Source organism: Doryrhamphus excisus, linkage group LG1, assembly GCF_037039965.1.
Source record: "Doryrhamphus excisus strain RoL-2023G ecotype Guam linkage group LG1, RoL_Dexc_Guam_v1.1, whole genome shotgun sequence".
NCBI classification, from domain to species: Eukaryota; Metazoa; Chordata; class Actinopteri; order Syngnathiformes; family Syngnathidae; genus Doryrhamphus; species Doryrhamphus excisus.
The window spans coordinates 17206088-17349194 of NC_136357.1; the positions used below are offsets into that span (position 1 = coordinate 17206088).

The window sequence follows — 143107 nt, forward strand, 5'->3', positions numbered from 1 at the left end:
ATGTAGTCGCTGATAAAATCTGGTTTTATGTCCATAAAAATGTTGAGTCTTGAAAACAATGGGTTGTCTTATATTTGCTTTATTTTTTATCTATGTGTGCTTTTGCCTGCCTAATGCTTTTAAAAACCATACCAGTAAAAATATAGGTAACATTATAGGTTAGAATTAATTATGAAACATTGTTGATGTTGTGGGCGGCACAGCGGTCGAGTGGATACCGTGCAGACCTCACAGCTAGGAGACCAGGGTTCAATTCCACCCTCGGCCATCTCTGTGTGGAGTTTGCATGTTCTCCCCGTGCATGCTTGGGTTTTCTCCGGGTACTCCGGTTTCCTCCCACATTCCAAAAACATGCTAGGTTAATTGGCGACTCCAAACTGTCCATAGGTATGAATGTGAGTGTGAATGGTTGTTTGTCTATATGTGCCCTGTGATTGGCTGGTGACCAGTCCAGGGTGTAGCCCGCCTCTCGTCCGAAGACAGCTGGGATAGGCTCCAGCACCCCCGCGAGCCTTGTGAGGAAAAAGCGGTAGAAAATGAATGTTGATGTTGTAGTGGCAAACAAAGCTGATTCCATGCTCTTGGTGTGGGACATTCCCACTCTACCATCCTGCAATTGACCATCTTCTTTTACATAAAGATCAGTGCACATAATGTAGAGCCCCATTTTGCGCAAGGGGCTGCATTCCTGGCAAATGGCAAATGTGCCTTGGTGAGGTACCTGGAGCGCAAGTTAGCCTGAGGCAAAAGAGGGGTAGGCTCCAGCCTTAGAATGGAGATAAGAGTGCTGAGTTAGGGAAAAAAACAGCTTTAAAAAACATTACAAAAGAGTTACTTGTGTATATTGATTTTATCTTACTGGCCCTATTCTTTCTATGTATATCTGTTGTGATATTCTTACATGTATGCCTCTTGGTGTCAATACAAATCACAAGCCATTTAACATAAAGCTGAGATGGTATCTTTAGTGGTTTCTGTATCGCTCCAAAGTGTCATTATTTATAACGGACACACGTCACTGATCACAGGTTTGTGTTGGAAGATCAACTGTGCTTTCATGTGTCATGTAAATCCCTATAAGATGCTTTGTTTGTCTGCTCAGGGGTAGGGGGCTAACAGCAGTGGCGTGGGGTGGGGGAAGGGGGTCCCGGGAGGTCTCCGTGTGTATTCTAATGACTGACTTGAACCTGACAGAGGTCTGTCCTGACTGAATGCTTAAACCAAGGATGTGGTCCCGGGGGTCATTGGCATGGTCATACCCACTCCGCTATGCATTAAAACAGATCGTTTTGGCAGGAAGCACAAATCAAAGGAAATACAGCTGGAATAGGTGCAGATTCCGGAAGATGGAGAAAGTTTTCTGTGCCTGTTATTGTGTATAGCTGCTCTATAGGTGTCCACAACTCAATACAAAGGGTCGGAAAATGAGCATAATAGGTTCCCTCTAACACTAATGGAAAATATATATTTTTAATAGTCATGAGAAACAACAAATATTGTAGTATGTTGTGAAAAAAGCTATAGCGTTATGACCATAAAGTCAAAATATGTGAATATGTGTGTGAAAGTGTGAAAATGTGAAAGTCACAATTAAGAGAAAGAAATGGAAATAGTTGAAAATGTGAAAAAACAACACCTGCAATTGTATGATAATAAAGTCAAAATGTCGAAAGAAAAAAGTTGTGTTGTAACGAGAAGGATGAACTCTTTAGCAGCTTAAAGTTGAAATATTACTGAACTATTACTGAATATTACTGTTTGTTTTTTTTAAGTCAGAATATTCCGAGAAATAAACAAAACAAAATAAAATTGTAATTTTTGGAAAATTTGGTTGGGGAAAATTTATATTAAAGGAGTAAAGTCATAAAGTTAGAAGAAAAAAAATTGCAAAAATTATTTAAGAAGAACACAAGTATTTAGGAATCTCCGAAAATCTTTTTTTTTTTTTCAACTATGAAACCAAACATAACGAAATGAAAGACTTAAGTAGGTCAGCTAGTGTTAAATGTGTGTTCACAAAATTATATAGCAGTTAAAAAACATCAAACCCGGGTCTCTTGGCTATGAGCCCTGCTCGCTAACCACTCTCCACTGTGCAGAAAATACTGTATACATATTTATCTTATATTTCAGAACAAACCACATGTTTCATTAGCATCAGTGCTAACATTACCATCCAGTCCTTGTGCATGATGAATGTAAACACCAGCTGTTATAACACACACACAATGTTAGCACCTATACATTCACTGGTGATGTCACAGTTTAGCCGTTGTTAGCGTTGATTAGCATGCAAATGATGAAACAGTGGCGTTTCACTCACAAGGGGCCATCTCCACCTGTGTTGTCTCCTTGCGTTCTCCCATCTGGCAAACAAGACAATCAACTTCACCTTTGCACCTTGTAGTGAAAGTAATCATGTCTGCCGCATTCCTGCATGCGATAACATCTGAGTGAGATGGCCACCTTTTTCTGAGGAAAGGGTCTTTTTAAACAAGACACAAATCTGCCATTATTAGTCTATAATCTTAAAGGGGAACTGCACTTTTGGGGGGAATTTTTGGTTTCCTGTGATTAAATCTTGTCATACTGGTGGTATATTATTGTAAAAAAAAAAAATAATCTATGATCATATATGTCAAATTAAATAGTGTTACATTGTTATTTGGGAGAAACTAAACAGTGCGTAATGTGAGTGTGAATGGTTGTTTGTCTATATGTGCCCTGTGATTGGCTGGCGACCAGTCCAGGGTGTACCCCGCCTCTCGCCTGAAGACAGCTGGGATAGGCTCCAGCACCCTCGCGACCCTCGTGAGGAAAAGCGGTAGAAAATGAATGAATGAATGAACAGTCCATAACACTTCAAGCCTATGATTTTGGACTTGACTCGACCTGCCTTGAGACTTGACTTGCACGTCTTTTCTTGAAACTTGTAAAACACTGACTTGCTCTCGCCTCTGCCTGTTACTACTGCGCTTCCCTTCGAGGCGTTGTTCCATGCATTTACAGGCTGCAGTCAAGTCCCGGCATGTTCTCTACATTTTTGATCACCCAAACCATGAAAAGTTTATTTAATGGCTTACTCGTGACATGAAAAAAATGCTCCAAAACCGGTCTCAGATAGTCTTTGTCAGAAGGGGATTTGTGGGTTCATCTATAGTCTTAGCTTGGGTGTACTGAAATCCATGCCTTACTATCAAAGCACATAATGTTGATCAAAGGTGAAAGCAATGATATGTGCTTATTTGACCAATGATTGCTTCAAAATTGTACTAAGAAGAGCAGACCTCCACATACTTTACTACTCCACTTTTAGTTTCTGGTTCCAGCCATCAATTTTCTATACCGCTTATCCTCACGAGGGTCGCGGGCAACTTCAGTCTCGTGGAGATGCAGACCATCAAGGTGTGATTGGTTGATTCCGTTCAAACATGGTGTCCTGTCTGTATGCGACCTGTTTAAAGGGCAAACAGCCTGCTTCCATGAATGCCTTCTGCTCCATTTTGGGATTCATTCATTCATTCATTCATTCATTCATTCATTTTCTACTGCTTTTTCCTTACGAGGGTACTAACTATTGCCACAACCCTACCCTTAACCCTAACCCTAACCCTACCCTTAACCCTAACATTAACCCTTACCCTAACCACCTAACCCTACCTTAACCCTAACCCTTAACCCTACCCTTAACCCTAACCCTGTCCTTAACCCTAAACCTACCTTTAACCCTAACCCTACCCTTAACCCTGACCCTACCCTTAACCCTACCCCCAACCCTAACCCTAAACCTACCCCTACCCCTACCCCTACCCCTACCCTTACCCTTAACCCTAACGCTAACCCTTCCCTTAACCCTAACCCTAATCCTCTAACCCTAGCCATAACCCTAGCCCACTAACCCTAACCCCCTAACCCTAACCCCTACCCCACCCTTAACCCTAACCCTACCCTTAACCCTAACCCCTATCCCTAATCCCCGAACCCTAATCCCCTATCCTAACCCCTAACCGTAACCCTAAACCTAACCCTAACCCCCTAAACCTAACCCTAAACCTAACCCTAAACCTAACCCTAACCCTAACGTTAACCCTAACCTTAACTCTAAACTTAACCCTACCCTAACCCTAACCCTAACCCTAACCCTACCCTAACCCCCAACCCCTAACCCCTAACCCCTAACCCCTAACCCTAACCCCCTAAACCTACCCTAACCCCTAACCCCTAACCCCTAACCCCAAACCTAACCCTAATCCCTAAACCTAACCCTAACACTTAACCCTAACCCCTACCCACCCTTAATTCTAACCCTAACCCCTACCCCTACCCCACCGTTAACCCTAACCCCTACCCCACCCTTAACCCTTAACCCTAACCCTAACCCCTACCCCTACCCCTACCCCACCCTTAATCCTACCCTTAACTTTACCCTTAACCCTACCCCTAACCCTAACCCTAACCCCCTAACCCTAACCCTAACCGTAATCTAACCTAACCTAATCCTAATCCTAATCCTAACTCCTAACCCTCACCCTGCCCCTGCCCCTGCCCCTGCCCCTGCCCCAACCCTAAACATAACCCTAACCCCCAATCCTAACCAAACCCTAGCGTAACCTAACCTAATCCTAACCCTAAAATAGGATTCAATATTAATGAACTGAATATGTTTTTACATTTTTTTTTTACTTTTTATAAATCATATTTTTATAGTCATTCATTCATTTTCTACTCTGCTTATCCTCACAAGGGTCCGGAGGGGGGGGGGTGCTGGAGGCTACCCCACCTGTTTTCATGCGAGAGGCGGGGTACACCCTGGACTGGTCGCCAGCCAATCACAGGGCACATATAGACAAACAACCATTCACACTCACATACATTCATACCTATGGACAATTTGGAGTGGCCAATTAACCTAGCATGTTTTTGGAATTTTGGGAGGAAACCAGAGTAAACATAGTAAGCCATTTAAAACGTGAATTCAATTTTACTAATCATAGTCATAATTCTGTATTTATTTAAGAAAAATACATTGTAATGGAATGATATGTGTATTATTAAACGTGCAACATACCCGTTAATTCAGGTTTAAGTAATACCAAGCTTCTGAGGTTGTTTTTGTAATTTTCTCAACTGGAATATGTGCATTCAACCCCTGTGCTCTCCCAAAACAGCACAGCAGGTCAACTAAGCGGAATTCTTTCCCATACAACTACTCACCATTTGGACATCTTCAAATGTAAACTACTTAGGCCTAAACCCTTTCCTCCCATAATATATTGCTCTATAAATATGCGTGGGGTCTGATTTATGAATTAAAATCCATTACGTGAAAAGTATTTTTTGTTATTGCTTATATGATGAACATCATTTTTTTAAATGTGGCTTTGTGTTTCCAATCAACTTGAAATGAAGATGGCGATCTTGATCAGTCTCTTGTCCCTCATCACTCTTTTCCTTTCCGTCACTTTCTTCTTTCCATGCATGTGCTCCTTTCCCGTCTTCATATTGGACGGGATTCAAGTCCACAGGAGACCGGGACCATGTTTATACTTGTAGAGCCTCTGGCTGTACAGCTGCTCTTTATATTAACCCTGAGATATTTTTTTTTTTACATCAGAAATGCGATATCCAAGATGAAGATCCCTTGGCTGGCATCCACTGGATGCACACGGTTCATAACATTTTCCAGCCATGTTCCTTGTTCCAGATTTATGTACTTTCAGCCAAAAGTCCAAATTGGAGAGGTGATAATAAAAGAATCCACCTGAATAGAGGTGGACTAATCCAACAACATTAAAACATCTCAACATAAAAGCAAATGGGCCACTCACGTGCACTGGAAAATGCTTAGACCCGCCCCCTCCCTTCGACTTGTACTTCTAATTGAAGCCTCATGTCAGCAATTGCTGCATTTGTTTTTATAACCCAAAATCAGCAAATTATTTTAATAAGCGGTGGGGGAACAGAGGCCTGGCTGCACCAGCAGTTTTAAAACGACTCTTATTGGCTACTTAATTCAAAACAAATGTTTGCACTGCAGCTTATGCTCCGTAAGTCAGGCAGCTATTAGAGACAGTTCAGACCTGTATTCGTGTTGTAGAAATCCTCCCCCTGAGGACTCTAAGTGGGTTTCGAATAGAGGATAAGGGAATTTTTAAAGAACCAAATTACAGAATGAGAACCAGATTGTTTATTCCTGACAACAATACCTAATACAGACGTCCGGGCTTATCTGCAGTGCCTGTATGCCTACAAGTAAGCGGGTCTTATTACAGCGCAGCTGCAAAAAAAACACCCTTCCATTCCCCTGTTCGGCCTTTTATACACTCGAGGCTGGAGTCCTGGACCAATCAGCTTTCGCGACTGCCCTTGCTTGAACCACTTTCATGATGTTAATCCTTTCGTTCGCTGGGGCATCAAGGCATCTTTCCTTTGCAGGGGCATCAAGGCATCTGGAACATTCTGCTTTTGCTTTGTTGCAAAGCAAGCTGTCATATGCGTACTTGATGTTTCCACTTTAACTGTCAGATATCATGTTAGTCCTCTTTTTTTGTATGTGTGGGTGCGTGTATTATTTGTATTATTTGTGAGACTATGTGTTTGCTTTCATGTTTAGCTAGCAAAATTGAGCAAATACCTTCAGTGTGCACCAGGATAAATGAAGTATTGACAAAAGAGCAGCAAAACATGCCCACAGAAGTCACACACTGGCGTCATCACATGCTCCAAAGTCAAGATAATGACCCTGGTTTATCTCTCCACACTTAATCTTTCAATGTCATGTACAGTATGTCGTTATCCTTGCCTGATGTTGTTTACACCATGCCTCAGGCATGCATGGATAGTATAGTATGATGTGGAGGTCCTTCTTTGTCTTCTTGGACAAAATGGTGATCCTATCATGAGCTCCTCTTCTTCGTGATATCATGTGGATATGGAAATAAAACAGAAAGCACAACTTAAGATGCAGTTTTATGTACTTGATGGAAAATATCCCTCATGAAAGGCCGACAACCTCAAAGGAACCAAATTGCTTCTGAGGATGGAGGAACATGAAGGACACATTTAACCCTCAGGGGGAATCAGTCTGAGGAGGGCTCCACTCCGTCTCCAGCGGTCTAACAGTCTTCAGACAGATGTGGTGATCTGCTTGCGATTATTGCGACTATAATTTTGGCGGCAAACATGCCGACGATTGCCACACCGACTGTGGAGCCAAAGGGGGGCGTCTCACATGGTGGACGACTCCGCTCCCTTCTTTTTCGGTGTGATTTCCGATGCACTTTTGGCCGATAGTCTACTGGATGTGCATAACCACACAAGAGGACACTTAGAAGTTAGCGATTCTCCTTTGAGTTGATTTCCGATCTTTCCAAATGATGGATTTCCCTGCATGTTTGACTTTGAACCAAGGCTTCAAACTAAGAGAAGCCTCGTTTTTCTCTTTTATCCTGCCTCTTTCATTACGAGGGGAGGATCTTCTGTAGGCTTCACAGGGACTTTTGGACTTCCCAAAATGACCCCGCTAACCTTCCATCGTCAGGAGCCAAACCAGTCATTGAGTGTCGAAAGTGTGGGTGCCACGAAGCCATCGTTAGTTACGTAATGACTAAGCTGTACGGGCAGTGAACAAAGAGGGCAGCTAATAACTGTGAACCTTGACTCTCAAGTGCTGCACTCCCTGTAATTAACATCTTTCCGGGATTTGGAGTCAGGTCTTGGCATAATGGCCAACCAACGTAATCAATCTGAGGTTGGACCAAAGGCCTTAGTTTTTCCTGGATCCTGTAGGTCAGTGATTTTCAACCACTGTGCCGCGGCACACTAGTGTACCTTGAGAAACCGTCAGGTGTGCCGTGAGGAATTATCCAATATCACTTTTTATAATTAACATTTATTAATCATCATTTGCAAATATTATGTCAATAGCCATTATGTCAATAGTATACATGGACCCAAATATTCCAATTGCATTTGGTTTATTTGCTCAAACGGAAAGAATTGAACAGGGATGGAATATTCCTTTAACCAATCCGATTGAGGTATCTTGTACCCGCTCAAACGGAAAGTTGTCAGGGTGCCTTCTTCTTCGTGGTGTTTTTCTTCTTCTGTTGTTTATTGGCGGTTGGCAAGCAGCTTTCGTGTGCATTACCGCCATCTGTGGAACAGAATCTAAACCCTTCTATACGCCATTCACAAGTGCAGTTTTATTAAAAAAGAAAATATATATCTATATAAAACATGTCTCGAGTTTAATTATAAAATATTAGCAAGATTGAATTTGATCTTTTCAAGTTTAAATTTATCCCGGGTGCGTTCTTTCAGCGCATGCTCAGATATGACGTAACACGCAGATCCAGACGTTCACTTTTAAAAATGGAGGCCAGCAATCGGCACTGGACTAAGCAAAGTTTGTTTTTGATTCAAACTAAATTTCAGGACTGGACAGACGAAAAACTGGCAATACGAAAAAACTTGGGGAAGCCGGTATCACGTGATGTTGATGTTTACGTTTTACTGGGCATGCCCTTATTGACTATTCTGGTTGATTTTCACGGCGCATGTAGACAAGAGATTGGAATATTCCTTTCTATGAATACCATTGTTTCCCGAAAGGTCATTCGGAAAGAGAAAAAGTGGTGATGTAAAAACATGGCTACTGTGGAGTGTCTGTGGTGTAAAGACTGGCAGAGCAATGTAATATTGGTCCGTGTGGCAACACCTACCTTGTTCCTCCCATAGACTTATTGATGCACGTGTGAGGTCGTGGCGACATTTTGGAACATTTTTGGTTAGTGGTGTGCCACAAGATTTTTCCAATGTGCCGCGGATCAAAAAAGGTTGAAAAACACTGGTGTAGGTGCACTCAGACTAGACCAGTGGCTCTCAGTTATTTTCGGCTTTATGTTAATGCAATCTTTATCAGGCACACAAATGTTTTCTTCATTTATTTCTATTGAGAACTGGTGTGTGTGATGCTGCTCTGAGAGCACCACAGCAAAATAATATGTTAAAATGTTGGAACCGAGCACCGCTGTTGGTGTATTAAGGTTGCCAATAAAGTTTTTCATCACGCTGTGTGTCTGGACTTACACAAGGTTTCTTCACAATACACTACTACTGTTAATGTTGGCACCGGTGCCACTACGGAACTGAGTTTCGGTACCGACCGTAACAGAGGCGGGATGCCTTTTGTGTCTGCTGGGGCCGAGGTGTGAAGCTTTTTTTTGCAATGACTGCTTCTCTTCAACATGTCGGGACATGACCTTGTTCTTATCACACTAACTTGCAACTTGCCAGAAACTGGTTGGGAGGCGAACACTTCCTCCCACGTCTGCAGGGCAAAAAGTGTGCTTGTGATGTGCGTGGGTTTTTGTTTTGTGGAAGTGGAGAGTATGGGTCATACCGCTTGCCAAAATAAGAATCCTTCACTCCCCCACACACGTATCTGTCCTTGTCTCTCTGTCAACTCCCCCCTCATCCTATACACATAGAAATAGATTTTCATTTGCAGCCAAGAGTGACAGCAAAGACAGAGGCCTGACTTGACCTTATGTCCTAAACATGCCGTGTGATTACAACACTCTACTGCATTGTGTCAGTGTCCGAAATAAACACGTGTGTGTGTGTGTGTGTGTGTAATGGAAGCCAAATGGACATGTTGTCCCACTGACATTAGCCTGCAGCGATAGGAAGACAGCCAGGTGACCCAAAACTTAAGATTACTGAAGAGTGGCCTGATACTAACAGTGTGTATACGTGCATCTGGTTGTGTGTAGAGGGACAGGAGGGGGAGTGGGAGTGTTTGGGATAAAGGGGGGGCAAATAAACAAAAAAAAAACTGGTCCAAGTTCATACACTATATAAGGATAGTTTTTTGTGTTTTGGATGACTCACTATGTAACTTTGGTAACTTTGCATTGGCAACATCAAGCATCATGCCTGGGGATACAATATTAACAATATTTAGTAAAACAGAACAATTCCATACAACAGGGGTCTCAAACACGCGGCCCGCGGGCCAAATGTGGCTCGCAGGACACAAGTTTGAGGCCCCCGCCTTGATATGAAAGTTTAATGTTAGTGCGGCCCGCGCAAGTTTGATATGGATGCTGTATGGTATCATGTACCCAGAAAAAATTATTACGTTTGATTAATGTTCATGTTAAAGGTTAAATAACTGTTAATAATTATCCTCCCTATCCATGTGGAAGTGGTAAGTTTTTGGCTATTTAAGTTTAAAGGAAATAACTTGAAGGCTACCGTTTAGGTCGCTAGCTCTCTAGTTTGCGAGTTAGCATGTGTCTCAAGACCCTGCAGTTGCGCAATATGTTGTAAATAAAAAGAGTATAAATGTGACTATAGTCGTGTCAGAAAAATAAAAATTAAGATATTTGATAACAGTGGAATGTTTTATCAGAGCTTTTATTGTAGAAAATCAGAACCAAAGCACTGAAAAAGTTTGTATATTTTTCTGTTTTTAATAAATGCATTTTTTTTTTTTTTTTGGAAAACCTGATGCGGCCCAGCCTTGCCCTGACCCTAGCTCCAGTGGCCCCCAGGTAAATTGAGTTTGAGACCCCTGCCATACAGTGTACAAACGATGCAATTCGAGTGGACATAATTTGATTTGATTCCATTCAACGGTTACATTTGTTGATGTTGACATTAATCTTACATTATGAAATAAACAAGCTGATGGCTTTCTTACAGTTTTTTCAAATGTGTAAAAGAGCACATCATATCCCCAAGCATGCTTTAGCAGGGGTCCCCAACCACCAGGACACGGGTTCAGTGATTAAAATAAAAAATAAATATTTTTTGAATAACTGCATCAAATTGTATGTAGAGGGATACTGGTTTTGTAAATATTCAAAAAATAATATACAGTTAAAAATATATTTTTTTCTGATTTAAGTCATTTGTTGTGAGCAGCAAATTGTCCCAACTTTATTCCACAGCCCTTGAACTCACCATTTAACTTTCTCCCACGCTGCACAGACTATATTGTATCGCCCCCCTCCCCCTTTTCTTTCACCTCCCATTGGGTCCCACATGCTGATACTACGTGGGAATGCATAAAAGTAAGATTTGATGACCTTATTAAGTGCTAATGTGCATATTTGTTTGGTACATGTCTATGAAAAACAAACTCCGGACTTGTGCTGGTGGATGGTTGGTCTGCATTCATTTAGTGCTTTTAATTTAGCTCATGTGCTGCTAATGCTATTTATGTCCATTTACGTTTTCAGTCATGCTAATGTACAGAGCATCCGTGACAATCGTTACGCCAGCAGCCCAGGCGCTCACATTGTTTATGAGAGGACTGTCAACCGGTTGCTGGCCTTGCAATAACCAGACCGTATCTTGGTTGGTTTCATTTAAGGATTTATGTCTGATTGTTATCGATCAAGGAGCGTCTCGCTTGTCAAACCCGATTCCTGGTCGCATCCGTTTAGCATTCACAACCATATTAATCGCTGGTGTGTTTGACTGCGTATGCTGATAAAACTAAAAATTAAGAATGGAATGCAATACCTGGATGCAACCAGCAGAGGTGCTGTTGCTCTTTTCTCAGATAGTTTGTAGTCGAAAGAAGATTAAACAGAAGAACTATGGGAAGTTGATCTGCAGCCAAGCATACTTGAGCAGTAATCTAGTAATCTAACCAAAACAACATCCAGCAGTCTCCCAAGAGTCATTACAAATATATTCTTTAAAGACTCAACCATCCCATAATATTGTATGGGCATAAAAATTAGATATCGGTTCATACTGGTAGAATTTTTTTCTGCCGATAATGATTTATATTGACAATGTTGGTGTCTGATATCAGTAAGAAAGCCAACATTGAACATCTCAAGCTTCACTTACTGTTGATACGCTCATAATAGATAAACAATTAACTTTCCACCTTGAGTTCCTTTCTAGTTTTCCAGTTCAGTGGTTCTTGTGTGGTCCTCACAGAAAGTGGATCAAACACAGAAAGATAGGACACAGATCTGACTCAGTGCCAACACATGCAGTCACACACCGTAGCATTCATTGGACCACTCTATTCCTCCCACTCGCACACCTGCAGGCTGCACAACACACACACAAACACACACAAACACATACAGCACTGTCCCAACCGCAAAAACCCCACCCAGTCATCAGCAGGGTGACCTTTACCCTCTGAGCCTGTGGGGATGCGGGCACGTCTGCATGTCTGGATGCTGCATGATCCGCCGAGCCAAACACAGACTCGATTGTGCTTGCACTTTTTTTTTATGTTGTTTTGAAGGGTTTTTGTTTCATCTGCAATGTGTTGTCCAGCTGCACATGAAAGCATCACGTGGTCACCATCCAGATGTCCACTTGAGGATTTGTCACAAGTTGTAATTGTTCTCAAGAATCATACAGTTTATCTTGGACTCCACTGTGACAATGTTTTTCCCCTACAAAGGAGATTAGTCAGTGTACAGCTTGTATAGCAGTCTACGTTGACTATCCACTCACAGTCATGATTGTCTAAATACTGCAGTAACATCAAGCAAGTAAACATTCATTCATTCATTTTATACCGCTTTATCCTCACGAGGGTCGCAGGGGGTGCTGGAGCCTATCCCAGCTGTCTTCGGGCGAGAGGCGGGGTACACCCTGGACTGGTCGCCAGCCAATCACAGGGCACATATAGACAAACAACCATTCACACTCACATTCATACCTATGGACAATTTGGAGTGGCCAATTAACCTAGCATGTTTTTGGAATGTAGGAGGAAACCGGAGTACCCGGAGAAAACCCACGCATGCAAGGGGAGAACATGCGAACTCCACACAGAGATGCTCAAGGGTGGAATTGAACCCTGGTCTCCTAGCTGTGAGGTCTGCGTGCTAACCACTAGACCGCCGTGCCGCCCAGCAAGTAAACACATAATCATTATTGTCGAAATAGCTCGGAAAACGCCTCACGGTGAACATGTCCCTGGTCTGACTATTGACTATGAGGACCGCTAGGATCCTCTTCTATTCATCTACGATGACATCACTGGTGGAGCTGGTGGACGTTAGACACCTTACACGCCACACCTTCCTTTCAAACACTTCTGCAACTGGGTTCAGGTGTGGAGGCTTACTTTTCCACTCTTTCAGTTTCCTCAGCATTTTGATCATCTTGGAAGTGTGTTTGGTCTCCAGAGCATGTTGGAAATCTGCAATGCAGCCCAGTTTCTGCTTCAAAATGTCACAGTACATGTTGGAATTCATGTTGAGGTACCTTATTTAAAAAAAAACAAAAAAAAAACCTTAAACTGTATTATGGAAAGATGTAACAGTTACTGATTGTAAAAGTACCAGATGGAGGGGTAGGATTTAATAAGCTTTGCTTCTTCCTACTCCTTTTGGACATATGGAACTGTGAACTGATTATGGGATGCACTCAATTGGAATCTGATGCATGTTCAAGTGAAATAAAACCATTACCAAAATTGAGTGTGTATTGATAGCGTTGTGACTTGGTAATCATGAAAGATTTACTACATCAAACCATAGATCATGGGTGTCCAAAGTGTAGCCTGGGGGGCATTTACGGCCCATGTCTGTTTGTTTGTTTTCAGTATGCGGCCCTTGGTGGAACAAGTTTGGACACCCTTGTCCTAGATGATGAAAGAGTTGCCTTTAACTTTGGTTTTCCAGTATCCCAACTTGAGCAACCGTTTTAATTTCCCTGTGCTGTGTGACAGGGGGCTTCATGCAGTGTCCAAGAATCTGCAGACGGCATGGAAATGCTGCTTTTTAGTGTGGTTATTAAATTGTGTATCTACATAGCTTTTTTTAATGCAGGTAAAATTAGACGTTGAGTGTTTATTTGATAAGCAGGGGTTACACTTACACTGCGGCTCTTGTTCTCATTGTCGTCTGCGGGTCATGGCGTTGTTAACGACAATTGTTAACAGACCCTGAAGTGATATGGCCTGTGTCACAAGGCTTGAATCAATGGATGGCTACTATATGGACAGTATTGTACTCTTTGAATCTTGGAGTCTTGGTAAAAATCTGGATAAAGGTGGACAGACCATTTTATTAAGGTGAAAGTGGGATTTTTTTTCACGTCCCATCCGCCAGCATCCGCCCACCCACTTCTGCAACTGGGTTCAGGTGTGGAGGTCTACTTTTCCACTCCTTCAGTTTCCTCAGCAAGGCTCTTGATCATGTGTTTGGTCTCCAGAGCATGTTGGAAATCTGCAATGCAGCCCATGCTTCAAAATGTCACAGTACATGTTGGAATTCATGTTGAGGTACATTATTAAAATAAAAATAAAAAATAAAAACTTAAACTGTATTATGGAAAGCAGGAAGTGAACAAATGTAACAGTTACTGATTGTAAAAGTACCAGATGGAGGGGTAGGATTTAATAAGCTTTGCTTCTTCCTACTCCTTTTGGACATGTGGAACTGGGAACTGATTATGGGATGCACTCAATTGTAATCTGATGCATGTTGCAAATTTCAAATTTCAAATTTCAAATTTCAAATTTCAAATTTCAAATTTCAAATTTCAAATTTCAAATTTCAAATTTCATTTTCATGAAATGATGCAAATGAAATAAAACCATTACCATTACCATTACCATTACCATTACCATTACCATTACCATTACCATTACCATTACCATTACCATTACCATTACCATTACCGTTACCATGTTCATGAACTACAGCTCCAGCAGCACTCGTGCAGCTCCAGACCTTCATGCTACCACCATAATATTTGACTGTATTTGACATGATTATCTTTCTTTGAGTGGTTCAAGAGATAGGAGATTGCGAAGACATGGGTTCAATTCTCGCTTGGGCATCTCTGTGTGGAATTTGCATGTTCTCCCCATCTGTGTGTGGGTTTTCCCTGGGTACTCCGGTTTCCTCCGAACATTTCCCAACATATGGATCTCCAGTGTGTGAATGGTTGTTTGTCTCTATGTGCCCTGAGATACGAGGGTGGCGACCAAACCAGACCATTTTATTAAGGTGAAAGTGTGATTTTTTTTTCATCGTCAACAGAAGCATCCGCCCACCAGGATTGGTTGTTAAACCAGGAAGTTTAGTCATCAGTGAGTAATTGAGATGCCCATAAAGATGTCTGTTTTTAACGCATGCCTCGCCTCCTCTCCAAAATTTTCTGCTAGCGTAATTGACTGTGACTGCAATTATTAGATTACGTTCAACGTCTCTTTTTCAGTATGCCTCCCCCACGTATTAAACCCATTTTGAAGTATGAAAGGTACAGTTACTCACTATTAATGAATGATGATGAAACATGATCCATGAACAGATGAAGCTGGAGTCACCATGTTGTACATCTTTTGTACATCTTTTGTACATCTTGTCAGTGTCCTCCGTGAGGTAGCGAGTATCTTTTGCATAGTGCTGTATACAGTACAGTAAAGTCTCGTTATATCGATATCGGTTATATCGATAGTACTGCTTATTACGATACTATTTTCATTTCCCGGCAAATTTCTAGTCTTGATATGATATGATATAATAATATGATATAATTAGTTCCGTTAGTACGATACCTGGTTATTACGATAATCCGGTTACTACGATGCCCTTTTCATCTCCCGCCAGCCAATTTGGTCTGCTTATATTGATACAAAAGCAGCTTAAAGCTGAATCAATATTTGCTTAAGGATTTCAATACCACCATTAGCGAAATCTGTAAACGGCGTATTGTTTGATTTTCAATTAACACCGTTTTGGCTTTTCCACCGACGGACCGTAATTAGAGGATTACAGGTAATTAATGAGGTAAGTATTAAACAATCTTTTGAAGTAAAGGAGTAAATATTTGTATAATTTAGAGGGAAGATTCAGTGAATAGACTTAGTGTTTTCATGACGAGGATGACGAGGATGATGAGGATGAAGAACCAACTGACATAGCATACACACCTATTCCAGCGAAGACACAAGCGTACAAATACATGTATTTAATTGTGTTGTATTCAGATATCTTTTTATTGCCTGCAAAAGTCACTGTTTTTCATATGTACATGCTGGCGTTTGTGGTTTCTCTCGTGTGTATAGAACAATGTCGAGTGCATTATTGCCCACTTTTAATGCAGTTCGGCGCAGGATCGGATATATCGATAGTCCGGTTATATCGATATTTTTTCCGACTCCCGAGAATATCGATATAACAAGACTTTACTGTATAATAAATCAGTTTGTATTAACACTGAAGTATATATTAATACAACTCTTCTGTGGGGTCTTGTGTTCACTTGTGTTTTTCAGCAGTGGCATCGCAGTGGCCAACTAGTGGACTCTTCCAGTCTGCGGGGCTGCCTGGAAATAGCTCCGCTCCCCCCCTGTGCGGTGTGTTTGTGTGAAGGGGCGCTTCTAAAAGTGGAGGGTGGGCTGCCTCCCAGTGAAATCATAAGCTCAAAGTGCGGTTGCGTCTATTCTTAGTATAACGTAGCCTGTGTGGAGCCGTCAGTGTGCGTCTTGGTGTGTGTCTTTATGTGTGTGTGTGTGTGTGTGTGCAAGTGGTGTGGAGTCTGCTAGACGGAGACAAGGGGATGACTGTGTCCGCCCCCCTACCTATTAATTCTCTTGGGGAGGGGGCTTGAGGCTAGCCACAGCTAAATTGAGCTGTTTATGTATCCAGGCCCAGCAAAGTACGAGTGAAAGATGTGTGTTCATTGTGTGTGCAAGGTTATGGAGCGGAGTGTGTGTGTTTAGGGATCCAGGAAATCCATTCAGATTATGATAACGGTTGTTAAGCGCACTGTTTATGTATCTGTGATGTAGCTTTTATAATTTGGGTCAATATTTACTATAGCTGCTGGGGAGCAGCAGATGGAACGAATGTCCTCTCTATATGCTTTCTGTATGTACGAAGTACATACATTTTAAATTGAAATAAAAAAATACATTTTAACACCAGCGAAATTCAGTAATTTAAGGCTGTGCTGATTGATTTTGTCAATAAAAAAATTAATATAAATATATATATATATACATCAGAAAAGTGCGATATACATATAAAAAATTCCAATATTAAAAAACGTAACTATATAAACTAGACAAACTTAACTATATATATATATTTATATATATATATATATATAAATTAATATTCAATAACTTAACTATATATATATATATTCGGTTCTTCGGCGCTTCAATATATATATATATATATATTGGTGTTAATATATATATATATATTCAAAAACGTAACTATATATATATATATATATATATATATATATATAGTTAAGTTTTTGAATATTTAATTCAAATATTCCAAAACTGAACTATATAAACTTAACTATATATATATATAGTTAAAAATTATATATATATATATATTCAAATATTCCAAAACTGAACTATATAAACTTAACTATATATATATAGTTAAAAAATAATATATATATATATATAGTTAAAAAATTATATATATATATATATTCAAATATTCCAAAACTTAACTATATAAACTTAACTATATATATATATATATATATAGTTCAAAAATTATATATATATATATATATATATATATAGTTAAGTTTATATAGTTGAGTTTTGGAATATTTGAATTTTTTATCAAATACTTCAGAATAGCACATTATTATTATATTGTTATTATTACTGTTCTGCCTGTTCAGAGATATTTGTCCTCCCAGGTAATAATGGGACCTAAGAAATGGTCAGTTCCAGGGTCAATCTGTGGCCATTGTACACTCTGTATTAATTGTACAGGTCATGTCTTAAGTCACATTTTAACATTCTGAACTGTCATAATAATGAATGGATGTACTGTCAGGACAAAGACATTGGAGGAAGACATACAGAAGCTGGAGCACAAGGCTATCTGGAGAGCAAGGCGAGGCGTTAGATTGATTCTTTCAGCATGCCATTCAAGAAAATGTTCTCACATAATCGCCATACACAGCGGAGCCAGGATGTGCGTTTATTCTGCCGAGAAACAGTACGTGGGGACAATGCCTGCCTGCCTTCAGTCCAGTACAAAATGTTCTGGGTCAGAGGAGCTGGCCGTGGGCCAAGCCTCTGGATTTGGACCGTCTCTTTGTCAGCAGTTGATGTTGGACCTCTGTCAAGGGGAATGCACAATACACAGAATGCACACAATGAAACTGTCCAAAGTGTGGCCCAGGGGCCATTTGCAGCCCTCAGTTTGTTTTTTATTGGGTCTTACTCACCTGCTGATATCAATATCAAGTACGTATATCAGTATTGTCGGATATTTTATTTTTATGCCAATTTCAGCTGACCAATACTATCAGACATTGCGATTTAAGCCAAAAACTTGAGTGTTGTTTAATGTTCGAGTACGGTGGATCCTCTGCTTGTACGAATGACATGACAAGCCTTCAATTGTTTTCCAAGAGCTGAATACATGGTTTTCTTTAGGCACCTTGGGGAGATCTTGACCCTGTAGCCCCATCACAATGGGAGGTTGTCAAGGGGACGAGAAACAGCAGAGGGCTTGTCGAGGCGCTAATGGACTCCTAATAATTACTCATTTCAAACTCCAAGGTGATCATTTTATAACCTTATGATTGACATGTTGAGTGGCGGAGCGTATGAATGCGGCCTTGTTTCAGACCCCAGGTTTCAGGGTGTTGGTCTGGAGGCTCTGGACTCGCCCAGTCGCAAATCTTTTCCAAGTTTAACACTTAATTGAATAGTTTAAAATGAGTTTGGTACATTCTTGTGGATGGAGACTCGGGGGCCGCTGGACTGTGTGAGGTTGCTCCTTGTTGAGCTCAGTTAATAAATGATATGAACTTACAACTGAGAACTCCACAAGAGATGCCCAAGTGGGGATTCAAACCCAGGCAAAGTACATGCATGTTAGGTTAATTGGCCACTCCAAATTGTCCATAGGTAGGAATGTGAGTGTGAATGGTTGTTTGTCTATATGTGCCCTGTGATTGGCTGGGGACCAGTCCAGGGTGTACCCTGCCGCTTGCTTACAGGTTCTCAAAATGACAAAAGAGCGCTGCTCTTTTTTTCAGAATCTAAAGCAAAAACTAAGATCTGCTCTTTTTGAGGACTTGCATTACTACAGCTAGTGGAATACTTTATATGAGAGAAGTACTCTGCTGTTTTTGAGGACCGACTGCAAAAATGTGCTCATCCAAAATCCTCTTCAAGCCATGTGTGATCTGCAGTTTTTAAAGACATACAGCATAAACACTGGGTCAAGTGGTTAGCAGGGAGGCCTCACAGCTAGGAGACCCGAGTTCAATTCCACCCTCGGGCCATCTCTGTGTGGAGTTTGCATGTTCCCCGGGTTCTCCGAGTACTCCGGTTTTCTCCCACATTCCAAAAACATGCTAGGTTAATTCCCATAGGTATGAATGTGAGTGTGAATGGTTGTTTGTCTATATGTGCCCTGTGATTGGCTGGCGACCAGTCCAGGGTGTACCCTGCCTCTTGCCTGAAGTCAGCTGGGATAGGCTCCAGCATGTGAAGATAAATAAGTGTTAATAAAATCAGGATAAGCAGCACAGAAAATAGATGGTTGGATTTTTATCTAACCAATGTTTTTCCCTACTTATTTCTTTCTGTGATTAAATGTGATTAATTCTGAGTTAACTGTGGACAAAATGTGATTAATCATGATTAATTATTTTAATCGACTGACAGCCCTAATATATATATTTTTTTGTCTAGATTTTACTCATTCCTTATTACATATGACATTTTCTGCTGAAGGTGTTTGCTGTTGACGGTAATTTAAAAAAAGCCATCTTGTTTATCATGATGGCCGCGTGCCTGCGCTCAGCAAACATTGCAACCAGGCGGCATCCACGTCTTCATACGTGCTCCAGTGTACCCGCCTGGGCCCGCTGAGCAGCGCCAGCCTCAGTGGGAGGAATTTTCATTCTTTTCAAAGCAGCTCAGGACTTCTTGGGTGGTCCTCACCGTGCGCCCACGCCCCGGCCAGTGTGTATATACATGTATTAGTGTGACTTTGTTGTTCTTGTTGTTGTGCGGATACATGTTGTCCACGTGCAGCTTTGCAAGCGTGCATTTTTGGCCCAAAATTCCAGACCAGTCTAATTAGCCCTGGCAGCAGTTTAGGAGGGCGGTAATGCAAAGCGGGCAACAAGTGGTTATAGCACAACTAAGTGCAGCTGCATGTGTGTCAGTTGTGGTTTGATATCAAGAGTAAAAATATCCTTTTGTTAGAGACCATTTTAATTGACATGTGGAAAGACTTCAATGTTTGAAGCCTTTTTCTGACAAGAGAGAATTGCACAAGGACACAGGGTGGACTCATCCAGCTAGGGGCGCTCCAGATGATGATGTTTATCCTTCATTCATTCATTCATTCATTTTCTACCGCTTTGTCAACACGAGGGTCGCGGGGCGTGCTGGAGCCTATCCCAGCTGTCTTCGGGCGAGAGGCGGGGTACACCCTGGACTGGTTGCCAGTCAATCACAGGGCACATATAGACCAACAACCATTCACACTCACATTCATACCTATGGACAATTTGGAGTGGCCAATTAACCTAGCATGTTTTTGGAATGTGGGAGGAAACCGGAGTACCCGGAGAAAACCCACGCATGCACGGGGAGAACATGCAAACTCCACACAGAGATGGCCGAGGGTGGAATTGAACCCTGGTGTCCTAGCTGTGAGGTCTGCGCGCTAACCACTAGACCGCCGTGCCGCCGTTTATCCTTCATGATGTCACAAAAAAAACTCCAAAAGTCAGACTTTGAGTGCCTCTTCTCTCAGAAGTGGGGCAAACCAAGTGATGGAGATAATGGGTTTTTCTCACATTTGGAACATCAAACCTTTGCTAAATAGGGGCCCAAACTAAAACTCATTTAAACCCCGAAACTTCTTGCTGTGAGGTGACAGCACTACCTACTTATTGGCGGTGCTGCCTAGTTAAAAAAACAAAACAAACAAACAGGTGTGTCAATTGACCTTGCGTCTGGGGTGTGCATCATTTTTTTTATGGGCAATGTGCACCCCAGCTGGACGTAGCCCCCATCTGGACGGTCACAGGTGCCCTTTCAGCTCAAGGATTGCTTTGACTTTCTATCTGGAGGACATATCAGCGTGTGATTTCAGGGCAAGATAGTGTCAGCAGCACTGCTCACGAGTTTCATTGTAAATGATACTGTGTGTTGCCAAACAGGCGTGTGTTGTGGTTACACACACACACACTCTGCATAGCTGTAGCCTGCGGTGTGCTGTGCTGATTCGACATAAACAATTCACAGACGGAGAACAAGTCTGAACACGTCTCACTGCTTTCACTCTGGTTATGACTCCATCAAAGCTCCCATTCATCGGCAAGAGAGGAAGGAGTGAGGAAACTACAGTACCGTTCATTGTTTAGGTTATCCTGTACAGATAACTGCACTGAATTTTGCTTCAAATTAAAAAAAATTGTTAACAAAAACAAGGACCAGTTGCTATTTAGTCCACAAGTCCATTGTGCTGCCTACATTTCAAATGTGGTGTTTTCATGACGTGGCCCGCGGGCCAAATGTGGCCCGCAGGACACCAGTTTGAGGCCCCCGCCTTGATATGAAAGTTTAATGTTAGTGCGGCCCGTGCAAGTTTGATATGGATGCTGTATGGTATCATGTACCCAGAAAAAATTATTACGTTTGATTAATGTTCATGTTAAAAGTTAAATAACTGTTAATAGTTATCCTCCCTATCTGTGTGGAAGTGGTAAGTTTTTGGCTATTTAAGTTTAAAGGAAATAACTTGAAGGCTACCATTTAGGTCGCTAGCTCTCTAGTTTGCGAGTTAGCATGTGTCTCAAGACCCTGCAGTTGCGCAATATGTTGTAAATAAAAAGAGTATAAATGTGACTATAGTCGTGTTTTGTCATGTCTACAGGGCTCTAATAATGCTTTGTTCATTTTAATCTGACAAAAATAATTTGTCTACCCACCAACTATATGTGGTTTCTTAAGTTTTTATTATTTGCCGTTTTATTATTATTATTATATTTATTTATTACTGATTGATTGATTTTCTTTATTCTTGATTTGTTTATTTATTTTTCATCTTATTTTATGTAGAAAAATAAAAAGTAAGATATTTGAGAACAGTGGAATGTTTTATCAGAGCTTTTCTTGTAGAAAATTGGAACCAAAGTGAAGTTTTTTTATTTTTTCGTTTTTAATAAAAGCGTTTTTTTTTTTTTTTTGAAAACCTGATGCGGCCCAGTCTCACCCAGACCCGAGCTCCAGTGGCCCCCAAGTAAATTGAGTTTGAAACCCCTGTCATAAGGGAAAAAAACATTCTGTCACTTTGTGGTCGTTTTTGCGGCTTAAAACGGCATCAAACATGTTATCTTCTATTGTAGAGTCACATCATCACCTCTTGTGTCTTGTGTCAGATCCCGTAGCCGGAGCATAAGCAATGCAATGTGATGTAAACACAGCTAGGTAGCAGTATTTTCGGTGTACAGTACAGTACATCTATTGAAGTGACAAACAGCATCATGAGGATGGATTAGGTGACTATATAAGTGTTATTTAATATCTATAGAGTTATAATAACGTTAAAACATGTTTTTAGAAGGGTTTTCTATAGCTGCTGTATTCTATAGCTTTTATATTCTTGATTTGTTTATTTATTTTTCATCTTATTTTGTGTAGAAAAATAAAAAGTAAGATATTTGAGAACAGTGGAATGTTTTATCAGAGCTTTTATTGTAGAAAATTGGAACCAAAGCGACGTTTTTTAAAACAAATTGTTTTTAATAAATGCGTTTTTTTGTTTTTTTTCTGGAAAGTCTCACCCAGACCCGAGCTCCAGTGGCCCCCAAGTAAATTGAGTTTGAGACCCCTGATCTAACAGAAATATGATTTTTAATATTGGCAAGTGGCAAATAATTTTCAGTGTATTGTCTCATCAATGTACTGTAATAGTGACTTGAAATGGCTTTACACTCAAATGACTCCAATAGTATAGTAGACATAATAAGAGCTTAAGTTTGATTATATTATATTATTATATTATTATATTATTATATTATTATATTATTATATTATTATATTATTATATTATTATATTATTATATTATTATATTATTATATTATTATATTATTATATTATTATATTATTATATTATTATATTATTATATTATTATATTATTGTTATCATTACTGTTCTGACTGTTCAGAGATATTTGTCCTCCCAGGTAATAATGGGACTAAAGAAATAGTCAGTTCCAGGGTCAATCAGTGGCCATTGTACACTCTGTATTAATTTAACCGATAAACGAGAGATTACTGTTGGACTGAATATTATAATACAGGCCCTTTAATTTGTGTAATTGTATGCATTTGCATCAATGTTGAAGTCAAATTACTGGGCCCCTTCCCTTTCCAGTCCCAACAACCTCATTAGCACCGAAAGCTCGGTGCAGATTGCAAAGAGGCGCTCGGGGACGTGTTTCTGACTTCTGTCTCAGCGTCCTGTCCTTTGTGTCCGGTCTTGTTTAATCATTGCTATTGATTGTTTTAATCACCGCTATTGGTGTCATCTCATCTGGTGCCCGCTTGGGGTGCCTTGCTAACGATACGCCTTCCGCCCTCCCATCTGTTCACACAGATGTGGTCGTTCCTACGGACGTGTTTGACGCAGCATCTTGTTATTGCCTTCCTTATAGGATGAGGTTAAAGTCACATTCAGATCTCGTGTTTTCAGCCATTATTGGAAAACTGGTGCAGGTTTTTGTATTGTATATGTTCACTTTCTGAACATATAGATTGGTTTTATTGTGTTGTTCATTGCAGAGGAGATAAACCCACGGTGACAAAGCACACATAAGGGAGGTGGGGCAATGTTTGACTGGGAGTGCAGGAGGACATCCTAACTGCGTCCCTCAAATAGGCCTCCACAATAGAAGCCAAACAAGCAAACAAAGTGGTGGCAAAGCAGCTGTGCAGCAACAAGGACAAGTGTGCCCGATGAAGCCGTTCTGTACTTTGTGCCTGATGGGCCGCCATCATCGCCGTGCTTTTTACAACCAGCCTTTTTTTTTTACTCTGTGCTAACTCAGCGCCAACAGATGTGTTTACACAACCTTTATTACCGCTCATTACCGAGCTGTCAGCATGTGTGTGTGGAAACAATTGAAGGTTCTTTTTTTCTTTTCTGCAAGCAGGAGTAGCTTGTGTAACTTCACCTGGGCACAGAAGTACACATTTATGCTTTAAAAGTACTCAGCCCACTTGTCCCATGTAGTAGATATATATGTAGTTCATATATTACGTGCGGAGTTCCCCAGGGGTCAATACTGGGGCCAAAACTGTTCAACTTGTACATCAATGATATCTCCAAAGTTACAAAAGACTTAAAGCTGGTATTATTTGCGGATGATACCATTGATTTTTGTTCTGGAGGGAGTACAGACAAAAATATTAGAAAGGTCAGAGAAGAAATGGTCACACTAAAAAGATGGTTTGATGATAATAGATTGTCCTTGAACCTAAATAAAACTAAAATCATGCTATTTGGTAACAGCAGAAAGGACACACACCAGCAAATACAAATAGACGGTGTGGACATTGAAAGGGTGAATGAAAATACATTTCTGGTGATCACAATAGATGAAAATATGAGCTGGAAACCTCATATTACAAATATACAACATAAGGTGGCCAGAAATATTTCAGTATTGAACAAAGCAAAATTTGTTCTCAATCAGAAATCACTCCACACTCTTTATTGCTCTCTGGTTCTACCATATCTTACTTATTGTGTGGAAATATGGGATAATAACTATAAAAACAATCTTCACTCGCAAAATGCACTGCAAAAAAGGACAGTAAGGATAATTCATAATGCCGCCTACAGAGAACATACTAACTCCTTATTTCTTAAATCACAAATACTTCAACTTGCTGATATAGTTCATCTTCAAACAGCTAAAATAATGCATAAGGCTAAAAACAACCAATTAGCTAAAAATGTCATCCAATACTTCTCTACAAGAGAGGAGAAATATGATCTCAGGGAAGAAGTACATTTGAAACACTTCTATGCTAGGACTACGTTATGCTAGCCATAGCATTTCAGTATGTGGAATCAAACTATGGAATGGATTGAGTAAGGAAATCAAACAATGCACAACGATGAGCCAATTCAAGAAACAATACAAGCAGTTGATGTTTGCTAAATACAAGGATGAAGAGTCTTGAACCAGTCATGATGTGCTATATATATCACTATATTGACACTTACTATGGTACCCATTATGGCATTGGATGCTCATATCACCTTGTACTTCGGTACGAGGTGCATTATTAAAAAAACAACAAAAAAAACCTTAAACTGTATTATGGAAAGCAGGAAGTGAACAAATGTAACAGTTACTGATTGTAAAAGTACCAGATGGAGGGGTAGGATTTAATAAGCTTTGCTTCTTCCTACTCCTTTTGGACATGTGGAACTGTGAACTGATTATGGGATGCATTCAATTGTAATCTGATGCATGTTCAAATGAAATAAAACCATTACCATTACCATAGATGTCATATTTTATTACATATACAGTAACACCTTTAGAGCTAAAGTGCTAACAGATTCCAGGTAGTTGCCAGACTCATTTTAAGAGGAGCAGAGCCTGTTTTTTCTTCATGGCATCATCAACTTCCAAAGCAAGTGTTTGAGCCCCTCCCGTGAGAGACAGATGATAGATTTTACTCATAAACAGCCTTTAGGGACACATATTACTTTTGGAACATCATTAAAAGGTCACTTTCTTTAAATTGCCCTCTGCGGTCAGTCATGTGCTTCACAGTTTCGCATGTTAAGCTGTGCTATTACAGTCAAAGAGTTACGCCTCCGCGCCCCAAACACGATCACCTTCCTCTGGAATCTGTTTGGCCGACATCAAAACTCTCGTCTCGGCACGCGCAGGCAAATCTAATGGAGGTGGCGTTTACGGTGCGTAGTTGTCACCTCCGCAGGCCCGAGCGGTACTAAGAAGGCGTGGTTGTGAGTGACTTGTAGCTTCATAAAGAGCAGCCGAGCGCAATAAGTGCCCCTTTTTACGCTCCTCCGCCAGCATCCTTCTGTTCTTTTTATGCTTGCCGTTGTTCATGCCTGGAAGGTTACATGTGTCCCACGGCTGTGCGGCGACATCACAAGCCAGCCGACATGTGTTGCTGTGGCCCGATGAAAGCCTTTGACAATGTAACTGAGGTCTACTCAACAGCGTTCCATTTGAAATAAAGTACAGATGACAGAGAAACCATGGAGATCCTACAATGGGGGAGGGGGGGCGACTCCGCATCCGATTCTGTATCATGCCCTGGGCGGGTTTGGCCGCCATTTTAGGGTAGCGAATCCACTTTTTCAAGTTCCCCAAAAGTAAAGACAGGTATATGTGATAATAAAAAATGTTGCATATTCATAACAGTGGTTGATGTAAATAAAGAGTATTACTGATTGATTTTCTTTATTCTTGATTTATTCTTGATTTGTTTATTTATTTTTCATCTTATTTTGTGTAGAAAAATAAAAAGTAACATGTTTGAGAACAGTGGAAAGTTTTATCAGAGCTTTTATTGTAGAAAATTGGAACCAAAGCGACGTTTTAAAAAAAATTGGTTTTTAATAAATGCGTTTTTTTGTTTTTTTTTTGAAAACCTGATGCGGCCCAGTCTCACCCAGACCCGAGCTCCAGTGGCCCCCAAGTAAATTGAGTTTGAGACCCCTGATCTAACAGAAATATGATTTTTAATATTGGCAAGTGGCAAATAATTTTCAGTGTATTGTCTCATCAATGTACTGTAATAGTGACTTGAAATGGCTTTACACTCAAATGACTCCAATAGTATAGTAGACATAATAAGAGCTTAAGTTTGAAACGTAAATAAAACCTCTGCTTGTGTGTAAATGTATATTTAAAAGTATTCCCTAGTGGACGTACAGTGGGCGGACACAATAATTGGGCACCCCTGTTGTAAACAGTCCAGAGAAGATGGGTGCAGGTTCGTCAGCAGGAAGTCGATGTGGGTAATAATAATAATAATGTCCCCATATCAACAAGGCAAATGAGACAGGAAGGAAGCAGATACAAGAAGTACACTTGGGAGCTGGACTCTAAACATTTGTGGTCAGTTTTGAAGTCTTCTGCCAACGATAAGAATGCCCTCTGATCATGGAGGGGGGCGGTTATTACGGACATCTGGTTTATAACAAAAAAAAAAAGCAAATCAATGCAGCTCATTTGCGTGTGTCACCGGAAAAGAAAACCACACAACAGCTTTGTTGGCTTACTTTGTTCCCTCAGTAATACTGCAAGTGTCTCCTCGAGTCGACCGTGTCTTAACATCTTAGCGCTCTCCTTTGTGGCAATGAGGTGAAAATCCTCTCGGATGCGGAAGAAAGGGAGGGGGTTTAATCTGTTAGGACGACTGTCGAAAGGCCACTTAAGTAGCTATAGGGATCAAACCACGACTCCACTTTGAAAAGTCATTACAGCAGCCCCACTTTGTTGAACGCACACACTGACAGTACCACATTTAGTGTCCATTGTTTCACTCATCAAGTCAGTTCCAGCTTCAGGCAGAATGACACAGTGACAAGAAAGTGAAAGAGAAAATTATATCTGGTTGAAGGTAATAGCCCTATTAGTTAGCAGAGGTCAAACGTCACACCATACGTGGCCCTTTTCGTCACCCCCACAGTCACACATGACGATATCAGTGTAATTGTGAATTTCCGGTCAAAATGCAAAAGGTTCTCCTTCGAGCCGGATTTGAACCAGCGACCTAAGGATGGCAGTATCAGCCTCTACAGTCCTCCGCTCTACCAACTGAGCTATCGAAGGTGTATGATGCCATTCACTGAGCAACAGTGAGGCATTCCATGTTATCTTCCTGATATGATATTCCCACTCGGAATGTTTACATAGACCAGTGCTTCTCAAATAGTGGGGCCCTTCCCTCAGGGGCCTGAGAAACAGGGAGGACTTGTAATATTAGTGCAGACCTGCCAACATGTATGAATTTGTCGTACTTGGCATAGAATTTGATTCTTCTGTAGGCTTGTACTTCATTGATCTCCATGTTGTTGCTTTTCGCTTGTTTCAGTTTTTCGAGTTCAGCCTGTACAATCGAGATAAATACATTGATAGGCGCAACAACATTTTTGTCCCTCGCAGGAACATGACAGAAAATAATTGAGAAGCGCTGACATGGGCAAATGTATTAGGCTGATTTTCTATAGGAAAATACTGATGAACAGTTTTCAGATAGTATCGAGTATGACACATATTGTTTGTTGCATGTTGTCATCGGAATTGTGAGTTTGTTTCAAAGGCAGTTCTGATGTATGGATTTTTTGTCTGCAGGTAGGAATTTAAAGGCCAAAACAACTCCTTCGAGCCGGATTTGAACCAGCGACCTAAGGATGTCAGCAATGGCCACTACAGTCCTCCGCTCTACCAACTGAGCTATCGAAGGCGTACAACGCCATTATATAGCAACGATATCAGGCATTCCATGTTATCTTGCTGATATGATAATACTATATATAACTATAATACACTATAATACACTATAATACACTATAATACACTATAATACACTATAATACACTATAATACACTATAATACACTATAATACACTATAATAATCGGAAAATACTGATGAAGGGTTTTCAGATAGTATTGAGTATGAGTATGACACATATTGTTTGTTGCATGGATTACAACACACATAATCGGAATTGTGAGTTTTTCCAAAGGCAGTTCTGATGTATGGATTTTTTCTCTGCAAAAAAAACATTCCTTCGAACCGGATTTGAACCAGTAACCTAAAGATGTCTGCAATGGCCACTACTGTACTCCGCTCTACCAACTGAGCTATTGAAGGTGTATGTACATCAACCTGATGATCCAGATAGAATATCACGTATCTTATTTGCAGATGATCCCATTTTGACTTTTTACATGAGCCATTGTATAACTACATTGGATGCTTTGCTTATTTTTCTTCAATAAGAAACAATTCATTTGTTTTTGTTTAGTTTTAAAGTAAATAAATTGTTCAGCATATAATGAATGAAACATTACATAATAACATATAATGACTGAAATAATGAAAATATCATGAATCACAATACTAGTTCAAAGCAGCATATTTGAAGAGACGACATCTAGCATCCGCTCATCTCGACTTCTCTCAACGGTCACATGGGGGCATACTTGAACCGGCAGTGCACTCCTCACCCACGCTGGTCTTGTTGTGACATTTACAAGCACACACACACACCGACATGCGCGTACACACAACCCCCTACTCACCTCGTCCCACCTCCTTCTTTTCAAAATCCACAATTGCCATTCAACCCTGCAAAACACACACATACACACAGATTGCTTACACACACACACACACACACACGTCTACGTATGTGCGCTCTCAGACACACACTTCACAGAGAGGCCCCAGTCGTGATGCATTGGGCTGGTCCCATTTGTTCCACTGGTGTCGAGATGGTGGCGCCCCCACTTCATGGAGGTGCCGGTCCACTCTTGCTCAAAACAAAGACATGGATGTACGTCTACACCGTGTGGACAAAAGTACTGAGACACCTGGTGTCCAGCTGTCATTAATTACTTGCGAGAGGAGAGCGACAGAAGTGATCACATTAATTAAACACAGCGTTTTTATTATGCAGGCGAGTGTACTCGCTACTTTTAGTCAATGATTTCTATTATGGAATGTGGCCATTATCAATAATAACTTGCGAGGAGTGATCACATTCCAGTCAATCCATGACCTGCTCAACAAAGTACTAGTACTTGAAACTGTACAGTATATAAATAGATATTGACTAGCGACAGAAGTGATCACATTAATTAAATGCAATGATTTCTATTATGGAATGTGGCCATTATCAATAATAACTTGCGAGGAGTGATCACATTTCAGTCATTCTATGACCTGCTCAACAAAGTACGAGTACTTGAAACTGTACAGTATATAAATAGATATTACCAGTCAATATCAATAGTATTTCAAATCTGGGGTGCATGAAAATATTTCTGTCCTGCGGCGAGGACATGACAGAAAATGAATGAGAACGACTAACATAATTTTACATAGAAAGTAGTTTTGTCTCTGCCACTTATTGTTTGTTATTACGCCACATTGTAATTGTGTGTTTTTTCTAAGGCCAAATACTTTTTTCTGCAGTGAGTTTTGGACCATACATTAGGCAAAAGATACTCCTTCGAGCCGGATTTGAACCAGCGACCTAAGGATGTCCACTGCTGCCTCTACAGTCCTCCGCTCTACCAACTGAGCTATCGAAGGTACATTAAACAAAACATGGATCCAGCTAGAGTAGCTTGGTTTAGTACTCATATTCATATGCTGATTTTACATAGGAAAATTATGATGCATCACACATTTTCTTTAATTTTGCAATACAAATATTATGGGATCTGTCCTCCAAAGTAAGGGCATGGGGAGGTGTCTGGGAGCAGATGGCGTTCTTCACTCTCTCATGTCTTTTTGGTGATGTCCACAGGGAATTGGAGAAGCCTGCAAGCATTCCTTTGGAGGCCATAGACAGATAAGTGACTTATGCAGTTGGTCACCATCTGGGCCCTGAGGGAGCGCCTGGCTTGCAGCTGACAAGTGTGTGCGTCTATGCGTACGCTATAGTTGTAGTATTTGAGGAGGGGTTGGACGAGTTTCCATAGCGATACGTCTATTCCTGTAGACGGGGGCTTGGTGCTGTGTCGTCATTGTTAGCTCCGATGCTGACTTTTCAGTACATTTTCTCCTCTTTTTTGTCTCGGCAGGCCCCCGCCACTATTGTCGACAAATTTGGTCCCATTCTTGTGCAGCTGATGGTGTCTTCATGGAACATAGCATCTGTTGTGAAACAAGGGTGGTGGGGGGCGATGGGGCAAAGGATGATGGCAGGGGACCATGTTAGCTTTGCCAATTTCTCCTTTTCCCATCGCTGGAGGGCTTTGTACGCCTTTGCAGGAGGGATAGGGGGGACGCTCCGGCCTTCCTGCCAATTCCGATCCGCGCTTGACTTGCTGCATATCTGCCTGTTGTTATTGAAGTTTACGTCTGTTCATTCAGCCATTGTTCACATGTGTGTACAGTTTTAGAGCCCCAAATCCCTTTCAGCGACTGGCAGCCGTACATCTGTCCGTCACTGAGTGTCATTGTTGCAGTGGAGCATGAATGCAAAAGGCGCAGGAGAAAAAACACTAACTTTTCATACATAATTTTAGAAGATGGACAAGCACCTGTGTTGAAAATTTGACTTGGATTGGTTGAAGAACCTTGCCACCATCAAGGGAACTTAGCAACTAATCATATGTCTCGTCATTTTTAAAACATTCTTTGTATGACTAGACTGGATGACTGGATGCTACACTACCCTTTTCATCTATCCATCCATCCATCCATTTTCTAGGGACTGTTTGCCACACAACGTGATCTGCAGCAATGAGACACTGTCTCTTTCTTTATTGCGTGCTGTTCTCCTGCAGGTATCTGCAGCTGTGTGTCAGAGTCCCCACTTGATAACTTTTCTCAAGCATGACAAAGTCGTCCCATAAACATAAAGCTCTTCTATTGCATGACCAGTTGCAGTGTAATGGTAATGGTAATGGTAATGGTAATGGTAATGGTAATGGTAATGGTAATGGTAATGGTAATGGTAATGGTAATGGTAATGGTAATGGTAATGGTTTTATTTCATTTGAACATGCATCAGATTACAATTGAGTGCATCCCATAATCAGTTCCAAGTTCCACATGTCCAAAAGGAGTAGGAAGAAGCAAAGCTTATTAAATCCTACCCCTCCACCTGGTACTTTTACAATCACTAACTGTTACATTTGTTCACTTCCTGCTTTCCATAATACAGTTTAAGGTTTTTTCCACCCATCCATCCATCCATCCATTTTCCTCCGCTTATCCGGGTCCGGGTTGCGGGGGGCAGCTATCTTAGTAGGGAAGCCTAGTCTTCCCGGCCCCGGCCACCTCCTCCAGCTCCACCGGGAGGACACCGAGGTGTCCTAGGTCTGCACCGGGGCCTTTTCCCGGCTAGGCATGCCCAGAACACCTCACCAGGGAGGCATCCGCACTAGATGCCCGAGCCACCTAAACTGACTCTTCTCGATGTGAAGGAGAAGCGGCTCTACTTTGTTGTTGTTTTTTTTTTAATAATGCACCTCGTACCGAAGTACAAGGTGATATGAGCATCCAATGACATAATGGGTACCATAGTAAGTGTCAATATAGTGATATATATAGCACATCATGACTGGTTCAAGACTCTTCATCCTTGTATTTAGCAAACATCAACTGCTTGTATTGTTTCTTGAATTGGCTCATCGTTGTGCATTGTTTGATTTCCTTACTCAATCCATTCCATAGTTTGATTCCACATACTGAAATGCTATGGCTAGCATAACGTAGTCTTAGCATAGAAGTGTTTCAAATTTAAGGGGTTCCACCCACAGCTGCAGTTAAGATGCAAGATGCATGCAAATATATCAAATCCTGGACAGTATCATCCAATTTCCAATGTCTCGGGTCCTGCAAAGCCCACACACTGCGGGACGTTGGTCAGCATGAATCAGCCCCCTGCGATGCCATTTGCTGGGAAGACATGTGGCCATTTCATCTCTGCCAGCGCTCTGTAGACATTGTGCTGCACTGGTTGGGGTACAGTGGCATTTCTGCGTCTGCAAACACACCGTGGACACACAAAACACACACAGACGCTTAGCCTTTGTGCATAGTCGCTCTTAAGTCCTCATCAAAGCCACCCTCACGGCTCCTCTCTGGCCATCTATCCATCTATGTACAATTTTGTGTGTCTAAATGGGGCCCTTCCCGCTGTGTAATTGCAGGCTGCCCATCAGCCCATTGGCGCTGCCCTGCGTGGCGACTAAAAGATGTTGCTAATCCCCTAACATAATGCCGCAGGTCAAGCAGCCAGCGGCGGCTGAATTCAACCCCGGGACCACAGCGGCAAATTAGGACAGGCTGACAAGACCCGGCAGCATTCTGGGTTTTGTTGTGAGCTGCCAAGTAGCCTCAAAAGCCGTGAGAAGGAGCAGCCGGGGAAGAAGGGAAGATTGATGGCGGCCCGATGACCTGCGTGCTCGCCGGCAAATTCATATCAGTGGCAGCCTGACACTCCTCGTGCACGCTCAAGTTTGTACAGAGGAGCCGTGGCCCTTGCTCAAACTTGACCACAAACCCTAAAGTACTGACCTTCAAACGTACATTTAAACATTATAGTACTTCAGATGTAACAGAAATTGACTTTATTCAATGAAAAACATGTACAGGTATGTATTATTATGTATTATTATGTATTATTATGTATTATTATGTATGACCACTTGGTGCAACTTTCACTCTTTCAAATAATGGGAATTCTCTCTTTACTCTTTCATTTATATCTGTTTATCAAGAAGACAAAGCAAATATTTTATTTCTGTTGGGCTGTACGGTGAATGAGTGGTTAGCGCGCAGGCCACATAGCTAGGAAACCCGAGTTCAATTCCACCCACAGGCATCTCTGTGTGGAGTTTGCATGTTCTCCCCGTTCATGCGTGGGTTTTCTCCGGGTACTCTGGTTTCCTCCCACATTCCAAAAACATGCTAGGTTAATTGGCCACTCCAAATTGTCCATAGGTATGAATGTGAGTGTGAATGGTTGTTTGTCTATATGTGCCCTGTGATTGGCTGGCCACCAACCCAGGGTGTACCCCGCCTCTCGCCTGAAGACAGCTGGGATAGGCTCCAGCACACTCGCGACCCTTTGTGAGGATAAGCGGCATAGAAAAGAATGAATTAATGAATATTAGTGATAATGAAAATGATATAACTTCATATAGCTTCATTTGAACAAACCAAGTCAATCATCCCTTCATTTCCCACTGTAGTATAATTCATGTTAATAAATTGAATATTTTTGTAGTTACAGCATAGAAAACCTTTAATGACTTTCTAAATTAAGTTTTTTAAACATTATCTGGGCCTTGTAGACATGAAATAACAACTCATCTTTACACTCTTATTGTTCTTTGTTTATACCACATTGCTAATCTGCACGCTACGGCATCATATCCAGTTTATTAGTTAGCCTCCAATATATTAATGCTAAACTTAAGAAAAGGTTTCAAATAGCCCAAAACTTACCACTTCCACACGGAATAAGAGGAGAACGTCTTTTTATTCTATCATGTTGGACACCATGGACGCCATGGCTGACAACATGCAGTGTTAAGGTAATGTGATATAATGCCATGTCTTATCAATCTTTTGTGTCATTACTAATGTTTTGTGGCCAGAATACTACCTATAATCTGTATATTTTTTGACTAATAATGGGCCATAGTCAACCAACCAACATCGACCATTTATTGTTACATTTTTTTTAAATGCGATGGAGTGAAGGAGCAATATTCCAACCTTGATGACTTAAGGCAGCATTTTCATTTAGAAAGCACATATTCTGATACACTTGGGGGGTGATGGGGGCACGTACCAAAATCCACAGCAAATGCCATTTTTTCCTATCAATATAACTCCACAAAAAACACGCCAATGTCTGCTGCTTTGAGAACCTATGTCAAAAAGGCTTCTTACAGGTCCTCAAAATGACAAAATTTTTAGCTTAAATATTTTTAGCTTAGAGGTTGTAGTTAATTTTTAGTCTTAAATCTTAAATCTGGGCGGACAAGTGGTTAGCGCGCAGACCTCACAGCTAGGAGACCAGGGTTCAATTCCACCCTCAGCCATCTCTGTGTGGAGTTTGCATGTTCTCCCCGTGCATGCGTGGGTTTTCTCCGGGTACTCCGGTTTCCTCCCACATTCCAAAAACATGCTAGGTTAATTGGTGACTCCAAATTGTCCATAGGTATGAATGTGAGTGTGAATGGTTGTTTGTCTATATGTGCCCAGGATGGACCCCGCCTCTTGCCCGAAGTAAGCTGGGATAGGCTCCAGCACCCCCGCGACCCTTGTGAGGATAAGCGGTAGAAAATGAATGAATGAGTATAAACACTAATCAAAGATCCTTTCAATGACAGGAGTGCTCTGCTGTTTTTGAGGACCTACTGCATAAACGCTAGTCATAAATCCTTGTATATGACAGCAGTACTGCACTGTTTTTGAGAACTGACTGGAAAAAAACCCAAGGTTGATTAACCTTGCTGTAAGACAAGATTATATACATTAGCGCTAAGATAACAAGGTGACAACATGATGCTAGTGTAGCCAGACTGGTGGATGCTATCTGCACCAAGCAAAAGTCTTCAGTGTTGTGCTGCCTGATGAATGATGGCCCTTTGTCGCTCATCTCATAAAGGCCGCCGTGCCGCCCCTTTTCATAAGACGCGGCGAGCAAATGTGAGGCGTGAATAGCATTAGTGCAAGTCAGTGCACCCATAGCAGTGTGGCCAGGCCTGAAAACACAGTCCACAAGGCCTCCTCCCCTACTTTTATGAGTCGAGATGATTGAGGGATGAAGAAACTTGCCCCGCCAATAGCGCAGGAGTGAGGCGGAGATGCACCGCGATGGATGGATGGATGCACAGACGAGATAAAATACAGGCAGCAGCCGTCTAACAGAGGCTTTCCATCCCTGCAAAGGCAGGCCTTGAAGGGGAACAGGTTTGCCTCAGAGGGGCTGAAAGGCCTCTGGACAAAAGGCGGTGAGGGAAGAATGGAGGCGGAGGACGGTGTCTGTCAGGACTGGCGCTGAGTTGGAGTTAGATCTCATTTCTCAAGTGTCATTGCACTATCTGTCCCCTCCTCTGTTCTCTCGCTCCAATTACCGCCACAATGAGCGAGGTTCCCCCTTTCCTGCCGAGATGCATATGGAAGTCTGCTTGTAAAGCCCTGACTCTGAGTCGGGCGATGAGCTCTTGATGGTTACAGTATGCGATCCACTCAAAGGGAGGCTGTTTGTCGGGTTTGACAAACATTGACATTTCTTCCACAGCATGCTTTTGAAGTGGAGAATTACTTGATTAATTAAGTTGACTTATTAAGTAGAAAGGTACTCCGGAGAACTACTCATTTTTTTTTACTTTTGGGGTTGGAGACTTACTCGATTAATTAACTTCAAAGACACTGCGGCGCCAAATCTCTGGAAAGTTCTAATTTTACTGACTTTTTGGATTGGGGAATTAGTCGATTAGTTGTAGAAAGAGACTCAGTAAAGCGCAAATCTCAGGCAAAGTGCAAATTTTCCCGACTTTTTAGATTAAAGAATTGCTTGATTAATTCACTCAGTTAACTAGAAATGCACTCTGTGATTCTCAAATTTCCAGCAAGGTACAACTTTTTAAATTTCTTGATGAATTAACTTCAAAGAGACTCTATAGAGCGCAAATCTCAGGCAAAGTGCAAATTTTCCTGACTTTTTAGATTAAAGAATTGCTTGATTAATTAACTCAATGAACTAAAAATACACTCTGTGATGCGTAAATTTCCAGCAAGGTACAACTTTTTTAATTTATTGATTAATTAACTTCAAAGAGACTCTATAAAGCGCAAATCTCAGGCAAAGTGCAAATTTTCCCGACTTTTTAGATTAAAGAATTGCTTGATTAATTCACTCAGTTAACTAGAAATGCACTCTGTGGTGCGTACATTTCCAGCAAGGTACAACTTTTTTAATTTCTTGATGAATTAACTTCAAAGAGACTCTATAGAGCGCAAATCTCAGGCAAAGTGCAAATTTTCCTGACTTTTTAGATTAAAGAATTGCTTGATTAATTAACTCAATGAACTAAAAATGCACTCTGTGATGCGTAAATTTCCAGCAAGGTACAACTTTTTTAATTTCTTGATGAATTAACTTCAAAGAGACTCTATAAAGCGCAAATCTCAGGCAAAGTGCAAATTTTCCTGACTTTTTAGATTAAAGAATTGCTTGATTAATTAACTCAATTAACTAGAAACGCACTCTGTGATGCGTACATTTCCAGCAAGGTACATATTTTTCAGACATATTTTTTTTTTGGATTGGAGAATTCTCTGGAATAAGAATCTTGGGCAAAGTGCAAAATTTCCTGATGTTTTGGATTTGGGAATTACTCGATGAATTAACTCGAAACGCACTGTGTATAATGCAAATGACTAGATTAACTAGATACATTTCATCAGAAATTTGGATTGGGCCTGTCTGTTGTCTCAGGCCTTGCAGATTGCTTAAGCCTGGGTGGGTTCCTAATAAAACCCCTTTTTGGGAACACACTGCAGTGTCTGTGGGAATCTGTGTCCATATGTGAGCTCAAAGTCCACTTTGTTGGACCTCTTGAGTGTCCATTCTAACCCCTGATGCATCATGGTATTGATCAAGAGGTGTGTCCTGGTTTGTTCCTGAGCCCACTTTCCCCTGAAAGCGTTGGACCATCTCACGGCATGTCCGTCTGCACTGGTGTCTCGTGTGGGAATGTAACACCCACATTGTCTGAACAAAGGGGAATCTGGAGACAGTTGGAATACCATCAAATGTTATTGAAGCAGCAGCTGACGTGCCATGTTAATTTATATTATTGACATCCTTGTAAAAAGGCCTTTCCCGACCTTAAGGTCAGTCACCCAACCTAAGAGCCTTACTGATAATGAACAAGGCAGTGCTGGAAATCAAAGTTGATGTTTTTGGATGTTTGATTTTCCTCAGATATTTAATTTCAAAGTTGGTGTTTTTCCATCCACTTGGCATAGACTTTAACAGCAACATCATGCTACGTTAGCTTATTAGATGAAGAAAAACAAAGGGATCAAACTCCCATGTCCATCTGTAGCTAAAGCTCATGGCTTTGTTTTATTTTTATGCTGTGTGGTGAAGCCTGATTTTTAACAAGGTAATAAGCATATACACAGGGCCGACTAACTTAGTTGATTTGCTGAAGAAAAACAAAACGATCAAAATGATTCCAGGACTGAGTGATTTGTGATTTATTTTAAGATATGTAGTGAAGCCTTTTATTTGATTTTTTTTAATGTTCTTTCATGCCATAAAAAGTATTTTGTCACAATAAGGGTGTTAATTTCCTTTCAATGCCTTACTTCCTGTTTCTATGCCCTTATTTTGTAGCCACTTCCTTTGTTCTTTTCTGTTTGTTTATGCCTCTAATTTTATATAGTCTATTTAATTCAGATGCGCGCTTCTTCCCTTTGTTTGAGCATTGTTTTTTTTTTGGTCATTCGTCTGCCATTTGCTTGATCTGTTGTCGGTTTCCTGCTACTGCTGAGCTGACGTTATTATTAAATATACATTTTTATCTGCACTTGGTCCTGCACTCTGCATCCTGGGGTCGCATCACATCGCCGCCATTTTCCTGGTTTACTGAAGAATGATGAAATATCTTTCTTTTGTATATACCATGTCTATTTAGCCCAAGATGATAATCTGTGTGCCTTGAAAAATCAGTCAAAATCATCAAAAATGGACAGTACCGAGAAGACTACTTTTGAAAAATGTCTGTGATTGAATCAGTGAAAAAGTCACTTTTGCATATGTGGGGACCTCTAACGTTGAATGATGGACTTTGGTTTAAAATCAACACTTACTATTTTTGTTTCATCTTTTTTTTTGCACTATTGGAGATTCCCCCAGGGAAGGATAATGTGGCTTAACTTTGGCCCCCAAATCGCTCAAGTGACCTTTTACCCTTTTCGAGGGGCAAAACAGACGGCTCCATTGAGAAGACGAACTTCGGTTCACACTATTGGTGAGGTAAAAGTATCTTTATTTACTTGTTAAAGTTATTTATTTCAATAGGATTATTTTAAAAGTGAAAAAGTAATTCCCCAACACAGTACAGTACCTTTTGCAGCTCTGAAACCAATATTTCCATGGGCAGCCACACTACATTATAGTGTAGGTATATTATTATATTGAACACAATTGAATATACCCCAACAAATCCATACGCAATAACTCCCAGCTCTCAGTAGAATGTAGTACAGATGTTTTGATACAGCTCTTTTTATTATAGTGTACTTACTCTTGTGTCCAGTGAGTGAATAAGTACATATTTACAAATACACATATAGCTCACATTTATTTATCTGATGATTTGTTTTCTATATTTTCCAGGAAGTAACTAGCCCCACGTGGCTATTAAGACCCTACCATCGTTGTTGTCAAAGTTTGTAAAGTCAGCTTTTCTCACACGCGGCGTTAAATCCGATCTCCTTGATGCGTGTGGAGAGCACAGTGAAGGAGGAGGCGGAGGAGGAGGAGGGAGGCTGCTGATTCACACCCATCTCCCTCTCGTATACCTCCTCCTCCTCCTCCTCCTCCTCCTCCTCCTCCTCCTCCTCCTCCGCACAAACAGACACCAAAGTTGAGATGCGAGGGTGAAAAAGAAGGAGATAGAAAAGAAGATATTTGAAAAGCTGACACGAGTTCCCTGTCACGCCGCCTTCTGCGTGGATGGAGTCGCCGGGCTCCTTTGTCCCACGCAGGCATGAATACAAAGTGGACGGAGGCAAAAAACACACAAAGAAGTCTATAAATGTGGTCCAAATAATCACGCAAAATGTAAAACCTCTTAACTTTGTCAAGTTTTTCAATAGTTTTTAAATGGAACATAAAAAACAACCAAGATGCGACCTCTTTTAATCATCTTTATTATGTGTGTCTGGGTTATTTGTTCACAGAAGTCAAACAGAACGATGAACAACTCTATATGTCTCCTTTCTTCCACCTACTAAGCATCATACGGCCTGTGGTGATGACGCTCAGGAGGTAAAGGTTCCTAGTTAACACTGGTTGCAGAGGGATTGTTTTAAGGGAGACAACAGGAAGCATGGGCGGTGTGTAATGAGGAATGGAATGGCCTTTATTGTCATGATACAAGATGCACAACGAGATTGGAGAGCTTCTCCTTTCAGTGCAGTAGTCAAGTTTTTAAAAAAAAGTATATAAAAGTACAGTAAAAAAGACAATTTAACAAGATATGAAGAGCTTGCAACCAAAAGGCGCTAAATCCATTTTGACTGATTTCGAGAAAATCAATGATTTTTAACTACGCACATATCAATCTATTTGGTCATCAAGTCTATATTGCAAATGAAAGAGCTATCAATATAGGTCATAAAAATGCATGCTATAAAAATCCTGCACACACCATGTATTTTATATATTTTTTTTAATTATTTTTTTCCGGATTTAGCGCCTTTTGGCTGAAATGATGGATTTAGCGCCTTTTGGCTGAAATAAATTTGAAGTCACCTTTAACTTCTTCAATGGCATTGTTGTAAAAGAATGTAAGGTGCTTTAATGTGCTACGCTAATAAAATAATTACAACACAGAAGCCATTCTCAACATACAATACAAAATAATTGTTATTAATTAAATTAATAAAAATGTTATTAAAAGCAGTGCTCATATTTGACTACACCATGAAGGTGACAGTGACAAAAATCATCTCATTACAAACTCTTTACATTGTATGTTTTTTAGTACAAGTAAAATAATGTTTCTCATGAAAGTTGGAGGTGTCAAGGTAGAGACATGCCTTTTATGGCGTAAAAAAAACTTCCATGTTACAGAATACTGTAAAAACACCATTTGTGTTCTCCTGAATTGCATAACATACTGTAACTATCATACGTGTACTTAATGTACACAAACAAAACAGGATGCGCACTGATACTGGCTTTCTGTATGTGCAGTGCCAATTGTATTATTCTCTCTGATTGGTCAGATTATCAATAGATGGGAAACTTGGGCCAATCAGAATAAAGAATAAAGAAAGGGATTTAGCTCCTTTTGGTTGAAATCTGAAATGGAAATAGCGCCTTTTGGTTGAAAGCATAAATTTCATATCACTTTTTTTCATATTTTTTAAAATGATTTCAAGACCAAAATATGTGATTTGGATACACATGACAGAGGTCTATTAAACTCATGAAAAACATGCAACTTAGTGAAAATTGGATTTAGCGCCTTTTGGTTGCAAGCTCTTCATATATACAAGATATCCAAAATATACACATAGTATTGCACAGGAGCATATGCAGGAGCAGACATATTGCAGATATATTAATTTTAGTGCAATGATAAATGGGCCATAGTGCAAATAATGACTGGATCGTTGCTGCTGCTGAAGATGCTAAAGTTACTAACTATAATAATTCTTTCTTTCATATGTTTGGGTGTCTGGAAGGTGTTCATTCAATGACATTATTTCTTATGATGGAACACCAACAGCATTAAAAAGCTTCTACTTATTGCTTTAACCTGCCTTTTTATCACCATATCTTTATTTCACCATCCAATTTTTACTACGAGACACAAAAATAGCTTTATCTTTCATCAGCTGTCCAATAGTGTCTGGTCTGCACATTCAAAACAAACACTGGGCTAAATTTAGCATCCCATTCACCACGAATAGAAAGTGCGGAGAGGGAGGGGGTGGGTCAGGGAGCTTTAACTGGGGGACAAAGCCTCATTTGCAGGTCAATGCGATGGCACACTCGCCTCTCCTCTCCATGCAGCTCGCCTTTGTTCCCACTCGCCTGCGCCCATGCCAGATGGTCATGGAAAATGCTAATTCCCTTGGCCCGATTTGCCTCCTTTCTACGCTTAATTGCACGCTGCCCCGCTAATTGTGCACTGCCGAGGGGAGGAGGATGTGATTTAAAGGCTGTTGTTTTTTTTTTTTTGCTTTGCAATGACAGTTTTTTGTAGTTACAACGTGTATTGGATTCACTTTGTAAAGTTGCAGCCATGAAATGATTGGCGGATAGAGCTAGTGGTTTTCACAGAATTAGTAATATTATTAACCGTTGCCATAAACGTGTAAAAACAAGTTAACCGCTGCAATAAATAAATGCGTAAAAAAAAATTGAAAATGTCGATGATGTGTACATTGATACTAAAATATTGATACTTCAGATTCCTGCTCTTGATGCTCTAAAATTGACTCTCAAATCAAAACTTTTGAGTTAAAGTTTTCTGTTGAAACGATGACCAATCGTGAACTAAGTTATGTGTGAATTATGAATACAATATCTATTCTTTTTTTCTAACACTTTTTCCTCATGAGGATCGCGGGGGTGCTGGAGCCTATCCCAGCTGTCTTCGGGCAAGAGGCGGGGTACACCCTGGACTGGTGGCCAGCCAATCACAGGGCACATATAGACAAACAACCATTCACACTCACATTCATACCTATGGACAATTTGGAGTGGCCAATTAACCTAGCATGTTTTTGGAATGTGGGAGGAAACCGGAGTACCCGGAGAAAACCCACGCATGCACGGGGAGAACATGCAAACTCCACACAGAGATGGCCGAGGGTGGAATTGAACCCTGGTCTCCTAGCTGTGAGGTCAGCGTGCTAACCACTAGACTGCCATGCTGCCATTATTCTTATAATAGTTCTGATTAATGAATCATTTATTTCTAATTTCTAATGTATTTCTAATTTATTTCTAATACCAGTCTGAATTTTCAGCCTGAAGTATCGGCTCAGAATTGAAGTTAGTGGGAAGCACGCATCACTACATTTCTCTAAAAGAGAAATTTTGTCACCTTTTAATTTCGGGAGATTAAATTCTCACAATTTAATCATGCTGGCAACAATCTGCACAATTATTTGTGTCATGGAGTAAAATGTATGAAATTCTGAACTATGACAATCAGTGAAATGATAAAGTGGGCTCATTCAACACATCACGCATATTAGAAGTATGAAATTATTCACTGCAAATTCCATATTTACAATCCAAAGACCAAATAATTCCAAGGCGTGGATACTACATAAAGAGCTTGCAAGCTATTTTCTGTTTGGAGAACGACATCATCACTCACACGTCAATATCATTATCAGCAGAAACACTGACGCCGATATGACTCGATAGCTACTTAAAGTGGCACCTCGGTTAACGTCCGCCCTGGCTTGCAATCTCGGATGACGAAGGTAAGACGGGATATTGCGATAGAGAGACACACGACGTAATAAACACAAAGGCCGCACACAAGAGAAAGGCGATGGACTGTACCAAGACAAGGGTCGCCATCATTCTACAGGTATGTAATGGTAATGGTAATGGTTTTATTAAATTTGAACGTGCATCAGATTACAATTGAGTGCATCCCATAATCAGTTCCCAGTTCCACATGTCCAAAAGGAGTAGGAAGAAGCAAAGCTTATTAAATCCTACCCCTCCATCTGGTACTTTTACAATCAGTAACTGTTACATTTGTTCACTTCCTGCTTTCCATAATACAGTTTTTTTTTTAAATAATTTACCTCGTACCGACATACGAGGTGATATGAGCATCCAATGCCATAATGGGTACCATAGTAAGTGTCAATATAGTGATATATATAGCACATCATGACTGGTTCAAGACTCTTCATCCTTGTATTTAGCAAACATCAACTGCTTGTATTGTTTCTTGAATTGGCTCATCGTTGTGCATTGTTTGATTTCCTTACTCAATCCATTCCATAGTTTGATTCCACATACTGAAATGCTATGGCTAGCATAACGTAGTCCTAGCATAGAAGTGTTTCAAATGTACTTCTTCCCTGAGATCATATTTCTCCTCTCTTGTAGAGAAGTATTGGATGACATTTTTAGCTAATTGCTTATTTTTAGCCTTATGCATTATTTTAGCTGTTTGAAGATGAACTATATCAGCAAGTTGAAGTATTTGTGATTTTAGAAATAAGGAGTTAGTATGTTCTCTGTAGGCGGCATTATGAATTATCCTTACTGACCTTTTTTGCAGTACATTTAGCGAGTGAAGATTGCTTTTATTGTTATTAGCCCATATTTCCACACAATAAGTAAGATATGGTAGAACCAGAGAGCAATAAAAAGTGTGGAGTGATTTCTGATTGAGAGCAAATTTTACTTTGTTCAATACTGAAATATTTCTGGCCACCTTATGTTGTATATTTGTAATATGAGGTTTCCAGCTCATATTTTCATCTATTGTGATCCCCAGAAATGTATTTTCGTTCACCCTTTCAATGTCCACACCGTCTATTTGTATTTGCTGGTGCGTGTCCTTTCTTCTGTTACCAAACAGCATGATTTTAGTTTTATTTAGGTTCAAGGACAATGTAAATGTGATGGGAGTGGCTTCGTCATTGGCTGTGTTGCATACGTAATAGTCTATCGACCTTATATCAAGGGTGACACTCGTTGGTTCTGCCTGTCCCATTTTACATCCATAACACTAGTTTATGGTTCCAACAATAAAACATAAAATTACTGTTTAATTAATGTTTTTGTGTTTTTTTTTTCTGAAAACTAGGAAAAAGTAATTCCATTAATTTGTAATTGTAATTTGCCATTATGTTTGCATTATTTTATGCATGTAAAACTATATCATTTGTAAAATGTGTTTTGTGTTAACCTTTTTGTGTGTCTGGAATAGATTAATTTGATTATTATCTATGTGCAAACCGATTAATGACCAACGCACCACTTTATATTGACCGGACGATACTGGTAGTGGACGTCCCTAATATTAAACAATAAAAAACTTAACTACACTATTTTCACATTTAGCAAATAACTGCCCCAAAATTATGGCATATTTGCGATTCACAAATAATTTCATCACTTGTCACAGAATGTTTATAAGATTGTGTAGGGATTCAAATATGAGACGGTGGGTGGCAAAGGTCAGTCGGGACACGCCGTGCAGGGCCCACGAGACCGATTCCCTTCGCCAGCAGCTGCGCGTGTCATTATATTCCATTGTAGGCTTGTTAGGGAGGCCCACGCATAAACTGTCATCTCCTTCCTTTGTGTCCATCAAAAGCAAATTAAGTCATAGCAGTCACTTCCTGTACAGACATCATTTCAAGCCATTATTAAATGATGGGTATGGAAATGAGACATTGATGTAGCAGTTATTCATGCAAAAGTACTGAAATACTGAAATATGATGTGTGGGGTTTGCTCCACCCCCATTAACATAAAAATATATATTAAAAAAAAATAAAAAAATTAAAATACTTTGGGCACCCCTGCTATAGCTAAAACGTTTTTAAGGCCTTTGCATTTGACCTCTCAAATCCAGCACGTCTTTGGCAGAAACAAGTGCAATTCATTTGGACAAATTTAAAATAGTTGTACTGCTGAAGAGATAAATAAAGAAAGGTGACCCCCTTTAACTCTGAGGGGGGACGCCAGCGCCTGAATCCAGCACAGAGGGGACTTCATTAAAGTAACACATGAACAGCTGTTGTCTTTAACATGTAAACTATTGAGATTTTTAAAACTCCACTCAATGACCCCCGCGGCTCCCCGCGGGCATATGGGCGTTAATTAGCTGGATATAGCCATAGATTAATTATAATATTTTTTTCGGCAAATGGTATCAATGGAGCAGGCAGACAAAGCGTCTTTTGTTCTCTGATGCAGGACATTCTGTGGCTGACTGAATGGGTCTTGGCTATGTCTACATGGATTTGCCATATGGCAACAAAAAGCAAAGAAAGGAGCCCCAAAACGCTTTGTGTTAGAAATCAGAACAAGCCCTGGCAGCTTATGGCTGCATAAAGCCCACAAAGTCACTCTTGCCATCAAAAGTCTCCATTTGGATGTTGTCACGCAGTCAAGGCCATTGGACAACGTTATGGATGATTGTCAGAATTATCGTTATGAATATGGCCTCCCCACATCTACAGAGGCCTGCTAAAACATGCAAAGAAACTACTCACATTTTCACAAAACTAAATAAAATTCCCATAAGAAACAACAGGAAATTTAAAATGATCGTTTCCATAAATACATCACAGCATCATGTAACTTATATGACCTGTCCAAGCAATGTTTTACCTAGAAATGTAACACAATGTAACGCCAAATATGTCTCACGTCTCACTTTTCCAACCTTCTTAATTGCCACATTATAAAAATAAGGTAAATGAAAAGGTAAATAAATGAAATTCACATAGGAAACAACATAGATTTTAAAATAATTGCTTCCAAAATCACTTTATTAACAGTACAGGCGGTGTTTTAAGTAGCGTTTTAACATCTGTATTTGACATGTACGTGTAAAAATAAGTTAAACTCTGTAACACGAAACACAAAAAAAACAAAACAAGCTTAACATTAGCGACAAATGATGTAATACAGATGTAATACAGATCATAGGAAATTCCAGAGACAAAACATTCCTGATTGACTTACAAGTGTAAAAATAAGTTAACCACTAATTATAGTAAAACACAAAACAATCAGTCTTACTATGCTGACTTTCTGACATATATAGTATCATTCATTAGTCTACCTTAACTTTCATGTACTGTCCTTAAGGTTAACCGTCGAGAAGTTAACCGCCATGTTGTTTTCCCGCTGTATGCTCAGCACAGAATGGTACTGCTTACTTCATAACGGAGAGGAAACACGCGGTCACACACCCAGTTCTTATTAATGATCTCATGCACACACACAGTTAATTATGGCTGAGACGCCTGGCCACCAGGTCTGGTTGAAACCATATAAGATCGATACCCACTGATCACTGGGACCGCCTCCGCTAGACCTTGACGGGGGGAAGGGGGGGGGGGGGGGCTGACTGTGCTTGTATTGACTCCACATAAATTGTAAAACCAAAAGGAAAGAATCATCTAATTACTCCCCCTTTGTACTTTTGTACTTCTTCTTTCTTCAGATCATACAAGTGTAAAAAGAAGTGAACTTTTTGCAGTTATGTTAGGCATAATATTTGTTCAAATTGAACACGTCTATGTGACTTCTGAGGCATTTTTTGTCATTAATGCTGACTGGATTAGCGCCACAGCTTCTAACTGTACTAATGCACCTAATCTGGATATAAATATATGTCTATGTTTTTTTTCCAGTTTGACCGAATTCAAAAGCAGAACTAATTTTGAAACACTTGCTGGGACTACGTTATGCTAGCCATAGCATTTCAGTATGTGGAATCAAACTATGGAATGGATTGAGTAAGGAAATCAAACAATGCACAACGATGAGCCAATTCAAGAAACAATACAAGCAGTTGATGTTTGCTAAATACAAGGATGAAGAGTCTTGAACCAGTCATGATGTGCTATATATATCACTATATTGACACTTACTATGGTACCCATTATGGCATTGGATGCTCATATCACCTTGTACTTCGGTATGAGGTACATTATTTAAAAAAAAAAAAAAAAATTATGAAAGCAGGAAGTGAACAAATGTAACAGTTAGTGATTGTAAAAGTACCAGATAGAGTGGTAGGGTTTAATAAACTTGGCTTCTTCCTACTCCTTTTGGACATGTGGAACTGTGCACTGATTATGGGATGCACTCAATTGTAATCTGATGTATGTTCAAATGAAATAAAACCATTACCATTACCAGACTTTGCCAGGAAATAAACGCTGCTAAATTGTAGGTCAGACTAGGTGCTAAGCGCTGATTGACGCGTCAGCAGACTCCTGTTTGCATTGGGCTTCTTTCAGCTTAGTGTAAACTTGGAAGTATGACCTGTTCAATGCATGTGTGTCAATAGGAGAGGACAATTACAAAAAAAAAAAAAAGACGAGGTTTTCTCTTTCCAGCTCTGGCAGGTGGCCTCCACGCCCGGTGTATCCACAGTGGAGTAAACAGCGTGTGTGTGTGTGTCTTTTCGGGGGGCTCGTTGAGTGCATGCTGCATGTGGGGGAGTCTCGGTTGCGGACAAAGCGGGGATCCAAAGGCAGCTGCTGCGTCTATAGAGGCCAAAGGGCCTTTAAATCCCAGCCTATATCCTGCAGCTGCCATGCTGCTCAAGTCTCAATGCACCCCCACACCACTCCCCACCCGTGCGCACCCCCCTCCAAGGTATATAAAGACGCCACCTGAGTCCCACACAGTGGATGGAGAGCAAACCAAATATCAACTCCACACAAAGGACAAAGATGAAGTGGGGAAAAAAAACAGTTTTATTCTCATCTTTTTGCTCATGAGGGCACTTGAACGGGACACAAACATTTCAAAACAAAAAATGGCTCAGAGACACAAACAACTACGGTGTAGGCTACACTCACAGGGGGGGAGGACAAATACAAATACACAAATGCAAATACACCAGTAATAACACAAATAATATGTCAATAAAATACAAATCAACAATTCACTTAACAAATAGAAAAAGCAACATAAATAAATTATAAGTTAAATATACATTTACGGAGGAAACACAATATAGGGCTGGTGTCTCAATAAAGCTGTACACTTTTGACCAGTGTAGACACATTTTTTTAAAAGTCTGTTTTTCAAGGATTGCACAGATGTTAAAACATTTAACACTGTCGAGTGGCAGCAAACAACCAATGCTACATTTGTACTGGATAGAAAAGGCTGCCCCCCCCTTCCCTCCCTCCCTCACACACACACACGCACCTTTCCCCCCACCCCAAAAACAACGTTCAGTCCTGAGAGTCCGGTGGTAGTGGTCCGGAGTTTGGGTCCACGCTGCTCCTCCTTCCGCTTCAGACCGGAGCAGCCAGCCAATCTTGGCCTCTTACAGTCCACTCTAGGCTGGGGAGGCTGAGACTACAGTCCACCACTAGGACGCCCCTTGCTTTCTTTCTTCTTCTTCTTCTTCCTCCTCCTCATCATCATCCTCAAACATGCCCACGCAAGTAGTGCAAAAAAATCCAACCTGGGAAAAAACAAAAAATGCAGAAAATGTTTAAAATGAGTTTCCTCCAGGAGCAAAAGAAGAAGGCAGACAAGAGCGTCCTGCTGGTGAGGATGCAAGCTCAGCATTGGGGCGGAACCCTTTTTTTCCCGCCAAATCTGTGACGCAAACTCCCCCTCCCCCACTTACTATCACTAAAACCCTCCCCCTCCCTTTCACACACAACCCACCCACATCCCCTTAGATCACCCTTCCATTGCTTTTTCAAATCCTTCCAAAATAAAGCTAGAAAAACACTACAATTTCAACCAAAATCAAGAAAAAACTACCCAAAATTGTGAATAATAATGCTTTTCTAAGTGAAACCAAGTCCAACCTGAAAAGTTGCTCAACTATACTAAATTCTAAACAAAGGCAAGAGGAGTCCATAAACAATAAATAATAATGCTTTTCAAACTAAAACTAATCCAGTCACCTAATGGAAAGGCTCAACTGTCATACATAATGATTTTCAAAATAAGACACAGTCCACCTAATGGAATAGCTTTACTTGAGTAAATAGCAATGGTTTTCAAAACAATAATGATTTTCAAAATATAGCAAGTCCAATTCCATAAAAGAGTATCCCCAACATAGGAAACGGTAATTGTTTTCAAATTAAAACAAATCCAATGTCCTGATAGCTGAACAATAGTAAATAATAATGTTCAAAATATTTACCTTAATAGCAAAGAGTAGTGATTTTCAAAATAAAACAGTCAAATTGTCTAGATCTCCAATAGTAAATACGACTGGTTTTCAAAATAAAGCTGAATAGATGATACAAAGCATTTTAAAATGTATTTTCTATGTAATATAATTTCAACACCAACCAAGATATTAATTATCAATTATTATTACATTCAAAATAAAGCAGAAAAATGCTTCAAATAAATAGTCTGAGCCCCACAATCCATCACCAAAAAAAAAGAAAGCCTGAGATGGTAAAGAGAAATGTTTAGAAGGCCGAAAGTATGATAGGAAATAGAATTATCTCAATAATAAACGTAAAAAAAAATATCAGCCTTTTTCCAAATAAGACAAGTATGGAATGAAATCAAAGAAAGTGGACGTACCATCAGCGGATCCTCTTCCTGGGGGTTTGTTCCATAGGAACGGGAGACTTGGACTGATGGCTTAGGTCCACGCACTTTCTCTCCGCAGCCTTCTTTCGCTTCACGAAGAAATCTGCAAGGGCAGCAAAAGTGGGTTGGTTAACCCGTGTTGTGCAGCCTGGATGCGAGGTGCGTGGACGAGCACCAAAACATACCTGTGATGTGTGAGTTGTTGTCGGCGGGGATCGGCCTCTTCCGTCCCCCACAGAGGGCCCTTCTGTGGGCTAGCCTCCGAGCGTTGAGCTTATCAGTGCAGTTTTCCTGGTTGACCTCCACCGGGGCTCCGTCGCTCCCCTCGGGCGCAGCCAGGCGCTCGAGCACGCCTCCCTCCGGTTGCTGCTTAGCGGGCGTCGGCGGCGCCGCGGCCCGCTGGGCCGCTCCCTGGTAGAACACGGGGGCCTTTTCCAAGGGCACCTCCTCCCACTTGTAGTCCCCATCCAGGGGGGTGTTCGTCTCGAAATTAAAGTTCCACCGCTGCCGGTCGCGCTCGGAAATCTCCCGTAGCTTGACGCTCATTTCCCGGCTCAGCTCGTCGTGGTCCACCGGTCCGAAGAGGTTCCGGCAGACGCTGGTGCGTTTGTGGAGGGGGAAGGTCCTCCGGGCCACCAGCCTCTCCATTGCGATACTGGACAGTTGGACGTGAGACATGTCCCCCAAAACAAAATCAAATCTTGATAACAGATCCTTTTTTGGTGTTTCGTGGGTCCTTTCGTGTGTGTGATTCCACGCTGCACGGTTGCGTTTAAATGTACCGTCGTAGTAAAAGCCAGAGTATATAACCTTCAGTCACGCCGTCAGTCACCGCAGACTTCTCGGACGACTTCCTCATTGGCTGCTGGAAGTCCAACCCCCTCTCAGAAAAAACACACACACTACCCCCCCCCCCCCGCCCCACTATGGGCTCCCCGCGTAATTACGCGCTGGTTGAATGTTGCAACCTGATTTATTGACTCAAGATTCTTGAGTGAAAACACAAAGGAATTGCACCATTTTGTATACTAGCTGGGTAATATGTTTTGGAGTGTGCTTTCCTTCAAAGCGCAATTTCAATAAAAAAAATGTAATGATGTACATAAAGTACATGGAACAACACCAACCAGGCTTCACTTGAGTCCTGCAACGTCAAGACTGCTGGCCTCCACACGCGCACAAACACAGTAAAGTAAACAACAGGCTCGCTAGTAGTAGCACTTTAGCTCCACCTCTATTCTTTAGGCTTCTACACAACTTGTACCTGCTTTGGAATGACTGTGGCACATTTCTTTGGGACTGAAACAAACAAAAAAAAATCAACAAATTAAAGTGAGGCGTTGAAAAATGTGCGCATTTTTATTGGACAAAATCAGTCGTATATGTGATACAATTCCACACACGGATGCATGCACATTTTTGTACTTTCAGTCTAAATCTAGTTTCAGAAATCTGCATTGTGCTGACTTCAGGTGCTTTTCATGCAAAAAAAAAAAGTGACGGCCAACGCCTTTCTAAAAGGGATGTGGGCACCCGGCGCCCTCTAGTGGTGAAAAACTGCGGAACGCCGATTTTGATTCTGGTGTGTTTAGTATAGAAACCCGCTTAAAGTGTATCCTAAATCATTAGCGCTTGCAAAATGTGTGAAATGACTCTAAATAATTCAAACCCACCTCAGGGGCGTAAATGGGTTCGTTTTGTTGGATTACAGTCCAGTGAAATCTACGCTTTTAAATACCTTTCGTTGTTATCGTTCCCCTTCACTGCTATAAGGCCCAATAGGAGATTTATTGTATACATGGTACTATAGCGCCCTCTAGCGGATTTTAGTGGGATTACTGTGTGGTGTTATGGTTTCCTTTCGTGGCCAATATGTGAATAACGCTGGGGTCTGCACAAGAGTGCATACTATCTAGGTCTCTCTCTTTATTAAAATGGAAAAATGCTGCAAAATTATTAGAATACTAAACTATATAAGTTAATGAAGACATTTAACACATTCTAAAAATGCATTTTCATGCAGTTCTGAAACATATGTAGACCTGCATTGGGTTGGTTTATGCATATTAGACCCATCAAAGTGGAGCCTGCGTCTTTTAATTTTTCTTTCTATATGCAGCCCTTGGTGGAAAAAGTTTGGACACCCCTAACTAAGAAGTCAACACTTTAAATGCAAGATTTTGAAGGTGAGGCATAGACTATACACCCCTAAAGCAGGGAGCAACCATTAGGTATTTCACACACACACAGACACCACCTCCAGCCTGAACAAAATATTTCACCTTTTGATGTGAGGAGGCGGCCTGCAGGCAACACCACAAAGCTTTTGGCAAGCAGGACGGGTGGTCATTTGATCTCACACCGTTCCACGCGAGCCCTGTAAAACTACAGCCTTTTAAGGCGGGGAACACCGGGCTCAGACACACCCAGCTGGAAGTGGTTTCCTGAATGAGTTAGCTTCTGTTTCCTAGTTAATGACCCACTCCGCCAAATTATACATGAGTGTGCTTGTAAGTATATCTTCTTGAGCAGACAATGGGTTCTGAATCTCAAGCTGAGACCCTCTGAATGGAAAAGGAGAAAATAAAAAGAAGGTATATAAAATGGATTATTATTCAGAACTCCACAATAAATACATTTTTTAGTTTGTAGTGTCATTTGTCCGTTCTAGAAGGTCTGACCCCAAAATAAATCTTTCAGGGAGGTAAAGTCAAAATAAACAAGGAGCTTGCCAAGAGGCCTACAACAAAACTGAATGAGCTGTGGGATTTACTGGCTGTGTAGTAAATGTACATACATATACATACATCCTTATGCATGCTTACTTTACAGCCTCTTCACTAGAGCATCAGGGTTGTCGTTTTCAGATGACCTGGTGTACAAATACAGTGTGTATATAATTATTCGCTCCTGTCCATTTTCCTGCTGTGAAAGCTCCCATTTTCCTCATTGACAGAATTGTACTATAGTCTAAAATATTGTACTTTATCATGCCGTAGATTCTTACTTAATTAAAGTATATATTTTAATGTTTTTGTTAAATTTTCCTCATTTGTTTTGTTGCCGGTGGGTTTACAACTTTGAAACAGAACGTGTAATAATAGGGGGTCCCATTCTTGAACACAGGATGGCGCTATACCCCCAAATTGCTGGACAACCAGGAGAAGAAGAAACTTATTACCCACACATGCGCAATAGCGCACTATCGCTAAGGCGCCGCTTGTGGCGGTCTCCTTGGCTCATTTGGAACATTCCATTCAAACACAAATAATTAATACCTTCCAAGGACGCTAAAGTGTCTGAAAATACATCGGCGGGACTTTGTTTCGCGTCGTCACATCAAACTATGTCATACTCCGGGGATATTTTCCAAGGGTAATCCGCTTTGGACGTCTTATTTGTCGGGGATATGAGAGCGCTTAAGTAGCAGTACAGTGGCGGCACTGAAGCGTCGCCTCGTCCGTGGGCACCATGAAGAAATTATTCAGCTTTTCCAAGAGGAAACAATCACCATCTGGTACACCCAACAGAGGAAACGTAGTCTCTGTCGGCTACGAAGTGAAAGAAAAGGACCTGGGAAAGTTTCACAAGGCTGCCTGGAAGGGAGATGTGTCCAAGCTGGAGCATCTTGTAAGAAGCAATGACATCAATCAGGTTGACAAGCAGAACAGGTCAGTAAGGGGTTGGAGCGCCACTTGTTGATATTATATTCATCTTAATTGTTCTGGGCTCCACTATTATTAATATTCTGTATGGCAGTCAAAAGACTGCTGTACCATAACATGATTATTAAATGTAATAATAGTGTAATATTTATGCTGGTCAAAGGTTCCCGACATGACAGCAGTGCTCTGCTGTTTAAGGACCTACTGCAAAAACGCTAATCCTCTAAATGACAGGCATGCAATGCTGCTTTTTAAGACCTACTGCAAAAAACAATGTGTACACTTGTCAAAGATCCTTTATACGGACAGGTGCGCTGCTCTGCTGTTCATTTTCAGACGGACTACAAACATTCATTAGTTTGTTTTCTACCGCTTATCCTTAAGAGGGTCGAGGGCATGCTGGGGCATATCCCAGCTGTCTTTGGGCGAGAGGCGGGGTACACTCTGGACTGGTCACCAGCCAATCACAGGGCACATATAGACAAACAACCATTCACACTCACATTCATACCTATGGACAATTTGGAGTCACCAATTAACCTAGTATGCATGTTTTTTGGTGGGAGGAAATGGGAGTACCCGGACAAAACCCACATACACAAGGGGAGAACATGCTGTTCTAGCTGTGTTGCCTGTGCGCTAACCACGCTCTGCTGTTTTGTTTAGGACCTATTTTTCAAAAATCTAATGCTCTATATGACAGAAGTGTTCTGCAATTTTTTCTCTTACAGGACAGCATTACACATTGCTTGCGCCAGTGGAAATTCTGAGGTGGTGAAGTTCTTAGTGGAGAAAAAATCCAAGCTCAATTTATGTGACAATGAAAATAGGACGGCCTTAATAAAGGTAAACCTCCACATGATACAATTAGATCATCATCGTTGGCAGTTTTCCTGCTGATTCGTGATAATTCTGCTCCATTTTATCAGGCAGTGCAAGGCCAGCATGATGTAATTGTGAACATCCTGCTGGAAAACAATGCAGATCCCAACCTGATGGACGTGAATGGAAACACGGCTTTACACTTGGCATCCAGCATGCCATCCATCTCCACTGTTGACATCTTGGTGAAGCACGATGCTGACATCAACGTTCACAATAAGGTGATATATCGTATAGATTCTGAAAGCTGTGTCTCTTTTTTATCCTTTTGAGTGTGGATTTTTCCCTCTAATCTCATTTTTAGGAGGGTCTTTCACCGCTGACTGTGTCAGTCCAAGAAGACCACCTCGATGTGACAGAGTTTCTGTTGAAAAATGGAGCTGATGTTAATATTTTGGATAAAGACCAAAGGTTGGCGACAACACAGTTATACACCAGTAATACATGAGCAATACATAGCATATGTTTGTTTCACTCAACCTCAAGGTCTCCATTAATGATCGCCGCTGGCAATGGACATATCAGCATGGTGCGAATGCTCCTGCAGTTTGATGCCGATATTACCCTTAAGGATAACAAAGGACAATCAGCTGAGGACTACGCAGCCATAGAAAGCCATCATCCGTAAGTTTGTCTTCTTGAGCTGCACGGAACAGGACCTGACCTAAGGGAAACTCACATGTATGGAACCTCAGCAAATGGTGACATTCAGTTTCTCCACTCTCTTGTAGTTGTGCCCTCCTTATTGCTGAGCACGGTACCGAAAGACACCAGGTGGCCTCCCTGTCTTATCCGGGTCCAAGTAAAAATAAGACAAAATCAGAGATGGGCAATCCTTCCCGAGGCCTCAACACTGGCCTCTCTGTAGGAGGTCCAGCCTTGGACAAAGATGGTGAGGTGTTAACTTAATACAAGATCTTGGTAAATACAATGAAATGTTAAGGTACCATCTACTGTGGTTGAAACACCAATTGAAGTGTACCCTAAAAGGTAAATAAAATAAACAAATAATTCAAACATGGTTTGCCAGACAGAAAAGCAAAAATATTTTGTCTTGCTCGTGTTAGCCAAGATGGCAGTGTAAAGGAACTGTACCCATTTTGAACACCAACCAAGTGGGTGAACACAAACCAAGGCAAAATTTTTAGCAAAAAATGTGGATGTTTACCAAAACACCGGGGTAGACGTTAGCTGAGTTATCACTTTTCTGAATAGTGTAGTCCTCACACCAGTGTAGTCCTCACACCACTCCTGGGGGCCTGCCCCACTATTCGAGAAGCACTGAAGTACACAAAATCAAAAACGACAACACCTTTTTCCAATTTTATATTCGGTTCAAAATCCTACTTTGTGGGAGCATTTAAAGGTTGTTACGTATGTTTTGTTGTCTTGTGTCTGTCTTGTTTTAAGAGGTATCTGTATTGTTTCAGATTTTGAGGATAATTCTCAGGCTGAGTCACTAAGTCGGTAAGCTCTTGCTGTTTTTTTCTCATCAATATCTGCTACACTACATTATAGCAGCGATTGGCGGCCCCGCTTAGGCCTTTCATTGCTATCTGCTTTTAAGGATCTCCAAAAAAGGCGGCACTGATGAATGGGCTTCATCGGAGGACGACTGTGAATCACTTGTAGAGGAAAAGGTTGGTTTAATCAATATTTATTTTTAGAAGTGCATTCGGCTATTTTGCATCTGTAGTTTTTGATTTACCAACTTAATATGGCTTATATTTACGTTCTTTGTTTCCCAGACCCCACCAAAGATGAACCTTCGGAAAATGCTAGAAATCAAACAAGGAAAAGGTACCTTTCCATATATTATTTGTTGTGACCTTCCGTTTTTAACTTTTTATAGCAACTGATTTTGTAACCCTCGTAGCCTTTGCAGTGCTTGATAAATCCATGAGTGGTTCAGAATCTGAGAGTGACAATAGCGTCCCGAGAGTCGCATCCAATAAACCCCCGAAGCCCCCAGTAGAACCCTCACCTCTTCCTTTCCTTTCCCAAGCCTCCCAGATGAGCTCTACCCCTCTCCCCATCTACTCAAAGGTAACATGTCTGTTTATTCTTCTATTGCTTTCCTTTGACATCATTCCTCTCCTTTTTCCCCTCCTTTCTAAATACTTAAAAACAAGCCGAGCGTCTTTCAAGCAAAGGTCAACCATTAGCACAGCTGTCAGGAAGTCAGTCCAGTTCGGAATCTGATGCCCAAAGCTCAGAAGATGAGGGCTCTGACGAGGAGGAAGATGATGATGAAGATGATGATGAGGAGGATGAGGAGGAAGCTGACGAGGAAAGCAGTGATGAGGAAAGTGAAGAGATAGAAGAGGAGGACTCTTCTTTGGCTTCTGTTCAGTCCAATTCATCTGTAGAAGATATGCAAAAGCTGGATGCGTGTGGTGATGGCAGAAAAGCTCAGAATTGTGACCCTGTGAACAACGCTCATCCTCATCTTGGTGTGGATGAGCCTCAGGAGAATTCAGAAGTTGACAAGGATTGCAGGATTGTGTCGGCCGTAAGAGTTGAATCCAAATATTCCGATGAGGATGACAACATCGGGGGGGAATTGAGTCGAGACATCATTCAGACAGTTCTTGATGCTCTTCCAGCTTCCAGTCAAACAAATGTGGTACCTGAAGGTGAGAGAGCTTCTGATGATGGCGGTGAGGATGGCGGCTCAAACAAAGAAGAAAAACGCAGATCGTCATGGGGATCCTCCTTAGAGGAATCCGGCAATGACGACTCAGCAAAAGAGCCCACCAAGGAGTCATCACATTCAAATAAAGATAGTAACTCACCACAAAAATTCAACAACAATGAACGGATACCACCTGAAGCAACACCCAAGTGTAAGAGTAGACTGGCTACAGATGTCGAAAATTGGGATTGGGATTCTCCATCTGAAAATGATGATGCACAAGCTGCTGGAGGAAGCGCAAAAGTCACTCCAGAGGAACAGCTTTTTGGAGCCATCCCCATTCTATCAGAACTTGAGGACGACAACAATACTGGAAACCAACAATCCAAGGACAAAGAAAGTAGCAATAATAGCTGTGCTGATAAGGTGAAGGACTGTGGGGATCCACAAAGCCCATCAGATAAGATGGTGGTCCAAGTAAAGCTCTCCAGACTTCCGGAGACGGCCATTGAAGCAGATGAAAAGTGTATCAGTGATGGCGGTGATACGTCCCTACATAATGAAAGTAGCAAAGTTACAAAGGAAGAGAATCCGCCCATCAATGCTGATGTCGCCGTAGGTCGACGTCATTCACGTGAAAGCCTCTTTTCTGAAGCATTGCCCCACACAGACATCGATGATGTTGATTTGGACTCGCCCGATGAGGTAGAGAGCTTGATGCATGCAGAGGACAGACACATTAAAGGTGTTACCGTCCAGGTACAACTGCTAAGTAGTATTAGTTCTATCATCTTGGGCACAGGTGTCAAACTCAGGCCCGGGGGCCAAATCCGGCCTGCGCTGCAATTTCATGCAGCCCTCAGAAGTGTTTGGAATATAACATTGAGTTGGCCCGCCTCACGGACCTTATCAAACAAAATGCTTACAGCGATCTTAGTAAGTCAGCGATTCCTCCGTTATAAACTGCTCCTCTGACATTTTGATTTTAAAAGTGGAAACAATATTCACTCTATAAAATATGAAGAGGCAGTATGACACAATACATGTGCAATATGACACCTGTACAATATGTACAATATGACACCTTGAATAGATATAAGGCAGGTAAAAGTGATCATTTTAACAACAGCAAAACATGCTGCCCAATCCACAGATACAAACTCTTCCGGGTTAAACATCTCATAGATTATGATGTTTTTGTGTTGATATAAAATAGTGTAGCTTTTGCATAGAAATTGAGAAAATGTGATCAATCAACAATCACTTCACTGAAACCAACAAACCAACCAACTATGCCAAAAAGCCATAATCATACTGTATACATTTAAAGCAGGAATGAACGGACACAAAATAATGCACACACACCCCACTCCAATGTAAAAAAAATGTCAGTGTGGGTGGGGGTAATGTCCAGTTCGGCCTACAGTAGGTTTTGAGTTTTGGCCCCCTGTGTGATGGAGTTTGACACCCATGATCTTGCATATGGAATTTTCAGCTGTGAGTTTCTGGATTCTGTACTTTTCCTCTCATTATTCTCCCTGTTTGCTCACCACCAGTTAAGTTATCTCATCAGCACATGTTTCTTACGCAGAAAGAGGAACCCAGTGATGCTGAGAGTCATGATAGTGACAATGAAGAGGAGGAAGAACAAGAACAGGAGGCAGAAGAAGAAATCTCAGGTGACGAGTCCGAGGGAAGCGGAGACCTCCTACATGCCACTCAAGACGTTCCTGAAAGAGATGTTCCCAAAGATATGAAAAGAGGTAATTCATGCCACTAAAGTATCTGACCAAAGTGAGTATACACACCTCAGTATTCAAGCATTATATTCTATCTTGTTAAGGGACAATACTATAGAAACTAAACACATAGAGTAGTCACCGTACAGCTTGTACAGCAGTTACTGGGATACTTTTCCACCCGTTCATGAGGACATCACTTATGGAGCTGGTGGGTGTTAGACACCCTGCGCTCCTCCACCCTCCTGGCTTCCACTTGATCAAACCCACAGGTGCTCAAGTGGGTTCAGGTGTGGATGAGACATACTTGGCCACTCCATCACCTTCTTCTGCAAGCATCTTGCTGTTGTGTTTGGTGTCCTTATCATGTTATCGTGTTTCACAATGTTTAATTTTCAGTGGATATTACGTTTATGATGCTATGTACATTACCTACTCTAAAGTACACCCATGTTTTAGTTCTGTAGCATTGTCAAAAGAGTATTATCGTTACGTATTTTGAGTGTTGTTCTCACTTTTGTGAGATACTATCCATGATCGGAGAGTAGATATTCTCAAGAAAATTGTGTGAAACCATCACTTAGAAGTTCACATTGCCGTTACATGTGATATATATGATCATCATGAACCTAATATGTCCAGATTTGGGCCTAGAGAAGGAGGAGGAAGAGGAAGATTCTTGGGATTCCGAGGTAGAGTGTAAAAAAAACAAACACACCGATATACGTACTGTATATTGTTGCATCAAAGGTTGTGTATGCAATATTTTCTTCTCTTTTAATACTAGCATGAAGACCATAATGAAGATAAAAAGAGCATGCAAGTGGAGAATCAAGAGGAGATGTCTGGAGACACAGGAGAAAAATTAGAAGAAGGTAAGTTATTATTAGGGTGGTCCGATACTATTGGCCAGGGGTAATTATCCACCTGATATCAGCGCTGTTTAAAAATCATATATAAAGCCTGCATCGAGCACTGAGCGTAGAAGTAAATGTACTTACTTTCATTAAGCGTCTTTCTTCATATGATTTTAAGTTCACGCCTCTCGTTTATACATTCATACATATACTGATATATTTGGGAAACAGTTAGGTACCAAAAACTATATATCTGATCTTCTCAGATGGTTATGAACTACATTGGTCCCACACAGTATTGAAAAAAAATTCAAAAAATAACAAAGAAAAATTACTTAATTCATTGATTATTCATTAATCAATTATTATAAATTTGTCTTAATTGTATCTTAGCCTATGTATCTAAGATGCGTATAAAATTATTTACCAAAAGAAGACTTGTGATAATTGAGTTAACTGGACAAAATGTGATTAGTAGCAATTAAATATTTTAATCTATCTACCTGGTGAATTACTATATCAAAAAATAAAAGACAGTGCCAATTCCTTCTCTGGCAGCCCAGTTGTTTTTGTTTTTTTTTGTTTTTTTTTGTGCACTACAGTATTTTTGTAAAGCCTGCCATGGAGTGTGATTGGCTGGCGACCAGTTCAGGTAGCACATGACACTTATGAAGATATTATAGAAAATGGATGGATGGATATTTTCATTGCCTTCTATTTTTATTTCAAGCATTTCAAGCATCATTTCATGCTGCAGAATCAGGTTTGGGACACAGATTACTTACTCAAAACTACCATTTATTTCATAGATTTGTTGTATACTCCTTCATTTTTAAGAGGAGGCAAGTGGATGCAGGAGCCTTGGTGGAGTAGAGGTGGGCTAAGAGACCGCCTGGGAGAGGAGGGTAGGAATGGAATGGTCACCATGCTCATTTTAGGCCGCATGTTATCTGTGCACCGTGTCTGTCCATCTGTCTCCCAATTAACACACAACAGATGTCAGCATGCAGCATGCATTATTACACACAGCACATCAGCCTGCTGAACCTGCACTCCAAAACGTGCTGTTTGCTTAACAGTTACTAGAAATGGTTATTCTTTTGAAATTATTCTAAAAGTAGATCTGATTGTTCTTCTTTCAAGAACACGGCAGCTAATAATTCAATGAACACAACGGCATGGTGAACATCATTCATTCAGCAGAATTGTCTTGGTGTTACAAGGCACCATAGTACCTGGTACACAATGTGTGCCACTCTGCAACAAGCACAACATAAAGTAGGATTTAAAAGCATTTCATGTTATGCTAATTAAATGTGAGTTCATGTGCATGGGAATGTTCGTCTTGTGCACTCATTGCAACATTTTGCATGAATGTTTTTCTATATACTTTACAATGTAGTTTTTTAGCTCATCAGCTCAGTAATGTGTATCTGTGTATCAGTGTATCTGACACTCCATTTTTAAAAAATTGACAAAAAACTTTACCAATGCTTTGCCGAAAAAGAAACCAACTTTTGCTGCTAAAGTGACCCTCGAGGAGTAAAGTGATATTACAAGACAATCCAGAGCATGCTTGTTTGGGCTTTACTGCAACGGCTGACATTATTATCAACTTTAATAAACTGAAATGGCTTTGTCTTGTAAAAATAGGACTTCCTTCTGATTTGGCCGAAAATAAACGTAATAATGATACTGAAGGTGCTCAGAAGGACGACAGTACACAAAAAGAGGTAAGGTCACCACTACTAAATAGGTATCTTTTCCTTCTATAGGTATTTGGTTTGGTGTGCTTTTTGTGTCTTTCTGCTGCTGTTACATCTAAATTTCGCCTAATTTTCCCCCTAAAGTACAAATTAATATAATATCATTTTTAAACCACAAGAGTGAAGAGACCAAATGGGGACTGCTTTTGAGCAAATGTGAAGGGAAAAGCAAGGAAAAGACAGGTGAGAGACAGCAGTCCAACAAGTTATATGAATACATACGTACATGCGTGATTGTCTTTTACATCTTTCTATATCCTCTACAGACTTGATGGAAGAACTTGGTTTGGGAGAATTTGACTATGCTGAAGGTCACTTGTGATTTTTCAACACCAAACTGGGCTTAACATAAACATTAGCTTACTTATGGAAATTATTTTCAACAGATACATCTGACTGGGATACATCCAGCAATGCCAGTAAGCGGAGTCTCCCTGGATGCACCAAGAGGTCCCCAACACCTGAAGTCCCAGAATGCTCCAGTAAGCAGAAAGCGGTGTCCCCACAAGTGCCCATTGCTACGCCCAGGAAACTCGGCACTGAAGATGAACGAGCCCTCGCTCCTCATCCTCAACCTCGTATAAAGAAGATGGCGCCTCAAGACAGTGACAGTAAGCTTCAGGCAGGTCTTTCAAACAATATGCAATCACATCGTTTCATTTCAATCACTTCATCATTTAGAATCCGACTGGGACCAAGACAGTTTATCTTCATCATGCAATGAGGCCAACATTGACAATCACCAGGCTCAAATAGCAGTTAGTGCAGGTAAGAAACACTATCCTTATGTGTACATTCTTTTTTTTTTTTTTTTTTTTTTAGTAAAGACTCTCTGATCTTAGGCTCCCCGGAGCTCCTGGCAAAGGCAAGCGAGGACAAGGACCAGCAACAGCAGGTGACAGCATCACCAAAACAATACTATTTTAAATCTGTTGTGAAACACAACAACTTTACAAGACAATCATGACTGTAAATGACATTGGCTTCCCTTTATGCTTTGGAAGACATGTTAGCACATATGTAATACAGATATCCTTACAGTTTTATCAGGATTAGGCAAACGCTCAATGACTTATGAATAATTAGGTGCTAAGTCCCGCCCATGCCGGTTTTCAACCAATCTTGCTCAAATTTGTGCCTGTCAGTCCCTTCAAGGTTTGTACCAAATTCACAGATGGTGTGGCTGAACACGTTAAAGTTACAGTTGGTGCTTTGTGTATTATATTGACTTGGTGTGAGAAATTTCAAGTCAGTCCGACCAGTGTGGGTCCAACTTTGAAGTTAAATAACAACACCACCATGTGGCGTATACAGAAAAATAAAAGTCTCTCTATACTTTTTTTTTTCTGACAAATACGCCACAGTGTGAGAGCATGTTTTGACAAATGTTCACCCTTTTGTGTGCAGCTGTTCAGTAGTAGGAGCAGAGGGGTGCTGATGTCACAACTTCAAATTAAAATGTACTATGATGGCTGGACTCATGTATCGGGCCACTCCTACTAAAGGAGAAAATGGTATATGAGCTGCATATACCATAATAGCTTTGCACAAGTTAGAATTAGGGACAAATTAGGAAACATATTGTCTTAAAAAGATCAGTTAAGATTTGGGGGCACCTAATGGGTGTTGTTCAACCCCTGTATGATCAATATATTTAAGAGATCCATCTTAAAAGGGACCTATTGTGCTTTTTCCACTTTTCTGACATATAAATGTAGTTGGAATTTTGTATTCTCGTGTTAAACGATTCCAAAGTTTCAGATAACGAGGTTTGCGCATTTGGAAGTGAGCCCTTAACGGTTTCAAAAAGCTTCATAAAACTGCCCCTTTTTGGTGTCAAAGAGGGGCGAACTTCCTTATATGGTCGTGTCTGTAAGCCAGGTAAGCACTCCACCCTTACCCAAACTCTGCTCCTCTGTTTACTTGCCACATGTATACAATACCTAACAATGCCAAAATCAGGCGCAACTGGTTGGAATTTGTGATTCCCTACCAGCAAAAGAAATGCATTTTAATCTGTCAACGGCATTTCACACTGAACTGTTTTGTGAACATGGGCACGTATGCAGCTGGACTAGCCGATGACTTTGCAACGTTACCTACTTCGTGTGGACTGAGCAAGCCGAAAGTAACAATTTATCAGTGTCCAGTATCAGTATCAGTTGGTGGCCACATTTGGTAAAAAAAAAAAAAGCTACTTACCATTGAGAGATGTCTTAAAGTAACCTCTCTTCTTGAGACTGTCTTGAGACCTCAGACTGTTCAGTCTCTACTTGTACGGATTTGGGATCCAAGTCGACATTTTAAATCGCCATTTATTATCAACTCCTATAAACTTAGCGGCCCCATCCGAAAGTGTTTCTATGCATGCAAAAGTGTGACCAACCACGGCGGAGTGGCCGTGCCTAGTGGCGGGGCATGGGTGGAATACATTGAAACAGACCGTTTTTACAGGAACCACGGAATACAACTGAATAGTTGCAGATTCTGGATGAACTAGAAAGCTTTCTGTGCTGGTTTTCGTAGCTGCTCTATAGGAGTCCACAACTCAATACAAAGGGTAGAAAAATTAGTATAATAGGTCCCTTTTAATACTTCTGTCTATCATTGGTATTGAAAGATAATTATGAAATCCCTTTTTTTGGTCTTTTTCTTGTTTTGTCATTTTCCAACCATGCCATCCAAGGACAAAGATGATGCATTAGAGTCATGTGACCCATGCACGCCCGGCCATATGGGCTCTGATGGTGGAGATGATCACGATCAGCAGAGTCCAGAAGGGACGACTAACGATGCAGTTCTACCTGAGACGCAGTGTGAGAATCTCTGGGAAGAGGTCGAGAAAATGGAAGCAAAACCCACCTTTTTTAACGTTGCCGGAGATTTAAAGGAGGCTACCTCTGCAGATGAAGAGTCAAGTGATGAAGAGGAAGGGGAGGTGATTTTAAGGCCCACAGCTAGAGCAAGGAGGCTGGTCTTCCTTTCTGTGCCCGAACAGAAAGAGTCTGGATCAGAAGATTCACAGTCCCCTGACAATTCCCTGAGCGAGAAGATACCAGACTTTCAGCTCCCTGAAGAACCAGAAGAAGAACCCATCCTCAGTGAGTCGCCACAAGCCCTCGCAGCACAGGAAGGCAGTATTGCCACATTTGATGAGACCAACTCTGGACCTTGTCACAACGTTCAAGCAGAAGAACCTGAGAAGAGCCTAACCAGCTCTGACAGGAAACCAAAAGAGCTTTCCAAGTCCCAGTCTGTTTTGCCAAGCAGACCTTCAGCATCTCTTTCTATTGATTCTGATGAAGACTCTAAAGAGGACATGTTTGAGCACGAGAAAGATGAAGATTGTCCTGAAAGTCAAGAAGGAAAATTCCAAAAAGAGGTAGAAGATGCCGTCACTCCTGTGACTGTCTCATCTTATTTTAATGGCCATCTGTGTGGCCAGCCTTAACTCTGAACAAAGAAACTTTTCTCATTTTTTTGTGGGACATGGCACTTTTTAGTCCCCATTCCGTGTTGAAAAGAGTGTATGCTGGTTCACAGAACGCCTCATAAACTGTAGGCTAGTGCATCCTGCATGGACTTTGCATGTATTTTCACACCTATTAGAAGTCGGCTTCTTTGTGCGTCTCTGTCAAGTAGAGTTAGTCGGGTGTTAGGTCTCCAAAGAGACTCAATTATGCATGACAGGGGACGAGATGTGCAAAACTATCTTAACACCGGCGATATCCTCTATTCTCTTCTTCTCAGGTTGTCAAAGACACTGTGAAGGCTGCTGTTTCAATGAAAACCATCAGTGAGTACAGTGACACAGGTAGAAGAGCTTCAGAGGAACTCACCAATAAGAAACCTGCGACTAGGTCAGTGAGTTGCAAAGAGTCGTCAAGACAAGTTGAGGCTTCTCAACAAGCACAGCCACCTACAACTTTTGAGAGGTGTGCACAAAAGTCTAAACTTATCTCTTGTAATTGCGTTTGTGAAGTTGTTGACTAGTCTGTTTTTTTCTCTATAGCAGCAGCAGAGCATTGGTGGAATCACAACTCTCATGTCAGCACACCTCCAACATTGGTAAAGCAAAAACACCGTCCGGAGAGAAGCCGAAGGCGATGGGTAAGACCCATGGAACCCCTCAGACTGACAATAGAGAGCTCTCTGTGTTTGACGACAGCACTTTGAGTGACATATCAGACGATGAAGGGAGGTATGTATGCGGCATTAGCTGGCCTCTTGTTATATTTATGCATACTGGTAGTCCTTGTGTTGTGGCGCTTCGTGGTTATGTATGCACACCTATAATTTAATACTGTACAAAAAGATGAAGAGCTAGTTACATGTATGCAGCGGAAGAATACAAAGTCGCATGTCGGTTGTCACTTTCATTTTTTAGACAGATTTCAGGCAGATCCTTCAGATGACAATGTGCCAAAGAAAATGAAGTGAAAAGTGATCATCATTGGCTGCATCCCCATCATAATCCACTCAAACACTGCACCCATCATGAGGATAAACTTGGATGAATCTTTGAACATGTGAAAGGATGTGCTCTTATGAAATGGACAGTGATAATTAAGCAGCATAGTGGTGTCATTATTGAGATGTCCTCCTCCCAATAAGCCTGTCTCCCCCCTCCCTTGCAACACCTCTTATAGTGTGCAAGACAGCTACAGGGTTAAAATTGTTATTAACATTCAATGTAATTCTTGTATTTAACACGTTTATTACTGGATTTTCATGTGTACAGTTACACAATAAATCCATTATAGGAATGCAACTCGTAGATAGATCAAGGGCTTTCTGTATAGTCATCGGTTTTCACAATAATTTTTTTGTTTCTGGCAACAGGTGCCAAAGTGGAGAAGAAGAGAAAAAACAGGTAACGGCTTCTTTTTTGAGAATGATACTCTAATACTGCTAGTATTTGAAATGCATTTTATGACTCCATTTTCATTCAGAAACCCAAAGGATTGGAGATGTCCGAAGATCTGGATGAGCTCAATTCGTCGTCTGACATGACCACAGATGACTCTGACTTTGCCACTCCAAGCCGTGGATGTGGCTCACTCTTCATCCAGAACCTGGACTCAGTCACAGCAGGTACATTTTTTTAAGTCATCAAAAACTCTATTGTAGCCACAGACACTCCCTCACTTTCTGCTTATTCCACAGACTCCAGAAGCATGGTGAAGCTGCAGAACATTTTCCATAACTATGAGCGCTCCATTCACAAGGCCAAAAGCCGCCACGCCTACTTTGCAGACAAGGTGAGCCTTCTTGAAACGGAAAAGGTGCAGCTGAGAAGCTCGCTGGACGAGATCAAAGACATTAAAGCTGTTTTGGAGCGCAGCCGGCTAGAGTTGCAGACCGAAGTCACAAACCTCAAGTAAGTGTATTCTGCTGCAAATTTAATGGGCCGTCTTTGACTCCTCACATGCTTTGCCGCATCATGTTTGCATTTTAGATTTCAGCTAAGACAGGAGCAGGAAAACAGCCATAATGCCACCATGATGTACAACACCACCGGCGATAAGCTGAGGAGGACAGAGGAGCAGCGGCAGGTGGAGGTTCAGGAAAAACAGAAAGTGGAGCTCAGTCTCAGAAACCTGGAGCTGGAGATGCGAATACTGCTGAACAGCAAGAAACAGGTACAACCCAACCACGTGGGTATTTTAACGAGATGCTGTGAGTGGTCTGCTCACAGGGACAGTTTGTGTGTCACCCACCCAGCTCGAGGAGGACCACGGTCAGACCCAGACTCTGTTGGCTCAGGAGCGAAGCGCACGGACGGTGCTAGAGAATCTGCTAAACAGTCACGTGCGCAAGCAGCAGGAGATAGAGGAGGAGAACAAGAGGAACATAAGCAAGAGTAACGAGGTCATTCCTTGAATGAACTTTTGTGGTTTGTGCAGAATAGTGTTAGCACAAGCACCAACAATCTTAAAAATATATAGTGTTTTATATGGTATTTGTTGAAAAATTATTTCCCCTTAAAACTTGAAATGACACAGAATAATTATTTTTTACTGTCTTCAAGGTTCTGACTGACTATATGACATATTGAAAAACATTTTATATAATTTAAATTTCACTGTTGGTGTAATGGTACACATTGCTGCCTTTTGTGCCAATGGCATGAGCTTGATTCCCTCCCAGCACCCCTATGCCCAGCCATTGGAGATGTCCAGTGCCAGTACCAAGCTCGGATAAATGGGAGGGTTGGGTCAGGAAGGTCATTTCTGTGTATTCATGAAATGTAAATAATAGCTATCTGACTTTATTTTATATAGAAATGTGTTATCATGTTTACTGAGATGAGCGAAAGTAAGAATGCTTTCTCTCATCTCAGAAAAATTCTGGTACTTATGTGCATACTAGACATAATGTTGAACATTGTATTACTAAATTATGTATTTCATCATTCACAGGCCTTGTCTCAGCTCACCGAGGCCAGTGACAGGGAGCGTGAACTACTCCAGCAGATTTCCATATTTCAGGAGCAGCTGAGCACGCTCAGAACAGACCTTGAAAGTTCCCAGGCCAGCAGCAGCATCAAGCAGAGAGACCTCCAGGAGGAGAATAAGGCCCTCAAGGAGCAACTGGACGAGGCCCGGCGAGCTCTCAAAGTCAACAGCGACACCCTGAACCAAAGCGTCCTGGACTTCAACAACCAAACGGCCACCTTGAAGTCTGAGTTGACTGTGACCGCGACGCGCCTGGAGAATGAGCGCCAGTCCCGTGAGACGATGGCGGTGGAATTGGAGTCAGTCCGCACTCGCTTGACCGTGGCTCTACAAGAGGCGGAGCGTTGCATGGCAGCTCGGTCGGACACAGAGAAAGCTCTACTGTGGGAGAAAGAGGAACATCATCGTCTTAAAGACAGGCTCTCAAGTTAGTATGAGCTCAGTTTTCAGACTTTTGATTACTCTTGTGGTCCCGACACTGACTCCTGCGTCATCTATCTCCACAGGTGACGCTTCCAGCCAGCATGAAGCAGTCAGCAGTCTCTCTCAGAAGCTGGCCAAGGCAGAGGCGCAGGCAAACAGCATGGAGAACCAGGCCCATCAGGCCACGCTGCAGCTGACGGAGAAGAACCTCCTGATGAACACAATGCAGCGTGAGAACGACCAGATAGCTGCACGCGTGAAAGACCTAGAAGCCGCTTTGCATGCCGAGAAGGAGCTGGTCAGTCGGGCCAGTGCGCGCCAGGAGGCCACACAGGAGCGCGTAGCCCAATCCCAAAGTGAAGTCATGTTGCTACGGCAACAGCTGGAAGAAGCCCAAAACAAAGGTGTTGCAAAGGAGAACGCTGTGACAGACGCCCAGAAGAGTTTCACTGACATTTTGTCCAAGCTTCGCTCAGACTGTGAGCAGAGAATACAGCTGGTACAGGACAGCAATCAGAATCTGGACGCGAAGAATCTGGAGCTTCGAGAACGCATCCACCAATTAGAGGAGGAGAAAAATGATAGAGAAGTAAGATCAACTCCCTAAGATGATTTTTTTTGCAATTTAAACTTTGAACAAAATTGTTTTTTGGATTTTGTCCTGGCACAGGCTAAACAAAGGCAGCTGCAGCAGGACTTGGCAGACTCGTTAAAGAAGCTGTCAATGTGTGAAGCTTCTCTGGAGATCAACACCAGGTATCGTAATGACCTGGAGGAAGAGAAGACTCGGCTCCTAAAAGATGTGGACAAGCTACAAGGAAAGGTAGAGACACCTTAGAGCAGGGGTCTCAAACTCAATTTACTTGGGGGCCACTGTAGCTAGGATCTGGGTGAGTCTAGGCCACATCAGGTTTTACAAAAAAAAAAAAAATGCAGAAAAATATACAAACTTTTTCAGTGCTTTGATTCCGATTTCTACAATAAAAGCGCTGATAAAACATCCCACTGTTCTCAAATATCTTAATTTTTATTTTTCTGCACAAAATAAGATGAAAAATAAACAAATCAAGAATAAAGAAAATCAATCAATCAGTAATAAATATAATAATAATAAAACGGCAAATAATAAAAACTTAAGAAACCACATATAGTTGGTGGGTAGATAAATTATTTTTTTCAGATTAAAATGAACAAAGCATTATTAGAGCCCTGTAGACATGACAAAACACGACTATAGTCACATTTATACTCTTTTTATTTACAACATATTGCACAACTGCAGGGTCTTGAGACACATGCTAACTCGCTAACTAGAGAGCTAGCGACCTAAACGGCAGCCTACAAGTTATTTCCTTTAAACTTAAAAAAGCCAAAAACTTACCACTTCCACACGGATAGGGAGGATAACTATTAACAGTTATTTAACCTTTAACATGAACATTAATCAAACGTAATATTTTTTTCTGGGTACATGATACCATACAGCATCCATATCAAACTTGTGCGGGCCGGACTAACATTAAACTTTCATATCAAGGCGGGGGCCTCAAACTAGTGTCCTGCAGGTCACCTTTGGCCCGCGGGCTGCCTGTTTGAGACCCCTGCCTTAGAGATACCTTGTGTTTGCTTCTTTAACACCTACTGTAAGTCACTCACATTGTACACAAAAACATGTAGAACATATCAAATACACTAATAAAAAGATGAAACAAAATAATTAAAATTAAATCTTAATAAAAACTAATAAACTAACTTTTATCACTGTGGTTGGCTTGCACACTGGAAAGGGTGTTGCAAAAAGAGAGAGAGGGAGTTTCAATAATAACGGCACTACGCTGATTAGTTATCACTGTCCATTGTCACCATTATCATCGTCCAGGAGTAGATCCTTTTCACATTCAAAGACACTCTAGCATCCTTATCCCTGATGGCTATTGCAGCCAATGTTGATCAGCGTTTGTCCACTTTCTGAGTATTTTATGATATCTAATTTCACTTGACTTTTCACTTTCCTTTTCTTTGACATACTTCCCCAGTTTATTACAATTAATTGGTTCTCGTCCCGGCCTCAAGAAGTGAATTCTTCACATTCTCCAAATTCTTCAGTTTTTCTGTATGTGGCCCTTTGGACTCTAATATAGACACACCCTTAAATGAACAGCTTTTTTTTAAAATGATGTGCACATTGGTGATGTGACGTCTGCTCTGTCATGCAGGTGGAGGAAAGAGAAGCGCAGTACTTACAAGCTGAGAAACACACCAGCGAGCTCAGATCTCGTCTGGATGAAAAAGACAAAGAATTCTGCACCGCAGTTCAGAAACAGCAGGAAGCGCTGTCTGCTGCAGCTGCCTCCGATACCACTGTCAAACAGTTGGAAGAGGCTGTGCAAAGGTAAACACTTACAATGCACGGCACGGACCGTGCTTTGACATGTTTCTGAAAATGTGTAAAATCACGCTAGGCTAGAGATTGAGAACGTCAGGCTGGAGGCTACCACAAAGCAACAGTCCAACAAACTGGACACACTTCAGAAATGCTCTGAGGAGGCGGCCAAGGTGAGCTCTATAAATATAACAAACTTCATTATAGTTATAGTTGTACTGTATACACACCATTGTATGCAGCAGCTTACCAATATCTTAAAGCACATTGTCCTTGTCCCATTTTAAGAAATGTACTTTTTTCCCAGCTCTCTGACAGTCCAAATGGAGGAATGGTTGGTGTTGTGGTTTTAGTTGTACTGTACTTTGTCTGAGTGTGTCTTTTAGATTTTTTTTATCGAATGCAATTCAGTGATCCTTCTGTGGTTTCTTGAGGAAATGTATCATTATTATGATGCAAACAATCAATAAATATAGCAACTATGTACTGGGAAAGTATTTATCTTGAAGGCCTTACTACTCCTTTCACCTAATTTTGGTTTCTGGGGTCTTTAAGTCTGCTTCGTTTCAAGCTGCATGGTGCATGTTACAGTTTAGAGTCAACAGTCACTTCTACATATAAATGTTGAATTTTTGTGCACGTCTCAATAGGTCAGAGGTCATTTGGAGGGTTTGGTGACAAACCTCCAAAGTAGTAAGATGACATTAGAAGACCAACTCAGTAAAGAGGTGAGTGCTTTTCTCCTTAAACCAGGATTGTCTAAACCTTTACATACAGAAATGTTTACGGTTGTGTTTTGGGCACTTTATTATCATTCTTCATAATTACAAATATAAAAACACCCTCCCTATCAGACTATTGCTATTACACGATTGAATTCAATCTCGCCAGGATGTATGAGAAGTCCGCATTCATTTGGTATCTGTATTTATTTTCTGCATTATTCCCTGTAAAATTTATTCTCACGTTCATATTTGTGGGTGTCTGGAACATTTTCATTGGATTTACCATACATTATTTCCTATGGGAAGAATTGCCTGAGCTTTTGTCTGACCTTTGGAGTGAAAAATGAATGTTCCACTGTAGTGCATTTTAGGTTCATTCTGAAATTTCACTCAAATGCCTAACTTTTGCACGGAATGTATATCGGGAGCCAATAAAAATGAGCTCCTGTCCACACTACTGATTTAAACTCTTACACTCATTTGCTCTTAATTTTTTTCCTCATTTTTTGTTTTAAAGGTGCAGAAGCAAAGCTTTCTGTCAAATAGCGCCCAAGACTCTCAGGCCATGTGGGAGGAGGAGCTAAAAAGTCGCTCCAAGCTTGGACTGCGTCTGACGGAGCTTGAAAAGGAGAAAGGGGAACTCAGCAGCCAGGTTAATTAACAAATGCTATAAAGCACTCAGTGAATGGCTGATTAAAATAAATGTTACTCATCCCTCGTTGGAAATATTATACTTCCAGATGGAATTAGAGAAGAAGAAAGCCAAGAAAGTAGCAGAGCAGAAGAAGGCTGCTGACTCTCGTCTGCAACAAGAAATGGAGAGGAACACGGCTCTCCAAAAAGAAATGTACAGGTGACTTCATATCTCTTCCCTGCATTCGTCTCACCTGTAGAAGTCAATCCTGTCGAGTGTTTGTACAGGTGTAAAAATATGCTTTTTTAGAGTGAATAATGGTATTGTGTTAGATTTCAGTGTGTTTATTAACTTGAGCTTTCAAAATATTGCTGAATGAAATAGTTTGCTGACTAGTTTATGCTAATTCATTTAGGCTGCGAACTTTACTGAAGACTGCTAAGAAGAAGCTGCGGGATCAGGAAAGAGGCGCTGGAGCAGAATTTTCCTCTCCGCTGAGCAGTCTCAGGGTGGAACTGGGAAGACACACCCAGGCTGATGGGGCTTTTGAAGGGAGGAGGGAAAAGGTATGTCCATTTAATGCATTACTTTTTTTTTTATTTGGGCAAATATATATGAAACATTACAGTACATTTCTTACATCAATCAAAATATAACTTTCCATTATTATTTACATTTGTATTCAACTATCTGATCACAAGCCCAAAAGGGGTAGGCTGAAGCAAAAGCTTATAAATGCCTACCCCTTTTTGCAAGATATAATCATGTTCATGCCACAGTCTTGTTTTCCCCTGTTATTATTATCATTGTAATATTATTATCATTATTATCATAATTGTTATAATCTTTATCATTATTACCACTATTATTGTTATTATTAACACCATTATTATAATCATCATTAATATTACAATTTTCATCATTATAGTAGTAACAATTTTTTGATTTTTTTTATTATTTAATTTTAATGTAATTTTTTAAATTTAATTTTACATTGCTTCTTGTAGAGTGCGCTATCATTCCATCTGTTGTTTTCTGAAATCCGCAGTATTTGTGCTTTTATTGTCAATTTATTAGCCCACTTTTTCCCCCTAAGTGTAACATTTACATATAATTTTCTGGATTGCATGTGTCTAATCTTGTGCATTAAAAAACAAGACCTTGAGACTGTGTCTGAACAGGTGACCACCCCAAACATCAGTTTCTTCTGGTTAAGCCCTACCTTGAGGTTTTTAGACGTGCTTTTAGTTTGTGTGTTTCTAGTCTTGTGCATTAAAAAAACAAGAACTTGAGACTGTGTCTGGACAGGTGACCAACCCAAACATCAGTTTCGTCTTGTTAAGCCCTAACTTGAGGTTTTTAGACATGCTTTTTAGTTTGTGTGTGTCTAGTCTTGTGCATTAAAAAGCAAGGTTTTAGGTCTGTGCTCAAACCGATGACCAGCTCCAGCCCCAGTCTTCACTTGCTGTGCCTAATCTGGGTTGTTTGTTTGCATTGTCACTGACTCTCTCATTGTACTTCTACATCTTCTGATGTTTCTTATTCCTTCCTGAATGCAAAAATGTCACTAGGTGAATGACCTGCAAGGGGAGCTAGACAGAGGTGGGTATCAAGGCGGCCCTTTGGACAGGAGGCTGCTGGAAGAGGAGGTACAGAACCTTAAACGCAGAGTGGAGTCCTCTCAGGTGGAGCAGAGGCAGATGGAGCATTACCGCATTGAAATAGAGGAGAAGGCCCGGCAGGAAATAAGACAGAAACTACAGGAAGTCAACCTCTTCTTACAGGTAAGATAACACAGAATGGATAAACATTGTTGGTAAGTATGTTGCATGTAAAGGTACTGTAATGTAGGGCTGCACGATTCTGCAAAAAAGGGACGATTTGCACACACACACACGGTATTCAGAGCCATGTGCTTTTGTTTTAAAAGAAATTTCACTTTTGTTGTAATTACCGATATCATTACCTCCCTTGTTCTGCTTTCAAGAGACTTCCGCTGGTCTTTTTGCCATTCGTCATAGGAGGTCAGTGTTTGTGATGCAGCTCATTAAGTCACATTTTTAAAAAATCGTCCATCTCTAGAAATGGCATCGCGTGTTAGTCTGCATAGAGGTTAGGGATTTTTGTACAGCCCTACTCACATGAGATTCAATAGAATTATCAGACCTTGAAAAAAACAAAAAGATTAGTTTTGATTGACACTGCCTGTCCATAAATATATACTCAATGTTTCAGTCCCAGGCAGCAACCCAGGAAGCACAGGACCAGATTAAGGCCGCTAATGAAGCTAGCCTGCGCTTAAAAATCCAAGAGCTGGAGAGCGAGCTGACTCGAACTAGAAACGTCCAGCATGACACCCTCAACCAGAGAGAATCCACGCGTTCTGAACTGGAGCGATACAAAGAACTATACAGAGAGGAGCAGAAGCTCCGCAAGTCCCTGTCTGCTGATTTAAAAAGGTCTGAAAGTAGAACAGGTCTGAAACCGCTTGACTCAAGACAACTCAATACAATGTGCTCATATCTGTTCAGGACAAATCATCAGCTCACAGAAACCAGCTCCAGGTTGGTGAATGAGCATAGCAGGTCTCTCATCGCCTCCACGGGACCACAAGGGTGCGTGGGATCCCTGACTTCAACAGCCGGCACACTGGGAAGTCCATACAGGGGCTTTACCTCAAGACTGCTCAGTCCTTCTGTGGCTGAAGGACAGGGCAGCAGTGTGGAGGACTACTTAGCCATGGTATGTCACAATAATATATTCATTAATATGCACAAAGTGCTCAAGCTACACATAATAATCCTAGTAACGAACCGGTTCGCAAAAAACATCACATTGACTCAATCACTCTAAAGTGCTTTGGGTGCCTTGAAAAGAGTTAAGTCTAATAATAATTATTAATATATTATAGATGTGTCAGTCCTACCTTTGATGCCTTGAAAAGAAATGTCTGTCATAGTATCTGAAGCTGAAGTTCTTAGATACATAATGTAGTTTTTGGTGTGAGTGCATACAAACGTGGATTCAGAAATGACATATTTGCTCATGTTCATGGGACAGCCGGGCTTTGTTGAGTCATATAGAGGTATCGTTTCATAGCCTTTGATTGGTCAAAGGAGATCATTCAAACTGACCAATGTCTTTTTAAGATGTAGGCGGTGTAAAGGAAAATGACTGTGACAATTTGAGCATTAGGCTACACAGGGAGAGGATGACCACTAGTTGTCACTGTTTAGAAAGAAGTACATCAACGGGCCACATACAGAAAAAAATTAAAGGATGCATTTTGTATATTGAAGAGGCTAAAACCAGTCCAGTGTAGGTCAATATACTGCGCTACTCACAACTTACAAGATGTTGCTTTCTTCAGATGCAGCGTCAGTTGGATAGAAGCATATCAAGAGAACTAAATAAAGGTGAGAGGAAACGCATCACATCGTGATCCCGGTGTGTTTGTGTGTGCGTGACCGTGTTTTGTTTCCTACTTTTAGCCTCAACGGAACTTGACATCTCCTTGGCCCGCATGTCTCCCGTGGGCTCTGCTTCCAGGGTGGAGCTGGACCCCGTTAGCAGAGCAAAGCAGCAGTACTTGGAGGTCCTGAAGAAGAACCATGAGGTCTAAGAACCACTAGGGATAGGATAGTCCCGGAAGTAAACCTTTGAGGTAGACATGACTTACAGGGCAAGAACTTACAGGGAAAAAGTCGACTGACCTCACCTGGAGGGGGGATTCACACGTAAACAGAATGCACATTGCACTTAAGCACTCAGGGAGTGGTTGGCCATACTCTTAGATGCACTCATTCCGTCTGATAAGATCCAATACGTAAATATCAATCATTAAGAGATCTTATTAGATGGAATATGTATCTACTGTCATGTTGTGGCTGATCAGTACATATACGCTAGGTACACCATATACTGTTGTTGCCTCATTAAAGGGCATCTTTAGCATGAGTTTGTAATCAGGAGCATACAGTATAGTTCTCAGTACAGTTCCCATCCTGCTTTGATTCATTGACTGTTTTTCAGTATGATTTAGTATGTGTCACTATACGTACATTTAGCCTTTTTTGGGACGTGCCATCAAATGGTGAAATATTGTCTTGCTTTATGCTTTAGGTGTATTTATGGTGCGTTTTATGAAAGCTGAAAGTATTATTTGTCCATGTCAAAACAAAAGAAGTAGATATTTAATCATATCACTGAGCATTTTTGCATAATTGTCCATCACTCTGCTGCATACTAAATTGATTGTAGTTACCATACATATACTTTATGGTTTTTAAAAAAGCAATATAGGAATATGAATACTGTATATCAACAGAAGCCTGGAACTAAAACTGTAAAACGGCGACCTTGAACTGCAAAGCCAATAAAGAAATTGGTATATTTACTGGTTTAAAATGTTAATTTCTTTATTATTATTATATTACATATTTGTCAATGGGCGGCGCGACGGCCGAGTCATTAGCGTGCAGACCTCACAGCTAGGGGACGAGGGTTCAGTTCCGCCCTCGGCCATCTCTGTGTGGAGTTTGCATGTTCTCCCTGTGCATGCGTGGGTTTTCTCCGGGTACTCCGGGTTCCTCCCACATTCCAAAAACATGCTAGGTTAATTGGTGACTCCAAATTGTCCATAGGTATGAATGTGAGTGTGAATGGTTGTTTGTCTATATGTGCCCTGGGATTGGCTGGCGACCAGTCCAGGGTGTACCCCGCCTCTCGCCCCAAGACAGCTGGGATAGGCTACAGACCCCCCGTAACCCTTGTGAGGAAAAAGCGGTAGAAAATGAATGAATGAATGAATATTTGTCAGTGTTCAAACAAAACAAAATTATATATTTTTAATGATAGCAGCTGAGAATTTAACTTTTATGGATAAGAATCAAGGATATTTTGGTAAAAACAATATATAGGGATATAATTAATGCTGTATATCAACAGAAGCGTGAATATAAAACAGCAACCATGACCTTACAAAGCCAATAAAAATGGCCATATTCATTTGTTGAAAATGTCAGTTTCATTATTATTGCATTATATCACCACATCACAACCAAAAATAAAGAATTCCTATGGTTGTTAAGAGAGCATAAATATTTACGACACGGCCTGAATGACTTAGTTCATGACTGTGCTCTACATTGCAGGTGTCTCGTTTTCCTTATGAGAAAAAAAAAACATTTCCATCAATATTTCATATCTTGTCCGCCCCTCATTAGTTGTATTTTCATATATTTCACAAATACTGTAAAAGAAAGAAGGTATGCGGCGGTTAAAACAACTATTCCCCTCACTTATTCAAATGAGACAATTTGCGTCTTTTCCCGGCTTTGATCCCCCCTCAGTGCGTCAGCCTCAAATGTTAGATATTCAAATGTGGTCACATTTTATTTTGGTTTGCTTTACAGCAGATGGGCACATCTGACAGACTTGACTATTAAATGTTATTATTTTTCTTTTTCCCTTCCCCCTCCCGAATAGATGCCACTTCATAGATGTAAGACACGTAAAGCTTCTTTTGATTGAGGAGGTTATAAGCATCACATGAACGTGCAGGCAAGCATACAAATAGACACGTTGTGAATTAAAGAAGAAAAGGAGTTGAAAGGCCTGTTTTTGAGAAGTTCTGATGGTTAAGAATGAAAGTCTCGTAGTCAGGTCGTCTGTTGTCTGTGATGCCCAGTCAAAAAAAAAACAGACACAATTGTCCACAGGGGCAATTTTTTTTTGGAAGTCTTGTCATGTATGAATGCATTTATCAAACTTTTTACTGCTGCTTTAATGATGCTCAGTAGTAGGAACGTTTGTTCATTTTATTTTAATAATCTACATCTCGCTTTAAATCCTTCGGGTTCAACTTTAAAGGGACCCTGTCCTGCATACTTTCCAGACTTATGTTCAGTGGTGTAAAAAGTGTTTAATTTCCAATTCCTAATTTTTTAGATAATCAAATTGAAATATGTATTAGTCAATGACAACACAAAATGCAGTTTTGAAATGCAACTTTTTATTTTTGAGGGAGAGAAAGAAATCCAAACCTACATGGCCCTGTGTGGAAAAAGTGCTACTAAACCCAATAACTGGTTGGGCCACCCTTAGCAGCAACAACTGCAATCAAGCGTTTGCGACAACTTGTTTTGAGTCTCTTACAGTGCTATGAAGGAATAGGAATAAGCTTAGAATAAGCCACTCCAACTATAACAAGTCATAACAAGTCTTCCAGGTCCTGAAGCAACAAAACAGGCCCAGACCATCACGCTACCACCACCATATTTTACTGTTGCTATGATGTTCTTTTTCTGAACTGCGGCGTTACTTTTACACTAGATGTAATGGGACACACACTTTCCGAAATGGCGCTGAATAAAATTACAGAGGAAAACACTAATACCATAAATAATGGAAAGTGTGCAGCTGCAGTATTCATGGATCTGACAAAAGCCTTCAATACAATCAGTCATGACATCCTAATAACTAAATTAGAAAGGTATGGAACAAGAGAATTAGTCTTGAATTGGGTCCAAAACTACTTAGCTGACCGGAAGCAATATGTAAAGCTACGAGAATACACATCTGCAAGTTTAAATATTATGCTTGGAGTACCCCAGGGGTCAATACTGGGACCAAAACTGTTCAACTTGTATATCAATGATATCTGTAAAGTTGCCTTTTGTTCTGGAGGAAGCACAGAAGAGATCATTAACAAGGTTACAGATGAAATGGTTATATTAAAAAGGTGGTTTGATAATAATAGATTGTCTTTGAAGTAAAATTAAAATCAAGCTGTTGGGTAATAGCAGAAAAGATACGTACAAGCAAATATAAATAAATGATGTAGACATTGAAAGGGTGAATGAAAATACATTTCTGGGGATCATAATAGATGGAAAAAATGAGCTGGAAATATACAAAATATGTATGATATGTCTGAGAGAGCTGCAGATCCACAAAGGTTTTAGAATGTTTGTAATATTGTAAGAAATGCCTTCCTTTTTAACAATATTGACACCAAAACTAACCTAACTCAGTAGAATCCATTACATTTGGTAGTGCATGGAGATAAAAGTTCCAATCAAAGAATTATTTTTCACTTATCAATGCATTATTGCCAATTTTTTAACTTTTTTCTTAATTTCTAATTAAATATTGCAGGCATTTTAATGTTAGTATGTGTGTGTCGGAAAAAATCCAATCTGGGACAAGATGGAAATCTGTCATCTTTTTGTTCCCTTTTCCTAAAAGACTCGGTCAATAATTTAGAAAACACACAAAAAAGCCATGAAATGTGGGAGTATTATTGCTTGCCCGTTAACATTAAATCATAGATTAAATGTCATGAAAATTTAATAGTTTTATAAAATCTTTAGACAATGCGTGAATCTTACGGACAGCATGTTGAATTAGACTGGCACTAAATATCAGTCTGCCATAAATACTGTAATTTTTAAAAGGGGACAGAGGGTTTGTAAGTACACTATAATTGGACAGAATTTGAAAATACAATACAATACAATACAAATGTTTATTTTTTCTACTTTAATAATAATATGGAGTGCATGAGAAAGTGCGAAGAAAGACGCACTCATCCAACATTTTAAAGCACAGTTGCTGTGGTGCTGACCAAATCAAATGCAGCTACTGCCATCAAAACTACTTCAGGAGGTTGCCTACAGCCACAGCTGTTTTTTTACTTTTGTAGGCAACGCACCCCACAACTTTTGGAGACTCGGCTGTTAAGCCAACAAGGAAAATAATAGCAAATTATAGCAGCATTAGGTTATCGATAAGCAGCGAGGACAGAAGTATAACAAATGGAGGCGGACAAGTAGAGTTTATTTGTTGGCGTACGCACGCCGCGGTCCAAATGAGGCGTCACCGTTGCTTCTTGTCACCAGGAGAATAACAAGTGTCTTAAATAAACGCCATTTAAACAGTCCTCCTGGCACCCCCGCCAGACAGATTGACAACGATGTCGTTACGCGCGCTCTTGTTTTATTTTGGGCTGTTTACGCTGCTTCTCTGCTGTCATGCTGCTCGGTGTGCTTTTAAAAAAGACTTCCATCTCAGCGAGATCTAGCGAGCCTAAAGCTTTCTTTAATGTTCTAAAGCTTTTTTCTGTATAAGACAAACACATGAAGGGATTCGAGGAGGAGATGACAGGCGCCGTGTTGCCCCCCTGTTCCTGGGCTGTTTGCGTAGAAGTCAAAGCCGCCATATTATAACAAGACACTTTGCTCAGAGCTAACAAACCAGGAAGGCCCCGTACATGCGGGTCAGAGTCATTAAACAGATTTGAATGTGCGAATGTGACTCTTTTTCCCTGAGTAACCAGACTGCTTGTTGATGAGTCCAAAGAGACTTTACTGACAGCTAAATGGCCTTGACACGTTTATTTTCATACATCAAAAGCTACCTGCTGTTTAGTTTCTATCACCCCCCCAAGCCCCCCTCCTTCCCAAAATCTCACAGGAGACTAATCAAATTTGCCAAAACTGTCATTACAGTTGAAACGATCTGATAAAACATCACCTTTACATGCAGACACTCAGTTTGGACCCAAATTATATTCACAGTGATGATTTTGCATTTCATTTTTGCTAGTATATGACATATTTTCACAATAATGGTGCTATAAATGTCATAGTAAGGTTTGAGTTCTCTCGTCCCACAATGTTTGTTGTTGTATGGGATATGTGGCATCTATTATGATAAGTATATATGCAAAAAACAAGAAGCAACTAATTGCGATGACATAGCTGGCAGCACTCTAATAAAAACTCCAGACACTCTGTTGGTTCGCAGCAGGACTGGAAGAGGACAGCGTGGCAGTGAGCGTCGCAGTTGAGCTCCTCTACGGGTGTCTCGTGCACGGCAGCGCAACAACGAGCGCAGGCTTGGCCGCAGGACGAGCAGAGGGCGAGAGAGAAGGACGAGCAGGCCTCCAGCAGGGCCAGCAGCAGAGCAGAGCATTGGCAGGACAGGCAGGCCAGCACCAGGTGAACACACGAGTCTGGGACCAGACAAAGGACACCACATAAATGTCTTTATTTATTGCACATGACAGGATTGGTCCAGTTTTTCATTCAAACAAGCAGGTCTCAATTTTTGTGCGGTTCTGGACCAAAAGTTTTCAAAAGATACTTTGGTGCTTAGCGCTCACATTGTTGTTTTTGTCATATTGTTATGAGACCTAACTCAAATATTCTGAACCCAAATGGCATCGACCGGATTGTATATGTCGGTTATTTTTATATTCAGATTAGGGCTGTGAAAGGATAAACATTTTAAATTAATTAGATTAATCAGTTACTGCAGTAATGCGGTCGCTGTACCGGACCGTCGTGGAAGGCAAAGGTCTCAGTTTATTGGTCAATCTATGTTCCAACCCTATCACATGTGATCATGAGCTTTGGGTCGTGACCGAAAAGAACGAGATCGAGGAAACAAACTGGCTGAAATGAGTTTTTTTCCATACTATGACTTAAATCAATATCACAATAAATTGGGCAGTTTTACCTCGATGACGATGAATGCACATTAAATCCCTGAGCATTGTACCTTTGCCATCTGAAAATAATTGCAGGAAATGCAAAGTAGCTTTCTGAGTATTTATTGACCAACTGGTACACATATGTAACTTTTAATGAAATATAAAACATCAGCTTCAAAATAGACTTTTTTTTGCACCACTTATTCCATAAGAAGCAACGGCCTCAACAAAGATAAGTCCTGCTTTACTGTTTAACTCTGTTTAACTCTAACTCTTAGATGCACGAGTGACTGGACCCTACACTCTTCCATAAGTGGGTCAAAAATGACCCATATTAGAATCAATGTGTTTTTAAGCCATTTTTGCCATTTTGGTTAGGAATAATGCAATAGCATACTTGACTATGCCAATGCTATAGTATTCCAGATTGACAGTATCTCAGACAGGTGTAATACCTATACTGCATATTATATTTTACAAAAACTGTGCTAGTGTTAGCTATTTATAAAGTATGCCCAACAATACATATAGTAATGTTAGCCACCGAGTGTCAGCTAGTTATAAATTAGGCTAATTTGTTGATAATACTAACAGTCATGAAAGACACATACACAATATTATATGAAGATAATACTTGTTGTATTAGCACTTGATGTGTAAAATAATCTTCCTGAGGGGTGACACTTCTGATATAGTCTGTGTGGTCTACAGTTAATTTATTTCTGACAGCCAAAGTTGATAAGAATCAAAGGTTCCTATTGGATTCCATAGAAAATGCATGCGGATCATTTTTGACCCACTTATGGAAGGTTGGGGTAGTAACACAAAAACTAAAATTTCGTAAAATGTATAAAAGGTAAGTTAAAAATGTGAATGGCATGATATCAAAAACATGTTTTTTGAGGAATACCTGGAATATGAAATTATAACAATTTTTAATTACAAAGATATTTCAAGAAAACAACCTGACCGGGTCATTTTTGACCCACTTACGTATACCCTATTTCCAATGGGGAAAATTGCATGTGATTTTTGGAGCAAATTAATGACAAAAACCAAGGTTGCACTCAACTTACAACTGTGGTAAACTTCTTTTTACACTTGGCAGCAATTAAGAAGGTTAAACACAAGATTTTGCCAGTGTTTTATCATTATTACTAATAACAATGGTTAACTTCTTTTTACACTTGTATGACAATTTGATGCTGGAACAGATCGTTTTCCTTTGGGAAATATTGAACAAAGTAATTGTTCAAAGTAAAGTAATTTTTTTGAACCTATTATTTGGACAGGAAACATAACAAAATAATCTGTTCTGGTGTTCAGTACAATGGAATACGTTTTATTCCTGACATCTGAATGCTGATTTTAGTGAGGAGTCAGAGGTCGCACCGCGTTCTAAAAAGCTTGTCAGACAGCATCAAAACTGCGATGTGATGATTCTATTAACCCTAAATTAATCTCCCCTGTTTGTTTATGGTGCCAAGGAGAACTTGAAAGCCACAGTGATCATGTGTGATTGTGTTTATTTAATCACATGGAGCCTTGTTCAGCCCTCAAGGGAGCGTAATAAAGAGAGAAAAAAGGCCAGAAGGTCTTCCCGGTGATGAGTTTTGACGCCGAAGAAGCTGTCGCAGGATAATTGCTTGCCCTCGCCCAATTAGATGCATGTGAAATTGCCTACATTAACCCCCAAGGTGCGTTTGTGCGGATCTTACACCATCCCCACTGTTCTGTTACTGGTACTTGGTGTTGTGTTAGACGGAGAGCATGCAAATTTGTGTCGTTTTATCCTGTTTACTTGAGAAAGTAAATGATGGCAGAATTCCCTGAGGAGGTGAAGTTCAGCCTTTTTCCTGTTTTAGCCAACCACATAATACACACACACACATGTACAGTATAAGGTATGCTAATAGCTGTGTGAAGATAGAAAAACAAGTATTACATACGTATGTGTGGCTTTTGTGTTTGTGTCACGTGATGGCACTTCGTAGCTTATGATAAAAACATTACACGCTTTGTAAAAACTGCAACAAAGTGTGACTTCATTTGTATTCAGAGTGAGTATACGTGTGATAAAATTGGAGATTTTATTGTGGATTATTGCATACTAAACAAATTTTGGTTTTATTTCATTTGAACATGCATCAGATTGAGTGTTAACCAAATTGAGTGCATCCCATAATCAGTTCCCAGTTCCACATGTCCAAAAGGAGTAGGAAGAAGCAAAGCTTATTAAATCCTACCCCTCCATCTGGTACTTTTACAATCAGTAACTGTTACATTTGTTCACTTCCTGCTTTCCATAATACAGTTTAAGGTTTTTTTGTTTTTGTTTTTTTTAATAATGCACCTCGTACCGAAGTACAAGGTGATATGAGCATCCAATGCCATAATGGGTACCATAGTAAGTGTCAATATAGTGATATATATAGCACATCATGACTGGTTCAAGACTCTTCATCCTTGTATTTAGCAAACATCAACTGCTTGTATTGTTTCTTGAATTGGCTCATCGTTGTGCATTGTTTGATTTCCTTACTCAATCCATTCCATAGTTTGATTCCACATACTGAAATGCTATGGCTAGCATAACGTAGTCCTAGCATAGAAGTGTTTCAAATGTACTTCTTCCCTGAGATCATATTTCTCCTCTCTTGTAGAGAAGTATTGGATGACATTTTTAGCTAATTGGTTATTTTTAGCCTTATGCATTATTTTAGCTGTTTGAAGATGAACTATATCAGCAAGTTGAAGTATTTGTGATTTTAGAAATAAGGAGTTAGTATGTTCTCTGTAGGCGGCATTATGAATTATCCTTACTGGCCTTTTTTGCAGTACATTTAGCGAGTGAAGATTGCTTTTATAGTTATTAGCCCATATTTCCACACAATAAGTAAGATATGGTAGAACCAGAGAGCAATAAAGAGTGTGGAGTGATTTCTGATTGAGAACAAATTTTGCTTTGTTCAATATTGAAATATTTCTGGCCACCTTATGTTGTATATTTGTAATATGAGGTTTCCAGCTCATATTTTCATCTATTGTGATCCCCAGAAATGTATTTTCCTTCACCCTTTCACAGTATGAAATAATTATAATTATTTTTTATTTTTATAATTATTAAATTGCAAAAGTAGAGAGATGTTGACCTCATCCAATCAGGTTGGACCTTTTGCCGTGTATGAAGAATATTATGATTTCAATGTTCACATTTTAATCTGAAATCCTTTCAACATTTTTTTAATCCTACGTTACAGTTGTTTACCAGTGGAAGCAGCATGTTGTTTACTACTCTGCACAGACAGACAGGAGTCTTGCACTTGGCTCAGCTGACTTTGGGATCCAGGAAGGTGGTTCTGAAGTGCCAGGCCACATCGAGGACACATGTCGCACGTGTATGGAACTTGTCGAGGGGGCACAGTGGAGACGTCAGCAGACAGGGCTTCATCACACTGCGGCTGTGCTGGGAAACATAAACGCAAGAATGGCAAGCATCCTAACTCTGTAGAATGCTCATTATATGTAAGATCTTATATATTTACTGATTTTTATACTACCATCTTATCAATACATTGGCTTAGTGCAGGGGTGTCCAAAGTGCAGCCCAGGGGCAAGTTGTGGCAAAGTGCAAATTTTGGGATTAAATATTTTGTGGAACAATTAGATCAAGTTAAAAAGAATCAAGTTAAAATATTATGGGAATAAAGGGATAATTACAAGAAGAAAATTTACAAGAAGTTAAGAAGAAGAATAAACTCATGAATAAACTCAACATATTAAGAAATAATATTCATTCTAATGAGAAAGAAGTCATAATTGTCATCATAATTGACTATAATTATGTTGTTTTAGTAACATGTAGTATGTCGTTAAGTTGTGTAAATATTTGTATTTTATATATTTTTAAAGTCGTGATAATATGAGAAAGTAACAAAAAATGAATAAAGCGAATAGAGTTCAAATATGGTAATAAAGTCATAATTAAAGTTTACAGGTCAGTCATAATTAAAATTTACAGGAAGAAGTCGAAATAAATGGCACATTTAAGAAAAAACAACAGCTGTAATTTTACAAGGATAAGTCAAAATATTAAGAGACAAAAGTCATATTCTAATGAGGAAAAACTCACAATTTTATGTAAAAAAGACAGAAAAGACTATAGAGAATAGAGTTGACATTTTTTTTAATTGACATTTTTATATATTTTTATGGTTGTCAAATAGTTTAAACATTTTAACCAGATTAATCTTAGTTTTGACAGTAATTATTCATGATTAATCACCATTTAAAGATATGGCCATTTTGTCCTGTATTTAATGAGGAGAAAGTTAAATGATATAGTGTATATTTGTATGATTATTATAATATGTATTAACAGCTCCAAATGAAGTAATTGTGTCAGTTAAGTTAAAAGATACCACACAAGTCCAAAAGACCAAAAAAATGAAAGAAATTTTTGTATCATAGAAATAAATATTTAAAGAAAAAAGGTATTTTAAGGCGTAATATTGTTAGAAAAGTAAAATTGTATTTTTTCCATTTAGGTCTTTATCCTTTAATAAAAGTGACTGTGTTAAATCCACATTATTCAAACGCAAATTTTTCACTTACTGATGATAAGTTCTGCTGCTGCCATGTTAACAGGAAGGCGTTCCTCTTTACAATCCAATGATTCGTTCCCTTAAAAGAAAGTCACATTGGCTGCCGATGGTAAGGAAGAGCGTAAGGAAGTAGAAATGAGTACTTACCCACACATATGTTTATTTCCTTTGCACTGTCCACCAGTGGAGTTTGGTCCCTCCACATTGTCCTAATGAAAAGGAAAGCCCTTCGCCCACGCAAGTCACCTCTCAGGATGAGGTGGTGAACATGCGTTCCACCACATTCCCGCTCCCAAAAAACAAGACGTATGAAAGATGGCAGACGGAGGCCTCTTTGTGCCGCCTGCCTTCCGGTACCTAACACAATGGAGAGAGATGCCCCACATGTGTGCTAGCTTATTCTCTCTACACACAAGTCATACACTCTCATACTGTAAGGGGCCTTCTTTAAGTAGGATTTATGTTTGTTTTTTTGTTTGTTAATAATGGCCACAGTGAGTGACTCTCTCACTGTAGGGATTTGGGAAGTTTGGGAAAAATGTTTTTCTTTAGTATTCTAAAGCTGCTGCGCCTCCTCATGACTTAGGACATCATGCATATTCATTCATTTTCTACCGCTTTTCCTCACGAGGGTCGCGGGGGGTGCTGGAGCCTATCCCAGCTGTCTTTGGGCGAGAGGACTGGTCACCAGCCAATCACAGGGCACATATAGACAAACAACCATTCACACTCACATTCATACCTATGGACAATTTGGAGTGGCCAATTAACCTAGCATGTTTTTGGAATGTGGGAGGAAACCGGAGTACCCGGAGAAAACCCACGCATGCACAGGGAGAACATGCAAACTCCACACAGAGATGGCCGAGGGTGGAATTGAACCCTGGTCTCCGAGCTGTGAGGTCTGCGCGTTAACCACTGGACCGCCATGCCGCCCCATCATGCATATTGAAAAATACAATCTAATCCAATGTAAAGCATCAATATGTTGATGGATTTCTTTTCAGTTTCTTAAAGAGAGTCTGGGCATCTCTGTGCGGAGTTTGCATGTTCTTTGCCTGTATGTGGGTTTTTTCCTCCCACATTCCAAAAACATGCTAGGTTAATTGGCGACTCCAAATTGTCCATAGGTATGAATGTGAGTGTGAATGGTTGTTTGTCTATATGTGCCCTGTGATTGGCTGGCCACCAGTCCAGGGCAGATGCGATGACCGCTGCGATGGTAACTCTCTCGTGTCGCAGACATTTCCTCCACAACAAAAAACTAACTCGGCCCACAAGACGAGTGGGAGGGTCTGAAAAGGTGCGAAAATCTAAATTTAGAATGAACACAGCAGTCGTTTGGAAGCTGAAGCTGGGCTGAAATGCTGTGGAAATACGAATGAAAATAAGAGGAAATTGGTTTTGGAATAGTTTTTCGGGAATCGAAACAAGCATCTCCGGTTCTGGATCCAAGCACAATTACAGCTGCACTATACAACTTAGCTTTCTGATTAGCCACAATTGGCGTAGCAGTAGGGTATGCCAAATAAGTCTGGTGTGATCTCCCATCATGTAGGAGTTAGTGGACAAAATAGGAGGCGGAATAAGAAGAAGTAGCATTCAAACAAAAATCCAAACTATCGCTTTAACACTACATTTTGACAGAACATTAGCACTGATTAAATATGTCAGTTTATGAGCGTAAGCAAGAAAAATACGTTAAAATGAATGCAAAATTTTGTCCAATAATAAACAAGATGTGAGCCACAAATGGCTCCTGGTGCCGCACTTTGAACACCCCTTTTTCAGTGCACTTTTGGGCCAATGTATCATTCAAGGAGCTTGCTTTTCTGCAAAGTTGTGTGGCTCAGAAATGAGAGGCACTTTAAAAAAAAATATATATAAAAAAATCTGTAAACTGAAGTAAATTGGTTTATGTACATCCACGCCGAGCTACTCAACGCGTGATGACTTGGTGACATTGTCGTCATTATTATTACATCTCCACGAGAAGATGAAACTTTTGCGGCCGGTGACGAGCGCTGTCGAAAGTGTGTGTGTGTGTGCAGCTTTGATGTGCCACACATACACACACAAGTGAAAAGTGTTGAAGTTGTCTTCTCAGCCTCGTACCGTAAACACACAAATGGTGGCAGGATGTCACGGTGCAATCCGTTGACAGCCAATCAAAGACAGCCTTGAGAGGCGAGAGCGACGCCAAAGCTAACAGACAATTACTGACATTAGTCAAAACACACGTTTTTTTTTTCTGCCGTTTGATTGTTAACTTTGCTGTTTCCTCTTCGTTTCACCGTGTTATTGATTTTGCTTTGGTATTGGTAGCCTGGTGGTGAAGTGGGGGGCCAAAATAAGTTTGAAAAAGCATCATTTTCTATTGAAAAATAATGATTGCAGCATACATTTGTCATGAAGTAGATTTGATTTAGTGTCAGCCATATATACATATCTTAGAATGATGAATGTTATTTTTAGTGTGTAATGTAATGTATTTTATTAATAAGCATAAGGGCATTTTATAATGCATCATGAGATAATAAATAGTAAATCATCTTTATTTTTTAAAAAAACTCACAACAGTCTGTTATATTAAAGAAACAACTAAATGCATTAAAAACTTTAAATGTATTTGAAATTTAAAAATATGTGTAAATATTTTGGAGTTCCCGAGAGTGGCCAATGTTTTCACATGAGTTGAAATTGTTGAATTGTTCAAGGTTTTTTGTCATGATCCATTCTCCCCATGCTATTTTCCTCCTGGTGAGTCTCTCCCTCTGTTTTGCCTGGCCAGCCAACCCCACACCCAGCTCCCTCCAACACACACTCTGCACACCTGCAGCCAATGATTACCTGCCCTGCCTGCTCTACATAAGCCTCCCCCACTCAGTGCCTCTTGTCGGATCGTCTGCAAGCCTGCACGAAGCTCTGCTCTCTGTTTCAGCCCACAGCTCGACTCTGACTCCAGAACCAGAACCTGACCTGCCCTGACCACGATCTCCGCCTGACCCCTGCCGGTACCTTTGCCTTGTCCTGACCACCTGCCACAACGACCTGACCTGCCCTGACCACGATCTCCGCCTGACCCCTGCCTGTGCCTCTGCCGAATAAAGACTCGTTCCTGATCTCTGCTGGAGCTCCAATAAACATCTTGAACTGTGACGCTCGTGTGGTCCTCGTTCTGTCTGATCCCTGACAGTACGATCCGACCAACATGGACCCAGCGCGCAGTTCTCCCAGCAGAGGACCCGAAACACCCTCCGCTATGCAACGCCTGGAATCCACTGAGGGAAAGGTGAGCCGCATGGCTGCTGACATGTCCTCTCTGCTTCAGCTCAGCCAGCAACAACAGCAGCAGATTCAGCAACAACAGCAGCAATTGGCTGAGATCGCTAATCTGCTCTCCAACCAGCCACCGCCCGCTGCACCTACCCCACATCAGTCTGATCCGAACATGTCTGATTCTGTTGCTCCATTCTTCACCACCACTGCTCCAGAACCCAAGGTCGGCAACCCTGAACGCTTTGATGGTGATCCTGCACAGGTTCGGGCATTCCTTACCAGCTGTCGACTACAGTTCGCTCTGCAACCCAGAACCTTCGCTACGGAGGGAGCGAGGGTGGGTTTTGCAATCACACATCTGACTGGCCGTGCACGACTCTGGGGAACGGCTGAATTTGAACGCCAGACAGCCGTGTGCTCTTCCTTCAACCTGTTCGCTGAGGAGATGCTGAAGGTCTTCGACTTGGGATCGTCTACAGATGAAGCATCACAGGCTCTGATGACGATCCGTCAAGGTCGAAGGTCAGTGGCAGACTACTCAATCGACTTCCGAACCCTGGCGAGACGCAGTTCTTGGAATATGGAGGCCTTGGTGGATGTCTTCCTCCATAGCCTGGCAGACTACTTGAAGGACGAGCTGGTTTCCCATGATCGACCTTCCACCCTGGATGAAGCAATCGCCCTAGCTGTCCGCATTGACCGTAGGGTCCAGACCCGCCGTCAAGAGAGAGGGCCCCAGACTCTTCGTGATCGCCGATCTCTGACCACGCACTCAACCTCTGCGTCTGCTGATCACGTTGAACCCATGGAGATCGGTCGTGCCTCGCTCTCTCCCGAAGAGCGCCAACATCGCCTCGACTTCAACCTGTGCCTGTACTGCGGAGGAGAAGGGCATCGTGTCGCCACTTGTCCAGTAAAAGACGGGGCTCACCGGAAGTAGGAGGGGTCCGGCTGAGCCCAACAAACCTGCAATCCTCCAACTTCAGTAAACCCCTTTTCAAAGTTTCTCTTCACTCTCCCAATGTAACCAACACCCTGTCCGCTCTGATAGACTCTGGTGCTGAAGCTAACCTGATGGACACTGGTTTAGCTTGCCAGTTGGGAGTTGAGAGTCGCCCCTTACCCGAACCCATTCCCGTCCGCGCTCTGGATGGCCATCTTCTGGGCACCATCACCAGTATCACCTCACCCATTTCCATGATGATCTCAGGCAACCACCGTGAGACAATCAGCTTCCACCTACTTCGCTCACCTAATCAACCTCTCATCCTAGGCTCCCCTTGGCTCCGCCTGCACAATCCTCACCTTGATTGGGTCTCTGGAACCATCAAGGAATGGGGTGAGAGATGCTATCAGACCTGTTTACACTCTGCCTCTCTGCACCGCTGCCCAGTCCCACCTGCTTCCGCTATTGACGTTTCTAACGTTCCTGAGTGCTATCACGATCTACGCGAGGTTTTTAACAAATCCAAAGCCATGTCCCTGCCACCACACCGTCCCTATGACTGTTCCATTGACCTCCTCCCAGGTACCACTCCACCCAAGGGCCGTCTGTATTCTTTGTCTGCTCCTGAACGAAAGGCTATGGACGATTACATTAGTAACTCCTTGTCTGCTGGGATCATTCGCCATTCTTCCTCTCCAGCCGGTGCCGGATTCTTCTTCGTGGGGAAGAAAGATGGCTCACTTCGACCCTGCATCGATTACCGTGGACTGAATGACATCACAGTCAAGAACCGGTACCCCTTGCCTCTTTTGACCTCTGCTTTTGAGCTACTCCAGGGAGCCACCATCTTCACAAAATTGGATCTCAGGAACGCCTACCACCTTGTCCGAGTCCGAGAGGGGGATGAATGGAAGACGGCCTTCAACACCCCATCCGGCCACTATGAGTACCTGGTCATGCCATTTGGCCTCACCAACGCTCCAGCAGTGTTCCAGGCCCTGGTGAATGACGTGTTGCGAGACATGCTGAATAAGTTTGTTTTCGTTTACCTGGATGATATTTTGATTTTTTCCAAGGATATGTCCGAACACATCTGCCATGTCCAGCGGGTCCTCCGCCGCCTCCTGGAGAACTCCCTCTATGTCAAGGCGGAGAAGTGCGAGTTTCACGTCAAGTCAGCAACCTTCCTGGGGTTCATCGTGGCAGATGGCAGTATCCAGATGGACCCAGCGAAGGTCTCGGCGGTGACAGACTGGCCTGTTCCGGAGAACAGAAAGAAGTTGCAGCAGTTTCTGGGGTTCGCCAACTTCTATCGGAGATTCATCCGGAACTACAGCACAGTCGCTGCTCCTTTGACTGCACTGACCAGTACCAAGCAGCCCTTCGCTTGGACCCCAGAGGCTGACAAGGCCTTTGCCACCCTGAAGGACCGGTTCACCTCAGCTCCCATCCTCCAGATGCCGGATGCTGACCGACAATTCGTCGTGGAGGTGGATGCGTCTGATGTAGGAGTCGGGGCTGTCCTCTCTCAACGGGCAGGTGAGGACAATAAATTACATCCTTGTGCGTTCTTTTCCCGTCGACTGTCCCCTGCAGAACGCAATTATGACATTGGCAACCGTGAGCTGCTAGCGGTCAAGCTAGCCTTGGAGGAGTGGCGCCACTGGCTGGAGGGAACCACAGTCCCATTCCTGGTATGGACCGATCACAAAAATCTGGAGTACATCCGCTCTGCTAAACGCCTGAACCCAAGGCAGTCCCGCTGGGCTTTATTCTTCACCCGTTTTAACTTCACTCTGTCATATCGTCCTGGTTCACGTAACACCAAACCAGATGCTCTTTCCCGCCAGTTCCAGATTGATGACACACATTCCACAGAGCCTGCCCCAATCCTGCCTGATCCCTGCATGGTAGCAGTCCTGACCTGGGAGGTGGAGGAACAGGTTCGACGGGCCCTCCAAGATCAGCCCGGTCCTAGTGCGTGCCCTGACGGCCTGCTCTTTGTCCTGGAGAATCTTCGATCCCAGGTCATACAATGGGGTCATGACTCCCGTTTTGCCTGCCACCCTGGTTCCGCTCGCACCAACCATCTCCTCGCTCAGCGCTTCTGGTGGCCTTCTATGAAGAGGGATGTCAAGGAATTTGTGCGAGCGTGTCCAACCTGCAACCAAAACAAGTCCACCAACCAGCCTCCTGCCGGACTACTCCAGCCTCTGCCTGTGCCCACTCGTCCCTGGTCCCATGTCTCTTTGGATTTTGTCACAGGCCTGCCTGCATCTAACGGTATGACAGTCATTCTTACAGTTGTTGACAGATTCAGTAAAATGGCACATTTCATTCCGCTACCAAAATTACCATCTGCCAAAGAGACTGCACAGTTGGTCATTGACCATGTTTTTCGCATTCATGGATTGCCAAGAGATGTTGTCTCAGACCGAGGGCCACAATTCACCTCCACTTTCTGGAAGGAGTTCTGCCATCTCCTAGGAGCTACTGTGAGCCTGACCTCTGGTTTCCACCCCCAATCTAACGGCCAATCTGAGAGAGCTAATCAGGAGCTAGGAAAAGCACTGAGGTGCATGGCCTCTCGCAAACCTCAAGCCTGGACACAACAATTGACATGGATCGAATATGCCCATAACTCCCTCATCTCTTCTGCTACTGGCATGTCACCCTTCATGTGTGTCTATGGCTACCAGCCACCTGTGTTTTCCAGTCAGGAAGAAGAGGCCACCTGTCCATCTGCCCAGGCCAATGCACGCAGATGCCGCCGAACCTGGTCCCGAGCCCGTGCTACACTCAAGTCGGTCAGCAGCTATACCACCAGTGCCAACCGCAGGAGAGCCCCAGCACCAACATACCGGGTTGGCCAGAAGGTGTGGCTGATGGCCAAGGATCTGCCTCTTCGGGTGGAGTCGAAGAAGCTGGCTCCTCGCTACCTTGGTCCCTTCCCCATCCAAAGGGTCATCAGTCCGTCGGCAGTCCGACTTCAACTTCCCCGATCCATGAAGGTACACCCAACTTTCCATGTTTCTAGAGTGAAACCTTTCCAGCAGAGTCCACTGGTCCGCCCGACACCTGCTCCCCCTCCTCGTCTCATCAATGGAGACCCTGTCTACACCGTCCGGCGCTTGCTCCGCTCCAGGCGATGGGGTCGAGGCATTCACTACCTCGTCGACTGGGAGGGCTACGGTCCAGAGGAGAGGAGCTGGGTGCCATCGAACAGGATCCTGGACCGAACTCTCATTAGAGAGTTCCATCAGCAGCATCCTGACCAGCCTGCCGTTCGACGGGGCCGCCCACCTCGCCAGGCCACCCAGCCAAGACCACCTGAACCCCAATAGTCTGCAGCCGACTCTGACCTGTCAGAGGAATTCTAGCACACCACCAGCTTTGGGGACTTCAGGAGCCGTCCCTTGAGGGGGGGGTTCTGTCATGATCCATTCTCCCCATGCTATTTTCCTCCTGGTGAGTCTCTCCCTCTGTTTTGCCTGGCCAGCCAACCCCACACCCAGCTCCCTCAACACGCACTCTGCACACCTGCAGCCAATGATTACCTGCCCTGCCTGCTCTACATAAGCCTCCCCCACTCAGTGCCTCTTGTCGGATCGTCTGCAAGCCTGCACGAAGCTCTGCTCTCTGTTTCAGCCCACAGCTCGACTCTGACTCCAGAACCAGAACCTGACCTGCCCTGACCACGATCTCCGCCTGACCCCTGCCGGTACCTTTGCCTTGTCCTGACCACCTGCCACAACGACCTGACCTGCCCTGACCACGATCTCCGCCTGACCCCTGCCTGTGCCTCTGCCGAATAAAGACTCGTTCCTGATCTCTGCTGGAGCTCCAATAAACATCTTGAACTGTGACGCTCGTGTGGTCCTCGTTCTGTCTGATCCCTGACAGTTTTTACAATTATATAATTTAAAGGTTAGAATGCTCGGGTGTAAAATAACATAACACACAACAATGTATGGAGCATATATGTGACTTTATTAGAGAGACACATATAAAACAAAAAATAAAATAAAATAAAATAAAATGAAAAATGGTTCATCACAGTTACAGTAAACACAGAAAATTCTTATAAATACTAATAAATCATTCATTCATTCATTTTCTACCGCTTATCCTCACAAGGGTCACAGGGCTGCTGGAGCCTATCCCAGCTGTCTTCAGGCGAGAGGCGGGGTACACCCTGGACTGGTGGCCAGCCAATCACAGGGCACATATAGTCAAACAACCATTCACACTCACATTCATACCTATGGACAATTTGGAGTCGCCAATTAACCTAGCATGTTTTTGGAATGTGGGAGGAAACCGGAGTACCCGGAGAAAACCCACGCATGCACGGGGAGAACATGCAAACTCCACACAGAGATGGCCGAGGGTGGAATTGAACCCTGGTCTCCTAGCTGTGATGTCTGCACACTAACCACTCAAACCCCACTAATAAATGAATTTAAAAAAAATTTGTAAACTTTTTTTGCATATAGAACAGGGGTGTTCAAATTGCGGTTCAGACACAATTTGCAGCCTGCAAGTTACTTTTATTGGCCCATACCACATTGTAGAAGTAAAATTAAAAAAATAAAATGTGGGGCCCCTGTCCTTCCTACTTCGCTGCACTGTGGTGTGGTCCACAGGCGGTATGCTGGGGTGTGACTTGCTCTCGCTAGCGGGGGCCGGGGGCCTGGGTGGCGGACATGCGGCTCGGAGTTGGGTCTACCAGGGGTACGGTGGGGGGGTTTTCTTGTCCCTTAGCAGTCAGCGTTCTCTGCGGCTCAGGGTCTGGATTGTGTGTCTTTGACTCTGGGATCCCCTGCCCCATTGCACCTTGGGTGGTGCCCTACCAGGGGAGTCGCTATGCGGCTACCGGTGGGGCACTCACCGTGTGTGTATCTGTGTGTGTGCGTGTCTGAGTACTTTTTATTTATTCATTGTTTTATGTATTTATTTTAAGGGCTGCACGGCGGTACGACGGAGGTACGTGGGGGTTGGCGCTGTGCATTGCCTCCTGGGTGGGGCGGTCCTGTGTCGGTAGTTAAGCGTGGGGTGGCCTCGAGTAAGCCAGGCTCCGATTCCTGGGTGTGGGTGGGGGCATGGGGGGCCACCTGAGGGGCTCTCTGGTGGTGGGGGCTCATCCTGGCTGTGTGGGACAGGGTTTGGCTGGGTGGTATCCTTTCATTACACATTCACACATGCATGTAAACATGCACCCATACACACCTACAAACATATCTGTACACACATACAGTGAAGAAAATAAGTATTTGAACACCCTGCTATTTTGCTATTTCTCCCACTTAGAAATCATGGAGGGGTCTGAAATTTTCATCGTAGGTGCATGTCCACTGTGAGAGAGATAAACTAAAAAGAAAAATCCAGAAATCACAATGCATGATTTTTTAACAATTTATTTGTGTGATACAGCTGCAAATAAGTATTTGAACACCTGTGTATCATCTAGAATTCTGACCCTGAAAGACCTGTTAGTCTGCCCATTAGAAGTCCACCTGCACTCCATGTATCATCCTGAATCAGATGCACCTGTTTGAGGTCGTTAGCTGCATAAAGACACCTGTCCACCCCATACAATCAGTAAGACTTTAACTTGTAACATGGCGAAGACCAAAGAGCTGTCCAAAGACACCAGAGACAAAATTGTACACATCCACAAGGCTGGAAAGGGCTACGGAGCAATTACCAAGCAGCTTGGTGAAAAAAGGTCCACTGTTGGAGCTATCATTAGAAAATGGAAGAAGCTAAACATGACGGTCAATCTCAATCGGAGTGGAGCCCCATGCAAGATATCACCTCGTGGGGTCTCAATGATTCTAAGAAAGGTGAGGAATCAGCCCAGAACTACACGACAGGACTTGGTCAATGACCTGAAAAGAGCTGGGACCACCGTTTCCAAGGTTACTGTAGGTAATACACTAAGACGTCATGATGTGAAATCATGCATGGCACGAAAGGTTCCCCTGCTTAAACCAGCACATGTCAAGGCCCGTCTTAAGTTTGCATATGACCATTTGGATGATACAGAGGAGTCATGGGAGAAAGTTTTATGGTCAGATGAGACCAAAATAGAACTTTTTGGTCATAATTCCAATAAGCGTGTTTGGAGGAAGAAGAATGAAGAGTACAATCCGAAGAACACCATCCCTACTGTGAAGCATGGGGGTGGTAGCATCATGCTTTGGGGGTGTTTTTCTGCACATGGGACAGGACGAGTGCACTGCATTAAAGAGAGGATGACTGGGGCCGTGTATTGTGAGATTTTGGGGAACAACCTCCTTCCCTCTGTCAGAGCATTGAAGATGGGTCGTGGCTGGGTCTTCCAACACGACAACGACCCGAAGCACACAGCCAGGAAAACCAAGGAGTGGCTCCGTAAGAAGCATATCAAGGTTCTAGCATGGCCCAGCCAGTCTCCAGACCTGAACCCAATCGAAAATCTTTGGAGGGAGCTCAAACTCCGTGTTTCTCAGCGACAGCCCAGAAACCTGACTGATCTAGAGAAGATCTGTGTGGAGGAGTGGGCCAAGATCCCTCCTGCAGTGTGTGCAAACCTGGTGAAAAACTACAGGAAACGTTTGACCTCTGTAATAGCAAACAAAGGCTACTGTACCAAATATTAACATTCATTTTCTCAGGTGTTCAAATACTTATTAGCAGCTGTATCACACAAATAAATTGTTAAAAAATCATGCATTGTGATTTCTGGATTTTTCTTTTTAGTTTATCTCTCTCACAGTGGACATGCACCTACGATGAAAATTTCAGACCCCTCCATGATTTCTAAGTGGGAGAAATAGCAAAATAGCAGGGTGTTCAAATACTTATTTTCTTCACTGTACATCATTATGCTATTGGTTTTATTACAGTTTTATTATGATGATGTCAGCAATAAGATTACAGTTATTACGATTTTGTGTTAATATCATGGTTAATATTATTCATATCATTACTACTATTACCACTCATATGTTTGACTGTTTCATTTTAGTAATATCACTGTTGCTGTTTAATACTTTGTCCACTCCATTGTGGTCTTTTATAACCATCATAGACATTTGCTGGTGTAGTCCTGTTTGTTTCTGTTGTTCTGTTATTGTCATTATTACACGTTATTGTTGCTGTTGTTTGTTGTCCCTCATCTTGTCCCCACACTCCCCTGCCCCCCTCTGTTTTCTTTTATTCTTATTCTCTTTTATTCTTTTCTATCCCCTCTTGCTCCAATTCGGCCGCTACAAACTTGCATAAGAACCAAACATCAAATAAAGCCACATATTACAGAAAAGGTTTAGCTTACATTTTCCCTGGCAGAGCATGTAAGGGCATTTAGATTAATAATACTATCTGCCCCAACGGCTGGACAGGACAAAAAAAATAGAGCACAAAGGAAACATTTAAAAAGTCATAATGAGTCCTTGTTGCCATTTTGAGTCCTCTCCAGCTGTAGACCACCATTGCTTACCATTTGGTCGTGAATGTGTCGTATTTTAAACGCGTATCTACAAGAAAAAAAAAATGTTGTTTTGTTTCTCAGAGATTTCACATTCTGACGTTTAAATACTCACTGCTGGACTTTTGTGCATTTGTCGTTTCCGTTCTTAAATACCGGCGTGTCAGTATATGGCGTCTACAAGAGAAAAACTGTCCAATTTGAACCACTCACTCCGGAGTAATAACTTAGCACGTCCTTCTCACCTGGAAACCAGCATTAAAAACTGGTCCAAAATGGCTGCTCTTCATCAAAGGTGGACTCCTGCATAAAAATAACCATCTTTAATACTTTTTCTCAGTTCAGAACTATAAAACCAAACATCCTGACGTATGTCCACGTCACTGACCCTGTCATCTTCTGGGACCGCCTCCGCTGGTACTCAACCTCGTCCACCGTCCACACGGCGCCCTTGGCGTTCTCCACTCGCACGAAGCAGCGGTGCAAGCTCAAGTTGTGGCGCACCGCATTCTGAAAAAGGAGTGACGAGACAAGAATACTCTCTTTAGTGAAAAAAGATGAACTTCATCCACATTTAGGGGCGGTTAGCGGACATTTGCAGGCTGCCAAGTGCATGCCGGAGCAACAGGTGGCGCTCTAGCTAAATGTAACGCCACTTCGGAGGACACTATCATGAATAAAAAGTACATCAAATGTATAAATAAAAGAATAATAACGAATACATATAATGTAGAAGAAAAGATGCCAAAGTTTATTTTTAATCTGTAAAACAAAAGTACATGTTTTATAGCCTAAATGTAACTCTCATTACCTTCCAGGTTGCAGCGTTGCGTCTGAAAAAGACAAAAGTCCGAGTGAACCAATTGTAAATCTCGTTAAGTGTGAGCTGCTTGTGTGGTGACTCCATGATGGCCTGGAAGAAAGAAATATTATCCAGGTGATGATCAAATGTGTCATCATGTCATCAATGAAAGACTTGCACCTGTCTTATCAGGGTTGCGTATGTAAAAGGTGGTCTGACGTCAGCGTCCTTGCAGAGCTCATGTTCCTTTTCTGAAATTAGTGAAGGACAAAAAAAAAGGTAGAAACACAATTTGATACCGAAAATGTGCATTTCTGCTGTGTGTTAACCTGCAGAGTCGGCCAATGTGTGATGGCAGCGTGTCGTGTCCCCAACATAGGATATGAGAGATGGTTCCTCCCGCGACAGAGCACTGATGGTGCCGTGTAATGGACTCGGTGAGGGCTACGAACGAAAGAAAGTGTGAGGACGTGTGACGGAGCGATTGGATTCGCCTCTTGGTGAGGTGATTATAACGCTAATGTAGCCAGAGTTACACGGTGAAATTATTTGATGAGTGTTTGTGGTAATGCTGAAGATGGAAGAGATGATTAGTTTTCAGTCTGAACACTGAAGACGGAACACAACAAAGAAGATGCCTTGTTGTGGGACTTGGGGGATCTTACTCCTCCACTGTGGAGTCCCGCAAGGATCAATTCTTGGCCCCATTTTATTTGCCCTCTACCTGGTCCCACTTGGTACATTACTTAAAAAGCATGGCCTCTGCTATCACCTGTATGCAGACGACTGCCAGCTGTACTTGCCACTCGCAAAAAATGACCATGCCCCCCCTGACACACAACTTTTTAAGGCTTAACGAGGAGAAGACCGAAGCTATCCTCAACTATAAAGGCCCCCCATAGACTTCGGCCCCCTCCAAAACAACATTCGTCCCTCAGCCACCAGCCTTGGCGTCATAATAAACAGTGATTTTAAATTCAAAATTAATGCAGTTATAAAATCTTGTTTTTATCATCTTTGGCTTTTATCTAAAATTAAATCTTTTTTATCTTTGCGACACTTTGAGCAAGTCATGCACGCTTTTATTTCATCACGTCTGGACTACTGTAATGAACTTTAGTCTGGAATTAGCCAAAAGTCTCTCTCCCGCTTACAGTTAGTCCAGAACTCTGCAGCACGGCTTTTAACAGGAACCAAAAAGGGGGAGCACATCACCCCAATTCTGGCCTCCCTGCATTGGTTGCCTGTTCGCTTTAGGATTGATTTTAAGATTTTATTGTTTGTTTTTAAGGCGTTGAATGGGCTGGCTGGCCCCCCAAATACATCTCGGACCTCATCCAAATTTACACTGAGGTCCGAGGGCCAGCTCCAACTTGTGGTGCCCAAGACGAGACTTAAGACCAGGGGAGCCTTTTCTGTGGTTGGCCCCCAAGCTATGGAACTCTCTTCCCTCTCAAGTAAAAAAGGCCCCCAACATCGAAAGCTTTAAGTCTCGTCTTAAAACCCACTTTTATTCTCTGGCTTTTAACTCGGAGTGAGTCGTATGGTCCTGTGTCTTTTAGTTCTTTTATTTTAATTAGTTTTATTTTTTTTATATACTTTTATTGCTTTTGTTCTTGTTTTTAATATTTTAATATCTATTTTACTATTTTATTTCTTAAATTATCTTTTAGTTTTGGATTAAATCCAATTTGTACCTTTTATTTATTGTATTTTATTTTTACTTTTTATTTTACTAGTCTGTGCAGCACTTTGGAAACTCTGTTTATAAAATGTGCTATATGAATAAAGTGGATTGGATTGGAAAATCCAATGTAACCCCAGCAACTTAAATTGAATATATCTGTTGCTGAAAGTCATGAGGCCTCATGAAGGAGCTATCAATGGTGTGCCCTTTGTAGCTGTTATTAGTCTACTGCCTAGTCATAGGGAGTATGTGACTAAAAATGAAAAACAATTAGTCTAAATCCGAATTCACATTGGATACGTAACGTGATATGCTTTCAAATCGCTTCTGTTTTAATCAGTCTGGCAATTCACACCAGCTGACAAACACGTGCGTCTCACTTTCGACCTTGGAGCTGTCGTCTTGAGTCCCTCAAGTAGGCTTTTTTCATGTTGACAGAAACTAAGAATGAAACCGTGTTTTGTTGTTGTATGCGGCATACCTGCCGACAGTGCGTGTCAGCTGACAGATCACATGATGTCAAAGGTGGTCCTGCGGGAGCAGAGTGGGATTCCTCAGAGGGAAGCTGAAGGTGAGCCGTCATCGCTTGCAGGCGCTCCTGTTCTTTGCGGAGCTGAAGGGCGAGAAGAGAGGTGAGACTTCAGAACACACTGAACCCAAGTGGACATTTTTATTGTATTATTCTTAGAATGAAGAATTTGGATATTATCAATGAAAATTGAGCATTAGTCTTTTGTCGAGGCTGAATTATATGATACTGGATCTTGCCCACCTGAATCTCCAGCTGATGAACCACTTGCATCTGGACTCTGCACTGAGCGGTACTTCTGTCATCCAGTGTGTGCTCGCAACGCATGTGCCTGTAAAAACACATTAAAGGTATAATGCTACTGTTTACAAAGCTAAAGGCTTTTAGTAAGCCCTACTGGGACCATGACATTTGGTGTGTGTGTAGCTTTAATGCTAATGAGCTGTGCTTGAGTGATGCGCCTCCAAGAAGATCTATTTTTACATATAACTTACATATCCGTCGTTCCATATATAACATACAACAGTGTAACATTAAGGAGGAGGACACTGTCCCTATGCAGTCACAGGCATTATTAACCCCTAGATGCATAAGTGGGTCAAAAATGACCCGGTCGGGTTGTTTTCTTGAAATATTTTCGTAATGAAAAATTTTTATCATTTCATATTCCAGGTATTCCTCAAAAAATATGTTTTTGATATCATGCCATTCACATTTTTAACTTAGCTTTTATGCATTTTAAGAATTTTTTGTTTTTGTGTTACTACCCCAACCTTCCATAAGTGGGTCAAAAATGACCCGGTCAGGTTGTTTTCTTGAAATATCTTCGTAATTAATTTTTTTTATCATTTCATATTCCAGGTATTCCTCAAAAAATATGTTTTTGATATCATACTATTCACATTTTTAACTTAGCTTTTATACATTTTAAGAAATTTTTGTTTTTGTGTTACTACCCCAACCTTCCATAAGTGGGTCAAAAATGACCCGGTCAGGTTGTTTTCTTGAAATATCTTCGTAATGAAAATTTTTAATCATTTCATATTCGAGGTATTCCTCAAAAAACATGTTTTTGATATCATGCCATTCACATTTTTAACTTACGTTTTATACATTTTAAGAAATTTTAGTTTTTGTGTTACTACCCCATCCTTCCATAAGTGGGTCAAAAATGACCCGCATGCATTTTCTATGGAATCCAATAGATACCAATAGATAAGAATACCTTTGATTCTTATCAACTTTGGCTGTCAGGAATAAATTAACTGAAGACCACACAGACTATATCAGAAGTGTCACCCCTCAGGAAGATTATTTTACACATCAAGTGCTAATACAACAAGTATTATCTTCATATAATATTGTGTATGTGTCTTTCATGACTGTTAATATTTTCAACAAATGAGCCTACTTTATAACTAGCTGACACTAGCTGGCTAACATTACTATATGTATTGTTGGCCATTACTCTTTTGTTTCCTCATCCATGCCTTGGCTGCTAGATACACAGCTGAAATGGTCCTACAGATGCTGGATGATGGAGAGGCAGTAACGGGGTTGGACTCTGAGTCAGAAATGTCTGATGACCCAGACTTTTGTCCAGGTGGCAAGCCAAGTATGGCCTAAAGATCTTCTGGGTGTGTGATGCACGCATCCCCTATGCAACACACAATGGATCCTCACATTTTTGATTGTTGTACGGGGTCATTTTCTTTTTCAAAGATGTAAAAATCATTCTTGTGTGGTCCTAAATATAATACTAAATATCATACAAGTGGCAAAATTGGCATAAAAAGGCATTGATTCTAGTATGGGTCATTTTTGACCCACTTATGGAAGAATGTAGGGTCCAGTCACTCCTGCATCTAAGGGTTAAATAGATGAATATTATATTGTTTCCACTTTAAAAATTAAAATACCAGTTGCCTAATTACACAGATTCCTGTAAGTGCTTAGTTTGATAGCGTCCGTAAGGGAGGGCAACTCATTGCTACTTTCCAAACATGATGATGATTTCTAAATGGAGATCTGCACCTACTTCACAAACTGTCTGAAGTTATCGCAGACAGACTCGCATCCCGGCCAGTTGCACACGCCGTGACCATAGAGGACTTCTGCGATGCTTAGGTCAGCTTGGGTGCTGGATAAAGAAGAGGAGCCACATCACACAAAACAAACACACAACCTCTGCCTTTGCTTGACAAATCCTACCACCTGGTCCTGCCAGAAGAGGATGACTGGAGGTCACTTGTCTCAGTGACGGAGACTGTCTCTGTCTTATCAATGTCTTCATCTTCATCATGGGTCATCTCCTTCCAAATATGTGCCACAGAGCTGAAAGCTGCTAATCACACATGTTGGGTTTGTTCATCTTCAGCCTCAGTATGTTGAAATACTTTGACAAGGTGTGTATTTCTAACCTTTCCATCATTTGGCAAAATATGTCTGTATTGTGATACCTGCAGGGGAGCGGGCAGCGGGCAGCTGCTGCTGCTGAATAAGAAGAAGCTGCTGGAAGGCCAACTGCTGTGCAAGGAGCTGACAGGTAGAGCGAAACAATTTGAGCTTGTGACACATTCCCAGTCGAAAGCATCACTGCAGTAATGCAGCTCCTAAGATTCACAGATGAAAGGAACAAAAACTGACACTGCAATCTAAATACCTCTTTGCTTTTCTTGCCTGTCTGATGCTGGAGCAGCTGCGCATGGATCTGCTGCTGTTTCTTGTAAAACTCCTTGAGATGATGCTAAGGACAAAAAAAAAAAATCATTGGTCCATTGCAATATTTAGGTTTTAGTAGTTTTTGAGGCACTCAATAGTGATGTGCAGATCGATGCAGTCATTTGGATGCAGTCAGGAAACGTTTGTTGAAACTATGACCATCATAAACTGAGCCATTGTGAATAAATTTGTCATTTTTTAAAATTAAGCATTTATTTTAATGGTTTGGGGTCACACTGTAGACAAATGGTTGGCACATTCAGGTTCAATTCTCCTATTAGGCATCTCTGTGTGGAGTGTGCATTGTCCTCCCCGTTCCTGCGTGGTTTTTCTCCCACATTCCAAAAACATCCATGTTAGGTTAATTGGCGACTCTAAATTGTCCATAGGAATGAATGTGAGTGTGAATGGTTGCACACCCCCACAATCCCAGTGAGGATAAGCGGTATAGAGGATGGATAGTTAGCAGCAGGGAATAAAAGGAGGAATAGAAAGGCATACAACAAATACTACCAACGTGGCAGGAAGAAAATAAACATGTGTTATGGGCTTTACTGCAAATCGGCTACAGGTGTGCTCTCTGCAGAGCTGAAAAGGGCCAGCAGAGGGCAGCAGACAGTAGACTGACTCATGACTCCTTCCTGAATCCAAACGGTGATCCGGATCACCCCAAAAAATGAACCAGTTTTTTTCCATTCAGATCCGTTCAGAACTTTTCAAGTTAGTTGGAACACAGAAAAAACGTAACCTCCACTGTGCTTGTGGAGGTAATAATTATCTGAATAATAAAATAAATTAAATGTACTGTAAATTGACAAGACATTTGGTGAATTTAAATTATTATTTTTTTAATTTAGTCAGTATCAGATCGTAAACTAAACCAGTGGTCGCGTGTCATTAGTGATACCACGAAGGAAAAAAACCCTTTCCGTGGACATGATAGCACACTCCGCCCGCCCCTAGCTAGACGAGCCCGCCCTCTGTATACCTCCACCATTTCACAAAAGACAGCTGTATCTCAAAAAAGGCTTTTCTACTAATTTTAAAATGCAACCTAGAGGTCTGCCCACTATCAGTCACTTAGCTAAAGACGTGGGAGCTGTGAGTTTGATCAATCATTTGTTTTTTCTCCAGTGAATAGGCTAACCTAGCATGATGTTGCTGTTAAAATATGTTAGCAATTTAGCTCATAGTGTTGCTAACGTTTATGTCCTGTGCTTACCAAAGCTTACTAAAGCTACTAAGTCTTACTAAAAGTACTTTTAAACTGTCTAAATACCACTAGGATGATATTTTGGACCACAATTTCCCAATACATTATTGTAGAAACAACAACATTCATTGGAAATGAAGTCAATACCTGCTGGAGGAGAAGGGCCTGCAGCTGACTGGAGGACAGGAGCTGCGTCACCTGATGAGGCGCCATCATGGCGAGGAAGACCTTGACGATTGAAGACCACGAGCCAAATGACAAAATGTCACAGACACACAAAGTCAGCCAAGCTGTACAGAAGTCTAGTCCAATTAGAAAAACAACACATTGCTCTGGATTGAGCCTAAATGAGATGGGCGGTGGGCTGAGAAGTTAATTAAGCAGCACAATTACATGCTTGTTGTGGTCCCTAATAGAAGTGTACGGCTGTTAATAATGGCAAGCACACGCTGAATAATAACTCATCTCATTCACATGTCAGGAATCGGGCATGCTGAGTTGTCATTACACTCCTTACCGGTCAGTGATGTTGTTTTTCTTAGCTTGTCTATAGTATACCTACTGAGTGAAGGTGAGGAGATACCTGTCTTAGGTGAGGGCTATTCAAACTGCTGATGGAGTCCTCATTAGCGCTGTTTCCTTCTGCTCTGTCTCCCCCAGGATGGAGGCGGACGCTTTCTCGGTTTGGACAACTGAAGAGAGAAGACTCGGGCATCGCTGCAGGTCAGCTGGACAGTCCAGTAGAGAATTACTTTTTACACAAAATCTTTTTCAAATGTACACAAATAATGAAAAATAATACAAATATAGACCACTACTATGTGCCATTTCAAGGCAAAATTATTTCTGCTATATTTTACAATAAGGCTAAAGCTTAAACATGTTTTTTTATAAGTCATGAATCACTTCAATCAGCAATTCCAAGCTACTGTCACACTTTATAATAATTGTGTGATCACTGTGGGATACTACCACTGGAAAAAACAGGATCATTACAATTTATAAACAATTATAAATGTCACTAAAAATCACTGTTTTTAACAAGCAAAGAGCAATCGTTGCTAGTTTTGCTGCAGTACATTAAGGCTTAATTTAAATGTAGAAACCTTTCATAGGCGCATCCTTGATTTTCAGGTTCTGAATGATTTTATGCACAAAACTTAATATTCTGTCTGTTAAATGGATGAAAATGAATGATTTCTGGATGATGACACTGTTTTAATGTACTACATTTTGTGATATCATCATTTGCATTTGCCATAAAAACATACAAACCATGAAAATAATGAGAATAATTTAACAATTAACAATTTCATAATTAATATGATATTATTAGGGTTGTACAGGGTGATTGAAAAGTAACTTTTGTAATTCATTTCTGAAGTATAATTCTTACAAGAAATGAACATGACAAGAAAGTGTACTGCATTGAGTTTCATTTAAAATTCACATTAACTGGATGGAAGACATAACTTCTCATATTCACCATAGATTGAATTCCCATACATCATGGAACATACGCAACATATAAATACATTATACTCAGCAGAATATTCAAAACCACTGCAACTAACTGTAATACACATAGACTTCTAAATGCTTATACTGTACATTATAATCTATATTTGCATATCAGGACACCTTGCAGTGCTGCATAAAGAAGCAATCCCCTCCAAAAAAGCAGACATTTCTAATGTGTAATATTCAATATTAGAATGAAATGTACTTACTGTTGAGATGAGAAGTAACGCCACACGGTGTTGTCCTCAAGTGAGTGAGTTGGAGAGGATGAAGATGTGCGTTTACCTGAGTGGGAGGAGCCGCTCCTTGAATTGGACCACCAGGGTGCAAGGAAGAGGAAAGACAGCAAATGCCAAATTAGCAAGAGTATTAGATCTATTTATGCTGTTGTCTCATGTCCGTAAACTATTGTCTAAAATAAATACACCACACAGTCACATGAGACACAAGATGGACGTATTTGATGGATGCAGCTGAATGTATAAATACACAAGAAACAAACAAACAAGCGCCGTTTATTGTCTTTTATGATGAAAAGCAAAGTGTGCTCTTTGGGACAGGACAAGTTTAGTCTGTCCTAATTTAGAACAACAACTGTCAGACTCTTATCAAAGGCTTATTTAGTTGTTTGAATAGCAAGGAAAATATATATTTTTAAAAGAAAGATAAACTGTTGTAATTGTAGTCGTGCATGCAAACCTGAAGATAATTTATACACACAAAGTGTTCAAAGCGTTTGGACTTAACATTGTGCTTCCTGTAAGAAGAGAGATGGAGATTTCTGCTCGTTGAGGAACAAAGAGAATGTTGGCTAGATATCATGTATGCCTTTGTGCGGAGCTGTGCACTCTACACCGTGTACGTGAAAGATGAAACGCCGCTCCGTGTGAACTTTATGCATGAATTGGTCACTTTCTGCAAGCTCAAATATGGAGCAATTTTTCTCTATCTGACAAAAGTCAGTACACCCCTCACAGTTTAGCAGCATCTTATTGTGTCCTCTCAAGGGAAAATACTTGGATATTCTTGCATAATAGTATAGTCTGCGTATAAAAGAGTCAACATATAGCAATTGTTGTTTAAATAGCTGGTAGAACAAGTGAGTACACCTCCCTAGTGGTGGTAGCGACATGCATAATTTGGGGCTGCACGAGTACTGCCGGCACTGGGGAGCTGTGGTTCATCGAGGGGAAACATGAAATCCAACATGACATTGGGGAGCAGAAATGGTCAGTTGTTTGACATGAAGTTGAAGATGAAAGTGATTGGGTGGCTGAGATGCCCTGGGGCATCCTCAAGTGGGAGGGAGGGCGGGAAGGAAGGAAAGAAGGAGGGAGGGAGGCTGGGAGGGAGGGAAAGAGGGAAGAAAGAAAGAAAGAAAGAAAAAAGAAAGAAAGAAGAGAGGGAGGGAGTGAGGTAGAGAGAGAGAGAGAATTAGAGGAAGAGAGGATGGAATGAAGGAAGGAAGGAAGAAAGAGAGGGACGGAGAGGGGAAGGAGGGAAGGAAGGAAGAAAGAGAGGGAAGGAAGGAATAAAGAGAAGGACGGATAGAGGAAGGAAGGAAGGAAGGAAGAGAGGGAAGGAAGGAAGAAAGAGAAGGACGGATAGAGGAAGGAATGAAGGAAGGAAGGAAGAAAGAGAGGGACGGAGAGGGGAAGGAGGGAAGGAAGGAAGAAAGAGAGGGAAGGAAGGAAGAAAGAGAAGGATGGATAGAGGAAGGAAGGAAGGAAGGAAGGAAGGAAGAAAGAGAGGGAAGGAAGGAAGAAAGAGAAGGACGGATAGAGGAAGGAATGAAGGAAGGAAGGAAGAAAGAGAGGGAAGGAAGGAAGAAAGAGAGGGACGGAGAGAGGAAGGAAGGAAGGAAGGGAGGGAGGGAAGGAAGGAAGAAAGAGAGGGAAGGAAGGAAGAAAGAGAGGGAAGGAAGGAAGAAAGAGAGGGAAGGAAGGAAGAACGAGAGGGACGGAGAGAGGAAGGAAGGAAGGCAGAGAGGGACGGAGAGAGGAAGGAAGAAAGAGGGAAGGAAGGAAGAAAGAGAGGGACGGAGAGTGGAAGGAAGTAAGGAAGGAAAGAGAGGGAAGGAAGGAAGGAAGAAAGAGAGGGAAGGAAGGAAGGAAGAAAGAGAGGGAAGAAAGGAAGGAAGGGAGGGAGGGAAGGAAGGAAGGAAGGAAGAGAGGGAAGGAAGGAAGGAAGGAAGGAAGAAGGGATGGAGAGAGGAAGGAAGGAAGCAAGAGAGGGAAGGAATGAAGAAACAGGGACGGAAAGAGGAAGGAAGAAAGAGAGGGGCGGAGAGAGGAAGGGAGGAAGGAAGGAAGGAAGGAAGGAAGGGTGAGAACGCAAGCTCCGGTAGAGGTCGCTGTGACTGAGAGTCTGCATGATCATATTTTGTGCCCCTGAGCTTTGACTACTGTACATAGTTCAAGTCCCTTCCCGCCTATTTTTAGTGCTGGCCCTTGCAACAATGTCATGCGTAACTCGACGCCATCTGCTAAGACGGAGCTTGTTGAATGTCAGTTGCCAGAAGCTCTGTCAGTCCTGTCCACTCTCCCGCCGAGAGCCCGCATGGAGTCCAACGGAAAATCGAGACCTTCCGGGGCCTGCAGCCTCCTTGTGCCGGCGTTGGACTCCCTGGACGTGGACGAGGACGACGGCGAGGTGGTGACTGGCATTCGGCCCAAGTCATCTCCTCTACCGCGGAGACGGAGCTCCGTCACTGACGAGGACTCGGAGCCGGACTCCCCGCCGCCTTCTGCCTCCAGAAGGGTGTCCTTTGCAGACGCCAAGGGTCTAAGTTTGGTGCAAGTGAAGGAGTTTGATTTGTGGGACGTGCCCAAGTTACCAGGATTCGAGTCCCAAGAAGATGACAAAGTGCTCACAGAGGACTACTTCCTGTCTCCTCTGACATTTCACTCCCCATTGTCTCCTGAGGATCTGCTGGTGAGGGTCCAGGAGCAGAAAATAGAGCTGGAGTCCCTCGAGTTGATCCCGGGAACGAGCACACTGAAAGGGGTTATCCATGTCCTCAACTTGTCCTTCCAAAAAGCCGTCTACGTGCGAACCACCTTGGACTGCTGGGCCAGCCACTTTGACCTCCTGACAGAGTACAGCCCCGGATCCGGTGACCCTCAGATGGACCGCTTCACCTTTAAGCTCACCTTAGTGCCGCCATTCCAGGAGCAGGGATCCCGTATTGACTTTTGTTTGAGGTACGAGACCCCCATGGGAACGTTCTGGGCCAACAATGGCAACAGGAACTATGTGCTGCTCTGCCAGCAGAGAGTGAAGGAGAGGGAGAACCCCCAGAAGGAGATGACACAGAAGAAAAGTTGCCTGAAGACCATCAGGTAGGAGAGGGTGGACATGGAATCTGGATGTTTTGAAGGTCAACAGTCAAGCTGCTTGCAGACGCAGAGCATTATGTAATCCATGTGAAGCCATACTGTAAATACCATACAACCAAGGCTCATATTTCTAACACACCTTCAAATGTGTCCTTCCTGTTTTCACGTCATTATCTGATAGCCAAACCTTTGTGGAAAACTCTTGGGAAACACCATTGCAGGAAAATCTGTCAGCAGGTACAAATGTATTTTCTCATAATACAGTATAAGGAACATTTAATTTTATAAAATACCAGTTCATTTATGATAACCAAATACAATTTTATGTTTTTGTGTCTGAGATGTGTCAACAACTAGAGAAAAAGACGACTCTGGAAGAGCCGTTCGACTTCCTGATGCCCGGTCAGAGGAAGATGGAAAGAATTTACAGGTGCATGTTAAACTTATTCAACCCTCATCAAAGTGGCCTGATCCTACATTTTCAACTTTTTCAGATGTTGTACTCTGGTTCTACACGGTGTGTTTATGAAGTGTCGTACCATGAGGTTGGTGTGTTTATAATGTATCCCTGCTTTCGTTTTGATACCCCTCCTAAAGGGGCTGGGTATAAGAACTTCACCAGATTTACACAGAGTCTTATGAGTTTCTCACATCACAACTGTTTTCTTAAAAATGGTAGGCAGAAACGTTTTTTTTTTTCAAATGTAAAAACTGTGGTTTTCAGGAGGGCCTCACTGCTTCACTGATCTCACCAATTCAAAGACCACTGTTTCGTGAACAAAGCAAACTTTGACGCCAAATTCTCCAGGATTCATCCTATTATAGTATGCTGAATCTGATCATGTCACCAAGAGGAGAAGAATGAACATTTACACAACTTGAAATGTATGGAGTATTTGGTTCAAACACTCTAGTGCCCTATTGGGATCCAGTATCATGAAAAACATGGATATCTTTGCTTTTTCCCAAATGAGTGTCATATCTAATATTATTTTGTATTAATAATGGCTAATAACAAACATGCTGTAGGCTGACTATGGCCCCCAGGTCATAATAAGTAATGATAATGGTAATGGTTTTATTTCATTTGAACATGCATCAGATTACAATTGAGTGCATCCCATAATCAGTTCACAGTTCCACATGTCCAAAAGGAGTAGGAAGAAGCAAAGCTTATTAAATCCTACCCCTCCATCTGGTACTTTTACAATCAGCAACTGTTACATTTGTTCACGTCCTGCTTTCCATAATACAGTTTAAGGTTGTTGTTTTTTTAATAATGCACCTCGTACCGAAGTAGGAGGTGATATGAGCATCCAATGCCATAATGGGTACCATAGTAAGTGTCAATATAGTGATATATATAGCACATCATGACTGGTTCAAGACTCTTCATCCTTGTATTTAGCAAACATCAACTGCTTGTATTGTTTCTTGAATTGGCTCATCGTTGTGCATTGTTTGATTTCCTTACTCAATCCATTCCATAGTTTGATTCCACATACTGAAATGCTATGGCTAGCATAACGTAGTCCTAGCATAGAAGTGTTTCAAATGTACTTCTTCCCTGAGATCATATTTCTCCTCTCTTGTAGAGAAGTATTGGATGACATTTTTAGATAATTGGTTGTTTTTAGCCTTATGCATTATTTTAGCTGTTTGAAGATGAACTATATCAGCAAGTTGAAGTATTTGTGATTTTATAAATAAGGAGTTAGTATGTTCTCTGTAGGCGGCATTATCAATTATCCTTACTGACCTTTTTTGCAGTACATTTAGCGAGTGAAGATTGCTTTTATAGTTATTAGCCCATATTTCCACACAATAAGTAAGATATGGTAGAACCAGAGAGCAATAAAGAGTGTGGAGTGATTTCTGATTGAGAACAAATTTTGCTTTGTTCAATATTGAAATATTTCTGGCCACCTTATGTTGTATATTTGTAATATGAGGTTTCCAGCTCATATTTTCATCTATTGTGATCCCTTCCCTGAGATCATATTTATCCTCTCTTGTAGAGAAGTATTGGATGACATTTTTAGCTAATTGGTTGTTTTTAGCCTTATGCATTATTTTAGCTGTTTGAAGATGAACTATATCAGCAAGTTGAAGTATTTGTGATTATAGAAATAAGGACTGTTTTAGAAATAAGTATTGCTTCAGCTTGTATCGCCAATTACATCACAGTTGAAATGCAAAAGCCCTTGAGTCAGGAAAAATATGCCTTGAAAGTCACGTAAAACTACTTTTTGTTTTTTTTGGAGGGGGGGGGTTGGTCAAAGTTAAGTTCAAGTGTTATTATGAACACATTTACACCAAAAATGTTACTTATGGTCATTCCTTTTTTTAAATTGGTGAATGTTGTTTAATTTAACCGTACAAACTCTATTGCACTGTTCTGCTTCTAATTATAATTCATCCCTTGGTTTTGTCATTGATGGACAGGCCGAAAGCCAGCGCAACGGCAGCCGAAGAAATCGGCGTAAGGCGGCCCGGATGGCTCGGGTGAGGGACTATTTTTCTCAAAGAGAGGACAGAGAGGACACCACCATAAACGGTCGCGGAGATGTATCGCCTCTGGGAGACAAACTAGTCACCAAAGAAGAAATTCCTGCAGGAGATCAGGAAAAAGGACAAAAAGAGAACCGAAAACTAAGCGACACATTTGAGGCAATGATGGAACACGACAAGAAAAAAAAGGAACCAGACACACCGTTGGATGTCGGCGTGGCTTCATTGCTAGGAGGAGACAGGAGCAGAAACAAGTCCGATCCTGAGCCTCCTCCCGCTGAACATCTGAACGTGTTTGAGGCTGAAAAACAGAGTCAGACGCTCATATTTGGAACTGTGGGGGCTCCTCTGTATTGTCAGATGTGTGATAACAATGACTTGGCAACTCCAAAAGATACATCTTCTCGCACGGAGGAAGAAGACGCTTCAACAAAAAGTGAAGCAATTCAAGAAAACACCGACAGTGACTCAACACAAGAGCACTTTCACATCTCGGTGAATGTTCCTTTTCTAGTGAAGGACACATTGGATGGACCTGAGGTACTCGAAGATGTCCCTGAAAGTCAGGCATCAGGTGAAATAAGTGGAAACAAAACAGATTCACTCGCGTGGGGTTCGCAAACCACTCTACCAACATGCCCGCCAGTAAGTGAAGCTTCAGGTGAAACGCAGAAAGACAACCTGCTTCTGTCACCTGCTCAGTTAGATCACGACCACGTGGATCACCCGGCCGGTTCAGAGCCGGCAGAAGATGCTGAAGCTTCAAACCAGACCAGAGTTGTTAATTACACAGTCGTCACTGGACATGAGAACACCTGCACTTCTTGTGTCGGACCCGAGAAGGAAGAGGATGCCGAAACACCTCAGACAGGAGTTTCCTCAGAAACTCCTGAGGAACCTTGCAACTTCTATGACGTTGAGGTTGGAGGTGAAGATGCTGAATCGATCACGTTCAACAGACCACACTTGACCAGAAATCCAAATGAAGATACATTTAGCTACACTGAGAACGTTGAGATCAAAGATTGGGAAATGATGGTGAAGGAGGAGGAAGGACAGAAAGATGATCACCTGATAGAAGAAACTGAGACCATCACATCTACTGAGGCAGAAGAGCTTGTGCCGTTCCAGAGTAACATCAAAACTGGAGAAGAGGAACATGTGGAGAGATTTATGTTTGAAGACTTTGAAGCCACAAAGCTGGAAAAGCAAGGTGGCGAAGTTACAAAGAGACCTTTAGAAATGCTGCAAGAAGGCAAAATGGAGCTTGAGATGGTGGAGAAGGTCGATGATGAAGATGAGGTGGGTACCTACAAGCAAGATGAGGATCTACAGCATCCAAAGCATGTTGATGTGGAAGAGTGCAAACAAGATGAAATCCAGGGGTTGGAGTTCAATCGTAGCAAGATTGAGGATGCTCTTCTGAATCATCTACAGGAGGATGATGGATCCAGAGAAGATACAAGAGAAGAACTGAATCAAGTCCAGAGGTTGGACTTGGATCATTTACACAAGAATGATGGATCCAGGGAGGATACAAGAGAGGAACTAAATGCATTCCAGATGTTGGAGTTCAATCCTAGCAAGCTGGAGGATGCACTTCTGAATCATCTACAAGAGGATCATGGATCCAGAGGATATCCAAGTGAAAAAACATCTGCGAGGACCCCAGATGAAACGGATCTCCAAGATAATTGGGAAAAGACTGCATCACAACATTGCGAAGATATGAACGAGGAACCCGAGAGCGACCAAACAAGCAATGAGAGTGACTCCGACGATGAGGTGGAGCTGTACATGCACTGCCTGCGGGCGGTCCACACTGGCGCACGGTCCGCCAAAGACCAGCGTGCCGATGTGGCTTTTAACCCAAATAAGAGGTCCTCCTTGAGCAGGAACAAGGCTCTGTCCACGCCCATGCCATCCATCAGCGAGGCTGCGGATGAGGAACATCTGGACTGCCTTCAGGAGAGCCGTGACAGTGCACAAGCAGCGGATGTCCACGCTGAGCCACAGTCAAGTGAGCCTCCGAGCACTATCAGAAAAGCGTCATGGTGGAGAAAGACTTGTTCCTGTGGTGGCATATCCACAACTTTACTGTTTGCCACCTTGTTAGTGGTGTTTGTAGTCACAGCTTACTATTATGATTTTCTGGCCTGTTTTGGACTCTACTTGATTTCTGTGGTTTGGCTCTGGTGCCAAGGAGAGAAACAGCCCATGAAAGACGACTCAAGGGGCTGAATTAAAAGATGAAACCATGGTAAAACATTCACATCATCAGTTAAATGAAAAAAACATTGACTTATTTTGTATTGTGATTATTTTATCTCAAATTGTGGACGCTATGCCCTGCCAATTAACAGCCAAGTGTGCCGTCCATGTGTTTAACCTTCCTCTTGTGTTAGCTTTCTGGTATTCATGTCTTAGGTTAACGGGTCGGTTTTGACCCATGTATTAAATCAGCTATAAAATACACTAAAAACAATAAGTTACCATCAAATTTGCTTCTTATGTCTTGGTTACCTTCTTAGGCTTCCTCATCCATGAAAATGTTGGTTTTAATACTTTTGGTGTGGGCATGTAGGCCATTTTTGTCACTATACCCCTCCATTTCAATTTCCAAAAATGGTAAAATCAACCTCAAAAGAATCATATTAATAAATTGAAGGTTCTTTTGTTACCTGGCTATTACCGAGGGCTATAGAACATACAGTGCATCCGGAAAGTATTCACATCGCTTCACTTTTTCTACATTTTGTCATGTTACAGCCTCATTCCAAACTGAATTAAATTAATCTCTTACCTCAAAATTCTACACAAAATACTCCATTATGACAATGTGAAAAAAGGTTTTTTTGACATGTTTTGAATTTATTAAAAATAGAAAACAAAAAAATCACATTTACATAAGTATTCACAGCCTTTGCCATGAAGCTCAAAATTGAGCTCAGTGCATCTTTTTTCCACTGATCATCCTTGAGATCTTTCTACAGCTTAATTGGAGTCCACCTGCAGTAAATTCAGTTGATTGGACATGATTTGGAAATATAATAACTGTCTATATAAGGTCCCACAGTTGACTGTGCATGTCAGAGCACAAACACCAAGCATGAAGTCAAAAGAACTGTCTGTAGACCTGCGAGACAGGATTGTCTTGAGGCACAAATCTGGGGAAGGATACAGAAAAAATTCTGCTGCTTTGAAGGTCCCAATGAGCACAGTGGCCTCCATTATTCATAAATGGAAGACGTTTGGAACCACCAGGACTCTTCTAGAGCTGGCCAGCCTTCTAAACTGAGCGATCGGGGAAGAAGGGCCTTAGTCAGGGAGGTGACCAAGGCCCCGATGGTCACTCTGTCAGAGCTCCAGCGTTCCTCTGTGGAGAGAGGAGAGCCTTCCAGAAGGACAACCATCTCTGCAGCAATCCACCAATCAGGCCTGTATGGTAGAGTGGCCAGACGAAAGCCACTCCTTAGTAAAAGGAACATGGCAGCCCGTCTGGAATTTGCCAAAAAGCACCTGAATGACTCTCAGACCATGAGAAACAAAATTCTCTGGTCTGATGAGACAAAGATTGAACTCTTTGGTGTGAATGCCAGGCGCCATGTTTGGAGGAAACCAGGCACTGCTCATCACCAGGCCAATACCATCCCTACAGTGAAGCATGGTGGTGGCAGCATCATGCTGTGGGGATGTTTTTCAGCAGCAGGAACTGGCAGACTAGTCAGGATAGAAGGAAAATGAATGCAGCAATATATAGAGATATCCTGGATGAAAACCTGCTCCAGAGCGCTCTTGACCTCAGTAGACTGGTCATGTACCTTGACCATATAGACAGTAGACATTAGCACACAGCCAAGATCTCAAAAGATTGGCTTCAGAACCACTCCGTGAATGTCCTGGAGTGGCCCAGCCAGAGTCCAGACTTGAATCCGATCGAACATCTCTGGAGAGATCTGAAAATGGCTGTGCACAGACGTCTCCCATCCAACCTGATGGAGCTTGAGACTTATTGCAAAGAAGAATGGGCAAAACTGCCTAAAGATAGGTGTGCTAAACTTGTGGGATCATATTCAAAAAGACTTGAGGCTGTAATTGCTGCCAAAGGTGGATCAACAAAGTATTAAGGGAAGGCTGTGAATACTTATGTAAATGTGATTTTTTTGTTTTCTATTTTTAATAAATTCAAAACATGTCAAAAAAACCCTTTTTCACATTGTCATAATGGTGTATTTTGTGTAGAATTTTGAGGTAAGAGATTAATTTAATTCAGTTTGGAATGAGGCTGTAACATGACAAAATGTAGAAAAAGTGAAGCGCTGTGAATACTTTCCGGATGCACTGTATCTCTTAAATCAATTTGTTTTATTTATTTTTCTCATTTTAGTATTAATCACTAAAGAAACATCTGTGGTGTTGGGGTGAATTTTGACCCATATATATTAATGTCAAGAAAAGGGAGAAAAAGTTATTGTTTTCAGCAACAGAACTTTAGTATAAAGTGAAATGAAAAAGCAGAACAGGTCCAGATCTTGGTTCACTGTACTTCTTGCCATTCTTTCCATGATCCAAATTGTAAATATGAAATCAGCCATCAGTCAAATGAGTGAATTCACCTCACATGTGTGGACCTTGTTTTTCTGCTGGTATACTGGAAAAGCGGTCCAAATGAGAATCCCCTGAAGCTGGCATGATGAGAAGAGGAGCTGGTTGTCATTGTGTTGGCTAATTGTACACTTATGGTTTCAGTTGTGGCTCAAAATATTGCTTTATAGTCATATTATTATAACCGTGTCGAAACCGACCCTAACAATACAGTGGTCATAATTTCAACCACACCATTTTAAAGTGTAGTAAAAAATATTTTTTTGGTTTTATTTTGTTGAAATAGAGTTTCCGGACAAAGTCAAAAAGCCTTGATGCAATACACAAATGTTATGTGATTCTTTTTATGCATTAAAACACAAGAGGAGGGTTAATGCCTCACCTCAAACAATAGCAGGAGGTGGTTTTTGAAAAATATGTACCTTGACTGGCAAACAAAAGTTAAACCACATATTTTGGAAACAGTTTTTTTTTAATCTGAATTGAACTGAAGTGTATATATAGTCAAAGAGAAAAAATATTTCACGCCCCTGAATGGCACAATTGTGAACATTTGTAAAAACATACACCACTACCATGTTGCTGTGCTTGGCTAAACATTCATTGCAAATTTACAGTGTTGCAACAGAATTCGGTATGCACTTTTAGGGGACTGGCAGGCATGTGTGTAAAATATGAGCAAGATTGGTTGACAAACATGGTCGTCACCAAGCAAAAGGTACATTTAGTTGCTGTATGCAAGTAAATGTCCATAGGTCACTGGGCATTTGTTGAATGATTATTGGATACAACTGTTTAAGATATCTGTACATGTCCTCCAAAGTACCACAACCCATAGGGGGAACCACAATAACAAATGTTATTTACAGTGTGTCTTGTAATGTCACAAGTTGCTTCATAAACAGCCATAAGCACCATGGTTTTATGGTTTAACAACATAACATTTATGGTCTTGTTTGTGTCTTCATGTTGTTGTTGTTACTGTGTGGATATGACGGTATATTTCTAAGAAAATCACATTATTTGTCAGTGTTCATTTAAGCTATTTTTTCTTGTTTGGCATTAGTAGCGTTCGGCGTTGCGTTTCGTCGTGATATTAAATGCAAAGTTTTACGAGGTGCAGTGAACATCTCACGACTGGCAGTGAACGTTTCAAGCTTGTGATTTGACGTCGCGCTGTCACTTGTGAGCACGTGTAGGCAACGATTAGCCAATCAGCTTGCCTGTTGTTGGCACGTGCGCCGCCGGCTCGGTGGTGGTTGACGCAAAAAAAAAAGATTAGAAAAAGGAAGCCACCACCAGAGGAGGTTACAGATACCGGTGTTATGGACCCCAGCGACGACGTTGAAACGGGGGAGAATGAAAGACACCCGGGACTGTTCTACGTACCCATTCCCGATGCGGCCCCGAGCAAGAAGGAACAGGAGAAACTTTCGGGGGTGGTTAAAAACGTCCACAGAAAGCTCCGCAGGAAATATAGAGAAGGTGAGCAGGCCCACACGTCCTCTTCTTGGCTAACGGAATGCTAGCTTCTTATTCAGAACGACACTAAATGGAGCTTCGTCTGCTTATAAAGTATCACTGTCACTGTCAGTCTTCGGCGACCTTGCAAGCGACGGCTTCACGTTGTCTGCTGTAGACCGTCTGCTGCCATTCCCGCAAGAGGCCTTTTAAACGTGTTGGCCACAATACCCCGAATAGACCACAGGCTAACGAGTGTGCGGAAACTTTACTTGAAACCTAAATAACAGGCTATAAAGTCAAGTAAGGCAAGATTAAAACAGGCAGCCATCAGCGTCACTGGTTAAATATTGCAGTGTTCCAACGGGAAAGTGTTGACAGTGCAGAATTCAAGTTGAAGAAATGTTAAACATGAGCCAGCACTTAAACAAACATTAGCCCCGAAGTAAATAATGGTAATATGAAACTTTGTTTATCGCATATGTAATAACGTGTAATTCGTTTAACCCACCTCTTTGAGGAGCATCTGGCAACCACAATGTAGATTTTGCCTTTTAAATACAGCTATGTGGGGAAAAAAATAGTTTCTGTATTTTTCTTATGATGCACAGCATCTGAAGTCTGCTTCACATTGGAGAACCACTGCCACTGTGTGGCTCAAATAAACTAGTTAACTAGCTTATCTAGTTACCTGGGCCATGTTTTCCTATCTGGGTGTTTAATTACTAATCTGAATACAATGTACAAACCATGCAGTATTTTGATGTATAGGTACAGTGGTGGGAAAAAGTGTTTGTTGCCCGCTTCCTGAATTCCATCACACTTGTGTTTCAGATTATCAAACAAATATAAATATTAGTCTATGACAACACAACTGAACACACAATCCAAACTTACATTGTCCTAGATGAAAAAGTGACCCTGTCTCTGTTAAGGAAAGAAAAAACTTGAATTAAAGACACACACACGCAGTTATGCAGTGTACTGTTAACCCAATCTAAGGATCATATTTGTGCTGGACCACATATTTGTGGTGGCCAAGTGAAATGCAATGTTTCTGAAACATATTTCTCTGTTGTAGAGTTCAGAAATTGCTGTTAGTGACATGTACATGTATGTTCTCCCAGGCAATTCTGTCTAACATGTACAGTGTTCCCTCGCTTCATCATGGTTTACCTTCCATGGACTTGCAACTACACAAAAGAATATTTTAAGTGCATTTTTTTCCCAATGGTGTATGCGTGTTCATTGTGTTCTGCCTCGTTGTGGTGTATTAGAACGGTCTGTGCTTTGTTGTATGTGTGGTATTGTTTATACTACTGCTACCAGTAGAGGATGTTGTACACTCATCTGAGAGTTGAAGGCATGTCCAGACATGTCCACTTTGTCTCAGTATGTGTAGCCACCCGCAACAGTCCTGAGTGGCGAAGGGAGAACCCACCCATTGTTTTGTGTGTTCTGATTGGCTGTAGACCATTGTCATGTTTTTCTTTTGCTTGCAATCATAGTTGTATGACTGCGAGGGTGCTGTTATAGAATACTGAAGGTGAATATTTGGTTAATGGAGGGCGACGAAGAATAAAACAATACAACAGGAACAATATGTTTCACAAGGACACAAAAATGCTACAGCCAAATGGGGCCGGGACAAGGCACATCAGAGCAGTGAATGCGGGGAGTCACTTGATAATTTCCTTTGTCCAAGAGATTGGTAAATAAAATTCAAATTCACTTTGAGAATGTTTAAACAAGAAAGAAATGTGAGAAAATGTGTGCCTGTCTGAGAAAAGTGTACAGTGAGGGGTTTTGCAGCGTTTAAACCTTTAAAATATCACATATTATTCTCATTTTCGGGCCTTTGTATTGAGTTGTGGACTCCTATGGAGCATTATAACCAGCACAAAAAACTTTGTAGAGCTTCTGGACCTCTTTCTGAAGTGTTACCAGGAATTTCCTACATTCTACCCAAATGGTCTATTTAATTTGGTCCACTTTTGGCCCTCCTCCAGTTACGCCCTCTCCGCTGTGATTGGTCATGCTCCAGAGGACTTCCGAACAGCTGCCGAGTTCGTTTTGTCCGATTACTTATACAAAATAAACAGCCTAACATACACAGTTAGGACACTGATAAATTGTTAGTTACAGCTTGCTCTTCTGACTCCTCAACATGACCAAGTAACGTTAAAGGCATTGGACTTCAGCAACAGTTTGGCGCACAGTCCAGCTTCTTATAGTCCAACTTCGCTCAAGTTCACAAAACAGTCTTGTAGATTTCTCTTGCTGGCCGGGAATCAGCAACTCCAACCACGAGGATTGTCTGTTGGGTGTAAAGTTATTAGATTTTTGGAGTTCAATTCAAATATTAAGAAATCAACTAATACCTTCTTGAAATAGTTATCTGTAGAATATGAGCTCTAGTTTTTTAACTGAACCATTGAAATAAACTTTTCAAATATATTCTTGAGATGCACTTATATGCACTCATGAGGGATGATCCGATCTTCACGATCGGGATTGGTGTCCAAGCCGATGTATATTTGAGCATGGAATAATATAGACGTCCGCCACGAGATCAGGCTGACCCGGTGGCCGTATCATGCTCGTAGCAAAGGGCTACACACCAACTTGTATGGTAATGCACCTCGAAGCTGGTTGCCACTCGAACCCCACCACCCGCATGAAGAGCAAAACGCATCATTATGATGCAGACATGACCCTCATTGTGCTCGGACGGCTGTGTTGCGGGGAATTCGCAAGGCAAGTGCCACTCTAACCGCTGGACTGTCAATAAATTACTATTGCGTTGAAGAGACTAGTGTTATATTCAAAAAAGTTATATATTCTAAATCACACCACACATTGATCTGTAACAATGTTAAATGGTTACACGTACCCTAAAAAGTATTTAGGCTACTTTTTCAGAATTTTATATTTTATTGACTGAGGGACCTGGCTCACAGAGGTTTGTTACAAAAGCCAAACATAAAGTTGTCATGCTGTGTAATAAAAAAGTAAATTATTATTATTATTATTGCATTGTTTTCAATGCTTTGAAAAGCTATTTTTATAACCATATTCCGTTCCACAAATTCATGTTTCTAACAAAAGCTTATTATTAAAATAATTATAAAAAAGGATCGGAATCAGATCAGCAAGATTACAAAAAATATGATCTGCTCGGAAGCCAAAATATGTGGATTAGGACATCGCTGTTAGTCATATTCTTAAAATTTGCTATGACTTGTATCCATTTAACAATATCCTCCTTATCAGAAAATAGCTTGTGCCAAAACAGGAAGTCTGCAAAACATTTATTCCACATCAGCTTGTTTTTGCCACAGTGTCGTGCATGAGGTGGACTTTGCCTTGCATGCAATGACGGTATTAATTGGTGCTATATACTGTAACAACATACAGATAAAGTGTTTTAAGTCACATTTTAGCATTTTTCATTTTCCTGTAAGAGCAGGGGAATCTGCTTTAAATCTCCTGGTCCTGAAATCCTGGAATTGTGGTTGTTTTGGAAGCTCCAGTGTGAGCTAGCTAACCACATGATTGTCTAATAAGCAACGTGTGATCTGCTTGAATCAGAGTGGTCATGCCCTTTGGCTGCTCCTGCTGCTGTTGTTTACCACCTCTCCTGTTTACCACTGCTTCCTCTTCTGAATATGTGCTGTTGGGGCGTCACCACTTGGCACAACAGTCACGCTGCACCCGTTCTTTTTTTCTCGGGGTGTCCCTCCCCGCTTCTCTTGACAGTGGGCGACTTTGACAAGATCTGGCGCGAGCACTGTGAGGACGAGCAGACGCTGAGCGAGTACGCCCTGGCTATGAAGAACCTCGCCGACAACCACTGGGCCGTGAACTGTGAAGGGGAAGGCCGAATCGATTGGTGTCGCAGGTAAAGATGAAAGACACGCCTGACATTGTCTTTGGAGCGGAGGACCACAAAAAACTGTCAGTCACGACAGAAAAATCAATAGACTTTATTTATTATAGGTTAAGGTCAGGTTAATCTCACTTGAGTGTACCAAGTAGACAGACAAGACAGACAGAATACTTTATTAATCCCTTTGGAATTCCCTCAGGGAAATTGGCATCTCCACTGCTCCATGTGTAGCACTGTTTAAAGTAAATAAATACATAAATAGAATAAAGAATATAAGATAAAATATAAAAACTAAAGTAAAACAAACATCTGGCGTGGTCAATATGGCTTTTAAGTTACATTGACTTTTCAAGACTTCTTTTGCTTAGCATGTAAGTAAGGGTAACTGGTGCATTTTACAGTGAACGTTAACAAGCATTCTCACCAGAGCTGCTGGGGGGGGACTTCAGAGGAAGCAAAATGTAAACATTTGTTGCTTTAAAGTATACATATACCGCCACATCCCTTGTGTGTTATTTTTATGGCGAAGTTCTTTGTTCTGTCGTTTTTGATTAGTTAAAAGGAACCATCCAGAACTTTCCAACAATGGCATTGAAGACGATGCTGTTCCAATTACTTCTGTCAGCCCCAAGCTACACTATTATCATCTTCTTTCTGGTAAACAAACGCCAGGCTGGCGCAGATGGCTATTCAGTATTTTGTGTACTTTTTTACAGTGTTTTCAATTGCTACTGTGCTTTGCTTTCTATACATCACTAGATGACATGAGCATTAGGTCACTATGAGATCTAAAGCACCATGGGCTCAGAACGGTGGCGGAGTACTGCTATAGAGTTCTATCAGCTGAAGGAGGCTTAATTAATTCATACTGCATTACAATCAGGCTGTCCTTATTGCCTTGCATTGTGTGTCCACAGCGTCTGCCAAGAGTACTTCCTGGATGGTGGCATGAAAAGAATGTTGGAGAAGGATGAGAAAAGCGCTTCTTTCGCCACAGGGCCGACTGAAGCGTCTGGAAGTTCACGGCCATCCGGCTCTGTCCTAAGGTATCTTTCTCTTGCTACATACCGTATTTTCCAGACTATTAAGTTGCACATTTTTTTCATGGTTTGTCTGGTTGACTTGTACTCCGGAGCAACTTGTATAAGTTTTTTTTCTCCACACTGACATCCACGAGGCGCTGTAGGCTTGTGTGCCAGTATCTGCTCTTCCTGTACCACTGAAAATGTATGTAAACTTAAACATTAATTTATAAAGAGATCTGAGAAAAAAAATCCCCTGCAAAGAAAATCACACCACAAGAGGGTGCTCTAGGGTTGTTACTGAGAAACACGGAGCACAAATACCACCAAAAAGAAAACACAAAACAATATTCTGCAAACTACAAGCTGCAAGTAGTGATGAATCCAGCCAAAAATGGTAAATCGAGCAGCAGAAAGTAAGTTTGGAAAACAAACAGGGGCTTGTCAACAGTGCAGCTACGATTCCACACCTAGAGAGTTGCCAAGGCGATGAATATAAATGACTCTGCAAGAGGACCTTCTTGGTGTTACCGCTTCATGCAACGCAGCTGCCTCTCTATCGGTGCACGGACAGCGACGTCGCAAAAACTGCCAGCAGACGTCCAAGCCAAGGTCTGCGGAGTTTCTGTGACTTTAAAGCCACACAGAAGAGGAAGCGGCATGCCCTCTGCTTCCGGAGTTGTTCAGAAGTGACACAGAGGATGAAGAATTCAATGGCTTTGGTATTGATTTGGAGTGAGAACAAGAGTTTGGTAAACTAGTTATGTTATGTTGTTTAGGCTACAGTTACCTGAATAACTGTTAAAGGGATAGTTCGGATTTTGTGACATGAAGTTGTATGATACCACCATAAGCAGTGAAGTGAGTCGCTATCTAGTTTAGCTTAAAAAAATATGCATTCAAAAACACAATACTTATGTATCACAAAAATACCTACTATAAACAAATCAGTCCGAACCATCTCAGTCTGGCCTCTGTGACTTTATCTCCAAGGCCTCTAACATGTCATGTCCCTCTGATGTACTCGTTCCTGATCCTATCCATCTTGGTCACTCCCAATGAGAACATCGGCATCCTCATCTCTGCTACCCCCAGTTCTGCTTCTTGTCTTTTCCTCAGTAGCACTGTCTCTAGACCAGGGTTCAGCAACCCAAGGCTGCGGAGCCGCATGTGGCTCTTCAGCCACTTTGTTGTGGCTCCCTTTGCAATGCGAAGTATTTTTTTTAAAGACCCGAACGAGGAAAATACGCATCTTTGTAATGAGTTTTGAAAAAAATCGGACTTTCTGTGAGACCCTGTACTCGATCAACTCTGCCATGAAGTACTTTGATACCCAAAAATTCCCTACAAATCCGGAAGTCAATCAAAATTTTTAGAGAATCGCAATTCGCTGCACATTTCTTTGGGCGAGAGGCGGGGTATGCCCTGGACTGGTCGCCAGCCAATCACCTGGCACATATAGACAAACAACCATTCACACTCACATTCATACCTATGGACAATTTGGAGTCGCTAATTAACCTAGCATGTTTTTGGAATGTGGGAGGAAACCGGAGTACCCGGAGAAAACCCACGCATGCACGGGGAGAACATGCAAACTCTACACAGAGATGACCGAGGTTGGAATTGAACCCTGGTCTCTTAGCTGTGAGGTCTGCGATCTAACCACATGACCGCCGTGCAGCCCTGTTAAAACTTTTTTTTTTAATTAAAAAAAGATTAAAACTTTGGAAAGTTTATAAGATATTTTTATCTAGATAGATGTTTTAAAATTATGTTTCGCGGCTCCAGTCTATTTTTCTTTACTGAGTGAGGGGGTGAAATGGCTCTTTTGATAGTAAAGGTTGCCGACCCCTGCTCTAGACCAAACAACATGGCTGGTCTCCGTGGAGATTCTTGTCTAAGCTCATCTGTCAGCCTGTCCAACACCATAGCAAACAAGAAGGGGCTCAGAGCTGATCCCTGATGAAGTCCCACCTCCGCCTCGAACTCCTCTGTCATACATGTCCTGCACCACTTGAACATACTTCTCTGTCACTCCAGACTTACAATAATATACAATATACAATACCACAGTTCCTCTGTAGGCACCCTGTCATAGGCTTTCTCCAGATCTACAAAGGCACAATGCAGCTCCCTCTGACCTTCTCTGTACCTCTCTATTAACATTCTTAAAACATATACTGCATCTGTAGTACTGTTTCTTTTGTATGAAACCATACTGCTGCTCACAAATGTTGACTTCTGCCCTTTGTCTTGTTTCAACTACTCTTTCCCATAACTTCATAGTATGGCTCATTAGCTTTATACCTCTGTAGTTGCCACAGCTCTACACATCACCCTTCTTCTTAAAAATGGCCAACCACACACTTCTCCTCCATTCCTGAGGCATCTTCTCACCACCTAAGATCCTATTGAACAACCCAGTCAGGAACTCTACTGCTACCTCTCCTAGGTGCTTCCATACCTCCACAGGTACAGTGCATCCGGAAAGTATTCACAGCGCTTCACTTTTTCTACATTTTGTCATGTTACAGCCTCATTCCAAACTGAATTAAATTAATCTCTTACCTCAAAATTCTACACTAAATACTCCATTATGACAATGTGAAAAAAGTTTTTTTTGACTTTTTTTGAATTTATTAAAAATAGAAAACAAAAAAATCACATTTACATAAGTATTCACAGCCTTTGCCATGAAGCTCAAAATTGAGCTCAGGTGCATCTTTTTTCCACTGATCATCCTTGAGATCTTTCTACAGCTTAATTGGAGTCCACCTGCAGTAAATTCAGTTGATTGGACATGATTTGGAAATATAATAACTGTCTATATAAGGTCCCACAGTTGACAGAAGTCAAAAGAACTGTCGGTAGACCTGCGAGACAGGATTGTCTTGAGGCACAAATCTGGGGAAGGATACAGAAAAATTTCTGCTGCTTTGAACGTCCCAATGAGCACAGTGGCCTCCATTATTCGTAAATGGAAGACGTTTGGAACCACCAGGACTCTTCCTAGAGCTGGCCGGCCTTCTAAACTGAGCGATCGGGGAAGAAGGGCCTTAGTCAGGGAGGTGACCAAGGCCCCGATGGTCACTCTGTCAGAGCTCCAGCGTTCCTCTGTGGAGAGAGGAGAGCCTTCCAGAAGGACAACCATCTCTGCAGCAATCCACCAATCAGGCCTGTATGGTAGAGTGGCCAGACGAAAGCCACTCCTTAGTAAAAGGAACATGGCAGCCCGTCTGGAATTTGCCAAAAAGCACCTGAATGACTCTCAGACCATGAGAAACAAAATTCTCTGGTCTGATGAGACAAAGATTGAACTCTTTGGTGTGAATGCCAGGTGCCATGTTTGGAGGAAACCAGGCACTGCTCATCACCAGGCCAATACCATCCCTACAGTGAAGCATGGTGGTGGCAGCATCATGCTGTGGGGATGTTTTTCAGCAGCAAGAACTGGCAGACTAGACAGGATAGAAGGAAAAAGAATGCAGCAATATATAGAGATATCCTGGATGAAAATATTGCTGCATTCATTTTTCCTTCTATCCTGGAGGCCACTGTGCTCATTGGGACCTTCAAAGCAGCAGAAATGTTTCTGTATCCTTCCCCAGATTTGTGCCTCAAGACAATCCTGTCTCGCAGGTCTACAGACAGTTCTTTTGACTTCATGCTTGGTGTTTGTGCTCTGACATGCACAGTCAACTGTGGGACCTTATATAGACAGTTATTATATTTCCAAATCATGTCCAATCAACTGAATTTACTGCAGGTGGACTCCAATTAAGCTGTAGAAAGATCTCAAGGATGATCAGTGGAAAAAAGATGCACCTGAGCTCAATTTTGAGCTTCATGGCAAAGGCTGTGAATACTTAAATAAATGTGATTTTTTTTGTTTTCTATTTTTAATAAATTCAAAACATGCCAAAAAAAACTTTTTTCACATTGTCATAATGGAGTATTTAGTGTAGAATTTTGAGGTAAGAGATCAATTTAATTCAGTTTGGAATGAGGCTGTAACATGACAAAATGTAGAAAAAGTGAAGCGCTGTGAATACTTTCCGGATGCACTGTAAATACCATCAGGACCAAGTGCCTTCCCACTCTTCATTTTTACTCTTTATCTCTTTACTAATCTTTGCCACTTCCTGGTCCACAGCAGACACCTCTGATAACTCTTCCCTCTCTTGTTTTCAACTCTTTAAAATACCCTTTCCTGTCTACTCTCTTCAGTCCTCTCAATGTCCCACTTCTTCTTAGCTGTGTACACCTCCTCATTCCACCACCAAGTCTCTTTGTCTGCTTTCTTCTCACACCAAGTACCTGTCTCCCTGATCACATTTGCTGTAGTTGTCCAGTCATCTGGAAGCACCTCCTGACCATCCAGAGCCTGTCTCAACTCCAGCCTAAAAATCCTACAACACTACAACTACCATTTGGTCCTCTGGTCTGCCTTTGCCCTCTTCATCTTCCTCACCATGAGGGTCATTCTACACACCACCATCCTATGCTGTCTGGCTACACTTTCACCTACCGCTACTTTGCAGTCACTGATCTCCTTCAGATTAAACAAGATGTAGTATACCTGCGTACTCCTACCTCCACTCTTATAGGTCACCCTATGTTCCTCTCTCTTCTGGAAGATGGAGTATGCAGTCAGAAATAAGTAGCATTATAGTATGTGAACTCTGTCAAGAGCGTCCCAGTTTGAAATGAACCTGTCCTGTGTTGCAGTCTGCTGACTCAGGTGGGGAAAATGCGCCTCCTGGACGTGGGAAGCTGCTTCAACCCTTTCATGAAGTTTGACGAGTTCCTCACCGTCGGTATCGACATTGTGCCTGCGGTCGAGGTGTGTTTCAGCCTCACACTGACATTAGTCAAGTGTTTTCCTGCAGCCACCTCCAAAAGTGACTCATGAGGGCGGGCCCTCAACAACTAGCTGTTGTTTTAACAGCTAGTGTGGAAGATTTCCAAACAAAGCATCCTAACACAGTACTTGGTTCAAACTCTCAGCAGGCCATTTTATGTGACCTATGAGAGCTTGAATGCAACACAATTCTTTTAAAAATATATTTATGCCATGTTTTACACAATTGGCTTTTAGTTTTACAGTTCCATGCCTCAGCCCGAGGACGATCATAAAGTACGTGTGATGGGTTGAACTTACCATGCTGATTTTCTGCGTCCTTGTGTTCCCTCAGAGCGTCTACAAGTGCGACTTCCTCAACCTTCAGCTGCAGCGGCCCCTACAGCTGGCAGGCGACTCAGTGGAGGCCTTCCTCCGCCAGCTGCACAACCCCATCGACGCCCTGCCAGGGCAGCTCTTTCATGTGGTGGTTTTCTCCCTGCTCCTGTCCTACTTTCCCTCACCATACCAGCGCTGGATCTGCTGTAAGAAGGCCCATGAGCTGCTGGAGTTGCACGGCCTGCTGCTCATCATTACGCCCGATTCCTCCCACCAAAATCGACACACACTCATGATGCGCAGCTGGCGCGTGGCAGTGGAGTCGCTGGGCTTCAAGCGCTACAAGTATGTCAAATACTCCCACATGCATCTCATCGCCTTCCGGAAGGTGTCACTCGCCACCACCAGCGACCTGGTGTCGCGCAACTATCCTGAGATGCTCTACATCCCGCAGGACTTCCACTCCTACGAGGAGGACGAGGGCAGCGATGTGGCTGCACAGCCTCGCTCTGACTTTGAGGACGACCAGCTAGCTTGGGGCTTCGCTGAGCTGCCTGATGCCTGCGACTCGGATTCCGGGGAGAGCCAGAGCGGATCCGTGCCTGGCTTTCAGGAGTTGGAGGACCCCATCCTGCTTCAGAGCTAGGCCCCACCAGCGCCCCTTGGCCTCCTCTCTTGGAACTGCTGTCACCCCTTCAACTGCTGCCAAACTTAACCTGCTGCATTGTCCTCTCCCTCCCTCTCCTCCAAGCGATGCAGTTTGCACAGTGTGAAAGAGAGACGTTTACACATTATTTTCTCATAACACTCTCTCCACATATATTTTGATTAATGGCTCAACATTTTTTGTAAACGTTGGAATGTGAACGACCCCGAAGATATCCAAGCTTCTGCCATCATCTCCCAAACGTCTGCATGCTGAACATGTCAAAAAGAAAACATCAACTGGCGTTGGGTGTGTGCTTGTGTTGACTGAACAAGCAAACTTTGGTGGGAGGGCTACGAAAAGTTGACATTTTTGGAAAAGAAAATAGTGTTCAGTGTTGAGTGTGATTTATTTTTTTTTAATTCCCTGTAATGCTTTATACATCCTTAACAACAATGTATTGGTAGCATTTTAGGACTCTCTGGAGTATTTTACTAATGTTAGTGTGTTTCTCATGGTGTCAACAAGGTACTGATGTTTAAAACCCTTATATAAGAATAACAATGATTTAGCTCAGATAGGGTTTTTTCTGGGGGGGGATTCGAAAGCAATGACACAAGGACACAAACAAGCGGCTGCCAAATGGTGGTATTCCTACCGTGTGAAGCATCCTACGAAAACTTTGACCATATCCTGGTCTTCATAGATCGAAAATTCACCTTAACCGAAAATATTTGCACTAGTTTGACCTCTGAAACAGGTGAGAGGATTTTTTTTCATAAGCAATAGCTCATCCGTACGATGATGTTGCAAAGGTTTTAAGCTACTAGCCGATGACACGGTTTGTTGGGTTTGTGCGTGTGAATGATGGCGTACTGGCACTTTAGCACTGATCCCAAAGGGCGTCGCGTCATTGACTTATTTTCTTACAATGACAGATTTGTAACCAGCACAATGAAACAAAACTTTTTCTTCCCCTCCCTTCTTCCATTTCTTTAAAAAAAAAAAGGAACAACCACACCCACTTCCAAAAAGATGTCACTCTGGAACAGCACACGGTAAACACTTCTTATTGTCATATTGAGGGTTGACAGAAGACATGTCCTTGAGCAGACTGCAATACACTTTCATATCTCCTGTTTCAGTAGAGCATCACAGTGGTTGTTATTGAGTGATGCAGTAGTCTTCCAAAGTGTTTCTTCTGGTTCATTTGCATGGTTCATCTTTTATTATCAAACCCTTTCAACAGTGCATAACGTGTGCTTCTTATATGGTTGTATGCGTCTTTTATAAACGAATGTAAATGCAAGGTGGTCTATGCGTCTTCATTGTAAGGGATTTTACCCACAGTATATAAAGCTATTATATACATTTTGTGTGTATGTGTAGTATATACTATATATATATATATATATATATATATATATACACACACACAAACCATTATTTTTATAACTCCAAAATACCCTCTGGAGGGTACTGGAGACTATTTGAATTCAAATAACCTACCCCGTATCAAAAGTGCTGTCTAATATAGAACATTTAATACTATTATATCCTTTTTCTATGCCGCTTATCCTCACCAGGGTGGTGGGGATATGCTGGAGCCTATCCCAGCTGACTTCAGGCGAGAGGCGGGGTACACCCTGGACTGGTGGCCAGCCAATCACAGGGCACATATAGACAAACAACCATTCACACTCACATTTATACCTATGGACAATTTGGAGTGGCCAATTAACCTAGCATGTTTTTAGAATGTGGGAGGAAACCGGAGTACCCGGAGAAAACCCACGCATGCACTGGGAGAAAATGCAGAGAATCGAACCCACATTTCCTGACTGTGTGGCCAACATTCTAATCATTTAATACCAAACATTAAATCTAACAATTACAATTATTACTATTGATGGACTTTGTGTTCACAGAGATGACAGTTGGAACGTCAATAAACATTTTTATTTGGGGTTTTATATCTTCTAATAATCGACATAAAGTGTGTTTTTTTTTCAATTTCAACCAAAATTAAGATAAAAACACGAGCGAGAGAATGAACAATTTAGAAACCGATAGTATTGAAGTGGACATTTGCTACATATGTATGTGTTTTGTTGCTTGGCGGCCGCCGTAGTAGCAGCAGCTTAAAAGTCGTCAAACATGGCGTTTGAAAACTTTTGACGCGTCGAAACTTCCTGGAAGGAAATGTCCCTTTGCAAACTGTCAGTGGGTAGCATTCGTTCGACATCATTACATATTTACAGAACCAGCAACTCGACGGATGTCCAAATTGGGGGGAACACGTCACTCGCAACTTAACGTCGACCGGCGAAAGATGGATGCTAATGCTAACTTTGCTAACCAGTTTGACTAAGTTAGCTTGGTGGCTAAACATGACTTCCGTGTCGTAAATGTCGCCACGTCATAAAACATCGTCGTGTTGTCAGCTTTGACTGTGTGCGGGCTTCAAATTCGGGGTGAGGATGTTGGCTTGTCTACGTTACTGCGTCAGCCACTGCCTCCGAGCGGCCATGACTCGGCTGGAGGAGGCGAACGGGGAGGCGAGCATGTGGTCCTCAGTCCGGTGGCTGGGCTACCTGTCCGGCCTCAACCTGCTGGTGGCGCTGTGCCTGGGTCTCTACGTGCGTTGGGAGAAGACGGCCGAGTCCACCCTCCTGATTATCTTCATCCTAGCTCTGCTGGTCCTGGTTCTGGCCAGCGTGCTGTACTACTCCTACAACATGGAGCGCCTCAGCCTCAATCTCCTCCACTTGTGGTTGGGCTTCTTGCTGGGCTTGCTGTGCTTCATTAACAGCCCGGCCCTGGAAGGCGACGCCAAGGAGCAGGCGTCCAACGGCCTCCTCGTGTCCAGCGTGTCCCTGAGGACGCTGTGGGCGCTGCTGGAGAGGATGCTGGGCTGCACCCGACACCGACCCGCTTTCCTCACGTGGGCCGAACGTCTGGAGCTGGTAGGCTTTGCCGTCGCCAGCACGGTGTTGCTTCTTCACATGGCGCTGAGCGTCACGGTGCTGGTGGTGGCCCTCGCTGCTGTCATGGTGGCCCTGAGGCTGAAGGCGGCGCTGGCGCTGTCCAACCTGGCGTGCTTCACCGTCATCACCGCACGTTTCTTCTTTGAGACGCTTCCTGTCAGAACCAACCCGTTTGCCCTGGGCTGCTTCTTCGGGTTGCTCATCAGCGACCCGCTGCTGGACGTCTACTTCAGCGGCCTCTCCGTGACCGAGCGATGGCAGCCGTTCTTGCATTGGGGGGGCTTGCGGCGCCGCCTTTCCCTCCTGCCTTTGCTGCTGCTGGAGGTGGTCTTCACTGTGCTGGTGGCACGGGTGTTGAACCACCCGTACCCGTGGTACCTGATGATCCCGGCCTTTGTGGCGTGCATGCTCTTCTGGGCCATCTGCCACTTGGTGTTCTTCATCACCGTGTGGGGCTTCCACAGCAAGCTGAGCGACTGCCAGAGGGCGTGTCTCCTCCAGGGGTCGGGGCTCAGCGGCCTGGACAAGATCATGGCCTCGAAGGGCATGAGACACTTCTGCCTCATCTCCGAGCGCCTCCTCATCTTCACGCTGGTGTCCACCGTGGCTGTTGCTGCTTTCTCCTGGCAGGTAAGATCCACATCCCACGATGATGCAACTCCACTTTTGTCGGTAAAAGAGTTGTGTTGTCGCGTGCAGGCTTCCAGCAGCATCTTCTTAAGCACCTTCCTGCTGGTCCTCCCGCTGGAGTCTGTATTCCATGGCCTCTTCCATGAGCTGGGCAGCAGCCTGGGAGGAACATGTGTGGGCTACGCTGTGGTCGTCCCCACCAACTGCTGCAGGTACAACGCTGCCATGCTCACTTTGGATGGACACAGAGGATTATATGTACTTCCTGTTGACTCTGTGTGTGTGTGTGTGTGTGTGTGTGTGTTCAAGCCCTGATGGCCAGCCCATGCTGCTCCCGCCCAGCCAGGTCCATCAGGTCAACATGCGCTCCACCAGCATGCTGAATAACATCCAGTGCTTCTTCTCCCACCACCTCATCGAGACCTTTGGCTGTGACTACTCCACCAGTGGCGTCACCCTGGAGGCCCTGCAGGCCAAGCTGAAGTCCTTCATGGAGCTGCGCACTGCAGACGGGCCTCGCCACGACATGTACGTGATCTTCTACAGTGGACACGCGTACCGCTCTGGAGAATGGGCACTGGCAGGTGAGCGCACATTTCACACCTTACTCTAACCCAAACCCAAAAATGAGGTGCTTTGTCATCGTGACGGCTCTGATGTGCCCCCGCAGGGGGCGACACTCTCGGTCTGGACCAGATAGTGCAGTGGTGGCGGGAGAAGAACGGCAGCTTCTGCTCTCGCCTCATCCTCGTGCTGGACTGCCACAACTCCCTGGCGATGGCAAAGGAGGTTCGCAAGGTGGAGGGCGTCTACGTGGCTGTGCAGGGCGCCACCCTCGTCAACGCAGCCGACGTGGAGCAGCTGGAGCCCCAGACGGGTGACTTCTTCTCCCAGTGGGTGGAGTACAACTGCAACCCCAACAGCAACACCCGGTGGTCTCAGAGGGGCAGGGCGGTGTCGGCTGACTACGGCGTGTCCCGACACTGGAGCGACTACACGCTGCACCTGCCCACAGGTCACGATGTCACCCACCACTGGAGGGTGCACTTCCCCCGCGTCACCTACCCCGTGGTGCAGATGGCGCTGTGGGGCGGAGGCCTCAACCAGCTGTGGCTCTGCAGCGCCTGCGTCCGGTACCTCAAGAGAGTCAAGCTCAACTGGTTTCCTCCGGCCATCCTGGACACCGGGCAAGGCTTCAAGCTGGTCCGGTCTTAGCACCTCCAGCCCGTGATAGCTTGGCAGCTAACCTTCCTTCTCACACGCCAGCCGCCATTTTGTTACTGATTTTTATCCAAATGAAAAAAGTTTGATAATTTTTACTATTTGTTCGGGTCACAACTGAGAGATGCACATTGATGCTAGTTTGCACTTTTTTTTGCATGTGAAATTCCCTGGTGCCAGTCTATCCTGAACTGTTGATGCCAGTCTATCCTGAACTGTGATGCCACCAAAGTGCCCATTGCGTACAGCTTTACACCAAAGTGCTCCGTCTGAAAGACCACAAAAGAGGCTTTTATTTTGGAAGCAGTCAAAAGTGACTATTTTATTCCTATTTTATTGTTGCACATCTTTGTGCTTGCAGTCCATTCAATGACCTTCACTGTAACTGGACTGTGAAGCAAGATGAACGTGAACTATGCAAGAAAAGAGATGTGGTGCTTTAAAAAGTCGTGTATTATATCTTCACAATTATTCAGGTTGTTTGTCAAAATGCTTTAACAACAAAACCTTTAAGTAAAATTTGTTGAGATTTGAACTGAATTGTAATGTTTTGAGTGTGTTCGCTGGTCAGTTGCTGCACTGGTTTGCCAAAAACCCTAAGTTGAAGTCGTAAAGACTAAACTAATTTAGTGTAATTAAAAACAACTAGGACGTTTGTAAAACTTCCACCACATGGCATCAATTTACACACTTATGACCCGCAAACACGCAGGGGAGTTTATAGACCCAATAGTGGGAGAACTAGCGAGCGCCAACGTTCAAAACGGGGCTAGGAAACGCTTCATCGCCCAGTTTAAAAGAAGCAGTACTATGAGACGCCACAAGAGGGCGGTGTCACCCAGTCTTCTAATCGTATGGCGATACATGGAACACCGTTTGAATAAGGTACTGTATTACGGCTTGAATTCTAAGCAACGGCATTTTAATACATTTAGAAAATGGCGTCAACGTTATTACACGTTGCAGCGATGCACTTTTGTGTTCTAAGTTCTGACGCAACAGTATGGACGCAATTCGAAAGTAAAACCAGAAGTGCCAGTGCAATGAGGTTCTGACGCTTATATTTTGCTGCTGTTTCATGAGTTTATTACGGCAAATCCGGCATCTCTGCTGCCCCCGTGGGCTATACGTGGAACTACAACGCCGACATTAGGTTTTTACTGTGTTGTTGCGGCTTGACGTGTAATCACATTTTAAGACATTTTGTAAATGGCGTCAATCTTATCAAAAGTTGCAGCAGATGCACTTTTCTGTTGTAAGGTATGGCGCAACAAATTGGGCGCCACTCTGGAATGTTAAAACAAGAAAAAAAAACATATCTTTTGATGCTGTTTTAAAACTTCAGTAATTAAAAACGTCCATCAGAGACGGTTTCCATATCTTTTTAATGAAAACATATTTGGTTGTATAGTAATGGCTTTTTTTTTTTTTTTTTACAGCAAGTCAAGTATCTCCTCTGTAGTGACTAAAGTAGGACTACAACGTCTTAAAAAAAGTTCTACTGAATTGTTATGGCTCCACTTTTAAGCAAGGACATTTTAAGACATTTTGAAAATGACGTCAGCTATTGCAAGTTGCAGCAGATACACTGTTCCGTTTTCAGTTGTCCAACAAAATGGACGCTTAAAGGGGATCTATTATGCTCAGTTTCGGCCCTTTGGATTGAGTTGTGGACTCCTCCACATGACCAGCACAGAAAGCTTTGTAGATCTTCCAGAATGTGCACCTATTCCGTCTCTATTTCCAAAACAGTCTGTTTTAATTTATTCCAGCCACGATCTGAGTCTGGGCATGGCCACTTTGTTGTGATTGCCCCCCACTCAGCTTGTACATCTAACTGCTTGAACACCTTGCACCCGGGTACGCCCATATAAGGAAGTCACTGGCTCCACCCAGCCAGTGTTAGGCGTTGGAAAAAAAAAACTCTGAAACCAAGCGTTCACAGCCATCCCAAACTTGTTTCAGCGCTCACTTCCAAATGTGAAGACCTCTTTATAAACTTAGGCATCGTTGAACCCGAGAATCCGACATTCAACATTTATAAGTAAAAGTGGAAAAAAAGCATAATAGGTCCCCTTTAATGTAAAAACAAGACAGACACCTTTTATTTAAAAAACGGGGGTAATGGGGGCCAAATAAGTTGCAACGAGGTTCTGTGGTCATACATTTTGGTGCTGTTCTGTTCAGTATTTAAAGACGTCCAACTTTGGCTGAGCGAGACATGATTTCATCCACGTAACAAGATGGAGGTTGATAACAAAAAAACAAAACAGATACTGAAACACAAAAAAAGTTTGGTCTTCATGAAGCTCCCAGTGTGACTTCTGAGGCCGCTGTGATTGTTGCTTCACAATCGGGTGTTGCTGTTCTTCAAGAAACGACAACCGCAACAAACTACTCCGTCGGTGTTGTACAACACCTACACTTCCTTTCTACGCGTTGAAACACGACTAAACATGGTTTCTAACAAACGTTCATCCTGAGAGGAGTGATGACGGCTTTGGCAGGAGGATGAATGAACTGAAATGTTACAGTTTGCAGTAAATCAACATGAACCTGAAAGGAAGTGATAGAGAGGTGCCCCCACCAAAATAAAAGCATGTCTCCAGTCATACGTACAAACATGTTTCACTGTAGTAACGGCGTTGGTGTCATTATGGTTTGTAGCACTGTGGTATCGGGTGATGCACTATGGGACGTACGCCAACAACAGCTCACGTTTAAAGAAATCTTCCTTTGCGCAAATAAAAAAAACAAAACAAAACAGCAAGCAAAGCCCACTAAATACTCGTCACACTGACTCCAGTTGGTCCAGTTGGCTTTGCCCACCCAGCGTCTTCCCCAGGAAGGACCGGCACACAGTGGGCGTGTCCATCTGTCCTTGCGGTACGCCCTCTTTGGCTGTCGTCCATCACTCAGGACTTCCTCTGTCGCAGCATATCTGAGGCGCCGTTCAGTTTGCTCCGCCCTGACGGGGCGCTGGCGCTGCTGTTGCCCACAGGTCGCTCCCGCTCCGCCGGGTCTTCCTGTTTGCGGCGCCGTGTCTCTTTGTAGCGGAGTGTGATGTCACTGGGAAAGAATACGGTCAGTTCTAATCCAACCCTCATCCAGTGGCGTATTCTTACCGGATGAAGAAGCGCCAGAGGGTCCAGACGAGTATGATGAGGAGGCCCAGCAGCCAGCACTGCGTGATGAAGAAGGGGATGGGCAGCATGATGGTGTTGGGGTCGTACTTGACAACGATAAGGAACTCCGTCACGGTGATGGCCGCCACCAGCCACGCCTGCTGGCCCAGCTTCTTGTGGAACTTCCTGTGGACAAAGTCCCAAGAGGCACCCGGCCATGAGTGGCGCCCTCCTGGCCCCCAAGCTGCGTGTTGGTATCGCTCGCCACTTACGGGTCGTCCATGAAGTCGTAGATCTCCCTCATGGCCACGCCCCCCACGTTGACAAAGAAGACCAGTCGCAGGAGCACCAGGTAATGTTCCGGAGGCATCCACAGCACAAACTTCAGGTAGAAGGTGTTCAACTCTGCCAGCAGAAACTGGAAGAGCAATCCAAGTTCATCAATAGAAGCTGAGCAGTGCAGCCTAAAGCGCATGCAGAGGTAGATGAAGCTGCTGGAGGCCGACCACGCATGATGCGCCAAATGAACGAGGTAGCACTTGGCGAGGAACCTGAGTTTGAGAAGACTTAGTAAAAAACGCCACAGCATGACTCCTCACAAGGATGCCTAAACCCGACCACAGGCATTTCTGCCAGATTCCATGTTTTTAGTGGCTAATTCCGTGATTCCTTCCATTTGCATTCACTCGGAAATCTTAGGGCACTAGAAGAAACCGCGTCAATGAATGCAAACACAATGTTTCTGTACAGAAGAATGTTTTGAAAAACGATTCACTGCGAATTCCCTGTTCTCACCATGAATATGATGCCCAACACGGCGAGCCAGCGCCGAAGGTTGGAAGCGGGCTTCCACTCAAACTTCACCCAGCTGTATGGCGTGAACTGGAAGGCGATTCGCTTTATCTTTCCTCTGAGAAACAGAAACCAAAGGAATTTTTTTACCTTGATTGAAAAAGGGAAAAGGAATGCATGTTTGGTCGCATGACGAGTGGAGAGTCTGACTTGTAAGTAGGGATGTTCCACAGGCCCTGCCACTGATACGGTTTCATGGACAACCACGCCAGCGTCTTCATGCCGCAGTAAATGCCCAGACTGTTACACACCAGCACATCCATGATCCACTGGCATAGAAACAACAAACATGATGAGTAGTAACCAGTCATCAATATTGCTGACCAAGACAATCCACAGTAAGAGAGATAACAGTGATGAAAGGCACATACGTGGTCCCACCAGCACTCGGAGAAGTTGGGCAGCTGGTGCTCCAGGCTGTACTCCAGGAACTCAAACATGACACTGATGATCATACACATCCACCAGTCCCGAATCATCAGCGTCTGATGGTAAACAAGAAAAACATCAGCCAAACACTCCCCCTTCTTTACCCACGTGGTCATTTATGGTCTTTATTGTGACTTCCTGTGAACGGTGTGGAGCTCTGGACTAATTGCAAGGTTTTGGACTATTTTGACATTTTGATTTTTCCACAACCTGAATTCTAGCAGATATGATTGATATCACATATGATGTGCAGAGAGGATGAGCTGGAGCAGAGCACACGCATGAATGCAGTGATTGTGGCTGGGCTTCACATTACAGAAACTAATGTTTCTTCAACCGAGCAACATGTGGCCAGCTCCCTGCAATCGAAGATGTGGATGTCAACAAAATTCATAGACGCTTTATGGTAGAAAAAACACCCCACCTGTCTTAGCACCATTTTAAAGTGCATGCAGAGGTACATAAAGCTGCTGGATGCTAACTTGAGCACCAATGGGAACACAGCACTGCAAGAAGTGCAGTGTCAGATTGTCTCCTGCATGCACAAATATGCATGTATACAGTGCATCCGGAAAGTATTCACAGCGCTTCACTTTTTCTACATTTTGTCATGTTACAGCCTCATTCCAAACTGAATTAAATTAATCTCTTACCTCAAAATTCTACACTAAATACTCCATTATGACAATGTGAAAAAAGGTTTTTTTGACTTTTTTTGAATTTATTAAAAATAGAAAACAAAAAAATCACATTTACTTAAGTATTCACAGCCTTTGCCATGAAGCTCAAAATTGAGCTCAGGTGCATCTTTTTTCCACTGATCATCCTTGAGATCTTTCTACAGCTTAATTGGAGTCCACCTGCAGTAAATTCAGTTGATTGGACATGATTTGGAAATATAATAACTGTCTATATAAGGTCCCACAGTTGACTGTGCATGTCAGAGCACAAACACCAAGCATGAAGTCAAAAGAACTGTCTGTAGACCTGCGAGACAGGATTGTCTTGAGGCACAAATCTGGGGAAGGATACAGAAAAATTTCTGCTGCTTTGAAGGTCCCAATGAGCACAGTGGCCTCCATTATTCGTAAATGGAAGACGTTTGGAACCACCAGGACTCTTCCTAGAGCTGGCCGGCCTTCTAAACTGAGCGATCGGGGAAGAAGGGCCTTAGTCAGGGAGGTGACCAAGGCCCCGATGGTCACTCTGTCAGAGCTCCAGCGTTCCTCTGTGGAGAGAGGAGAGCCTTCCAGAAGGACAACCATCTCTGCAGCAATCCACCAATCAGGCCTGTATGGTAGAGTGGCCAGACGAAAGCCACTCCTTAGTAAAAGGAACATGGCAGCCCGTCTGGAATTTGCCAAAAAGCACCTGAATGACTCTCAGACCATGAGAAACAAAATTCTCTGGTCTGATGAGACAAAGATTGAACTCTTTGGTGTGAATGCCAGGCGCCATGTTTGGAGGAAACCAGGCACTGCTCATCACCAGGCCAATACCATCCCTACAGTGAAGCATGGTGGCGGCAGCATCATGCTGTGGGGATGTTTTTCCAGCAGCAGGAACTGGCAGACTAGTCAGGATAGAAGGAAAAATGAATGCTGCAATATATAGAGATATCCTGGATGAAAACCTGCTCCAGAGCGCTCTTGACCTCAGTAGACTGGTCATGTACCTTGACCATATAGACAGTAGACATTAGCACACAGCCAAGATCTCAAAAGATTGGCTTCAGAACCACTCTGTGAATGTCCTGGAGTGGCCCAGCCAGAGTCCAGACTTGAATTCGATCGAACATCTCTGGAGAGATCTGAAAATGGCTGTGCACAGACGTCTCCCATCCAACCTGATGGAGCTTGAGACTTATTGCAAAGAAGAATGGGCAAAACTGCCTAAAGATAGGTGTGCTAAACTTGTGGGATCATATTCAAAAAGATTTGAGGCTGTAATTGCTGCCAAAGGTGGATCAACAAAGTATTAAGCAAAGGCTGTGAATACTTATGTAAATGTGATTTTTTTGGTTTTCTATTTTTAATAAATTCAAAACATGCCAAAAAAAACTTTTTTCACATTGTCATAATGGAGTATTTTGTGTAGAATTTTGAGGTAAGAGATTAATTTAATACAGTTTGGAATGAGGCTGTAACAGGACAAAATGTAGAAAAAGTGAAGCGCTGTGAATACTTTCCGGATGCACTGTATACACACACACACAATCTGCCGTTTTATTTTTTATCATTCCAGGTCATGTGCTTATGAGACATTTTTTTTTCTGAACAAGAAACATTGTAACACCTCCACTGGAAACTCATTTTCTTCACTAGTACATGCTGCACTAAGCATATCTGTCATACGTGCAAACATGCATACCTTGATATACCACCCCAGAAAGTGAGCTGGAACAAAGCCATCCATCTTGTCCTGCCGAGAAAGGGTATTAAAAGAAAAAAAAAGTTATTCCAAAGAAAATAGAAATGCATAAAAGTGGAAGACAGCACAATTGGTGACAATTATTACAATATAAAACATCAATCCCTCATTTACCGCGGTTAATTTGTTCAGAGCCGACCGTAATAAGTGAATATCTGCTAAGCAGAATTCCTTGTAGTTAAGAGCATAGAAAAACTGTTCATGGCGTATTAAAAATGTTTTTTCACATTATTACAGCTGTCTGGACATGAACCCTGTAGTCACAGAGAAAATAAGACATATAAGACAAAAAAAGACACATGTTGCTATAAATGTGCTCCGTTGCTAGGGGAGCTGAGTGGGGGGCAGACAAGAAGTGACAGTGTTTATTTTTATAACACATTCAACAGTAGCCAGTGTTAGGGGTTACTGTGCCTGTTGTGAGATCATTCAAACCTCCAATCATCAAGTCTGGTGCTTGTGTGTCTCACCAAACACGACAGTACCGTTACTGAAACCTAGTGACCAGTGTAGAATCCTACATATCATCACAATATCTTTGAATGCCTTCAATATGTATTTTACTCCATTTAGGAATTTTTATATTGGAAAAAGCAAGTACACTGTAAAATGACAAGATGGGCAAATATGGAAAAAAAGATTTACCCAGAGATTGTGAAAGGGGTCAGTGGCATTGCCTGGATCATAGATGAGGCAGTTTCCTCCATAGTCGCGCTCGGGAAGGGGCACGCCCAGTTTGGGATCGATGTATTTCATGAAATGCCGCCCATCATGCACCGTCTGGGTAGCATGGGTGAAGAGCAAAGAAAAGACGGTAGCATTAGCACCATGGGGAGACAATGTGATGCCTCCCGGAGGCCACAACCCAATCCTGCAAAAACTGTATCACTTTAACAACCTCAGCGTGTTTTCAAAGCACCAGTCATGCACTCACCTGGAAAAGGATGAAGATGAGGAAGAGCTCATAGACGACAGTCACGCAAAGCCAGAACCTCCAATAAGCTGCAGAGAGACAAAAACAGTTAAGAGTAGAATACTGTGACGTGTTCCTAAAACCTTGGTTGTGCACCCTGCAACTACAATAATAAACACACTAAAAGATTAACTGCACGTCACTAAAAAGAGCATTGGTATCTTTATAAAAGGCTACTATGGCTACGTTTACATGCATTCAAATAACCCCATCATAACATTATCATGACCATGTAAACACCAATAACCCTTTTGAAAATCCTGAATATGCTCATATTCTGTTTTTTAAAACCCAAATTACTCCTTTTCTAACCTGAATATTGGGTCATGTATATGCCTATCAGGATATCCCCATCAGAAGGAATATTGACTTGTGTTCTGTGGGTGTTCCATTCGAAAGGCATGGCGGCACACAAAACTGCACATTTTTTGGAGCAAGAATGAAACTAACCATCTCATTTATGTGGTGAAAGACAGAAAAAGGTTTATGTCCTTTATAGGTGGCCTACAGAAGCCTTGCTGATGTTTTTTTTATACAGGAAGAAGCGGAAATGACAAGAATTGACAAGAATGACGTCCTCCGTGCGTCACTGTTTTCATCAGGATGCCCCGATTGTTTACAATTACTACGTATACAGGAACAACCCTGTTTGATCAGGCATGTAAATCGGTTATTCCGAATGTTTCAGAAACCGGAATATTGACTGCGTGTCAACGTAGTGATTGTTGTGATTGTAGCTTTTGTGCAGGTGCACAATGCAAACATGTTGTATTCATGCCACTGAGCCAGCAGGGAGATTCATTTCCTAAAATCCCTCCGCGCACTCGCCTTGGTTACCCAGCAGAGGCTGCAACAAGGCGAACAACAACTGAAGTTGCTTGGTTGCAAAGTAAACACTTGGTTGTTGAGCTACAAAGATTAGCATTGAGCTGCGTGCACCGCCCAGTTAAGATTCTTCCTTCCTCCTTTCCCCACTGGAGTTACTTGTGCGTGAGCAAAGCTGGGAAGAAGGAAGAAGCATGTTTTGTTGCATTCAAGCGTCTTCTCCATGCTGACTTGTCAACAGAAGCACACATTGTGAAAGGGGCAGTAAAAGTGTTGCTATAAGATTGCCTCCAGGTACTACAAACATGACTAAAAACTGACTAGTAAGAATCTGTGTTGTATTCAGGTGCCCTTAGAGCTGGGTTCTTGTAGGACGGTTTTGCCATACCAAGCCAGACTTATTTAATATAAAGCAGCCATGAAAACATGAGTGAACCGTCAGCACACTTTCAGAATTGAAATAAAACAACTGCAGACTTCAAGGACATTATCAGGAATGCAAGCTAGGATAGTAGCAGGTTTATCAGAACAGGAGGGCACGTTTTTATGAACATCTTGATAAAGAGGATGCTGTTTTTGACCCCCGGTGGACATGGGACACACAATTTTCATCCAATCACCTTCCACTTTGGTTGTCAAAGTCCCCACTTTTCATCTTACCTGGATGTGGTCGAGTGAAGGGTCCATCTTTTGCTTGTGTGACGCCAAAACAGAGGAACACCAAGATGCTGGCCACGATCCCCCTGAAGGACACAATAT

At 42.0% G+C, this 143107-nt stretch overlaps 7 protein-coding genes and 3 non-coding genes across 21 annotated transcripts in view; 4 read left to right on the forward strand and 6 right to left on the reverse strand.

Annotated features, from left to right (window-relative positions):
- Window positions 1-27766: 27766 nt before the first annotated feature.
- trnay-gua (transfer RNA tyrosine (anticodon GUA)) lies at window positions 27767-27853 on the reverse strand. Its single transcript is given in 2 exon segments — window positions 27767-27802; window positions 27817-27853. It is a non-coding gene; the product is annotated as a tRNA-Tyr (tRNA).
- A 547-nt stretch (window positions 27854-28400) lies between these two features.
- Window positions 28401-28487, reverse strand: trnay-gua (transfer RNA tyrosine (anticodon GUA)). Its single transcript is given in 2 exon segments — window positions 28401-28436; window positions 28451-28487. It is a non-coding gene; the product is annotated as a tRNA-Tyr (tRNA).
- Window positions 28488-30258: 1771 nt separating this feature from the next.
- trnay-gua (transfer RNA tyrosine (anticodon GUA)) lies at window positions 30259-30345 on the reverse strand. Its single transcript is given in 2 exon segments — window positions 30259-30294; window positions 30309-30345. It is a non-coding gene; the product is annotated as a tRNA-Tyr (tRNA).
- Window positions 30346-48408: 18063 nt separating this feature from the next.
- On the reverse strand, window positions 48409-74989 carry cdkn1cb (cyclin dependent kinase inhibitor 1Cb). 2 transcript variants are annotated; one of them, XM_058075220.2, is made up of 4 exons: window positions 74880-74989; window positions 49972-50441; window positions 49778-49889; window positions 48409-48683 (listed from the first exon to the last, which is right to left on the reverse strand). In XM_058075220.2, the coding sequence occupies exons 1-3, from the start codon at window positions 74963-74965 to the stop codon at window positions 49780-49782; spliced, it is 666 nt and encodes a 221-aa protein (XP_057931203.2). In that variant the 5' UTR covers window positions 74966-74989; the 3' UTR covers window positions 48409-48683; window positions 49778-49779. The 2 variants fall into 2 exon arrangements, with proteins under 2 accessions (XP_057931203.2, XP_057931202.2); XM_058075219.2 differs by lacking the exon at window positions 74880-74989 and adding an exon at window positions 52069-52551.
- On the forward strand, window positions 52958-76409 carry ankrd26 (ankyrin repeat domain 26). 10 transcript variants are annotated; one of them, XM_078791626.1, is made up of 43 exons: window positions 52958-53457; window positions 54183-54297; window positions 54381-54554; window positions 54638-54744; window positions 54820-54957; window positions 55065-55225; window positions 55764-55800; window positions 55901-55973; window positions 56082-56133; window positions 56466-57727; window positions 58560-58731; window positions 59350-59399; window positions 59495-59582; window positions 60374-60469; window positions 61218-61297; window positions 61450-61513; window positions 61597-61641; window positions 61717-61941; window positions 62012-62098; window positions 62173-62225; window positions 64017-64712; window positions 65081-65265; window positions 65343-65531; window positions 66173-66203; window positions 66283-66424; window positions 66497-66710; window positions 66789-66972; window positions 67055-67201; window positions 67753-68215; window positions 68295-68800; window positions 68882-69034; window positions 70428-70603; window positions 70674-70767; window positions 70902-70928; window positions 71245-71322; window positions 71837-71971; window positions 72060-72172; window positions 72369-72519; window positions 73525-73737; window positions 74189-74412; window positions 74485-74695; window positions 75324-75369; window positions 75445-76409. In XM_078791626.1, exons 1-43 carry the CDS (start codon window positions 53258-53260, stop codon window positions 75573-75575), a joined length of 7788 nt encoding a protein of 2595 aa, XP_078647752.1. In that variant the 5' UTR covers window positions 52958-53257; the 3' UTR covers window positions 75576-76409. The 10 variants fall into 10 exon arrangements, with proteins under 10 accessions (XP_078647752.1, XP_078647759.1, XP_078647757.1 ...); XM_078791633.1 differs by having other exon boundaries at window positions 72060-72166; XM_078791631.1 differs by having other exon boundaries at window positions 65346-65531.
- An 18827-nt stretch (window positions 76410-95236) lies between these two features.
- Window positions 95237-105452, reverse strand: LOC131131325 (forkhead box protein P2-like). Its single transcript, XM_078793755.1, has 13 exons — window positions 105285-105452; window positions 104849-104929; window positions 103430-103513; window positions 103227-103305; window positions 102982-103108; window positions 102806-102907; window positions 101011-101098; window positions 100720-100851; window positions 98881-98995; window positions 98732-98802; window positions 98561-98662; window positions 98138-98259; window positions 95237-95459 (listed from the first exon to the last, which is right to left on the reverse strand). The coding sequence occupies exons 1-13, from the start codon at window positions 105414-105416 to the stop codon at window positions 95237-95239; spliced, it is 1458 nt and encodes a 485-aa protein (XP_078649881.1). The 5' UTR covers window positions 105417-105452.
- Window positions 105453-108425: 2973 nt separating this feature from the next.
- LOC131131324 (uncharacterized) lies at window positions 108426-114866 on the forward strand. The gene is made up of 6 exons (XM_078793760.1): window positions 108426-108547; window positions 108664-109563; window positions 109742-109797; window positions 109902-109990; window positions 110055-110105; window positions 112006-114866. Exons 1-6 carry the CDS (start codon window positions 108426-108428, stop codon window positions 114310-114312), a joined length of 3525 nt encoding a protein of 1174 aa, XP_078649886.1. The 3' UTR covers window positions 114313-114866.
- Window positions 114867-117870: 3004 nt separating this feature from the next.
- Window positions 117871-130204, forward strand: samtor (S-adenosylmethionine sensor upstream of mTORC1). Of its 2 annotated transcripts, XM_058075941.2 has the most exons (6): window positions 117871-118161; window positions 121897-122038; window positions 122944-123072; window positions 127780-127894; window positions 128247-128575; window positions 128685-130204. In XM_058075941.2, exons 1-6 carry the CDS (start codon window positions 118002-118004, stop codon window positions 128761-128763), a joined length of 954 nt encoding a protein of 317 aa, XP_057931924.2. In that variant the 5' UTR covers window positions 117871-118001; the 3' UTR covers window positions 128764-130204. The 2 variants fall into 2 exon arrangements, with proteins under 2 accessions (XP_057931924.2, XP_057931923.2); XM_058075940.2 differs by having other exon boundaries at window positions 117872-118161; window positions 128247-130204.
- A 787-nt stretch (window positions 130205-130991) lies between these two features.
- tmem168b (transmembrane protein 168b) lies at window positions 130992-134247 on the forward strand. The gene is made up of 4 exons (XM_058075481.2): window positions 130992-132493; window positions 132563-132705; window positions 132803-133077; window positions 133164-134247. The coding sequence occupies exons 1-4, from the start codon at window positions 131357-131359 to the stop codon at window positions 133706-133708; spliced, it is 2100 nt and encodes a 699-aa protein (XP_057931464.2). The 5' UTR covers window positions 130992-131356; the 3' UTR covers window positions 133709-134247.
- A 473-nt stretch (window positions 134248-134720) lies between these two features.
- The window catches only part of ptdss2 (phosphatidylserine synthase 2), a 14369-nt gene continuing 5982 nt past the window's right edge, over window positions 134721-143107 (reverse strand). The window contains exons 5-14 of the mRNA XM_058076444.2: window positions 143009-143091; window positions 141485-141552; window positions 141196-141330; window positions 140491-140541; window positions 138063-138176; window positions 137842-137960; window positions 137635-137749; window positions 137112-137257; window positions 136840-137025; window positions 134721-136783 (exon numbers count right to left, since the gene is read on the reverse strand). Coding sequence (XP_057932427.2) covers window positions 136630-136783; window positions 136840-137025; window positions 137112-137257; window positions 137635-137749; window positions 137842-137960; window positions 138063-138176; window positions 140491-140541; window positions 141196-141330; window positions 141485-141552; window positions 143009-143091 — 1171 coding nt within the window. The 3' untranslated portion in view covers window positions 134721-136629. The remainder of the gene's footprint in view (window positions 136784-136839; window positions 137026-137111; window positions 137258-137634; window positions 137750-137841; window positions 137961-138062; window positions 138177-140490; window positions 140542-141195; window positions 141331-141484; window positions 141553-143008; window positions 143092-143107) is intronic.

Bases quoted from the DNA above. Each gene is read 5' to 3' on its own strand.
- ankrd26 (XM_078791626.1), top strand. From the start codon at position 53,258: ATGAAGAAATTATTCAGCTTTTCCAAGAGGAAACAATCACCATCTGGT. The intron at 54,745-54,819 runs GTTGGCGACAAC...CTCAACCTCAAG, and splicing joins ATTTTGGATAAAGACCAAAG to GTCTCCATTAATGATCGCCG. The intron at 59,400-59,494 runs GTAGAGTGTAAA...TTTTAATACTAG, and splicing joins AAGATTCTTGGGATTCCGAG to CATGAAGACCATAATGAAGA.
- cdkn1cb (XM_058075220.2), bottom strand. From the start codon at position 74,965: ATGCACTCACACCAAAAACTACATTATGTATCTAAGAACTTCAGCTTC. The intron at 50,442-74,879 runs GTAGGACTGACA...CCAACTGTCCAG, and splicing joins TTCTTTTCAAGGCATCAAAG to TATCGCAATGGAGAGGCTGG. The intron at 49,890-49,971 runs GTATGTTTTGGT...CTGCCCTTGCAG, and splicing joins CAACAACTCACACATCACAG to ATTTCTTCGTGAAGCGAAAG.
- LOC131131325 (XM_078793755.1), bottom strand. From the start codon at position 105,416: ATGCCCGAGTCTTCTCTCTTCAGTTGTCCAAACCGAGAAAGCGTCCGC. The intron at 103,514-104,848 runs GTATTGACTTCA...TTTTGTCCTTAG, and splicing joins AGGCCCTTCTCCTCCAGCAG to CATCATCTCAAGGAGTTTTA. The intron at 102,908-102,981 runs GTGGTAGGATTT...TTCTTTATCCAG, and splicing joins TCCTCTTCTGGCAGGACCAG to CACCCAAGCTGACCTAAGCA.
- LOC131131324 (XM_078793760.1), top strand. From the start codon at position 108,426: ATGGAGAGAGGAAGGAAGGAAGCAAGAGAGGGAAGGAATGAAGAAACA. The intron at 108,548-108,663 runs GTGAGAACGCAA...GCCTATTTTTAG, and splicing joins AAGGAAGGAAGGAAGGAAGG to TGCTGGCCCTTGCAACAATG. The intron at 109,798-109,901 runs GTACAAATGTAT...TTTGTGTCTGAG, and splicing joins GCAGGAAAATCTGTCAGCAG to ATGTGTCAACAACTAGAGAA.
- samtor (XM_058075940.2), top strand. From the start codon at position 118,002: ATGGACCCCAGCGACGACGTTGAAACGGGGGAGAATGAAAGACACCCG. The intron at 118,162-121,896 runs GTGAGCAGGCCC...TTCTCTTGACAG, and splicing joins CCGCAGGAAATATAGAGAAG to TGGGCGACTTTGACAAGATC. The intron at 122,039-122,943 runs GTAAAGATGAAA...GTGTGTCCACAG, and splicing joins CGAATCGATTGGTGTCGCAG to CGTCTGCCAAGAGTACTTCC.
- tmem168b (XM_058075481.2), top strand. From the start codon at position 131,357: ATGTTGGCTTGTCTACGTTACTGCGTCAGCCACTGCCTCCGAGCGGCC. The intron at 132,494-132,562 runs GTAAGATCCACA...TGTCGCGTGCAG, and splicing joins TTGCTGCTTTCTCCTGGCAG to GCTTCCAGCAGCATCTTCTT. The intron at 133,078-133,163 runs GTGAGCGCACAT...GTGCCCCCGCAG, and splicing joins TGGAGAATGGGCACTGGCAG to GGGGCGACACTCTCGGTCTG.